This window comes from Drosophila busckii, chromosome 3R (assembly GCF_011750605.1).
Source record: "Drosophila busckii strain San Diego stock center, stock number 13000-0081.31 chromosome 3R, ASM1175060v1, whole genome shotgun sequence".
Taxonomy (NCBI): Eukaryota; Metazoa; Arthropoda; class Insecta; order Diptera; family Drosophilidae; genus Drosophila; species Drosophila busckii.
In genome coordinates, this window is record NC_046607.1 from 20,518,529 (window position 1) to 20,644,014 (window position 125,486).

A 125,486-nucleotide genomic window follows, 5' to 3' on the forward strand; every position below is an offset into this window, starting at 1 on the left:
GCGCATAACGCTCGCGGGCTTAGTACATATATATATATTTATATATATTGCTTGTGTGCATTTATACGTAAACCCTTTATATTTTTAGCAGCGCCAAATTTATGTTAATTCTCTTTTTATTTGCTTGTGCTTTGAAAAAAAGATTTGTCGCATACCTTTTAATTTAGTGTTTTAGCAAATACTTTGGAATTGAATTACAGTCTAAAAAAAAAAAAAAACAAAAAAACGTACACATAAAACGGAACTCGGCTTTATAATTTTAATTTAGCTTTAAACATACAATTTCATATCCAGTCGTAGATCCATTTTACAAATGATGCTATGAGATGTACCATGTACAAGTTAAACGAGGACAGAAATGTAGATGACAAAATGTATTCATCCGAGAGCAAGGACGCAACACGACGCTGATGCACCAAAGTCGTTGTATACAGCGTTAACGGTATGCTGAATAGCATGCTCCATCCATCAACGAACAGCATTATCTTGGGCTTACTGAATGCGTATATGAATATATTCAAAAAGATATAGACAATAATAAAGACTATGGTGATGATCAGCATAACAAAATTGTTGGGCAGCATCTTTAGCGGCAGCTTGGCGCCCATTAAACACAAAACAGCGCTAGTGATTAGAGACAGGACCAATATCCCCATAGCATCTAACCGGGCGAGCTGATACCAGTGATAGCAAAGCGCACACAATGTTAAGCACTCCACGCAAATCAATGCCAGCATCAAGTTGATGGGAAATTTGTTGAAGAGCTCTGTAAAAACCATGAGCATCATGCACACCAATGAAATCACCAGCCACATGTAGCTCGAGAGCGGCAGCGAATCGCCCAGATCATGAGGCACAAACTTGATCAATATTAATTGAAAATAGCCAAGTGAGAGTAACGCACCGCAGATGAGATAAATTTTGAGCAAACGTCTCCTTTCATTCAACGCAGCCTCTTCGCGTTCCTCTTCCGATTGTTGTATTGTACGCTGACTAACCGTAGATGGGCGTCTCGATATTGTGTACATGGCTAAAATGAATTTCAAATTAAAACACACTTTTAAAATCGCACATGTGACTTTAGTTTCAATGCTCATTAAATTCAAATGAAATGAAAGCTAAGCAGCAGTGCTGTCAGCTTAAGAGCGAGAGTAACTATGGTTTTAAGCTTAGCTATTGTTACTTTTATCTAAAGTGTATAAAAGAAATACAAATAGTTTATTAGAATTAGAGCAGCAGCCAAAGGAATGCAACAAATACATTAAAAGACTTCAACTAACGGCTAAATTTAAATTCTATGGCTATGACTTTTAATAGCCATAAAATATCTAAATGCTCAACGCTGTCTAACAACAACTTTCACACCTGATGCAGACGTTCCATCCCTTGCTCTCTCTCGCTCTCTCACTCCTACGTGATCTCTTGCCCTTTTATTTAGTTTCTGCATGACTTTGTGTGTCAGTTCATTGGCAAGTTTTTTTTGGCCTACACACACAAACACGCAGTCGTATTGCTGTCGCTGAATTTTAATTGGCTTTTAGCTTTCCGCAGCAGCAGAACACGTGTAGCTAACAACAACAAACAAACAAATAAACCAACAAGCAAACAACACAAAAAGTCGACAAGCTTGAAAATCATTTCACAGCTGAGCACAAAGCAAAAATTAAATAAACATGAAACACGCAAAATAACACAAAAAGTAACAGCGACAAGAACAAAAACAACTCACAAATGGCAGGAGGATGGCAAATTGATGCTCAGCATAAATAAATCCCAAATTAAAGCCAATTATGTGACTTATGATTGCAACACAATTTTCAAATCTTTTGTTGAACTTTAACAAGTACTTGCACAAATATTTAATTGCTAATTAATGTGACAAAATTATGTTTAGTCCAACGCTAAGCGCACATTGCTTTGCATTATTAATTACATTTGTTGTAGTTAAGCGTGAGTTACAGGGCAACTAATTAACTAGCTGTTGCCTAGCAATTAAAGCTGCACTTGCATTTCGGCTGCACGCATTTTAATCAAAGTGAATTGCCTGGCCTAATATTACGTATACGCATAGTTCAAAGCGAAAATGAAGAATTTACGCTTGTATGCAACTTCATTAATTTGAAAATGTTTGGCGTGACATGCTTGCTAGCTATCATACCCAAAAATCATGTGCCAACCTGGCGTATGCGTAATGTTATCTTTGTGTTTTGTGTGCAATTTATTGTAATTTCTCACACTCGCGCGCAAAATGAAATAATTAGCGCAACGCTAATTGCATTTTATACAATTGTAGTTTATTATTCAAATGCATGCATTCAACTGTAATGCGACAATTTGTTTTGCATTAAAAATCAATGAATTGGCTTAGCAAACAAAGTGCAACAAAACCTTTTTCTCATATGCTTAAATTTAGTAGCGCCACTGCTTTAAGCATTGTGCTTTTTAATTAAGTCTATATATGTATGTACTAAGTTGTCTTTTATTAATTAACACACATTTTTCTTTGTAGTTTGTCTAACTAAAGCCACAGCCAAAGCATTTTACGCACCGCTGCATTCGCCCACAAACCGCAAACTTGGCCTGCACTTTAAAGGATTTCTTTTGTTGTTTTATTTTTTTTTGCTGTACGCAACGCACAGCATAAAAAGAGAAAATATCAGGTTATACGCAAAGCAATTGTTTAAGCAAGAAAGCAATGATAAGTTGCTGAAAATTCAACTCGACATAAAACAATGCGACAGAGCCGTAGCCGCTGTGGTCGCCAGAGCATATACACTGCTGCTTTTGACTTGCTTATACATATATATATTTTTTTTATTTCTGCGCAAATATGTACAGCATATTATGCTTGGCAAACGCTTACATTCTTCAACTGCTTGCTGCTTGTTGACAACATGTCAAAGCAAACAATGTAAGCAGACCATAACAGCAGGGACTGGGGGCCAGTATTCTATGCTCTAGAGCTTGTTCTCTATGCTCTTACTTTAGTGTTTTTCTTTTCAATCCGTTCTGGTAACTTTAATTTATATTCCACCCACAACTTCAAATGTTTTCATTTTCGCACGGAGCTTTGATTTTTCGTAATGGCTCTTGTGCCATAAATTGATTTTGCTACTACTTGCCCAACCCTGTATGGATTCTTTAAAACTAGTTGCATTCATATTGAGCTATTGTCTACGTTTGCTTTTGTTACATGTAAGTTACTCTATGTGCTGCTTAAAACTGAAACTTGATAATTTTACTTTTTCTTAGTTTCACATATAAGCACTTGGCTTTGATAGTTTATGTTACTTTTTATGACTTTCTTATTGCATTATAGTTTCTGTTGATCAAAAGGGTTTAAAATAATTGATAAAGATACAAAATAATGGTCACATCATATAGCTTTATTAATTCTGGAATTGTAAGAGCTAACATTTTAATTACGCAGCAATTTAATTTGACATTTTAAATACAAAATTTATATTCGGAATGTTTTTATTCGCATAGTTAGCTTAGTCAGATATTTAACTAAATTTATTCTGTTACATAAACGAATACACACATAGAAACACACACAAGACACATACATAGATAAACCTATATTGACACCCACACAATGATACGTATACATGCAGACACATATGCGCCCAAATACCAGAGCGGTAAATGGTCTTGGGATAAGAAGACCGATGCACTACACTTTGAGCCACACAACGATTTGGAACATGCTCGAGAGCGTTATATAGTAACGAATGGCTATAAATTTTTGCGTACAATTAATCAGGAGGAGGAGCTTATATTTCGTCAAGAGTTTGTGCGTCCGGACTTTACCTTTGATGCGGATACCGTGGTCATTAATGATGTGGTCGATCTGGTGATATTTTTGATGCCCAAGGAATTCTTAACTATGAAATTTATGGAATTCTTGCGCAAGCCCGCGGTGCACAGATTGTTGCATGCACTCATCATCTACTTTGAGTACTTTCTGCGCATGGTGGAGTTTGTGCTAATACGACGGGATGAACTCAACGGCGACATGGCGCAGATACAAAGTGAACAGACCAGCGATATGAAGCGCATATTCTCTATATACTTAAGTCAATATCGCATGCTGGTTGCTAGAAATTATAGTGTTATTATCAAGGGTGAGGGGGACATGACGCAGTTTTATCATATGAAGGAGATTGTGAATATATCTTCAACCATACACGACAAGCATTTTCATGAGCATTTTCTGGCGACAGCCACGCAAATCGTTTGGATTACATTACATAGACGTGCCTATAATGTAATTGAAATGGAAATGAATCGTCTGTTTCGCTCCGAACACTTTGTTATGCATCGCCCGGAGTATCTAAAATTTACGCCAGCTGAGCGTAGCTTACTGTTTGGACGCAACAATCGAATTGTCAACTATCGCATGCAGGTGTCGCCTTTAATACAGGAGCTAGAATTTGTACCGCCTGAGGATCTGCCCATCTTGTGGATAGGCGAACGCAAATATCGTGGCACGGACACGCGCATTGTGCAGATCGAACTGGAGTATATAGTGCCTGGACCGCAGCTGTTTATGATTGATGTAGCTCATGGCATCCTGGGCCATCCGAAAAAGCTCTACAATACGCTACTCAGCTTGGACTGGCCCTCAGTGCGCTTTGCCAACTATACCAAGGACTATGATCCTTATTATCTCATACGCCAGCCCAGCTTGCGTATACCCAATATTGATGAGACGCTTGTGCGCCGCATGTCCAAGCATTATGACCAGCTCTTTAAGGTTTATCGCATATATGAGCCTTGTCCACCGCAAGTGCTAATCAAGTTTGCGCGACGTGAGCATATTATTGACTTCTTTCGCAATGAAGGCGTTTTGGACGATATTTATACGCGTTGCGAAAAAGAATTGCGCTTCGAAAAGAAGAAGCACAATGTGCCCGATATCATTGCCAAATATTTCAAGGTAGTTTCACGCTTTCGTAAGAATCGATATACTGCACCCGGAGATGATACTGTGAGCTTGGCCAGCTTCGCATCAACATCAACAGCACGCTCGATGCACCACGTCACACAACGCAGAAAATCTGCGCCTGAAGATCGTTTCTTTGAGATATAAAATTTAATTACAATCGTAAAAAAGCTTATCAAACAATAATGTTAAACAATGAATTAATATCCAGCCATAAAGATTTTATGAGATAAGCTAACTTTTAACACCAACTGTTTGATAAGATATCAGCTGATCAGCTGCTGTGTTGATTTAATAAACGTTTTGGTTTCTGAGCAGCAACATGTCTGCTAAGCTTGTTGCACGCACGGCTCCGCCGTACAATCATTTTACACAAATTGGTGATCCCGTGTTGAGGCTACAATCAGAGCAAGTGTCGTCGGAGCAGTTGGACTCCAAGGAGATTCATGACATTGTGCAGCAGATGGTTCAGGTGCTGCGGCACTATGATTGCGTGGGCATAGCAGCGCCACAAATAGGCGTGCCACTGCGTATTATTGCTATGGAGTTTCATGAGGGCAAGCGTCAACAGTTTACGCCGGAAGTTTATGCGCAAAGAAAAATGTCTACGCTGCCATTAGCAGTAAGTTTACCCAGCATAATATTAACTTTAATTACTTTAAAATGCGCTTACTTGCAGGTGTTCATCAATCCAACGCTTGAGCTGCTTGGCGAGGAGCAGAACACACATCCCGAGGGTTGCATGAGTGTGCGTGGCTACTCCGCTGAAGTGGAACGCTATGATCGCGTAAGAATCAGCGGCATTGGCATGTTGGGAACTCCTTCTGTGCTGGAACTGTCAGGCTGGAGCGCGCGCATTGCACAACACGAAATGGATCATTTAAACGGCATTATTTATATAGATCGTATGATTGTTTCTAGTTTTATGTGCAATACCTGGCAAAAGATCAATGAAGCTGGCGGCTGCGCTGCCATTGAGTTTCAAAAATAAACGAAACTGCAGCTAGAGATGGTCGATAACTTGTTCATCTTGTCACAGTGACAGCTCACAAATCAAATGGCGGTTATTTTAAATGCATAAATATGCAATGCTTATTTGTAACTCCATTAAAAATACAATAACATTTCGCAGTAAATATATTGATTTGAAACATTAACATTTTGCTAAATGCCAACATCAAAATCTTAGCAGCCAAAAATAATCGTTACTTTTAACACTAACAAGTGCTTTTAAAATACTTATGGCAAAAAACATATGATTACTCAACTCTGCAACAAGTGTTTGTAGTTTGCAATCAGAACAAGAATAAATAAATGTTATAACTGAAAAGTTTGCTGAACAAATAAATGTTTTAAATATATAATTATATATATAATAAAGCAACATGTTGCTGAAGATACATATACTCAGCCGTGTGCACGAACGCTGCTTGAGCACAAGCTTGCCGGCAGCACAATCTTTTCGCAAATGGTATCAACAGCTCTGGACAACGGAACGCACCAATTTGCCGCCTTACGACCACTTTACACAGGTAGGTGATCCAGTGCTGCGTGGACATGCCGCTGATGTGCCTACCGACTATGTAAAAAGCAAAGAAGTGTCTGAAATTGTTGAGCAAATGGTTAAAGTGTTGCGCAAGTACAATTGTGTGGGCATTGCAGCGCCACAGATTGGCATCTCACTGCGTATCATAGCCATGGAGTTTAAGCAGAGCATACAAAAGGAGCTGCCCGAGGCCACATACAAGGCGCGCCGCATGACTGAGCTGCCACTGACTGTAAGTATATACCACGAGCTTAAATAATGTATTTAAATACAACTGACTGCCTACACGCAGGTGTTTATAAATCCGCAATTGAGCGTCACCAACTACACCAAGCACAAGCATCCTGAGGGCTGCATGAGTGTGCGTGGCTACTCCGCTGAAGTGGAACGCTATGAAGCTGTTAAGCTAAGCGGCTTAAACCAGGAAGGCTTGCCTACAGAGCTGGAGCTCAGCGGCTGGAATGCACGCATTGCGCAACATGAAATGGATCATTTGGATGGCAAGCTGTATATAGATCATATGGACACCTCCACTTTCATATGCACCTGCTGGGAAACAGTCAACACCAAGTCGGGACGCGTGGAAATTCCCTTTTATAAATAGTTTGTTAGCTTTAGAATTTGTTATGTTTACAGTAAAATGCTTTTATTTAAAATTGTCTGTAGTGAGGCACGCTTTAAATGCATTGTAGAGTCTAAAAATATATAATGTGTTTAAAATAAGCCCTCAATTTGTCCAGTTTCTGTATTCAAATCAATGTCATATATGGCAGGACGCGTTGCCAGTCCAGGCATTTTGGTAATCTCGCCACACATGGCGACTACAAAACCGGCGCCAGCGGATACATAAACGTCCTGCACATTCAATGTAAAGCCCTTTGGTGCGCCCTTGATCTTATCATCGCCTGTCACCGAGGCGGATGTCTTGGACATGCAGACAGGGAGTTTACCAAAGCCCTAAAAAGAGACACAAGATTCAAAAAATGTTCTTAGAGCTGCAGTCTTAAGAAACTCACCGCTTGCGTTAGCATCTCCACCTTACGCTGCGCCTGCTCGGACAACACCACCTTGCCTGCGCCATACATGGTCTGCGCTATCTTCTGCATCTTGTCCTGCAAAGGCAGCTCCAGGTCATATAATAACTTGAACTGCTTCTTTTGCTGACAAGCAGCTATGACCGCCTCCGCCAGCTCCACAGCACCAGCACCGCCTTGCTCCCAGTGCGTGGACACCACAGCAGCAAAAGCGCCCGCCTTAAGCGCTGCCTGCTTAAGCAGCTCATGCTCTGCCTTAGTATCAGACATATGCTTATTAATGCAAACCACAACAGGCATGCCAAAGGAGCGACCATTTGATATATGCTGCAGCAGATTGGGCAAGCCCTTCTCCAACAGCTCCAGATTCTCCTCCGTGTATTGCTTATTAAGCGGCGCTCCGGGTGTCACGGGTGCACCACCACCATGCATCTTAATAGCTCTGACTGTGGCCACCAGCACCATAGCATTGGGTTCACGGCCCGAGTTGCGGCATTTGATGTTGCAGAACTTTTCCATGCCGATATCAGAACCGAAGCCTGCCTCAGTACAGACAAAGCCATCGGGACCCACCAGCTTGAGACCAATCTCATCAGCGATAATGGAATTGCAGCCATGCGCAATGTTGGCAAAGGGACCTGCATGCACTAGCACAGGTGTGCCCTCCAGCGATTGCATAAGATTAGGCTCCAGCGCATCCTTCAAGAGCACAGCCAAGGCACCAGTGACGCCCAGATCATCCGCCGTAACAGGCTGACCGCTTTTGTCAAAAGCCACCACCATTTTGGACAGGCGCTCCTTCATGTCCGCCAGGCAACGCGACAAAGCCAACACAGCCATAATCTCGCTGGCCACGGCAATGGAGAATCTAGTCTTGCGACTCAAGCCCTTCTCACTGCTGGACTCACCAATGGTAATGGCGCGCAGATATCTATCATTCATGTCCACCACACGCTCCCACATAATGGTGTCTGTGTCAATGTTGAGACGCGCAAAGGCTGTGTACTCCTCCTCGCTGAGTGCATCCGGATCTGTTTTATCAATCCCCAAACGCTGCAAGCGTCTCAGCTGTATGGCGCTGAACTTTCGCTGACCCTTAATCCTAGGCACGAGACGGTCGTACAGCGCCTTACTTTGCTGCGTGGCTTCATGGAAGATGCGCGTATCCAGCTGCGCCGCCAGCAGATTGTTTGCTGCCGATACGGCGTGTATATCACCCGTCAAATGCAAATTAAACTCCTCCATGGGTATAACCTGTGAGTAGCCACCGCCGGCAGCGCCGCCTTTAATGCCAAACGTAGGTCCCTGCGAGGGTTGACGCAGTGCAGCAATGGTATTGCGTTCCTTGTGCGCGCCGAGAGCCTGCACCAGACCCATCAACGTGGTAGTCTTGCCCTCGCCCAGCGGCGTGGGCGTAATGCCAGCAACCACCACATAGTTGCCAAGCTGACGCTCACCCAGACGCTGCAGCACGCTTAAGGCAATCTTGGCCTTCTTATTGCCATACAGCGATACTTCATTGGGCTCCAAGCCAATCTCTGCTGCCAGCTGACTGATGTCCTTGGGCCTTTGGGCGCGAGCAATGACAATATCGCTGGGCACGGGTTGCTGCAGCTTCAATGGCAATGGCTGCAGATTCCAGTTGGTGCGAGTTAGACGCACTGCAGCGCGTGCTGCTGAAGTAACAGTATTTTTCATTAACATGGCTACAGTCATAGGACCAACACCACCAGGCACAGGAGTTATGTAACCCGCCACCAGCTTAGCCTGCTCGTAGTCCACGTCGCCCACCAAACGTGTGCCGCTCGCCTTGGTTGAATCTAAAGAGGATTAGAGGTATAAATGTTGTAGTGTGTTGTTTGCTTGTTGCTTGTGTACTAAATATAAAAACAAAACTCAAAACTGTTTTACATTTTTGCTTATCAGCTTAGAGATTTTGGAAAGCGCTGCATGGGGTCAACCTGCAGCTGATAAAGCAAATGGAAAAGCACCAACCTGGCTTAACATTGATGCCGCAGTCTATGACCACAGCGCCGGGCTTGATCCAAGAGCCCTTGACCATCTCGGCGACACCAATGCCAACAACAAGAATATCCGCGCTGCGTGTAATCTGCTCCAGCTGACGCGTCTTCGAGTGGCACACCGTGACCGTTGCATTGGCCCACTTGAGCAGCTCGGCAGCAGGTGTGCCGACAATTTTGCTGCGTCCTAGCACCACAGCATTCGCTCCAGCAATCTCTACACCAGTGCGTCTTATAAGCTCCAGGCAGCCCCAAGGCGTGCAGGGCAAGAAGCCATTCAGATCTCCCGTAGCCAGGCGACCTTCGTTCACTGTATGCAAGCCATCCACATCCTTCGACGGCGACACTGCATCTGTTATACGATGAGAGTCTATCTTTGTATCACAGTCCAGCGGCATTTGCACTATGATGCCATGCACCTGAGGATCATTGTTGAGCTCATTCAGCTGTGGGATAAGCAAATATTACAGGCATTGCATAACAATTGAGCTGGAAGCCATGTACTTACCTTATCAAGCAGCTCGATTTCGGTTATGGAACGTGGCAATTTCACATGCTGAGCCTCAATGCCAATTTCCGTAGCAGCCTTAATCTTCATGCGTATGTAGACATTGGAGTCCTCGCGTCCGCCCACCTGCACAATGCGCAAGCCAGGCACAAACTGTGGTCCACGCTCACGCAAAGCGCTCACTTCCCGACGCAGTTCCTCGCGTATGTTTCTGTTGATTAAAATGCAGAGCTTTAGATTTATTTATATGACAATTGGTAGCTACACTCACTTGGCCACGGCTGTGCCCGATATTACTTTCGCCTCCACGCTCATCTTTCCGTACGGCTGATCGCTGTAAAAACGCACAAGTTTTTTTCCCAAAGTCTTAACCGTTAGTAACGCAAACGCTTGCGCCATGCAACTGACTGGCCAGCGCACATAACAGGCCTATCTATAGCTTCTGTTGCCAAAGTCATTGGTACAACGCTCGTTTGCTGCTCTGCTCTATCGGCTACGCTAATCCCTCGCTTCGCTTGTCGCCTGTTCGTTTCGGTTTGTCTTATCAGCGAGCGCATTTCAGATTATCGGGTTTCAGATTTCTCAGGGGTCACAGTTCCTCACGCAGTAAACAAATAAGTTTTATGGGTAAGACTTGCTTTCATTACAACAACAACAACAACAACTACATTGTTGCAACCGCAAATTGCAGTTGAATTGCATGTGGCAAGCATTTGGAGTGAGAGGCGCCAAGGTATTACATTTAATAATTAAAGCTTACTTTCTTTATAGAAGCAATTAGAATGTTCACATGAGCATTAGATAATTACAGTGTCGCAAATATAAAGTTTATACTATTTTAAAATCATAAAGATTAATTTGTAAAATATCAATTTAATACATCAAAATAGTAACAAATGTTCAGTTGATTTTCAAGCATGCTGCTAATATTTTAAATTCCTTTCTTGCGCACCACTGTGCATAACTTTGACCACTACCTGAGCCATAGTAATGAGAGTTCATAATCTAACGCAAACCGAAAAAGCAAATTCAACAACAAAACACACACAAAATAGAAATAAATAAATATCGCAACAACAAGGAATAAACAGATAAATAAACGTGCCTTATCACAAGGTGCCAATTGGTAAGTCCGATAACAGGCAACTGGAAACGAAAGTATACATTGTAATTAGCAGAGCAACAGTCGTGGACATTCGCTTATTTATTCCTGACTTTCCAACATCATAAAATGTATATTATTTAATTTTAATTGCAGCACGCAGCTTGGCCGAACGACTGCGACTATTTTGGGATAACTCCTCGGCTGCTGGCACAATGACATGACGATGCAGCTGACGCCAGTTGGTTTGCACAAAGGACTCCAGCAGCTGCGGATCGTAGGTGAGATCGTGGCCACAATATTTAAGCGGCACGGGATTGGCTACACCTTCAATAACATTGCCATTGAGATGACGCTTGACAATGGTGTCCTCCAGCGAGTGAAAGGTTATGGCCACCAGGCGACCCTCAGCGCGTAGAAACTCCTGCGCTAGCAACATGCCATAATTAATCTCATTCAGCTCGTTGTTAACAAATATGCGCAGCGCTTGAAATGTTTTGGTGGCCACATGTGCTGGACGCTGTAGTCGATCCAAGCGGTTGCCCTCGCCCAGCAAGGCTGAGACCAAATCCGCCAGCTGGCGTGTGGTTTCAATGCGCTGCAGTGCAGCACGCGCCTCCACAATGCCACGAGCGATCTTCTTAGCAGCCTTTTCCTCGCCATAAACGCGCAGGATGCGTGCCAGATCTTCTTCTTCAGCACGTGCCAGCACATCGGCTGCACTAATCCCGCCACTGCGCCCACCATCCATGCGCATATCCAGCGGACCATCGTGGGAGATGGAAAATCCACGTGCCGCTTCATCAAATTGCATAGAACTACAGCCAAAATCAAAAAGCATCCCGTCGATGCTATGCCGACATATGTTCACTTGTTGCAACAGCTGTGGAAGCTCTGAGAACTTGCCCAGCAGTGGCACCAGTCTGCCTGCATACGCCGGCTCCTCACTCATACGCTGCGCCAGCTCATGCGCTGTTGGATCACGATCCAGCGCGTATACTGTAGCCTCTGGGCAGCTGTCCAGCAGACGACGTGTGTGTCCACCAGCGCCAAAAGTCATGTCTATATATTTGCCTTTAGACATAGGCTGTAGATATTCAATAGCCGTCTGGCAAAGCACAGGCACATGGCGCGTTGTAGGCGTGGCCGCAGTTGTACTTTGCTTACGTAGTGTTGTTGTTGTTGTTATAATTGTTGCTCTTAACTTAGTCACGAATTGGGGGCTTGGAGTCATCATGCTTATATACATCTACTTGCGTTTGCCGTCGTTTAGATATTGTAGAAACTCTGAGCTCAGCACTTGGCTGCACTGCGCCGCATTCAAGCCTGTAGCGGTGGAGTCGTAATGACGTGAATACTTCTTCAAGTATACGTTGTTTGAAAGCCTCTCCAAGGCGTCAATTTGTTTGCTCAGCGCGACGCTCTGCTCGCTGCTCAGGCTGGCGGCGTCTGTCAATTTGGTTACTTGCTTGCGGATTTGCTCTCCCAGATCCCTTTCGGTTGGTGAAGAAAAAGTTTAGTTGGTGTCATTGCTTCTATAATTTATTTTGTGTGTTGTGTGTGTGTGTGTTGCGCTGTTTGCTTTAAGTAGTGAGAGAAATATTGTTTGGATGGCTTTTCTAAGGCATGCAACTTTAAACTACAGTTTAACATGAAAGCGTAATATAATCTGCGGAGCTGCATAAACATACATATGTACATGTAACTAAATGTTAGACGCCTTTAAGTAAAACATAACCCATCATAATTTCGAAATAACTGTAGGCTTACATCAACTCATCTTGGTTGCCCAGTATAAAGGACTCTGGTATCAATTGGTAGGCGTATTTAGAAGACATTTTGTTACACAAACACTAGCAATCGTTTCAAAAGCCGGCTACACAATGAAAGACAAAAGCGATCAAAACACTGCAAGCGTGTTCCAAAGCCAGAATTGTGGAACTTGTTGCTTTAAGCCACAAAATCAAAGCCCACAACAAATTCTCTTGCGCCCCTGTTGTTGTAGTTGTTAGATAATAATAAAGTTATGCCAGTCGCAACACGCACACGCCACTTCTATTGTATTTTCTCACCTGCCGACTTTAGATTTCTCCGCTGGCCACTTTTCGAGTACTTTTAGAAATCTTTGGTATAAAACAGACATTGCTTAATTATACAAACAGCAAAGCACAAAAAACTTGTAAATTTTTAGCGCCAATACAAAAACATTGCACGCGCAATCACAGCTGTTTTATATACTGCATTAGACAACACTACACCACATTTGACAACACATGGCATTACCATGTCAACAAGTAAGCTAAGTATCGATACTTCAAGTATGAATTTCAGAAAGCTGCAGAGCGCGGAAATTTAAATAACAATTTTAAGAAAAAAGTTTTTTAAAATAATCAACTAAATGTATCCTTTAAATTTTCTTAAATTTTTCCCCCAAAATATTTGCTTATGTTAACATATGCTATGTTACTCTATTTCTACAAGTGACTACTGGTGGTCAATCCTTTCGCCGACAACATTTCGACATATAATTGAGAGAGAATATATTTATACCTCCACTTTTCGGCACCCACAAAAGCGGTAATGTTGCCGCTATGCATAACTATTGGGCTCTCAGCCAATCAGAGAAAAACCGGAATAAAAAGAGAGTGTCTGCGAGAGAGCGAAAGAGAGTGAGTGAGAGAGGGATGCAAGCCATTAAGCAAGCAAAAAGTACATACATAAAAAACATAAACAAGAGTTTTTTTAAACTGTGAGCGCTCATTCATACACTCACAGGCGGAAAAAAATAATTTTTTTCAGTCGAGTTTTTTCCATCGCAACGAGCGGTTCTTGGCGCTAGACCTTTTACGCTTTTTACGTTGTGATTTGTTGCTCTGGCATTACGCGGCATGTAAACAACGCGCAAAACGACAAAGGTCAGCTGTCGGTAAAACATACCTCCTTTTGGTCCTCGATGTGCGGCAGTTAAATTTAATTGAGGCGCCAAATTTAGTACGCGCCAAATTAAAACATTACAAAAGCGCCAATACAAGTGCAAAATTAAATAACACACACAAGCGCCAGTGTATGTTGGTGTGTGTGTATTTTTGGCGTGCGCGGCCATTTTTTTCCTAAGCACTGAAGAAAAAAATTGGTGTACATGTGTGTGTGTATTTTAAGTGTACTCGAAAGAGGAGAAACCGCAAAAGCCCCCAATAAACGTAACCAAATCACATCAAAAAAATATCATTCATTTGTTTACTCGCTGAATGAAATGTTTGTTTAAATGTAAACAAACGCCAACAGTTATAGAACCACCGCCCACCCACTCTCCTCGTATCCTTACGCATGCTTCACCTTTTCAACTAAAGTGAAAACAGTAGTAGTATCAGGACCATTCCCCCCTTTTCTATCAATAGGTCACCGAACACGTGCTTTTACGCTTTACGACCAAAATAACAACAAAATTGTGCAACAAATAATAATAAAAAAGAAGGAAATTGAAAAGATCACAACAAGCGCTTAATTTCCAATTGGAGAGGTACGTACTAAAAAAATAAGGTTTTTTACACATAACTTTTTGTTGCCGCACACAGTAGTTCAAGAGTTGATTACAAATATGTTTTTTTAATATTAATGGTTTCTTAATAAGGTGAAAGTTATTATTCAATTTGCATACGCAAATTTTAAAGTTTAATAAAATGATTTACAAATTTAACGCAACTGTAAATCAAGATTTATCACACTGTGCCACAGCGGCTGCCAATATTTGTCACCCCCTCCTCTTCAGCGATTGTTTGCTGTTCTTTATGTGCAATTCATTCGGTGGCGGTTTGTGTTTTGTCTTTTTTATCTTTCCTCTTTTTGTTTTTCCTTTTTTGTGCTCTTACGCTCACTATTTTTTGCACATGTCGCCCCCGCGCTTGTGTGTGCTCTTCATTTGTTTATGTTGCGCTCTCGCTCTCCTATAAGTTTTTTTTTCTCTTGCTTGCGCTCAATTAAATTTCGTTGCCTTGTCTATGTGTGTGTGCTATGCTGTGAAATTTTTTTTGTGTATACTATTTTTTACATGCGGTAGTATATGTTGGTAAGCCCCAACGTTTAATAAGAAATCATTTTATAAATGATCCGTTTATTTAAGTTTTTATGCTCTCGACATATACACGCAACAAGCTGTTAGTGCGTTATCCTGCGGTATTCGCACTCCCCCCAGTACCCTGCCCCATTTTACACTACTGACCGAGCAACAAACAACAACAACCGGTTTGCTTTTGACCAGGTAGCAAAAAAATTGTTCAAAAAAGAAAATCCAAACATAAAACAGGAAAAAAAGATTTACATGTTACGTTAAAACGACCAATAAATACCCTGCAGTTTATATTTAAAATCATATGCACTTATGTTTTAATGCTAAGCAATTAATAACTGCTGTTGCATATAATTAACGACTAATTTTAAATGTTACAAATTGCACACACAAATTAACAATGCTTGCTAACATCACTTAAAACATGTAGTACATGTGTATGTATAAAAAACAGAATTTGATTCTGACGTCAACTGCGCAGCAGCAGCAACAAAAAAATAACCTAAAAGCAGCTCTGCATTGCGTCAGTATGCGTGTGTGTGTGTGTCGGACGCTCTCCCACTCTTTGGGTATGACTCTCTTGTTCGCTTGCTTGCTCGCTCACTCGCTTTGGGCAATTTAATAACTCAATTTGTTTTATTCAATGCATTGGACTAAAATGCTGCATGTTTGTTTTATTGATTTGTAAAATTATTTTTGAATACAACATAAATTTAAATAAATAAATTTTTATGTAAATGAGCTGTGCCACTGACACCTGTGCAAGTTTATTGTTTATTTATGCTGCGTTTAGTGGGTCACTAGTGTATATGACAGCGCCAAAAAGGATAAAGAGAAATTCTTGCCCCACTCTTTGAAGGCTTTTAATTCCTAACGGCCATGCAACCCTTTCTGCCTGAAGTTAACAAACTTTGACTTTTTCTGACATTTTAATGCTTTAGTTCTTGTTGATTGACACGTTCGTTGGCGCCCCTGACACAACCCCCCAGCCCCCCTTTTGCCACAGCAGCCATGGTTACTACTCTACTTGAACGTTTTTCGACAACCTCATCTTTTTGCTTCGAAAATTTATTAAAAAAAAGAAAAAACAAAATTGTTGTCATATCAAGTTTTTGCCTGGCGCAAGCGCCTTTTTTGTATATTTTGTGTTTTTCATTTTTATTTTTTCATCAACGCTTTTTTATTGCAATTCTCAGTTTTTTTTTTGCGGCTTAACGCTTGGTTCGCATCTTGTGCAACTTTTTTGTTTCATTTGTTGCACGTTTTAATTCATGAACAATTAATTAATTCATGCATATTTATGTTAAAGTGCAATAATTTATGTACTATGCACAAAAAATTAAGCAAAAAATAAGTATTTAAACTAAAAAACGACGAAAGACTGGCAAGCAAAATGGAAAAAGTAGTTTAACAGTTCTGTCGAGTGGACAGAAATTTGCGCCTAAATAACAATTACAATATATATATGAATATATATTTTTTTGTACTTTCAGCACAAAAACGGCAACAAAAAACGTTGTGTAAGCCAAGTCTCGATTGTCAGTTGAAGCGTAAACGTTGCTAAGCCAAGTGACGCTGCCGCTGCTGCTAAAAAAAATATAATAATTGTTAAAGGAAGGCTGCAAGCTGGACGCACGCACTATTGCTTACCGTCCGCTGAATTTGGGCGGCCAGTCGCTGATGGCCGAATTGCCAAATGGCGCTGCCATTGGCGGTGGCGGCACTGGCGACTATCTGCATCGTTCCATAGATCAACTGCGCACGCTTAGCCATCTGACGCAGGCGGATTTGCGCAACGCCACATTGGTGCACGACTATAAGCCTTTCAACATAAGCGAGTTTAGACAAAACGTTGAGCGTTTGGACTACTCGCTAAAGAATGGGCTTGTGCAGCAGCAACAAATACTCATAGAGCAGCAGCAGCAGCAGCAGCAACAACAACATGCACATGAGAGTGAACAGCAGCAGCAGCAGGCACAACAGCAGCAACAACAACAACAGCAGCAGCAGCAGCAGCAGCTGCATCATCAAACACAGCTCAAGCCAAGCTACAGTGCGCCCAGTTCGCCGCCCACGCCCACACAGCACAACGAGCAGCAGGAGCAAAAGGTAAGTGCTCACTATCTACTTAAAATTTATTCATATTAATTACTTTGCTCTGTTTGCAGTACGATCCAAGTCGCTCGCCGACGCGTCAACGTGGCAGCAACAGCAGCAACGATTCCACGCCAGAGGATCAGCGCCAGGGCGGCGAGCACACCAAACCGTACAAATGCAATTCTTGCAGCAAATCCTTTGCCAACTCCTCCTATCTGGCGCAGCATACGCGCATACATCTGGGCATCAAACCATATCGCTGTGAAATCTGTCAGCGCAAGTTTACGCAGCTGTCGCATCTGCAGCAGCACATACGCACGCATACGGGTGATAAACCGTACAAGTGTCGCCACGACGGCTGCCCCAAGGCCTTCTCGCAGCTGTCCAATCTGCAGTCGCATTCACGTTGCCATCAGACCGACAAGCCTTTCAAGTGCAACTCGTGCTACAAGTGCTTTACCGATGAGCTAACGTTGCTGGAGCACATACCCAAGCACAAGGACTCGAAGCATTTGAAGACGCACATTTGCCAGCTGTGCGGCAAGTCCTATACGCAGGAGACATATCTGCAAAAGCATTTGCAAAAGCATGCCGACAAAGCGGAGAAGCAGCAGCAACAGCAGCGTCAGCCAGCTGCCAACAACTTGCAGCAACATGTGCCCGCCGGCGGCATTGGTTTGAACTTGCAGCGTCAGGCTATGAACGATGCCAATGCGGTTTATTGGGCCAAGATGGGTGCGGATAGCGCCGCTGCAAGCTTGGCGGAGGCTATACAACAACAGCTGCCGCCGCCGAATGCTGGCAGCACGTATGCCAACTTTGCCACGTTGCAACATCAACAGCAGCAGCAACAAGAGCTGCTGCAGCATCATCATCAGCGCAACGTGGAAACGCCTGGACAATCACATAGTCCGCATGAGGATGCTGGCGAGGATTTGGTGTTGCGTCAAAACCAAAACACACAGCTGCACTTGCAACATCAACAGCAGCAGCAGCAGCAACAACAACAGCAGGCAGCGCACACGCATTCACCAGTACCTGGCACTTCAGCCTTTGCGCCACCGCCTTCGCCTCTGCAGCAGCATCGTGCACCGCCTGCTGCTGCCACTGCCGCCTATTTGTATCAGCAGAATGCTGCTGCTGCCGCCGCCGCCTTTCCCCCACAGCTCATCTCATTGCATCAGATACGCAACTTTGCACATCAGCCAGGCGCCGGCCTCATACCAAGCGATCATTTGGCTTTGGGTTTGAGCGCCGTGGCAGCCAAGGAGAAGGCCCAATAGTATAGGGCCACGGGTCACAAAAGACAGACCAAGCAGCAGCTACGATGACAACAATAGTCTTAAGCTTAAAACATAAGTTAGGCTTAGTTTTAGTTAAGGAGGCTGCATGTGGTTTCGCTTAGCTGCGCCACACATTTCAATTCTCTTCCAGCTCTGATGCGGCAGCCTAGGCAAACGAAACTTGTTTGCCCTACGCTGCCACATCGCCTGCTCTTTACTGCCCTGTAGATTAGGTAATCTCGGCCAGCTAACGATACCACGCTCAGCCTCTGTTTGAACTCAGGTTTTGCACTTAGCCTCTAAGCTCCAAACTAAGCTTATTGATATATCATGTAAGCAATATTAAAGCGACCTAAAGCTCTGCACAATTTGAATTTACATTTTGAAAACATTTTAATTTGTGTACAGTTTTTAACGTTTAGTTTTAAAACATAACAATGTATCATAGGTGCCGTACAAAGTACTGCGATAGAATTGTTTACAAAATCTATTGTAAATCTATCATACAATATTTTAAGAAAATTTTCTATTTATGCAAAAACAACAACCAATCAACCAACAAACAAGCAAGCAATGTATAAAGTACTAAATAAAAAGTCATCAAATATTTATAATAAATTTTAAAGAATATACAATTTGAAATATCCGAGTTTTTGAGTTTATCAACTTTACAGCATCTACATAATGTGCAGCGTTGTGGAAGGAAAAAATTGCACATAATCCGCTTAAGGATAGGATCCTGCTGCTGCAGGCGACACAAGAGATTTATGTTCTTAAGATTGTGGTATGCAACATTTATCCCTCAGCTGGCGGCAACTAGAAATTTTTAATGTTTGCTGCATAATTTAATTGACAGCAGCTGCTGCTGCTCACGTCGCAATTGAAGATTAATGATGGATTGACGTTTGCTTGAATTTATTTTTTGATAGAGACTATATTTAGATATTACATTATAAGTTGGTATACACTAACTTGAGTGAGCGACTTTCGATCGCTTTGAACAGCACGAATTTCCACTTGAAACTAGAAGTAGGCACTTCAAAAACAACAAAAAATGAGCACAAACCAAAATTTGTGTTTTGTTGAACTGCTGCCTTATTTGGTCATAATAGTTAAAAGAACTTACACATGGCTTATACATATACATTTATTGCTAAATTACAAATAATCTCTGGCTTAGTGTCACCCTAGGGCCTTAAAGCGTATGCATTTGTTTATAAACGCAAAATTAATTTTATGCCAAATTAAAAATCAAACAAGAAAAAAAAACCGAAAACCAGTTTCAGTTCTTAGCAGGTGCTCTTGCCAAAAATCGCTGAGGTTTTGAATAAAATTATTAATAGCACTTATATGACGTATAAATAAGCAATAAAATAAGCGAAAACAAAACTTTTTATGTGCATTTGATGAGCTCGTAAAAATACCTTAAGCATTGAGGATTGTTGAGGCACCCACAAAGAGTCAATAAAAATTTAGGCTTAGACAAATGCTTATGAGTGTTGACAAACAAAGAAAACAATAGTTTATAAGCATATTTGTGCGAAATTTTGTTTGGGCACGGGTTGCTCTTAGGGGCACCCTTTTTTGCACTTTTGAAGATCGCTGACAATAAACCAACAAATCATCGCTAAAAACCCGTTGAAGATCGAGCAGCGCAACAAACAGAATTGGCAAACACACCGCAGAGACAATAACGTTATATAAAGAGATATTCAGACAAAAGGCAACAATTCAAACGATAATCGATCATTTGCCAATTTCTTTCTTTTCTTTGGCATAGAGCTAGGGAAATTTGCCAACCAACCCTCACATTGCCAAAATATAAACTGAGAGCGATCTGTCTTTATGTTCAAGGCGCAACGCAATGTTTGCCAATATTTTAATTGATAAATGAATCAGAGATGTCTATCTATCATGCCTAGTCATTGATTAGCATATCAATATATACAAACTTTATTATAAATGCACTAATGATCTTGGGATTGTTGTTTCAGTCAGCAAAAGGGTTTGCCCTTCATGTCATCTGTGCTGGGTGCTGAAATCATCAAGGAGCTGCTGCCCTGCTTCAGTTCTTTCAGCTTGCATCATCAGTCTTTGTTATGTTAACTATGAGAAACAAAAAATTGTTGAGTATGCTATCCTGTGTAAGGATTTTTCTTTACTGTCAGTTTGTCTTGTCATCTTGGCATGACCGATATGATAATAAGGAATGCAAGCGCCTGAGGCGAGAGAACTTTTTTCAAGAAATAATGCGAGTCATGCAGCAGCTGCTATAAAAAGGATTATATCGAGAATACAATTAAATAGCTTCAAAGTTAGATAAACTATTTATATTTCTAAAGTAAAAGTGCAACTAAAGCAAAGTTTACTTTTACTCTGTTAAAAAGACTTTAAGCTAAAATAAATATTTTTGCAAGATAGAAACTAAAAAAAAACTTAACTGACACCAACAAATCTCTCTGGCATGCCTTTTGGCATTATGCAAATGATTTTCTCATTGATTTGAATATTGTATGTTGTGTGTAATTTCAATGCCAAAAGATAATTTGATGTTGCAGAAAGGCGCCATCAATACGAACAATATAATTTATGGTTTCTAAACTCTGGCATAATCAAAACACACACAGACGTAAAACGATCAAGGCTTGCACCCCTAAGAATGCCAATGCGATCCTTCGAGTTGAGAGCAGCCCACAATCGATTTAGCATATGAAAAGGACTTTGGTTCAATGCCTTTTGCGTGTGAAGGTTCAAGCCGATTGTTAGAAAATGCTACCCCAATAGCATTTGCTATCTATTCGCGAAACCTATTGCTATTGAGCATTTCTTTTGGATAAACTATTTATGAAATTATTACACAATGCATACAATATATCGAGTGGGTTACCTACGATTAGCCATCCCAATTAGGTAGCATAGAGAGGAAACGCGAACTGAGAGAGGTGTGTATGTTTTTCCCATAACTTCTTGTTGCCTTTTTTGTTATACTACCAATTTCATTCTTGCCATTCTTTGCAGCTTATTTTGCATATTGGTTTTTTCGAAAGTCTTTGTTTGCTCGTTGCTTCTTTAGAGTCTATTCTTTGTTCGATTCTAATAAGGTGCGATATTGTGAAATTTGATGCGATTTTCGTTTTGCTATTATTTTTTGCACCCTTCCGTTTAAATTATAATGCTATTCATTTTTTTGCACATTTTATTGTACAATAGATTTAATTGTTGAGGTTTTTTTGTTGCTATTGTGTGAGGTTCGTTTGTATATCATGTCGATTGATATGTTATTGATGTTATTTATTGGCATAATCATATTGCAAAGCCTTTTTTTTATAAATTAATAACAGCGCGTGTTATGTATAAGTACATTATAGATTATACTTTAGCTTTGACATGGATGCTCCGTTAATACATATAAAAAGCTGAAGTCATTATTTAGTAAAGTTTTCTTAAAACAATTCTAATTAAATGTTCACTCATTCTAAAAAAAAATGAATTAATAATTTCAGTCATAGTAAGCATAATTTTTAAATGTTTCTCATTCTTTAAATGAAGTGAAAAGTAAAATAATATTTTTATTTGTACCCGTCCCATAATCCTTCGTACAAAACATAAACACGTGTTTATATTCAAATATAAAAAAGTAACTGCGTAATGGAATCGTCCTTAAAAACAACCAAAATGACGCACTAACATAAATTTAATTAACATTTTCACGCTAAGCAAAAAATACTATAAAAAAAATTCAATTCAATTTCCAAAAAAAAAAGGTATACAATTTACAAAAAGCACGACAAGCTAAAAAAAATTTACAGTAACGAATTAACAATACACACAATCCTTAAAAAAAAATTATAAAAAAAACTTGTCACACGGCATTTTAACATACAAAATGTAAAAAAAAAAACTTGTGTACGGCAGCGAGACCCAATTATAAAGGACTTTTTTCTGTAGTCAAGCATAAAAAATGAGGCATTAAAAATGGGTTAAAAAAACTGACGGTGGGCTTGCAGTAAGGATGCGCGCGCTTCCTGGGGATTTTTTATATATGTACGTCAAGTACAAAAAAAAAACAGCTTGAAAATATGCAACGGGCGTTATTTTCAAGCTCATTTGAATATTTGCTGCTAGAAATTTTCTCACGATTGTTTTTTTGTGTGTCTTTCAAGACTCAAGGCTTACCCACAGCGCTGGGTGACGTTCAAGAATAATAGAAGAGACAGGAAGAAAAAAATCAGGATTTTTTTGCCTCATTTCCATTAGGACGCTCCCAAAGGGTGAATCTACGACCATAGAGTATAAAGGATGCTTTAATTTATGCACAACACGTTCGCAGATCGGACGTTGCAAAGGGTTAAAAAAGCGTGATCCTCACACAGGATATTTTTGTATGCGGCTATCCCATTTGCATACTTGATCAAGTTTGCTTTTGTATTAAGGGTGAGCTCAGGGTCAGCATCATTTTTCATCTTTTCCAAAAAAAAAGTGCTTTCAAATAGAAAAATACGCAAATTATTCAAATCTATCAAATGCGTTACTTAAAGCAAGATGGAGCTTGCTTTTATTATTTATGTGATTTAATTAATTAGTTTAAGAAATGACAATCTATAAAATAAAATAAGCTACGCTTATTATCGGCGCATCAATTTTTTATGTAGGTAGCTATGCAAGGCTATGCAAATCAAAAATCAAAGACAAAGGACCTTAAGTTGTGGCTGTTGGGTTTCTTCCTTTTTAAAAAACGCCTTGGGTGCTATTTGTTTATCTATTTTACATATTTCAGCTCTTTACCGTCTTGTTCGTATTGTAAAAGTTTAAATCAACATTAGATCATTAGTTACGTTCAATAATTCTAATTATCTGTTGAATGCGAGCGAAGCAGCTGGAAACAGCAGCTATTATTATAATTTGCAAATGTATTTTGCTCTTAAACATTTTAAATATTATTCGTAAAATAACATTTTTATCTGCTATTTTCTTGTTTGCAAAAAACGCATTAATTAATCATCATGACAAAAACAAATTACATATCAGTCAAACTCCGTGACAACAAAGACTCTTAAATTATGCAAAAATTATACAAACGTTAATAATTTGCAAATTGTGTATAGTTTAATGGCCATTGAAAATGTTCAGAATCTATAAGTTTGCCTTCCATTCATTTACTTAATTAAGCTAATTCTGAGTTCAGCTTTTTATTAATTTTCTAGCAAACTGGTTAATCAGCTCAAATTTTTGTACGGTTTGGGCCATATAGCATCAAATGTAATTTTGTAGCAACAGTTGTAAACAATAAAAGAATTCTATATTAAAAATGTTTGTTCAGCGAAAAGAACGTACGCGAAATGATTGATCGTAGTCATGTCAGTGTTGAGATGTAGGGGAATGAAATAGAGATAAGCGTTTAAAATATTTAGGTAAAAAGTACATTTCTAATAAGTACAGTGGACGCTCGCAAGACCACCAACTATACATAAATCCCAAGTTGTAAATGAAAATCACATTGTTTTCTAATTAAAATGTATATTTTGCACATAAGTCAATAGGTTAAATATATAGAATCAATCCCTAATTAGAATTAACAAATATACTGCTGATTGTTTGGCTTAATTGTAACGCGATTGATTGATTGAGAAACGTTTTTGTCCTATTCGCCTTAACTAAAAATGTCGCGCGTACTTTTATTGGAAAACAAAATTCGGCTATTGGTTAGCAATCCTCAATGATTACAATGGGTCCATGAATTAAAATTACATAAAACATTTTAAAATCTCCTATTGCCGCCCATATGCTGTGGCCTGGGTCCAGGTCCATTAAACCTGAAAGATTCAACAGTTAAGCATGTGTTCCATCTATTGGGTTTGATGTACTTCATCTTACCGGCCGCGGTTGCCAGAAACGCCACCTCCTCGGCCGCCAGTAGGCAGGGGCGGGAAGTCCATTTGATATGAATTTGGGGCCTTATGATTGGGACCACTTGGTACAGCGTGTTTGTTGAAACCTCCGCCATGATTTTGCGGCATATTATTACTTGGTCCATTAGCGACTCCAGCACCAGCGCCACGCCGTGAATTGAAACTTCCACGACCACTAAAGCCGCCACGATTCGCTTGAAAGCCACCACTACCACCACGTCCACCTGGTGTACCTCTGTAGTATATATACAATTATTAATGTAATTATTGAATTAAATTAATGTACTATATTTCACCTGTTCATGCCAGCATTGTTACGATTGCGCTGAAACATGCCATTATCGCTGCTACCATTTGGAGCCATAGGTCCATTTGCAAATCGGCCTTGATTAGCTTCATATCCCAATTGCTGATGCTGTTGCTGCTGTGGCTGCGAGTCAACAGCTGGTAAGGCAAAGCCACGTCGATCGCTATTATTTGATGCACCTCGTCCACCCATCCCAGAGCCTCGTGGATGACCGTTCGATCCGCCAGCAGAGTTGCCACCATAATAATCATTGTGACCGCCATTACCAGCGCCTTGGTTGAATTTGTTTTTGTATCCTGACGCATGATTATCAAAGCTTTGATTTTGTTGCGAATGACTCTTGTTATAGGGCGCATTACGCTGCTGTCTGAAGTTGCCTTCATTACGCATTGGTCCAAAATTACTATCATTTGACACGGATCCACGACCCCTGTGACCGGCGCCACCACCTCTGAAGTTATTTCCACGACTAAAACTGCCGCCGTCATGAGCTAAAAGCACAATGTAAGCTAATTAAGCAGTAGGCAGCTATTTAAACATCTTACCTTGTATTGGTCTGCGATTGCCGGTAGGGCCAACACCATTACTACCTCCTCCGCCGCCTCTTCTGTCTTTAGCTCTGCCTGGCTCGACGACCAGATTGTGTCCCTTAAACTCGACGCCATTGAGTGCAGCTATAGCCGTCTCAGCCATCTCTATAGTCTCTAAATGCACAAATCCACAACGGTTCATAATATCGCATTCCACAACTACACCATAATTTGTAAATAAATGGCGAAGCTCCTCAGGCTTGCTGCCAGGCGGCAGGCTGCCCACAAACACTTTGGCGGTCTACAGGTGAAGTAAATGCAGCATAATAGGGGTGTTATGTTTTATGTAGAATATAAACATTTTCTTACCGACATATGATCGCACTTTTCGCTTTATGTATGTATTTTTGCTTTTTCTTTTATTAATAACATGAGCTCGATAAAAGATACCAAAAGATACTAAGCGCTCGATAAGCGATAGTCATTCCTATCGGCAGCTGTCATCCAGTCTGTAATATAAATAAAGCAATAAATATAGTATATAAGCAAATTTAAATTTTGTAATGTGGGCGCCAAGCACAGAAGATAACTATTTTGCCAGCATGGACACAGCTAAAAATATAGTACATCTAATGCCTAGCGTAGAAATGATGGTGACCTTTGCAGGAGGAGGACCAAACGATATGATGCGCTCGAAAAAAGCTTGTTTACTGTACGCGGAAAAAGTAGATTATAAGGAGTTGATTGTAAGTTGGTAAAATAAATTATTTTGCGTTTATATACTTAAATTTGCATAATTGCAGCAATTGCGGTTGGCGGAGAAATGTGACCAGCGACACATGTATATAGCCACAGTAGACAGCGTATCGTTTCAAGAGCTAAAGCAGGATCAGGGTCTGAATGTAACTTTTGCTGGATTTATGGAGAATGTGGTTCGCATGCTGAAGGACTGCCACGCGAGCAAGCTAGAGCTATGCCTAACAGCTACAGATGTTGCAGAGCAACAGCGCAAGTTCAAGCTGCAATTTGTGGAAGTTCGTCCTTTTAAAAATCTAGTGCACTTGTGCCTGCCATGTCGAGCTGCGCCACTACACACCGTGCTCTTCTACATCAATTCAATGCTGGATGCGGCCAATAAGAGAAGTTACATGCTGGAGCAAAACACCCAGCAAATGCAATTAGAACTGAATTCCCAAAGAGCGCACATTGAGCAATTGGGAGGAGATTGCAATCAACTACGCTCAACGCTAGCGGAGAATGCGCGTCAACTGAGCGAAAAACATGCTCTGGAACTGCAACAAATGCAGGACAAAATGTGCAAGCTAAACGAACAGCGTAGCAGTGACTTGGAGCGTAATCGTCGTACCATTGCAGGACTGCAAAGTCAGCTGGACAGAGCTATGCTGGATAAAGCTGACTTAAAAACCATACAGGAACAAACTGAAAAACGCAATCAAAACTTAAATGAAGAGCTTAGCTGTTGCAAATCACGAATGTGCAGCTTAAAGGAACAAAATGATAAGTTACAGGGCGAACTAACAGATGCCAAAAAACACGAACGTAAGCTGGAATACAAGATAGAGGATCTAAAACAACATACAGCAGAGCTGCAAGAGCACATACAAAAAGGCAACAAGGAGAAGGTAAACCTAAGATCCAATATTTACTTATTTTATAATTAAATATTATTTTGTTGTTATCATTGCAGGCCAACATTGCTGCCGAGCTGGAAGCTGAGAAAAAGATTCTGCACACCAAGCGACAAGCGTTGGAAATGGCCTCCGATGAGATTGGCAAAGCGAATCAGATTATACTCAAACAAAATCAGGAATTACTTATACAAAAAAGAACCATAGCCTGGCGCACTGAAGTAGCGTTGCAACAAGAAAAAGCCATTAAAGAAAAAGAGAAGCTATTACGCCTTCGAGAGGAAGAGCTTAAGCATGCCCAGGAAACCAATAAACAACTACGCGAAGAAATTCCACAACAGCTGCAATCTATGCGCAACTTTGCGCAGGGTCTGGAACAAAAATACACAAATCGTAAGTGTGAACTATGAAATAACCAGTAAACTATAAATTATGAGCTTTGGCTTACAGAAATACACAAACTGAAGGAGCGCATATCCAACGTATCAGGCAAGGAAAACTGTGGCCTTAAAGCTAATCGCAAATAGCAAAATTATATCGCTTACGACAATTGTTAATTTATATGTATTTTCAATGATCTTAATTAAATATAATTGTATATAAGGTTAGTCATAGTCGTCGTCATTGCTTCGGCCAACCTGCGCCGTGGCCACATTTACAGCCTGGCTAATGTCCTCGAACTGGTTCAGCTTTAACCGCTCACGTATAAGCTCGGCAATTGCTTTTTGTGTACGCCGCTCTAGACGTTCGAGCTTCTTGCTAACATCACGTTTTAAATCCCAATCTGGTTTGCGCGGCGCTAGATTCGTTATATCAATTTCATCTATGACCATAGGTTGCTGCAACAAATCAAGCTGCGACTGTACGGCCGTTTCAATGTTTCCCGTAGGCTCCTGAGGGCGAACTTCACCCGCGGTGTTTTCATTCAGCGGCGTGTAGCTGCGAAAAACTGGCCTGTAAGCAAAGTATTTTATTATTATTATTTATAAATTCTTCAAATTTTAAAAACAAACTCAAACGCACTTTGTCAATTTTTCCGCATGTTCCCCATTTACTGTATTTTTAGCTTGTGCTTGTTCGCGGAGTTTCTGCAAACGTTCCTTACGCTTAAGTGATTCTTCAGTAAGCTTGCCTAAGTTTTTCTCATTGTTCTCCATTGAATTATATTTTATTAACAAAATTGTTGAATGTTTACGTTTTATGCTTCTTTAACAGTGGGCAATATTGCTATATTGGCGATATTCAACGTTATCGGATCGATAGGCGGACCAATCGTAAAATAGATTGGCAGCCCTCGTAAGTGGCAGAGGAAGGAAAAACGACGCAAATTTTTTGTAAAAGAAAACAAAAACAGTTTAGAAAACCATTTTGCATTAATTTTAGCAACAAATCAAAATAAGTGTATGAAAAACAATGTGTATAGCATTAACACAGCCCCACGCAATGGAAATAAATAATTTGCTGTGAAAAGCGCGGTATCCATGAGACCAGCTGCTGTTGCTGCAGCAACTGCAACAACAGCGAAATCAACATATTTTAATGTATAGTGGCTATTAAAAACCCGCTGTAAGCAAGCGTATATATAGCATTTGTATGCAAGTCTGTACTAACATGAGTTTCTCAATTAAAGGGAGCCGCCGCCAACAAGACAACAAAGCAACAACAACAAGAGACAACTACATAGAGCGCCTCGTCGAACTCATTGTTTTTTAACTGTGCCCAGCCGGCAGCTGTGAGCTAAAAATGGAGTGGACCAGAGAAAAGACGCTGCTGTTGATCAGCGAGTATCGACAGCGACGTGGACTGTGGGACATGACATGCGACGAATATCGCAAGAAGGATGTCAAGCAGCGACTATTAAATGAAGTTAGCGAGGTGTTAGGTGGTAATATACCAATACCAGAGCTGGAAAAGAAATTTCATACGTTGCGCACACAATATCATCGGGAAATAAGTCGCATGAAACGCAAAGAACCATACAACTCAAAGTGGTTCGGTTTCAAAAATCTAGTGTTTCTCAGTTCACCATACGCGTGTCGTTCTACAAAGGGTCGCTTAAAAACGGAGATACAGTCGCCGGAGAACGCAGATGTACAAAAGTACGTATTGGGCGAGATAACCGGAGGTGCAACAGCAAAGGTAAGCGACAATATGAACGAAGACTACATCAGCAATGCACGCAAGACTCATGCCAGCAGTCGTGCGCATGAGCTGAAAAAACTTATTGAGGAGACGACCAAAGATGTGGATGAAATTGACGAGGACGATGATGAAGAAGATAGGGATATAGATGACGTGGCGGAGACCAAACCCAAAATTAGCAAGGTGGTATGTGAAGATTTTGTGGATATAAACGATGAAGAGCCCGAACCCCTGGAGCTACAACAGCAGCCGGAACATACACAGTCTATTATGGAATTGCATCCCAGGTGCACATCCGAGGTGGAAACGGTTAGCTTTCAGGCCAATGAGAGCGGCGAGCTACACTATCAGTCCTCTACATCCTCAGCTAATAGCTCAAGCATGCATGTAGGACCTGCGCGCATATTGAAGATACAACGCCGTGATACAACAAATCCGGAGGAAGTCTATTTCAATGATCATCATACACCACAACAAGTGCATCCGCCCGCGCACAAGCGTCTTTTCTACGATCCTAATTCCACACATAGCACCACTATACTCACCACATCCTCGCTAGCTGCCCCAGCTACAGTGGCACATAATGGCAATGCCAGTATCACAACCGCTGGATCCTCAAGCAGCGCGCTGCGCCTGCCACGATTAAATCCCATTGTCAACCATGCGTCGCTACCGAATCCCGCCAGCAATTCGTTACCGCTATCTCAACCTGCGCAACGCGATGAATTCTCTACATATGGCGAGTATGTGGCCAATGAGATGCGTGCCATTGAGAATCGTGAAGTGCTCACTGCATTAAAGCACAAAATTAATACAGCTATCTATGAGGCAAATATGTCGGAGCTGCATAAATAATATAAATATAAACTAATCTTTTTAGCTGCAACATATGTAGATATAAGTTTAAAAGTTTGAGTCCCGGTTTGGGGACTTTTTGTTTTTTGTTTTAAACTGTAAATGTTGTAGTTTCATCGACCAATACAAAGTTTTGTATCGATTTAATAATTAAGCCAAATATACAATTTAGTTCAATCACCTATAACTATAATTTATTTTATTTTAACTTTCAGTAGGCCAACCATTAGCTATTATTATATTTAAATTGTTGTGTTTCTAACCATTTGTTAAAAAAATGTTTCCCAATCCAATATGTGAACCATTTACAAATCTACCACAAAAATTTGACATTGATAAAATTGCTGAAGAATTTAAGCCGAAGCATCTAGAGAAGAGTGTAGAGAAAATCAAGACTCCGCGTGATTTTCTTAATGAGCCGGACAATAGTTGGACCGTCTTACCTATCTTTAAGTATCATTTGGAACATTTAAAGCCATTGCTCTCGGTCCGCACAAATCCTTATATGCGTTGTCGTTATGTAGAGTTTCTCGACAATGTACCCAATCGTTATGTTAACATTGTAGTTTATGGAACCGATTTTAACAAGTATATTTATTCATATGTTCAAAATAATTAGAATCGCCAATTGCCTAAACTTCTTTGCAGCATGCCGAAGCCAAGACGTAAATCGTTAAACGGCCAATTTTATGGTGTTGATTATAAGCTGGCGCCCATTCCTGTAGAGCCTGCAAGCTTTAGCTATTCAGCGTCCAAGTCAGCTAAGGCTAAACATGAAACCAAGTAGTTAAAGGGAAAATTAAAAGTACGCGCCACTGTTATCGTTCACAGCTGTGCAAAAGTCATCGAACAGGTAGAGACTCAGTTTTAGCAAATATGTCTGGCAACGTTCTTAGCAAAACATTCAAATTAGACAACACTGCTCCAATCAATTTAGGACGAAAAATGTTTACAAAATGCATTAATTGTTGTGTTTCAATAGTTATTTATGCATTATTCGTATGCCTTTTAGTGGAAAACAGTGGTAAGTAGTGAGTTTAACGTGTGTGTAATACAAGTAAAGCAAAATTTTTTGTCAACAGTCGCCTTAAAACGAACGCTGCGCCACTATGAAGTTTTTCACAGAGATGATGTTGTACATAAGATTGTCAAAAGAGGTGTTAAACATAGCAATAATCCATATAATATAATTAAGGAGTTAGAATTCAAGACTCTAGGTAAAAATTTTCGAGTGATATTGCATCCGCATCGCGATGTGTTGCATCAAAATTTTCGCGCTTATGCTGTTGATGCCGATGGCAATGAGACTGTGGTGCACATGGGTAAGCCAACAATGATAAAAGTACATATGTATGTAACTTACAGATTTATACTTTCAGAACATGACAACTTTTATACGGGTCGCGTTTTTGGCGAACTGGAGTCATCAGTACGTGCACACATTGAGGATGGCACTTTCACCATGTCCATTGAACTGCCCGATGAAACCTACCACATAGAGCCTTCCTGGCGCCATTTGCCTGCAGCCAAGAAACACACAATGGTTGCCTATAAATCTTCCGATGTTAAGCTGAATCAAAATGAACAAGGCGCCGTACCCAAAACATGTGGTTATATCAAAGAAGGCCAAGAGCTGGAGGATAAACATGAAGATAATCAGCTGCATGAAACACGCATCAAACGTCAATCGGATCAGTATGAATATACGCCCACAAAAACTCGCTGTCCTTTGCTACTGGTAGCAGATTATCGTTTCTTTCAAGAAATGGGCGGTGGCAATACCAAAACAACCATTAACTATTTGGTAAGTTGCACTGAATTAGCATATCGACTGATTGATTAACAAGAAACCTTGCAGATAAGCCTTATAGATCGCGTGCACAAGATATACAATGACACTGTCTGGCAGGATCGCTCCGATCAGGAGGGCTTCAAAGGCATGGGTTTTGTCATTAAGAAAATTGTGGTGCACTCCGAGCCCACACGCTTGCGTGGTGGTGAGGCGCACTATAATATGATACGCGAAAAATGGGATGTGCGCAATCTATTAGAGGTACACAAATTATATTTCAAGTTAGCTAAACACATTTGTAAACTCTACTGTTCTACTCCCCTAATGTCTTTTTGCCTAAATACGCTTGCATTTAATGTAGGTCTTTTCACGGGAATACAGCCATAAAGACTTTTGCTTAGCTCATCTATTTACTGATCTCAAATTTGAGGGTGGCATTTTAGGCTTGGCTTACGTTGGTTCCCCACGTCGCAATTCTGTGGGCGGCATATGCACACCAGGTTGCTAAATCCACAAAAAACATATCAATTCTCATTATCATTTTGCTTTACTTTTGTTGACTTTGTGTTGTCGTTCTCCTCAGTTTCTGTTTAGTAGACTCGTTACTTGAATTACTTATTAATATTTACCAATCTTCTACATTTATTTTCAAAGAATACTTCAAGAATGGTTATACGCTTTATTTGAATTCGGGCCTCAGCAGCTCACGTAATCATTATGGCCAGCGTGTCATCACACGCGAAGCAGATTTGGTTACAGCACATGAGTTTGGACACAACTGGGGCTCTGAGCATGACCCTGATATACCCGAATGCTCACCCAGTGCCTCGCAAGGCGGCAGCTTTCTCATGTACACTTACTCTGTCAGCGGCTATGATGTCAACAATAAGGTAAGACTTAAAACAATCTATAATTTATTATTAAACAAACTAGTTATTTATTGTTTTAATTTTTATTCTTAGAAATTTTCACCTTGCTCGCTGCGTTCCATACGCAAAGTTCTGCAAGCCAAGTCTGGTCGCTGCTTTTCGGAACCCGAGGAGTCCTTCTGTGGCAATTTACGCGTCGAGGGTGATGAGCAGTGTGATGCTGGTTTGCTGGGCACTGAGGATAATGACTCTTGCTGCGATAAGAACTGCAAGCTGCGTCGCAATCAAGGGGCCATGTGCAGTGACAAGAACTCACCATGTTGCCAGAACTGTCAGTTTATGCCAGCGGGTATGAAATGTCGCGAGGCGCAGTATGCCACATGCGAGCAGGAAGCGCGTTGCACAGGCTCCATTGCTGAATGCCCCAAGTCACCAGCCATGGCGGATGGTACTACTTGCCAGGAGCGTGGACAGTGTCGCAATGGCAAATGTGTGCCCTACTGCGAGACTCAAGGACTCCAGAGTTGCATGTGCGATATCATTTTGGATGCATGCAAACGTTGCTGTCGCATGAGCATTAATGAGACTTGCTTTCCGGTTGAGCCGCCAGATGTACTACCCGATGGCACACCCTGCATCACAGGCTTCTGCAACAAGGTACGCCGAAAGATATGCCAAAGCTGCTTTGGCAACTATAATAAATAACAATTTATTTATAGGGTGTGTGCGAAAAGACCATACAAGATGTCGTTGAGCGTTTCTGGGATATCATAGAGGAGATCAATGTAGCAAAGACACTGCGCTTTCTCAAGGATAACATTGTCAGTAAGTGATCGCAAGCTAATTTTTATAGCCAATTGGGTTATCCAAGCCGCTTTGTGTCTTTGCAGTGGCTGTTGTGCTGGTCACCGCCGTTTTTTGGATACCTGTTAGCTGTGCCATCTCATATTTTGATCGGAAGAAGCTGCGCTATGAACTAAAACAAATCGAATGGAGTCAAAAATCAGATCTCATACACCCCAGCGATGACAGGCGTCGTGTTATACACATACGGTATAAACAGCTCTATATCTGTGCTCTATAAATTTTTGCTTACAACATTTGTATTTTCAGCGTACCGCGCCAGAAGATTTCAGTGGCGCGAGCTTGTAACTAGCATAGAACTCGGTGGCGGCCATTGTTTTATCTTCCGAGAGCATTCTTCTCAAAACTGCCACAATTAATTTTTATATAATTAAGTGCAAGCATATTTAAAGAAAAATATAAATACATAATAAACTTAAAGAATAAAATTCCCCTTTAACATAGTTCGATTGAATTTAATTTTTTGTTTATTTCATACTTTAGCAAAAATATGTTTTTGTTTTGTTTTTGTTGTTGATGCCATACTGTTGTAACATTTATGGTTGGTTGTTTTTAAATGTATTATTAGCTTACTGGATGTGTAGGAGGAGGAGGAGGTCTGAAGTTAACCGGTATTACTTCTTTTTATTGCCTTTTCCATTGGTCTGTGGTGCTACATCGTCCAAATCGCTCTCTTCATCATCCTCATCCGAGTATTCCTCGTACATTTGTGCATCGTCATATTCTCCCAAGTTCATTTCAGCCTTGCCACAGACATAGACCGGCCCCGTGCCTTGCACTAGCTTAAATGTGACGGAGCCATTGGGGAATTCAATATTGGGGCGCAAGCTTCGGGTCTCGCCAACCTTTAGCACAGCTATAGGAATCTTGATCGTCTTCTTTTCGCCATCAGCTATTTGATTTGATTCCGCCTGTAAGAAACTTATACATTTAATGATTTTCCAAGAGTAACTTAATTGTCGGCAATTACCTGAACGACATTAAATTCGCCAGACTTTGCTTCCGGACCCAGGGAAATTTGTTTAATGATTAGCTTGTGTGAGTGTACAACATAGTCCTCTGGTATTTCCGGCACATCAAACTGTGCAATTGGCTCTTTTTCGCTCAGCGTAACACCTGAAAGGTAAGTGTATTAAAGTATCTATAGATATTGATATGGTTTTTAGGGGAGGGCACTTGAACTTGAATTAAGCACGCTACTGCAGTAATAGTTCATTTACTTTTTTACACACTTACCATAGAAAGATTCGGACTCCATTTGTGTGCTTAAAGCAGCGTTTTGCTGTACAGTCCAAGTTTAAGATATAGATATTGAAAAACTTGTACTTTCACACGTGCCGTGCAATGGCGATTTCAATTCAGAAATGATGCTTGCGTTAGTGCTGCTAAATTTCTAGCCAATAATATGCTATTTTTACCAAGAAAAATACCAAATAAATACCACAGGCCTTCCAGCTGTTGCTCAATTTTGCAAGGGTTTCGATTTAATTGCAAACAGTTTAATGCAATAAACCAATTTAACACCTAAGCAAATACAAGCGTTTGTATTTAACTTGTAGTTTTATGATATAGTGTTAACGATTATTGTTAAACAATTGTACACGGGTCTGGTCACATTTCCTGCGCTTAGTGTCATCTCTAGTTGAAATCGAAGCTACCATTTTGCAAAAGTTTTGCACGTGTTTTGCTCTTGAATTATTAAGTTTAAAGTAACCAAATAAAACCAAATGGCTGAGGAATCGTTTTATGGTAAATATAGCTAAGCAATCAGTCGTTTGTAGACACAAACACATGTATTAATAGTGCAAATTTATATGTAAGTGCGCTAATAAGCCGGCTGCCGGCATTTTTGCTCAAGGCTGCACTTGTACTTGTGCGTGTGTGTGTGTGTGCGTGCATACAAAATGTTTAATTAACATTTTTTTCTGCAGGCGTCACTCTGACTGCAGAGAATAACAGTGCTACATGGGATGTTGTGTCCGATTGTGATTATCCCCGTGGACAGAAGCTTGTTATCAAGCAAATCTTGCTGGGCGCCGAGGCTAAGGAAAACGAATTCAACGTGGTTGAGGTGAGTGTACATCATACATTTGTATGTATGCGCTTTTATTTGTGCATTGGGCTTTTTTGGCGCAGGGTAAGGACCGGTTTTCATTATTCAAGCACGCGCAACATTTATCTTCGGTTTAGGGTAATTTTGTCTGTATCTGCTGCGAACGCCCATTGTCTGGCAATATTGCTAGTAAAGTGGCGATTATCCCATGACGTCACAGCTTGCATATAAAAGAAGTTTTAGCTGTGGCGGCCAGCGCAAAGTATGTTTTGTTTTTATTTTACTAAAGCTAAAAAAAATTTAAATCTAGCGTATCTGCAAGTCGTTCAAGCTATAAACGTAATTAAAAACACATTTTATTTTATTTACTCGACTCGCTAGCGATTTGAACAATGGTACTGCTGCCGGCAACGACAGCTATGGCAATTTCCATTAACTCTTCAAAGCTTTTTGTAAACTTAAAAATACAGCGCATCTTGTTTTGTAGGCGGCACACAACGCCTGCCGCCGCAAGCTGCCAATTCGAGAAGATGAGTTCACACTGCAGCAGACGCAGATCTTCACGTAAAGAAACTAAGTTCTAGAAAGCAAACAGATTAATTTAAATGAAAGTTTATAGTTAAGGCCACTTACCAGCGCTACAGTTGCATCAATTGAGTTTATTTCGCTGCCTTTTATTATGACCAGTGCTATGGCGCCCTGTTGCTCTGTCACGTGCTCCACAATTGCTGTTTTCAAATATTCGGCGGCTGTATAATCCACATTGCCCTTTAGCTCACCCAAAGCAATAACAAGGCCGTTGTGCTGTTCGCAATTGTTATAAATAAATTAAATTGTTGTTTAACAACAAATAAAGCAAACACTAACCTTTTGCGTTTCGAGCTGGAATTGGGGAGTCATGCTCTTTTGTAATATGAAAAACATATTTACAACAACGCCCACCAACATGCCATACTCCAAGGACCAGAAGAGGCAGCTAAGTGTAGTGGCCATAAATGGCAGCATGTCGCGTTCTATAAAGCGGAAGCAGTTAACTTTGATTAGCTTAATTCTTTGGCAATATGTTCTTACTTTTGGCACGCCAGATCTCAGTTATAGTTTCATATTCAACCATAAAAATCATAGCTGATATTATAATCGCTGCCAATGTGGCTTTGGGTATATAAGCAAATGTGGAAGTCAGACAGGCAAGACTTAGCAACACCAAAATACCAGTAAAACCACCACCAAGTGGTGTCATAACGCCGCTGGCATTATTCAGCGCTGACCGTGAAAAAGAACCAGTGATGGGTATGGAGGAGAAAAAGCTGCTAAAAACGTTGCAAAAGCCCAGCGCAATCATTTCCTGTGATGCATCCACTATTTTGCCTTTGGCTGCAAATACAAAATTTCAAATAGAGAACTTTAAATGCTGCATAGACTTATAATACTTACAGAATGCTTTGGCTACTGCTACACTTTCCAAGATGGAGAGCAGGGGTATGCTTATTAAGGAAGCGCCCAAATTGGACAACATGCCACCAAAGCTAACGTAGTTGCCTTCCTTATCTGTTGTCGTAAAAGGTGGCGGACGAAATGGTGGCAAGCCAGCATTAATGTCACCACTTATGCGAAATGGCATTTCATTTGTGCCTCGGCTTAGCAAATAACACAACAGAATGCCAATGAATACAGCAAATACATTGCGGCATAAGGATAGATATTTGTTAACTGCACGCCAGCCACAAGGCACATCTTTGAGTTGCTGAAGAAGAAATTTGTACTTCAATTTGTTTATTATTGTTGTGGTGGCAACTTACGCGCATGAGCAGCAACATTGCAAGCGTGCAACAGCCTAAGATTGCATCATTACGACGTGTGTGCTGTATGTGACTAAAGAAGTAAATCCAAGAGTTTAAAAATCCATCCGAGCTGCCCGCTATGCCAAACAGATTATTAACTTGGCCACTGCCTATGGTTAAAGCTGCTGCTAGGGTAAAACCTGTCGTTACAGGCACTGAGATGAAACGCATTAGCACCCCCAGATTTAGTAGGCCCATGAGGAGTATAAGGCAGCCAGAAAAGAAACACAACAACACCGCATAATCGGGATTTTTGTGTATGTGTGTGGACACCATCATTGACATAATGGCAGTGGCACCTAAATTTAAAACAAATATTAAGCACTGCGTCTGTAGTTTGCTTTGTAGCAACTTACCCACTGTAATGTCCTTGCAGGTGCCAAAAAGAATGTAGATAAAGCCGCCCATAAATGAGGAATACAAGCCATAAACAGGCGGCAAACCTGCCATAACGCCATAGGCTATGCCCTGCGTTACGGCTGTGAGTCCCACTGTCAGCCCTGCCACAAAGTCAGCTAGCAAATAATTCCATTTGTATTTTGGCAACCAGTCGCATATGGGAAATAAATGTTTCACTGTAGCTGGGCTGCAACAATTGCGCGCCTTGGCGCCCATGGCGCCGCACACATTGGGCAAGCGCTCGTGATAAAGTTCCGCTGTAAAGCCAAAGCAGGAAAACATACTTAACTTTTGATTAAACACAATAGCTTATCTAGTTGACATTGATTGGAAATAGCGCTACTTATTAATTGTTTAACAAATAGAGCATGCTCGACAACTTGGTGGGGTTTTAATTGATGTCGTATCAATATTTTTTAGCTGAATCTGCGCTTATACTCTTGGCAATAGATTGTGTCTTAACCTGTAAATGTTTTGAATGAAATTTCTGCAAGTGTCAAAGTTGGCTGTGCCTGCTGTCTTCAGCTTGTTTTTAGCACTTGTTGTTTACTGCTTTTACACTTTTTATCGCCGTGTACAAGATCTTGAGTGTTTTAACATGCTCTGGGCCCCGGTGTCTCGTGATAGGTGCTGTAAGATCTTAACTTTGATAGCAACTTATTTTTCGTTTAAAAACAAATGATTGCTTTTGATTCGAATTGCTTAGTATATTTCCACTGCGCCTAATCTTTGTTATAAATGAATAAATGTTTTGATTTTAATTACTTTTCTTAATATACACACACAAATGAAGCTTCTAGGGTGGTTCACCAATAAACTTTGAACATGTGTCACAAAAATATCTGTAAGAGCTCTTCTTCACTATAGATATATTTAGATGCACTTATGATTGAATTGAACGCACCGTCATAGTCACACATATTGGCGCATGTACTTCACAATTAAGTTTTTCTTTTATTAATATTATTTGTATTTAACTCGAGGGCTTAGCGCAAACTTGTTGACTGCAGCACGCGTTTGTCTAATTGCTAGGAATTGCAAGAATTTGTATTTAGAGTAGAGAGAGAGAGACTTTCTTGTCTCTCGATGTTGTCTCGCGGAGCACAGCCGTACAAGTGGCACGGTCGTATATCAACAGAAGCGTTATAAGCACTGCTCAGGTAGCGTCGACGCTGCTGATCTTGATCAAAGATATGGCTACGGCTTATGTCAGTCATTATCAAATAGTTGGGAAACGTTTAAGTGCCATACAACTGATAGTTACTAAGTGGTATATAATTTCTAAATGCATTTTTGTCTATATCTTAACCAGGTGACCACAGTTAAGGACAATGCACAGATACCCATTGCTGTACTCAAGGCAGGCGAGACACGTGCCGTTAATCCTGATGTGGAATTCTACGAATCGCTGGTTACATTCAAGCTAATTAAGGGCAGCGGCCCTGTCTACATTCACGGACAGAATATTAAGGATGATGTCGAGGTTGTCGACATGGAGGAGGAGGATGAGGAAGACGATGTGGGCGAGGATGAGGAGCTTGAGAACCCAAAGAAACGCGCAAAGATTGAGCAGAATGCTGCCGATGGCAAAAATGCCAAAAACAAGAAGAAATAAACAGCGTTCGCTCTAAGCTATAAAACTGTAGTTTTTAAACAAAAAGAAAATGTTTTAGGCCCTATATACACTTACCGTACACAACTACATACATGAATTTGATGTAAAAGTCTACAACAATAAAAATATGTATAATTTTAGTTCCTTGCTCTGCTCCTTAAAACATTCAAAAATCATATACAATTTAACTCTTAAGCAATAAACCAAACTTGCAGCAGATCATATTTTGTATATAAAAGACTTACAAAAAAAAAAGAAAACAAAAAAATATCTAGCAATGACTAAAGTTCGAAGCGGCCTCCACACTTGATAAACACTAAAATTAAAATATTCAAACTGTATTCAAAAACAAACACGAAATAGTTTTTTTTTTTGTTTTATTTATATAAAAATTCTGTAATTTTCTAAATGTCGCAATTACTGAAAGCAAATCATTTTTGGGGACAGAGGGAATGCACTTTGACTGTAGAAAAATTAAAAATTCTGTTTGACTGAACTTGAACTATTGTAACGTAACAGATGCCAGCTGGATTCGTTGTCGTTGGTGCCTTAGTTGGGACTGGGCTTGATCTTAATGCGCTCCACGCACTCCTTCTCCAGTGCCTCACGATGCTTAGGATCAGCAATTTGTATGAGCTCGTACATGCGTTGACGTACGTTCTTGCCAAACAACGATGCTATGCCGTGCTCCGTGACAACGTAATGAACGTGAGCACGTGACGTAACAACGCCAGCGCCTGTAAAAAGACAAATGGTTTATTAAGCTCGAAACACTCGATAACGATTATAATGAGGACTTACCTGGTTTGAGTGTAGGCACAATTTTGCTTTCACCTTTGTTGGTGGTGGAGGGCATGGCAATAATGGGCACACCCAGTCCATCAATACCTTCGGCAGCGCCGCGTATAAAGTCCACCTGACCACCAAAGCCAGAATAGAAACGTGTACCAATAGAGTCTGAACAGACCTGACCAGTCAGATCCACCTCAATGCAACTGTTAATGGCTGTCATGCGTGGCTGTTGCTTAACAATGCTCGTGTTATTCACATAATCGATGGCATACATTTCTAAAATATATAAAGAGATAACTGTTAGTTGAATATATACATTGAATATGGCTCAACTCACCAATAAAGGGATTGTTGTCAACAAAATCATAAAGCGGCTGATCACCAATAAGGAAAGAGCCTACAATACGGCCCTGATGCATCTTCTTTTTGCTGTTGGTCACGCAACCCTTCTTGACTAGCTCCACAACGCCATTGGCAAACATTTCAGAGTGTATGCCCAGATCCTTGTGGTTGTGCAGTGCGTTCAACACGGCATCGGGTATGCTGCCAATGCCCATCTGCAGCGTAGCGCCATCCTTAACCAGATTCTCTGCAATCAGTTTGCCAATCTTTTGCTCCACGGCGGATATTTCACCAGTTCCATGCTGTGGCAGCGGCTCGCACACCTCAGTAGCAAAATCGAAATGTGATTTGTGTATGATGGCATCGCCGAAAGTACGCGGCATCTTTGGATTAATCTGAGCTGTTAAGCAGACACATTAAGTTCGCTATTGCATCAACTATTTCTCATTGTACTTACCAATTATAAGCTTGGAGTTCAGCAATGCGGCGCGCACACAATCCACGCTTGTGCCGAGCGAACAGTATCCATGATTATCTGGCGGTGAGACATGTATAAGTGCCACATCGGGTTTCACAATCTTCTTGTAGAACAGCTGTGGTATCTCATGCAAAAAGATGGGCACATTATCGCCACGACCTTCGGCCACCGCCTTGCGCACATTGGCGCCCATGAAGAATGAGTTTGAGCGGAAAATATCCTTATACTCCGGCTTGCAGTACTCGGCAGGACCTTCCGTATGCATATGGCATACAGTTATATTATTCAGATTGTTGCACTTGCCATGCATTGTCATGGCATTCAGCAAGGCAACCGGCGTTGCCGCAGCGCCCTGAGCGAAAACAGTGTCGCCTAAAAAATAGAAAAATTTTAGCAAACTATAAATACACATGCCGGCAAACAAAAAGCGCAAAAAATTTGTTTTTATAAATAAACAACAAATATGAGTGTAAGCCAAAGAATGGCAAAACAATGTTTTTACAGTGAGCACTTCGTATCTTACCAAGAATCTATTTTTGTTATAGATTGCAAAAGCAATGACCTCAAGTATCTTATAAATTTATACTCGCTCAAAAAGACAAATTAACGTTGTGCACAGTGAACGCAAAGCAAGTAATAATGTTTAATGATATATTGTTTTTTTCTTAAGCAAACACTACTGTACTTTCACTTATGTGCTATACAAACTTGCAAACTATCGAAGTATCTCCCAATTAAAGTGTTTGCCAAAACGTGTCAACATAAAAATAAAACGAATTTGAGACAGATAAACCAACTGGCAAAAAAAATTCCAATTGAAATGACGTCGTATATGTATGCATGTTTCATATCTGTATTTTATATACATATGTATGTATCTGATTAAATGCGCGTGTTTGGGTATTTGGCTAAAATTAGAGATACTCATTTATATATTGACTGCGTATCTATGTTGTATGTCAATATGTAATTTATCAATTATTAGCTTGTATTAGCTGCTGATGAAGCCATAAAATTGCAACAAACATGCATAGATAAACTATATAGGTTTATTTGTTGCTAAATTCATATTGGTTTCGTTTTTGTTGGTTTGTTAAATTTTGAGCTGCTTGCGCAACGCTCAATTGACATTAATTAAATCAAAGCCATATTAACACCCAACACACAATTTAGCAATTTGCGTTATATCGCGCAGAAAGAAAAACTTATCAAATCATAAAGCCACGCCCCAAAGGCAAATAAAGTTCATTACAAAGCTTGTCAAAACAACAACTGTACATAATTATGCATATTAAAAGTTCTAGCTTTTCATATGATTGCATAAGCTGTACATCTGTACATCACAATAAGTACATTATTAACATGCATATACACATGTACATAGTTTAGTTAGTCTTATCAGCACAGCTGTCACAGCGGGGCCGGTTCTACTGCTACTAACAGACCTGTTTGTTTGTGTGTATATGTATGTGTGCGTGTGCACTGCTGTTTTGTTCCACATTTCCTCCCTTGTCTCTTAAGCTCAGCTCGCCAGCGGACGCGCTAGAGAGCAAAGTACAAAACTTATAAAGCGCAGGAGCATATTCAAAAACATACGCACACACTTGCAAATTCATTAATGTGTGTATTGTGCTTGTGTTTGGATATTTACGCATGTATGTTTGTAATTGATAACTCACTTGCTAAATCACGCTCAATTGATTTCTCTGATCTTCTATTTACATACACACACACATACATACATATATACCTACAATAGCTACTGAACAAAGTTCCTAGACTTGATATAAATATTTACATATATAAATATGTAGTTTAAACTAGACACATGCTTGCACGCTTACACTTGCTGCGGGTAAGCATTTACATGAACTACGCCATTTTCTCCATATCCCCACCCCTTGGCCTCAACGTGGCCCTCGTTTTATTTTGTTTTTCTCTGCCACAACGTAACCAAAGAAAACTACATCATTTTCTATTGCAATTATTACATAACGCAGAATATTTTGCACGTTTAGTCGCCGCTGACAGAGGAGTGTGGGGTGAGGGGGAGTCGCTAGATAAACTTACCAGATTTAATGCAGGAGACGGCTTCCTCGGCTGAAACAATTGGTGGCTCGCGAGGCAGCGGATGCGATAATTCACGCACATAGGTAAAGTAATTGTTGTGGGTGGCCGCTGCATTTGCAGACGCAACTTTTAGAAGTTTGTTGACTTGGCCAACGCGGCGCGTTAGTCGCAGACTCATTGTTTTAGTATAAAATCAAACACACGCTGAGGTTCAGTAATAAAAGGATAGACCTTGCTATCAGTAGTAGGACCAGCAAGATGAAGCTGGAGCTCTATTGATGTTTTTCTTTTGCTTTTCTATCCGCCGTTGCGTCTCGCCTGGCATACACGACCACAAGTTCTCTGTAGTAAATGTCTTTACTCTCCAGCGGCACTGTTACAACTGACATGAAAGCTGCTGAGAACGCTGGGCAACCGTTCAACTTTCGATCGATCGACGCGGCGCTCTCCTGCAGCAAACGAGAAATTTAGGGACCTAAACAAATATTTTACTAAAATTAACTAAATTTTAAACAATGTTTTGTCTAAAATTTAGTTAATTTGGGTTTTTTTTGACAATAAATCCAATGTTGCATCCAGGGCTGAAGAGATATCGTTGGTACGTTCGATAGTTGCGAAAATAAAATATCTAAAATCGTTTGCTTTAATTCTTTAGAGGCTGACAATTTAAATCGATTAACAATATGATTGATACAATAAACACATATTTGGATTATTTTGGTTGTTAATTGTTTTTCAAGAAATTGTGCTTACTATCGATACTTTGTTAGACGTTCAATATCGATAGGTGATAATTTGTGTCTAGGTAAATCATCGATAAGTTTTTCTAAGAATTGCGGCACATTATATCGAAACAGAAATATGACAAAACAAGCACAGAGTAAAGCTTTGTAAGGTTTTCGCACTTAAGCTAAACTTAAAGATCAGATTGAGCTTAGTTGTTTGCCGAGCCTTAGCTAAGAGAGGCATCTTCACCCGCTCTGCTCAGCTGAAAGGGTTTTAATGGGAATTCCGCTTTAATCATTGTTTTAACTTAATTATTGTGTATATTGTTAACTGTTTCTTAAATAATTACTTAAATATTATCGCAAAGCAATTGACGACGTTTTGAACGAATATAAGCTAATTGCAAAATGTTTAAAATAATAACAAGTTGCGTATTTTTGGTACTAGCTGTAAATTTGGCAAAAGCACGTAAGTAAATAGAATACGCAAGAGACGCAAAACAACAGAATAAATTTATGCGTTATGTATGTGCATAAGGGGGACAACGGAGGCCCCACAAATCAAACAAATATTATATATTCAAAAACCTGTTTATCTTTGTATCATCATAGCAATATCAACTTAATTTGTTAATTTAAGCTTTATGATAAACACTTAAAAACATGTCATCATTTGTTTCATATCTTCCCGCCCCAAAGAATTCTATTTTCCAAATGAAGCAGCGCAAATACCTAATTACGGACGCTGCATTACGCCAAACCGGGAGCGTGCACTTTGCATACACTTGGAGGACTGTAAATATCTTTATGGACTTTTGACATCCACGCCCTTAAGAGATACGGACAGATTATATCTAAGTCGCAGTCAGTGTGGTTACTTTCATGGCAAAGTTTTGGTAAGTCAGATTAAATAGCATCATCGCCACCATTAATATTTAAATAATTTCTGTAGATTTGTTGTCCGGATCGTTATCGGGATAGCACGCCCGTCACAACGGCGCGTCCCCCAGCTAACACAACAAACACGAGCCTCCTACCCCTGCCAGGCCAATGCGGAAATATATTGTCTAATCGCATTTACGGCGGTGTAAAAACCAAGATTGATGAATTTCCCTGGATGGCGCTGATCGAGTATACAAAAGGCATAGACTTTGTAAGATTTTAAATAGTCTTTTTCTAATGATTTCTTATCAACAGGCAGTGGTAATAAGGGTCATCACTGCGGCGGCTCACTCATCAGTAATCGTTATGTGGTCACCGCATCTCATTGCGTCAATGGCAAGGACCTACCCGCTGACTGGCGATTGAGTGGCGTGAGACTGGGTGAATGGGATACTACCACAGATCCGGATTGTGAGGTTGATGTGCGTGGAATGAAGGATTGTGCGCCAGCACATTTGGATGTGCCAGTTGAACGCACCATACCACATCCATCGTACGATCCTTTTTCAAAGAATCAAGTCAACGACATAGCTCTTCTACGTCTTGGTCGCCAAATTGAATATACGGACTTTGTACGTCCTATTTGCTTGCCTTTGGATACAAATCTACGTGCAGCTACTTTTGATGGCATCTCTATGGATGTGGCAGGCTGGGGCAAGACGGAGGAGCTATCGGCTAGTAATTTAAAGCTCAAGGCAGCTGTTGATGGCGTCACGTTAGATGAATGTCAGTCGGTCTATACACGTCAGAGTATTGTGTTGGAGAATACACAAATGTGTGCCGGTGGGCAGGAGGGTGTGGACTCGTGTCGCGGTGACTCTGGCGGCCCACTTATTGGTCTAGACACAAATAAAGTAAATACATATTACTTCCTAGCTGGTGTTGTCTCATTTGGGCCAACGCCTTGTGGCCTGAATGGGTGGCCAGGAGTTTACAGTCGCGTGGGTGCGTTTGTGGATTGGATACAGGCTACATTAGAGCCTTAGGAATCAAAACTAGATTCATTTGAGTATATGTATTATATATTGTTACATTTAATACAAATTAAAATATGCAATAAATAATAATTATGTAAAGTTTGTAAATGTTTACGTTAAAACTCGTATAGTCCAAAATAAATGAACTCAACAATTGTACACTTAAAGATTAATGCATCAATTATACAATTTTTCGTTTTGTTTTTATAGTTACTTCACTGCCAGTTTTAAATTATAAATTAATTTTTTTTAGCTGTGGGTTAGCGGCGTGCTATTTTAAACAATCACAAGCTAGAATTTTTGCATACTAATCTAAGCATTAGCTATCAAGACACTCTCATAGCAATTATTTTACGAGCGTAATGATGCCAAGCGGCTTTGCATCTCCTGCAGCTCTTCGCCGTCATCATCCTCTTCTTCCGCCTCTGCTTGGACTGCAACTTTGGGTACAACAGCTGGTGTCTTGTCGGCAGGTGTTGCTTCTGGTGGTAGTGGTGCCTCCCCGAGTTTGCCGTCCGTAATTTCCCAGAGTACCTTATCGACCTCCTTGGCTGCCTCCTCCTCCAACTCCTCAGCGTCTTCTAGTGAATCCATTGTTTCATCCAACATTTCTTCAATTATGCCCGCCTTCATCATTTCCTTGGACATGTCACGCATTATACCCGCCAGCTCGGGATAGCGTACAAGACTCTGCATGGCCTGCATGACTTCTGTGGACTTCTGCAACGAGCCCGCAACTCGCAATGTAGCTGCAATTGCATAAAAGGTAATTAGTGCCAATTGGATTATTTCTACAAAGTATGTACTACTGTAGTATTACTACATACCCAATTGGTTTTTCATCTGCATTTGTACAGAGTTGAGATGCGCCTTGGAGGTGTAAATACGATTGACGGCTTTGCGTGCATTAACTATCTCCTTGGCAAGTATAAGGCAGGTGTCCCGATCATTCTTCTGCGCTGCTTGCTTTAGAGAGCGCTTCACTTTTTCCTCCTCCCGCTGTATGCTGCGTATCTGCCTATCCAGCTGATTGCCCTCTTTGCGTATCTTGTGCGTCCATTCTTGCACCTAAAAACGGTAATTTGACACACTTGTAGAAAACAAAACAACTGGAACATGACATCATTTCATGGCCATTGGCCTTGCAAAGGCGCAATAAAAAAAACTGCACTAAAACCACGACTAACCTGCTCCTTAGGATCCTTGCTGGGGGTTTTGCCAAATAGGCCCATTTTTACACTTCGTATAGCGTTTAAGCTATATTATTATTATTTAAACTAAAATATTTAGTTTGCCTCTACTGAGTCATTATTTGTTGTGAGAAATTTTAACGTTGCCAGATAGCCGATTTTTTGTCAAATCTGATAGCTATCGCTTGCCGATTACGATAACAATAAATATATATATCGTCCCGCGCATCAGGTGTTCAGCTTGGCGAATTCATTAAGTGCTTAAGAGTTTTTTGTTAATTTTTTAAAAATAGTTTGAAAGCAAGATGCGTGCGAGTGCTGTAACGAGTTGTTTAGTGCTGTTATTTCATAGTGTTTGCTGCAAGGAGGATGCATGGATTGAACCACATGCATGGTCTGAATTGTCGGCGTCACAATCTAGAGTTGGAGATGCATGTGAATGCACAAGCGAGACGCTGGCGGGTAAATCAATTGCTGCAATTGATGATCAGCTAGCATTAACATACTTTAGGAAATTCGTCAACTCGTTATTTAGCCGTAAAAGCCTACAGGTAAGTTGCCCATGCAGACGATTGACAAATTCTGGGCGCATGACGTCATATGTTGTAATAACTTCGGCATTGTTTATTTGGGTAATTAGTATAGCGAAAAGACGAAGCTGTATAAAACGTCGCTGTTGTTTACATTGCTACCAGCACAAGTTGAACAACTAGAGACCGCAGAAGATGTGCGAGATATTGACATTGTGCTCAATAAAATATTAAATGAGATGAAGTCAATGCCATTATATGCTGATGGCAGTTCTGGTGATTATTTCTACACGCATCAGAGCATGGGAGTTCGCGCGCTCATAACAGATATATTCAAAGATCTGGCGCAGCTGCTTACGATCTCCGAGGTAAGGAAATACATGCGGCTGTTTATGGTTATAAAAACTAAAACGTGTTTCAACAGGTTAAATTCATGCTGGCTGTACTGTTTACAATTTTACTAGTCTGGTTTGTGCACAAACGCTATCGCTTTTCAGTGCTTATCATTGTTATAAGCTTTGTGTTCCTGTATGGCTACTTCTATACCTATTTGGAGTGCAATAGAGTACGTAACCAAGGATGGGGGGAAATGCTTTTGCTTATTTACAAGTGAACTTTTTGTAGAAACTGGAGGTTGATGCAATGCTAGAAGTAATTGATGATCATCAGAAGAATACGGATACAAGCGAAAAGAATTGGTTTTCACGGATGTTCAGCTACTTTTCCAATGAGTCACCAGAAACGCAACAGAAACGGAAGCTGCAGTAATAATTATATTTTATATTTGGTAGTTGTACATGTTTTTATTTATCTAATTTTCTCGTTATAGCAAAGCAAGCAGAATTCAGCTGCCTTATTGCCGGCCAGATCATGTGTTTATTATGTACACAAGTGAAATATTTATTAAGCAAATTGAAATGTTATTGGAAAAGACAACGCAAACGATGTCCACCTTGAATTGTAAGTCAATCATAACTCTCTAAGGATTATAAGCTTATATACTGACCTTCTCATTACAGCTCAATTATCCTGGCCTTTCAACTTAATTGCGCCTTTTGCCCTAGTCGCGTTAATAGGTTACTTGCTTAAATTAACTTTCAAGTATATAATAAGTCCAAAGGTATGGATGGGTTTCCTGCACGGCCGTCCACAAGCGCCAAGAGCGAACATAACGGAAAGCATTGCTAACGAAGCAACTGGAGATCGTCTGTCGGGTGATAATCTTAAAATGTTGCTAAACGTTATCACTGCTACGAATAATACACAAACGCAGCAGCAATTGCCACAAGCAGTCTCAGGCGTCCAGGAGGTTTTGGAGCTTGAGTTTATAGAAGCCGTAAAGACAAGCAAAGCAGAGAGTTCGCCGGAGTCAAAGTCAAAGTCGAAGACAAATTCGAGCGAAAAACTAAATAGCAGTTCATCCTCTGTAGATTTAGCTCAAGAAGCTGGCTTTACATTTGTGGCTGATAACAAAGATGTTGAGGACATAGTCAGTCTTTAGTACCGCTTAGCATCTTAGATTGTATTAAGTGTAATGTGCGTGATCATATATTAATCTGTAGATTCCAAAAACCAATTGATATTTTGTCATAGTTAAATTATACTTTATTTAAATTTTTACGTGTACTTATTTCATTTCATGCACGATTATTATTATTATTATAAGTTTAATCTCCAACAATAAGATTTTCATTAAGTGTCAATAGCAGGCCTCTCAAAACAGTATATTATATATGTTTTTATTCTTTCATAGTTTTACTAAACCAACGGCCAATTTAAAATCGTACATATGTATACCAATAATGTCATTTGTTAAACTAAATTTTTCATATATATATTTACAACGTATTTGCGATTAGCATTGAACATTCTGTCTGTTATGATTTTTTGCATATATGAAAATGTAAGCATAAACAACTAATGCGCTGTGGTGTATATATAATAATAATAATTAAATTTTAAATGTATATTTTTAAAAAACAAATTACAAATTAATTCGGTGTAAATATATTTATTCGTTGTATTATAAATTATGCCTTTTGTTAAATACATACACTTACAGTTGTCTTAAAATTATGCGTTTATTTTTAAACATTTAATGTGCCACTATTGGTTTTTTGTATTGTTCACACTTTTAAGCCATAACCAGAGTTTCGCTGTCAATCTAACTAAAAATAATCTACTCAACTAAGCGGTTAATCTAAACTAAATGTTACGCTGGCATTTGGTTATTATAATTATTTTGTGACTTTTACTATGGCGAACAGAAAACAGAGCATTGTTCTAAAATTGTTATTTTGAAAATTCTTATACGCAAATTGGTCCGCTATTAAAAATCTTTGTAATGAATTGAAATTTTTTTCCCACTACATAAAATTTAACAATATATGTGTAAGTATGTAATATTATTTTGTTTATTTAGTAGGCCCTTTGTATTTTCTCTCAGAATATACTGAGTGCATAAGAAATGAGCAGGGTTCATAATTAATATAATTACTTTTCAATTATGTTCGCCTTGCAAATAAGCGAATTACACAATAGTTTAACAAAGACTTAACAAATTTTGAAACATATCCGATCGGCTAGGGTATATAACAATATAAGAAACTAATGCCCCTACACTCGTTTTAATATCAAGCAACAGCTAAAACGGCGCGAAACTTTAACCAACAATTTAAAATAGCGAATACCACAAGTGCCTTCATGTACTTATAATAAATATATTTAATAATTTTTTGTTAATATTACTAGGACTACGTTTTTCGTTTCGTTATTGTTTTTAAAAAACAGGCAACTTATATATCATCTTTGCATATGCATATGTGTTAACACTACGATTTCTAAATAAATAGCAAAAAATTGTGCTTAATTGCCAAAATGTCTGGAGTGTTAAGTGCTTTTGAATGCTCCAGGCCATTTTTGGCTATAACTTTGACTTAAGCTAAAATTACATTTTTCTTTTGCATTATTAACAAAGTTCAGCAAATAATTGTAAATGAATACATATTTCCCATTATACAATAAATATATATTTTGTATAAATAATGTACGTTCTATAAATAATGTTTAATTGGAATTCAAAGATAAATAAAGGTAAGCGTGTGTGTGTGTGTGTGTGTTGGTGTGGGTGTGTATGTGAGTATTATGTTTTACAATTATGTTTAACTTGAAACAAGCAAAGCTTACATATTTGTTGTTGGTGGTAAATAGTTATACAGCAATTGTTTGATAGTCTGAAATATATATATAGGCATTGCAGCACAGTGGTACGCAGCGTTGAGAAACTGTTTTCATTTTCCATGCCGCAAATGCACCATTAATTGTCTATATTAATTGTTGTATTTGTCCCGACTTTAAAGTCTTCTGTTTGTTGATGTTTTTTTCTCGATGTAAATACATATTGTTGGATCTATATAGTTTTAGTTTAGTTAAGTTTAGTTAGATAGAAGATAAAATTGTATATCTCGTAAGTAGGTACTTTGGCTTTCTTTAGATACATATGATGCTTTTGTTTTCTTGATGTAAATACATATGATTAATTATGCATGGCGCGAGTAGACAATGTATGCTAGGTTATGTTATGTACTTGATATGTATGCTGTTACGTTTCAGATGTAGTTTTTGAAATCAAGTGAATTAAAATATTATATATACATTTGAACATGCTCTATGTGTTTTTGCTGTGCATTATGGGGCGGGGTGAATGAAAGCATGATTTTTATCCGTTATGGTATTATCTATGTATGCAAAATATACTTGTAATGTGTTTGGCTTTCTAAATTCCATTTCTTTTGTTTATCAACTATAATTAATAACATAGTGTAAGCAGGCTGTTCTCTGATAACATCAGTCCCAAAGTGGTTTATATATGTATATTATATATTCATTAATATGTATGTGAATATGTGTTGATGTGTGCAATGTGTGTGTGAGTGTGTGGGATGAGCTTTCATTCTTTTCTTGTTTTTTTTTCTTTTGAGTACTGCCAACTGTCCCAAAATGCGAGTATTTGTCTATGCATCCTTTAAAGGCGTCCAACGCGTTACATAACACCGCACTTCTCCTTAACTCCACCGCTGCCACTCACACCTGCTTCGCCATTCTCATTCTCCGGTATAGCGCCATTGGTATCCTTGCATTTCTTTTCCTTCTTTTGTTTCTTTTGCTTTTTTGTATCCAACTGCAAGGACACAGTGCGAGTCTTTTCCATATTGAGTAGCTCCTGAAAGAGTTCGGTGACATTGTGATTGGTTTTGGCTGATGTTTCCATAAAGGATATGCCCCAAGTGGTGGCCTGCGCTTGTCCCTCAATTTGTGTAACTTCACGTAGCTCAGTGCTCTCATCGCATTTGTTGCCGACCAACATAACGGGTATGGAGATTACATCGCCCTAAAATTTATCAAATCTTGTCAAATGTTTAATTAAACAGCCATTTTGAGCTTACCTTAAGCTCCTTGATGAGCGCCCAGATGGGTCGCAGCTCCTCCAGACTCTGCTTGGAGCATACCGAGTAGACCAAAATGAATGCATGACCCTTGGATATGGACAGTCGTTGCATAGCCGGAAACTGATGTGAACCCGTCGTATCCGTTATTTGTAACGTGCAAATGTTCTTGTTGCAGCTGATAACCTGCAGTTGGCAACAAGTTTTTATATAATAGATAAACATAGCGTGCTGACTGCTAACTGCAACTGACCTGCCGGTAGGTGTCCTCAATTGTGGGTATATAGCTCTCACGGAATGTGCCCTTGATAAAGCGCAACACCAGCGAGCTTTTGCCCACGCCGCCAGCGCCAAAGACTACGACGCGATAATCGTTGCTCTGCTCGGGAGCGGCTCTAGTCACCTGGTTCTTTTGCTCACTCATCTTTTAGCTTTTGGTTCGTTACTGCTTTTGGCCAAGTATATGTGTTTATTTTAGAGCTTGGAGTTGGTATAGAAGGTGGCTAGTACGTTGCCCAGGGTTTAGTGATGCCTTTTACTTGAGCGCCATGCTTTGCTTTAGCTTCAGCTTTAACTGCAAAATGATTTAGAGGCAAAGCAAAAACACTTGTTAAAATGACTGCCAAACACGCACTGTCTTGTGGCAGGCTCAAAAGCACGTAACATATGCATGTAACATATGTATGTGTGTATTTTGCTAATTTTAGCCATGTGCCAAAACTGATTTAAGCAAAGATATTGATTTTTATTTTGTTGTCATGAGATCTGTTTATTGTTATGGGCCAGCGTCATTGCCAATATCAACTAACGACATTATTACATACACAACACACACAAACACATGCATATGAATGTTTGCAAGCATGTTCTATTACTGTCTGCGTGGGCAGCTTGGGCGCGACGCTAGCTGATTGGGGTTTCAGGTATCAACTCGCTCGAATGGACACACTCACACACATACACACTCACACACGCATATATACGCCTACACGCAGTATAAATATAACAGCTTTGAAGTGCAAGCGATTACAGTCATTGGAGCCAAAATAACCATTAGTTCAACCCGTACACACACATTCACACACAATGTGTCTCTATGTTTGTGTTTTTTGTGCACAAACTTTAAATTGTTCACTTCCGCACATTTAGTGCTCGGTGTTGCCACCTTGTCGCTTCCTTTTGTTTTGCTCTTTTGTTTTCCTTCACACGAAGCACCCACGCACACACGCGTCCACACACACATACACTCCCACATAATTTGTATCCGCTTCAGTTGCTATTTTCCTTATTTTATTTTGGCTTGGATTTATTGATTTTATGCGTGTTGCATTTTCACCCACACAGATACACACACACACACACACCCACGCACAGACATACGGCAGTAAATGTTGCATACTTTTAGGTTAGCTCAACAACAATTTAAATGCGTAAAATTTTATTTACGCTGCTTCTGCATTTCGTTGCACTTGAATTTCGTTGCTAAATCATAAGAGAAATTTAATTTAATGTTTAATAAGAGCGCTGCGCGCAAACAAGAGAGCGAAAGTGGGTTTGACAGTAACTGCTCACACCAAGATTGTCAAACTGCTACGACATTAACATTTTCGCCATTTGAATGTAAGCGAGAAAAAATTAAGTATACGATTGAGAGCAAATTATGAAAGTATTAGATTTGGGTAACAATTTATATATATTTTAAAGTCTTTTGTTAGCAGCTGCAACTGTTGGTCATAAACATTACAGTAACAGTGATTAACAATAACCGATACCGAAACGGTAAACAGCTGTAAGCCAGTAGAAAAATTCAAATTATCGCGCGTTTGTTGTGCGCACGACACTGAAATAAATTGCCGGCCGGGTTAACGTGTGCAAAACTGGAATTAAAACGCGCGCCCGCCGTGTGGAAAGCCTCGATTCGAAACAGTATAAAATCGAGCAACATCTCTGGTTTGTCATCAGTTGTGGTTTGCAGCAAAAGTAAAAGTGAGTCATTGACTTGAAGTGAAAAACCTTTCTTCGTTTCGTGTAAAAGTAAATAATCAAATTAAATACAAAATGCCTTGCCCATGCGGAACTGGTAAGAAATTGTTGCAAGGAATTGCAATACATAATCCTGTGGTGATAAATAAAATACAATTTTTTTGAATTTTTTTTTATCTTGTTTAAGGTTGCAAATGCGCCTCTCAAACTACTAAGGGTGGTTGCAATTGTGGAACCGATTGCAAGTGCGGCGGCGAGAAGCAAACCAAGTGCGGCTGCTCATCCAAGTAAAGACTTTGGCCCAAAAGTAACATGAAGCCAACTATAGAATTTAAAAGAATATAACTGTTTTGTTATGTTAAAGACTTTTCTTTTTTCAACTGTTTAATGTCTAATAAACCAAATTAAAAATTTAATTGAAACTATGAGCGACTATGATTATGTAAGCGAAAATGTGTTTTCTAGGTTGAGCTGGTGTCGGGTGTCTTTTTGCCATGAAACGAAATTTCTTTAATTGAAATTTAAAACCGATTTTCACTTGTGCGTTGCATTTTTATACAGTAATGTTTGTTAGCTCGAAGCCAAGGCAAGTGCGCCAGAATCTTCTGAGCTTATATTTTTACTTGTGTGTATCTTTTATGTATGCCATAGGCCAAGTAGAAATTTCACACCTTTCAACCTCCACAGAAGCATGTTAACGCATACACACATACGTATGTATGTATGAATGTATGTTTATCTACACCTTTATATTTAAACATAGGGCTTAATTGAGGCTAGTTGCTTGCAACTAAGACGCAGTAAAGTCATAAATAGATAACTATATACAATAAACGCTCGCACATTGTTGTCAGAAGCAAGTTTTGTTTGCTTGCATACAAATTATAATCTGACAAAACTGGCAATGGATGTTAATTGATGACAATTGACATATGCAACCGATCAATTGAAATATAATATATTAAGACTGAAAACGCTGCACCGCAGCATCATAGCGAGCTTTCACTGTACTTATATATACTATATATATGCAGTGGAAACGTAGATAAATTGCTTTTATTATCTGCGCCCCTGAGTAAAGCATGTACGCATTTTCTTTTGAATGTCTGTGTTTATGTCTGTAAGCCGGTGGACTGTTTATTTACACAAGTTATCAATTAAAGAAGAAGAAAAACAACAGTTGAACCATATATGTAGTTAAGTTATCATCAGTTATAATTGTGTGAATTGAGTTGTTTCCCATACTTTCAAACTAATAGGTACTGTTACATGGGCGTAGCCAGGATGTAATTTATGGGGAGGTGGGAGGTTTTTTTGCCATAGCTTGGTCAAAAATTATACGATTCTTGAATGGTTTGCAGTTTTATGCTTGTAATAATGCTAAAAATAAAACTGCATCATTATATTAAGGATTTTACAACTTTCAGATTTTTTTTGGTTTTTGAAAATTTGAGCAAGGGGTAACATCACGTTTATTGAATGCAGTTTTGTTAGATGCATCTTACGAGTCTAACAAAGGTTGAAACTATGCAATCGAATATAATTTCGCTGAATTACAGCTTATCAAAGATTAATATTTCCCAAAATGTTGTCCTGTTCTTTTTACTCTTGTCTGCGACAAAAACCTTTTAAATTATATATTTTTATGCTTATTTCACATAAAATGATGTAAAACATTTAAATCGAAATGAGTTATAGCTGGAGTTAAAGCTTTTCAAAGCTCAAAATTTAAAGAAGATATATGTACATTGTTTATTTAAATAAATGTATTTAAAAATTTTAAATATAGATAACAACAAGATGATGATGGGTGGGTTTGTTGAAAGGTGCGCAATACGTGAGGATTAAAAATTTGTGTGTATCTAAAGATTGCATGGACATTATAGCGTTAAGTACGCATATAATTTACTGTCTCTAGTTAATCTATTTGATAACAATATTTTGCGCTAGTCTCTTAACAAAGTCTACGTTTAAAAAGTTGGCCATAAGTGTTAACACAGACTTCTTGGGTGGACGACAATGTCGCAGACCCGCCTCCTGACAGCAAACATTGGGAAAGCAGTCCAACGTTGAGGTGCAGGCCTTTGGATGTAGATCAAAGATGGGCGGTGGCGGTGCGGTGCATTCCAAGTACTCAGTTACTAGATTAAAAATACAGAAAGCTTAGCAAAAGTTTATTAATTAGCCAAGTATTGCTTACAATAGTCAAATGAGCGCTTGACTTGCACTGGCGCCGTCTCCAGCTCTGGCTGTGAGGTGCGACAATAACGTCGGCGTCCATCTGGGCAGCAAACGCGTGGCCAGCAATCCATGTCTGTATTACACTCCTGCACATCCCACCAGAGCTCGGCAAGTGGGCGTGTTGGGCACTTGCGTGGTATTAAGCCCAGAATAGCTGTTGAGCATAGATTTAATTTAATGTGCTCTGTAGAATTTGAAATGTTATAAACTTACGTGCATGCGCTGTTTCCTCCAAAGGCTTGGCTACACCTGATACACAGCTGCTGGCGCCGAAGATATCACAGCAAATCTCATCCCTTTGCCAAACGGCGCAGTCTTTGTCTGTTTTGCAAATTTTAGGAAACAACTGAAAGCGCACCTCATGCTCCCGTGGACAGTTGAAACGTTGGCGCAAATTGCCCGCAGAGCGCTTATCCTTGTTATCCTTGCTGCTGTTCTTGTCGCTGGCAGCGCTGGGAAATGTAAGCGTGGGCAGCGCTATGCGAAAAGGTCCTTCAGTGCTTGTTGTCGTTGTTGTTGTTGTCGTATTAACAGATTTACGCTTGGGCTTGGCGGTTGTTGTTGTCTTTTGCTGCTTGCGATAGTTTAGCTTCTCCTCCTTGGAGCTGCTTGCTGCTGCTGTCGCATGTGTAAATTTCTTGGGTGGATGTGGTCGCGGACTCACAGCCACAACACTTTGCTGACCAAAGCTCCAGTAGCCTGGATTGAAGAAATTGAAGCCATTGGCTAGTCTGGGACGCGGCGCTATAAAAGATTCAAAATTCGTTGGTCATTACGGGTTCTGCTCCAAAAAGCAAACATTGCAAGAGCAGCAACTAAAGCGCACTTCCCGCCCCATAAAAAGCAAGTAAAGTGCTTTTGTTTTTCATATTTTTAATGCCACTGTAAGTGTATCTTTATGCGCCCGTTGGCGCTGAAGCGCAAAACTCGGTAACCCGACAACAATTCAACATCAACTATCTCCCCTTGCTTCATAGCTATTGCCAACTGTGAATTTATATATGCCCATTCACTCTATTTATGCCACAAGCTTACTATATGCGATTTTACTGACCTACTTATTCTATTGCAATATTCTCATGAATTAAACACATAAAACAAAAAACAATTAATATAAATTTTAGCTTAAAATGGCAAACCATAAAAAGTGGTTAGTTTTTTCACCAATCATAAATTATTTTTCCGCAAATTAGAATTGCATCTGGTACCAACTATTTTTCATTTGCAAGCGTTCACTGTATAATTAAAATGACACCTCAGATAATTAGCTTTTAAGTGTGCTAAAAACTGCATTGTAAATAACTTAAGTTAACAAATTATATAGAATGCACAAAAGCTTTCGTATGTTTGCAATTTATCTAGGCAAAAAAAATCTCACGCAAGTTAAAGCGTTAAAAGTGCTGCAATGTTAACAATAGAACGATTTTCCCATTGTTGAAGAAGCTGACGAAATCTAAGAGATTGTCATATCTTTTTTTATATTACATGCCTGCTTAAACTCAAGTATTAGCCACCCAATTGACTTGTATTAGCTTCGACGTTCATAAATCTCAATGACGGCAAACAAAACAAAAACTTAAAATTTGCGCATCATAAAATGCGCTAATTGTATGACAAGTTCAGGGCTCATTTGCCTAATTTGAAGGTGTAAGACTAAATTTTGCTTAGATTAATCAATATCCTTGATTAGGCAATCAAAAAGTTTAGTTGGGCCTTGGCTTAGCTGCAGCGTATTTAAATTTACAAGAGCATGAAGTTTGGTATATCAAGGTCTAAATGCAGCAGCGATTACAATGCGAATTTGAAAGACAAAGCAGTTGTTACACATTAAAGGGGGCAGAATATTGAAATTGATAGTTATTTAATTAACGTATGCTTTAAGTTCAAAAAATATAAACAAGCACATTAAAGTTTTAATAGCTTGCAGTTTGTATGTAGCCCCCCTCTTAGCTACGCCTCTAGGCTGCTCCAGTTATTGACACTGACATCGCATAATTATTGAACTGAACTCGCTTGTCTCAGACAGCTTCTGTTGTTCATGTTTAATGTTGTTGTTATTGTTGTTGTCGCCTTTACCACTCTTAAAAATTGAAAGCTAGGTCAGTGCCAAGCGTCTGCGTCAGCAGCAGCAACAAGTCGCTTGCCTTAGCAGCGGTCAAATGGGATACTTTATATGCAGGTGCATACAAAGTCCAGTTAATGCAACTTACTTGTTGTTGTTTTAGTAGTAGATGTTGTTGTTGTTGTGCTGCTGGTGGTTGTAGTGGAGCTAACGGGTCTGCGTCGCATAATCACCTGAGTACGCCTGCGCACAGTTTGCTCTGTGGTGGCTTTTGGAGCAGTTTCAAGTGGTAGCCTGTATTGTGTAACAGTGCGCGATCTGTGGCCGCGGGAGCGAGCACTGCCAGTGTTGTTGCCACTGCTGTGGATAAAGGCCTCGGTTGCAGCTTTTGTTGCATCATTTGTCGTGGCCACAATATAAACGCTACTTAGAAGTGGCAACAACAGCAGCGCTTGCAGCTTCATTTCTTGTTTAATTAAAGCGCAACTAGGTCAACACGCTTTTAATGTTTGTCTTTTTTACAGTTAACAGCGCGCGCATCTATGAAAATCGAATTCGTTAAACTACTTTGATTTTTTATGTTTAAATGTTAAACGTTCACTCAAGTTTTAATTGCGCATGCGACGCGCTTTTTTAGGCTTCAAGCAGCCGCGGTTCAACTTCAACTGGTAAATGTGCAAAAATGTTGAACTTTTTTTTTTTTGGCAGCGCAGCGTCTAAAACAGCTGAGCTCAAAGCGCAGAGCTGCGCTCAGAGAGAGCTAATTCGCTCTCAAACTGGTTTGCATTGGAAGCTTTTGCAGCAAGCGCAGCTTCGCTGGACTCCACTCCACTAACCCAATATAATAGAAATGAGGAAGTTGTTGCAGTTAATCAATAAACGGTTTTTGTTTTTTTGGATTTTCTTGTCTTGTTATAGTTTAATCACACGGAGATTTAAACATAAGCAGTGTTTAAACGCAGAACTCTTGCAAAATACTACAAGTTACAAATATTTCTATGTGGTATTTCAACCATACCCAAGATGTGAGCCTTGTGCCGTTCCTGTTTCTATGCACTTTATTTAAGTAACGATGCAGAACAGAATCTTTCTGTTTTGCATCTTTACTAGCCAGCAAGTGTGCTGTTGCGCATCCTGCAAATGTTCATGGCTTGTCCTGTCATTTAAATCTCCATATGATTAGGTTGTTGTTGCTTGTTGCTGTTGTTGCCGACATATTAATTTTAGCAGCCTCTTTTTTAGCAACTACTAAAATTAATATGCCGAATTGTTTGTGGAAGGCTGTGCGCACATCCTAATTTTGAAGCGGATGCTTAATCCAGCTATAGATGAAAAGGAGTTTATTAATAATGGTTGAGTTAGTGTTAAGCTTAGACAGCCTTACCTTCTTGAAGCCAATGTCGTTGGCGTACTCCCTGAAGCACTGACGGCAGATGTTCAGACCGTACTTACGGATCAGACCGTGACGGTTGGAGCAGGCACGGCTAAAATACAAACAATGCGCATTAGCTTTAGTCAGCAACTCTTGCTTGCTACAAATTGTATTACATTGCATATAATTTGTTGTTGTTGCAGCTGGCTGCCGTGCCACTCCCAATAAGCAAATGACAACTGACCAAACTGCAACATTTGCTTTAGCCGCCCTTAATTAAGGAAATTGTTAAAGTAGTCTCGTCACATATTTCCGTACTCAACCGGGGGCAAGCTACTGCGTGCAAAAGTAGGAAATTGCTACATACAACAAAATCAAGCAGGGGTGCTGGCTAGACACAAAGTAGCACCATGCGATATGGCACGATCGTGTCTAACCTCAATTTCACAAAGCAAATCAACAAATGCAATAAAATACAATATCAAAAGGCAAGCATCCATGCAAATTATATATCCAACGAAACAGAATTCTACGGGCTATCAAAAACTCACCAACATCTGGAGCCTTGGCCATATTTACGGGGATGCGAGTACCAGAGCGTAGCGAAACCCATGTTTGCGTTAGCGTTGGAAAATCGAAAAGAAAGAGAAAGAAGAAGATAAGAAACATGGCGGCATGTCAAAGTAGGGCTGTCAAGACCGGCGAGCAAATCAATGTGGTCAAGTTTCGAAAAAATACCAATACGGAGTGTGACCAAAGCATAAAAATTAAAACAGCGCCATCTATTAACCGAATTTCAAAGATAGTGCCACCTATTTTCACGTCTCTTAGGTATTCGCCCAGCCATTTGCCTGCTCAGAACCATCAGAAAAATACCAAATTAGTAAGCGCAGAGTGGCGCGAATTAAAAAAAAAAATGACATCTATAAAAAATCAGAGAGTCGAACCACGCTCAGATTCAAATTTGTGTTTATTTAGTCAATTAGTAATAAAATGGCTGTGATGAATTATTTTCAACAACTACTACTCTAGCATTATCATTGTTCTCCAGCGCCATATTAATGTTTATTTCATATGGCGGCTCATCGACAACAGTTGACATTTCCTCCGGCTCCTCGTAGGTGATAATATCCTGCTCCAAGTGGCCAATGGGTACCGCTATGTTTTGCACAAAACGCGACCCTTCAGAAAAATCATTGGGATCTAGCTCCACCATATCGTACTGCTGCTCCTCTATCATCGAAGATGAGGGCGAGTGCATATAAGCATCAGCCAAGGGGTTCGTAACAAACTCATCAATGACATTCATACCTTCCGCCATTTGGCGAGCTCTCAATGCGGCAGCAGTTTCCAACTCAAACTTTTGCATTTGCATCATCAGACGTGCATTGGCATCCAGATGAGAATGACGGGCACGCACATGTTTATCCCGATCGCCACGCTGACGAAAGGTTTTGGTGCAAAATGGGCAATCGTAGGGCTTCTCGCCGGTATGGATGCGCTGATGGTTCTTTAGTGCATCGGCACGATAGAAACGCTTGCCACACTCGTCGCACTCGTAGCGACGCTCGCCACGATGAATAAGGCGATGTTGATAGAAGACGGAACCGGTGAGGAAGCGCTTGCCACAGACCAAACAATGATACGGACGTTCACCCGTATGGCACTTGCGTATGTGATCGTTGAGATCCGGACGTATGGTAAACTTTCTGCCGCAGTTCTGCTCCTGACAAACAAAGGGCTTAACGCCTGCAAGCAAAACTCCATTACAGATACAACAAAAGCAGCAGGCGGCTGAACTTACCCTGATGGAAACGCAAATGCTGCCAGAGATGACTGGACTGAGTATAGGATTTGCCACAAATATCGCACAGATATTGACGTAGTCTACCCACAGCATTGCCAGCGCCAGTATTACGCATTTCCTTCTCGCGCTTCTTCTTATTCAAATGCTTCTCCTCGTAATGCGGCTGAATCTCATGCGCATACTCAAAGTTCACGGCGCAGAACTCACAGGGCAGCAGCAGACGCGAGCCCTGCTCGCTGAGACGTGGAAAGTAGTGATAGCTGCTGTAGCGATGCTCCTGCAGCAGCTCCATGTTGGAGAACTTTAGTTCGCAGACATTGCAAACAAAGTAGCGATTGAGTGGCGCCGTCAGCTGCTTGAGACCCTCACGCATATAGACACAGTCGGTTTGGTAATGCACGCTGGCCTCCTTGGCGGTAGTCATGCGTATGTTGCAGGCGGTGCACTCGAAGCGCCGCTCCGGCACATGGCTGGCCGAGTGCATGAGCAGATGGGAAACCTCGGCAAAGATGTAATCACAAAACTCGCACTGCAGCACATTGCTCAACACCAGCAGCGTAAAGGGCTCCGGCGGCTTGGAAAGCTGTTGCAGCTCCAACGCCAGCGATAGCAATTGCTCACCCTCCAGCAACATGTGCTCCAGCTGTTGTTTCAATTCAGCCTCCGGCTTTGCTGGCTGCGCTGCTGGCGGCGCGGGCTGTGGATGCTGTGGCGCATGCTCCAGCGCCAGCTTAACATCGTAGAACACACGCCCACAAGGATTACATTTGAGCACCACCAGTAGTCCCAGAGTGTTACCGGGCGCTGTATGCTGCTGCAATCCGTTCTGATTGGGTATGAGATCCAGCGCATGCTTCTCCATGTGCCGCACCAAGCCCGAGGCATGTACAAACTTGCGCTCACAGATGCTGCACTCATTAGGTCCTTTGGTGACGGCCTTTTTGTTCTTGGAAGTATCGATGCCCGTTTCTAGATCATACTTGAGCTCATCCTTCATATAGCGACGTATGCGCACTTGGTTCTCTATGATGATGCGCTCGCTGGCGGACTTCTTGAGTTGTGCAGCGGGCTTTTTGTCAGTGTCAGCGGAAGCGGAAGCAGCAGCCGCAGCAGGCTCTGTAGCATTTGCCTTAGGCGCAACGCTTATTGTGCAGTTGTGGGTTTGAAACGAGGGCGTGTCAAAGAGGCTGCCGCAATTGGCGCAGCGTATGATGCGATAGGCATTTGTGGGCGGCATAGCTGGACTTGGGCGCGGCGCTATTGTGGTTAAGATTTGTTAATTATACGCCGCATATGTTAATTTGATTACAACTTACGTGGCAAATTGATCTTCTCTGGGGGTCTAATGCTGGGCGGCACACCTGAGAGAAACTCACGCAGCTTGGCCTGCTCTGCCTCAGCATCAAAGTCCACTTTGCCATCCGCCTCCTGCAGGATTTGCTTAAGCGTAGGATCCGCCAATGTGCGCTCCACAGCCTCCTCAGTGGGCATTTGTATGCCCGTGGGTATTTCAAAGAACTTGGACAAATCCTCGTGACTTACAATGCCATCATTCTCGTTGGACACCAGCACAGTGGTGCCCTGCTGCAGCTGATCTGTACGCACGACCATATTCTCATCAAACTCAAACTCGGCCATCAAAAACTCTCCATCATCATACAATCCCAATTCGTTTTCCATCTTTGCAAAATAAAAATATTGATTTAGAAATACTTAATTTTATTTTTTATATTTTTTCTGAGCACGCTTTTGCTTTGAAAGTTGGACTGCCAATGACAAAAATTTCCTGTGTCAGCTTGAAACTTAGTGTCAAAAGGAAGTCTATCAAATATAGGCTAGAATGACATTTGTTTATAGCCAAGCATGCTGCGTTAAAATAATAGATTAAAATAAATATTAAAAGCTTTCAGTACCTTTTACTTGGCTTTTGGGCTGGCCAAGCCTTTATTTCCCTTTATCTAGTTGAATAAAATTCCCAATTTTCTCAAAACCAAACCAACAATAAATTAACACCAATTGTCCCCCGTCTCTCTAAACAAAGTTGATGATTAGTAGCTTTCAGTTTTATCAGTTATCAGTGTCTGTGTGTGTTCCAGATAACGAGCTTCGCGAAATGAGTAAACGCTCTGACATACCGCCAGGGTTAATCAGTCCGTTACATATGCTCGATGTTAGAGGGAGTTGACGGCGACATTTGGCACTATTGGCAATAATCTCGAGCAGCAACTTCTAACGGTAATTTACTATGACGTTAAGCATTCTGCAATTGGGCTAGAAATTGTGTCTTTGTTGTGGTTAGTGAATCAGCAATAGAAATCCGTTAAATGTTATTAATAAATGTTGCGACAAATGCTTCTGCAAACTTATCAGTAAATTTTGCTTGAAGATAATGCGCCTACGGATACTACGGATACGTTAACGACAAAGCGCTCTCTTGGTAGGTTACGACAAAAATTCATTTACTAATATTTAAGTGCATGCAAAATATTTCCTAAAATGTTTGCTAATTGAACTTATGGTTGGCATTTCTTCTCTCTTAGTATACAATCATTTTGCTTTTTAGACCGTGAGACATGAATGCGGAAAGCATGACATACGCATATATCTCGGAGCCCGTGGAATTTAGGCAGCTGCAGGGCAAAGCAGTTGACTTTAGAAAAACCTTTGATGTGCGGGGTCAGGGCAATGATGAAATGCTGCAGCTGTATCTGCGCAAGGCCCACTTGGACGAAAATGTGGAACAGATGCCAGCGATTCAGCGACGCACATATGTTTATGACATAATTAGAAGCAATAAGGGTCCAGGTTATTGGGTGGTAATTGTGCTACATTAAATTCATAACACTTGTAATAATAATTACTCACCCAGCGAAGCAGTCGACATTTGAAAAGTTTCTTCACTCTCTATCTGTCATTGCAGCCACCTTCTATGCAGCTGAGTAGCGACGTCTTTGCACATCCACCGCCAGCTGTTTTACCACCGCCCACTATGAAGAGCTCACCATTTAACGAACGACGTACAGGTGCACAGATGAAATCTTCCGCCTCTAGCAGCAGCCTGGGCAGCTTAGGCGGCGGCACTGCGCCGCTGCCTGGACCCAGCTTTGCCAGCAGTGTGGTGGTCAGCAGCAAGGGCTCCAAATATGAAATTAGCGGACCCATAAATTTTCAGCATGTCTCTGGTGATGTGACCAGAGATCGCACACGCAATGCCTTCGATTTGAGTGCTGGCAATCAGGATAATGTGCTGAAGAAGTATATGATGGAACATGGCATTACCGAACAGGATATAGCTGGAATGAATCGCAAGGATATTATCAAAAACATTGTACACTCAAATGCCACATGGCAGGTAAGTAACTAAAAGACTCACCCTGTTGCTCTTACTAAAACTTCGCGGTGTAGCCCAGCAAAGCTGAGATGAAGGCGTCCAAGGGCATGACATTACCGCCTGCTCCAACGCCAACGCTTGTTTATGCCACTATAAACACCAATAATCAGCTTACACCGCCGCCTTCACCAAAGCCTGTACAGAAGCCGCTGTCCAATTATGCCACAATTACATCACGTTTTAAAGATATCTCTGATATGGATTGGCCAGCCACACCGAGCTCTTCCGCACCGCGACGTGCACCTTTGGGTAATATAGTGCCCATACAAGTGTCGGGTGGTTCAAAAGTGCCGCCACCACCCTCAACCGTTACTGCAGCTAATGTACATGTCAATCCAGCCGCGGTTGAAGTGCGTCCAGCACCTCTGAAGACACAATCTGATATTTATGCCACGATTGCGCCACAAAGAAAAGCAGGCCAAATGCGTGTGCCACCGCCTACGCCGCCCAAACCTACCACACCGTTACCAGTGCAATATAAAGCACCAGCTGCACCAAAATTGCAACCTGTAGCCAATCCTGTTGCTTTTCCACAACAGTCAAAGTGCCGCACATCGGCCGCTCCTGTTGCGTTTACACAACAGTCAAAGAGCCGCACATCGGCCGCTCCTGTTGCTTTTCCACAGCAGTCAAAGAGCGGCACATCGGCCGCTCCTGTTGCTTTTCCACAGCAGTCAAAGAGTGGCACATCGGCTGCTATACCGCCTCCTCCTCCACCGCCACCACCAGCGGCAGCTGTGCCTGTTCCACCGCCTCCGCCACCATTATTAGCAGCAGCAGTTCCAGCTGCACCAATCATGCAAAAGTCTGAACAGCGAAAGCCGGCCCCCGCAGCCGGAGGTGACAATCGTGATGCTTTCTTGGAAAGCATACGCAATGGCGTAGCTTTAAAGGTAATTTCAGTCTCTTACATACATACATACTTGCGCGCCATGTACTTAATACAATCATCTGCAGAAAGTCGACAAGAAAGCAGCTACTATAAGTGGGGTCAAGCCACGCGCCGAAAAGAAACCACCAGCAGGTGATTTCCTTAGCGAGCTTAAGCTGGGCATCACATTGCGACGCGTTAAGAATCCGGCGGACAATCCGTTCTCTGATGCCAATTCAAATGCAGATGAGTCCCAAGCATAAACTAACGGCGAAGCTCTCAACAAAGTGGCAGCACCGCTGTGAATCGACATTTCTATCGATACTTTTATTACACCTGTTTACCTGTGAAAAATGTATGAAAATAAACTAAAGAACTTATTTATTCTGTTAAGCATAGCACAGAAAATTGATAAAATCAATAAAGTTGGATTTATACATCTTTACATCAATTCTAGTATACATTTTGAATTTTGCCGCGCTTTAAAATAAAGTGCAGGTATGCACATATATTTATCTCTTTTGCACCTTTCGCAAGTTCTCGGTTACGATCAGCTGTTCAGCACAGGCGGCACAACAATAACAGTCAAAGTGACACTTGATATTTGATTTGCACTGTGTAAAGTTGTACGTGCTTCATATTTATTGCATTTCTGCTAGTTTTCAGGACGCATACACCTGAGCATTTTTTCAATTAATTGTATAGATAAGCAAGCTCATTATGCAACGAATTGCTGTAATTGGTGGTACCGGCATGACCGGCCAATGTGTTGTGGATTATGCACTACAAAAGGGTAATGTATGATGATATAAATAAATGTTTAAATTTAATCTACTTGTTGGTATGCAGGTCTAAAGGTGAATCTGCTTTACCGCACTGAGCCCACTGTGCCGGAGCGTTTTAAAGACAAAGTGCAGTTGCTGCAAGGCGATGCAACCAAATTAGATGATGTAAAGCGCCTACTGCAGGAGGATGGTGGCGTCGATGGTGTGTGCGTCATTTTGGGCACACGCAACAAGCTGGAAGCCACTACAGAGCTGTCCACTGGCACTGACAATGTCATCAAAGCTATGAAGGAATTGAAGCTGACTAAATTATCTATAGTCATGTCATCATTTTTGTTGCGTCCCCTTAATGAAGTACCCGGTGTATTTCATCGCCTCAACGAGGAACATCAGCGCATGTTGGATTTAACCAAAGCATCTGGCTTGGATTACATAGCCATACTGCCACCTCACATTGCTGATGAGCCCGCCAGCGGTTATACTGTGGTGCATGATGAGGCACCCGGCCGCCTGGTTTCCAAGGATGATCTGGGCAAATTCATTGTGGAATGCTTGGATCAGCCAGAGCATTATGGCAAGGTCTGCGGCATTGCCAAAAGCGTCAAGAGCGCTTAAGTTAATAAATTATAATTAAAAATGGACAAAACGACAGCACATTTTCGCATTTAAATGTGCCACAAATTGTAATTAATTCTGCTATATTTCTATACAGATCTAAAGCTGTACGTATAAAGTGTGCGCACTATAAAACTTTCCATTTTAATGCTATAATAAACAAACAAATATTCGTTAATTGTAATTACGTGCTGTATCAAATTGGCAATCGAGCGTGCCAGTGGGTTCAGACACCTAAAATTTGTTAGACGTCATGTAGGCATTTCGAAAATGTGCACCTGTAAAAATTTGAGCGCGTAAAGGCTTCCGCTAAACGGGCTCAATGCCAAAGAGAATGTAAATTTATGGCTGTGCATTAAGCAAGCTAAATATAAAACGTACCTGCAACTAAAGAACGCAGCAAACTTTTATATGCACTTTGTCGCTTTGGCTACAATGTGCAACAAATGTCAAGATAAGCATGAAGCAATATACACAACTTGAGTATACCAATTTTAAATTTTTAAAGTGTCAAAGTGTATGAAAAGCAGAGGGAGCCAAACATGTAAACAGAAAATCTACAGTGGCGCCTCAATACAGAGAACCGTTTATAATTTCTTGACATCCCCATGTCGGTTCTATATGCCCCTTCTTACAACAAGCTTGCCACGTGCCTCTCCGTCAACATGTATGAACATCAAAATTTCACACTATGCCAACTGTTCGTCTTAGCCCATGCCAAGTACCCATTATATATATATGTGTGTGCCAGCTGCAGCTGATAAAAATAACACTACCGGGGCGCGCATCAGTTTAAAATCTTTTATTTTTTTTGGCATGTCGCATCATCTTGAACTTGAACTTGTCATACACATGTATCTGTTAGACAGATGGTAGACAAGTGCTTCCGTTATGTTCGCCAAATTATAACAATAGATTAATTTTATGTATTATCTACAACATAGAGTAATTTATTTATTGCCTTTTGATTCATATGCTTAATGCTACTATTTACTGCTCCGATATGTATAACTAGACTAAGAGCTACTTGGAAGATACTTGAGCTATTCATATGTGTTTTCGTTAAACAATAGGTTCAAATGTAAAAAAGAGAAGCTGTATCGATCATCCATGATGACCGGCTGTATCAAATTGAACTAGAAATCTCAGCTTTAGTGTGTGTGTGTGTGTATTGTCTATGAAGCATTCTGAGCAGCGAGCTACAAATTAAATCAAAAGTATAGATAAACTACAAATAAATTATTATATGCGTTATTATATAAACACTGCCGATTTACGTGCATCTGTTGCCAAAGTAGTTTTAACAGAAAAATACATGCGGAAAGTAATATTTAAAAATCAACACAAGCGTAATATGAATATTTTTGTGTAAACATAATGGAATTGGAACCGAGCGCTCTATAAACGGCTCAGCCGTTGGGCAGTTTAGAGCGTTTGGCCCATTTTGACTAGGTTTAACTGTTAACGGCTCTGTTCGATGCCAGCGATTTTAAGTTAAGCCAACACAACTACTACGACTGGTGCTGATGCCTATAAAGCTTTCTTCATGTATTTCTTTTTCTTCTGTAAACTCGGTAGCTCGCAGTGACGCGGTCCATACATGGAGACAGGTGCACAGTACTCATAGCCAATGCGTTCATAAAAACCATCCTGATCAATGGTGGACAGATAAATGGTATTCAAGTCGAGCACCACACGGCAGTAATCCTCAGCAAATTTCATAATCAGCTTGCCAAAACCTTGGCCACGATAGCTTTTATCCACTACAACTGATTCGACAAAGCAAGCCTTCTTCTTGGACGTTATTGGACTGAGTTTTAAATGAGCTATCACACGGCACATTCCTTCCGTTGTGAGCACTAGGCTGCAGGGCAGCGAGTCACATGAAGCCTCTAGTGAACGCATGCGTGCAGTTTCAGAGCGCGGCCATTCGGAATTGATGAGCGCGCAGGTATCCTTCATTAGCTCCGGAAAATTGTGTATGGGCACCACATTGAATGGACTACCCGTAACATTGAAAGGCGGTAGTCCCTGCAAGAAAATGTTTTATATTTAGTTATGGTTTAAATTTAGCTCGAGGACCTAGTATAATTATAATTATAGTTGCTGGGTTTTGCTGCTTTGCCAGCTACCTCATAGTACGGCTCCGGCTTAATATAGCGCATAGTCTCACGGAAATCAGTTAAGATAAAATGTCTTATGCTGGCTGGCGGACTGTCGCTGTGCCAGCCCTGGGATATGATAAGTAAATCTAAAAGAGAATAGAGCAGCAAATAGATTCGTTTCTTTTTGTTTCGTTGTTGAGGAACAAATATTTGTTATATACAAAGTTGTATAACAATTGAAATATATATAGTTAAGTTGTGGGAAAGTAACGAAACACCTACGAAATTTACAGTTGTACTAATACATTTAAACAATCAAGTAAATACATATGTGCGTGTAGGCGTTATCTATAGAATATTGTCCGCGAAAATCAAGGTGAGGCATAAAAAAAGCACGCATAGACAACGACCTTGACTGGCCAAAATAACAACAAATTATGAACATGAACACATTACTTATATACATATGACACACGATGCATAAACAAATTCTAAATGCAGTCATTGTAAACCGTACACACACACACTAAAACAATTAAAATTTGTTTATTTTTCATTGATTTTCCCTGCTTTTTTACCATTGCGATCTCTTCTCGCTGCTGCTTTTGCAATTCCTCACGAGCGCCACGGCGAATTGTACAAAACGTACTAATATAATTCCCAATACTGGCGATCCAAGAAATAGGACAAGTTCCGCTGGCCGCGCAAAATAATATGTTTTGTTTGTTTGTATATGTGACGTCGACTTCGGCGTCGCAGCAACAATTGAACACGCTTCGTTGAATTTGTACATAAAGCGCGCCTGATTGTTGATATGTCTGTTGCTGGGCCCTGCGCGCTTTTTTTATTCAAATATTAGATTTGATTTGGGTGCAGCCGTTACGTTTATGTTTTATTTTTAAACATTGTTAATATAAACTGCTAAACAGAGAGAGATAGTGTCAGACGCCTGCCAACTTGTGCAAATATCTAGCGATAGCTTTTGTCGAAGTACTTAGCGTGTAACGGTGACTTGGGCGGCGGGAAGTTTAAATTCAATTAAATTTTTAATTATTTAAATTATTTTATAAAAAGCCTAAGAGTTATTTTGAGCATTTTTACATTCTTTATACACAATTAGATTTCACTTTAACTTTCTGTTTTATATCAAAAAATGTTACCAATTGACTCGTTAGTCGTTACTGATAGGTGGTCACCGATATTTACGAATTGCAACCGTGTGGCTGTTGTAATGTATGGGGCAGGGGAAAAGAGGGGTGCAAGCAAAACAAAAAATAACAAAAAGTGAACTGCTTGCCGCGATTTATAGAGCAAGTGCCAAATATATCACAAGCTAAATGTAAAATTAAAGCTTCTCACTTACATTATTAAACGCAGGTTGTTGGCTGTTACGGAGCAGCAAGTTAATTTTTATGTTTGCGACACTGAATTATTTATTACACAACAATAAATCAAACAAAAAAAGAAGCCAAGCACATTGCAACATAGGGTAAAATTGGCAAACGGTAGCTAAATATAGTTTGTAAACAAAAGAAAGAGGAAAAGCAATTAACGGCTGCGGGCCAGGCATTGACACTGACCCATTGATACGTACAAAATTGTTGTCTGTCGTCGGCCGACGAAAAAATAAATACGGCGGAGTGTGCATTGTTGGTATTCACGTGTAGCCGGTGGGGACAGGGCAATGGCAAACAGACAAATGGCACAACCACAAGAAAATCATTTGCGCCTATCGTGGCACGATACACAGATGATGGCATCACTCAGTCCACAGACTGTGATGGATTATTTTTGCCGCAAGAGTAATCCCTTCTACGATCATCAGTGTAACAATGAAACTATTCGCATGCAGCGTCTAGGACCTGAACATTTGCAGTGAGTACCCGGAAATACTTAGACATAATTATATGATTAATTAATGCCCTATTTACATTTTAGTAACATGCTAGGACTGGAGTACATCTTATTGCATGTAGCCGAGCCCATATTGTATGTCATACGCAAGCAACATCGCTATAATCCCTCAGACGCAACTCCCATTGCGGATTACTATATTATCGGCGGCACTGTCTATAAAGCGCCTGATTTAGCAAATGTGATAAATGCGCGAATTGTAAGCCTACTAGCTTTACTTGTGATCCCTTTTATTTTATATCTTACTTACCTGCAGCTCAATACGGTTGTCAACCTGCAGTCGGCGTTCGAAGAAGCCAGCAGCTATGCCCGCTATCATCCTAACAAAGGTTATACCTGGGACTTTTCCTCAAATAAAGTTTGTAAGTTGACAGTTAACAAGACTGTAGTGTGTAGCTTACTTATGAAACTCTATTTCAGTGTCTGACAAATCAAAGGCTGATAAAAAGGATGCTAATGCAGCTAAGGATGACAACAGCGGAACATTGTTTCAAAAGCAACGTGTGGACATGTTGCTGGCGGAGCTCCTACGCAAATTTCCGCCTCCCATTCCACCTATGCTACAAAATCTACAACAACCTCTGCAGCCGGGACAGTTGCCAAGCTCAACAGATGGCATGGCGGATGCTACGGGGCCATTGGATATAGCTACTGAAGGCATTGATATGAAACCACCCCCTGAAAAAAAGAGCAAATAAGCATTAAATTAATATAAATAAATCAATTTTATATACACACTACATATTGATTAGTTTTTCAAAAAGAGGAAACTCAAAATAATCTTTCTTATATTTTATTTGTTGTTTAAATATATAGACTTAAAGTTAATTTAAAAACTATAACTTCAGATTCAGTATAATTTCAAGAGAGTCAAGGCAAATGTAAGTCATATTTATTTTTTTAATTTAAAAATTAAATCTTATGATTATTAGTCGCTGATTTATGACAAGCAAATATAAGCTGAACTGAATTTGATTGAATTGTATTATTAAACAACTTAAATTAACTGAAGTGATTTACTCTAATAGGGCAGTCAATGCTTTAGCTGTCTCCTGTTGCTCCTTGCTACGCGAATGAACCGACAAGCAGTGATTTGTATACTCGAGTATGCTCTTAAAGGATTGTTTGCAAATATGGCAAGGCACAGTTTTGGTAGGTGTACGAGAAACGCCAGTGTGTGCTTTCTTGATCACCTTTTTTGTTGAAGGCGGCGCCATGGGTGGAACTTCACTTTGAGCTGTAAGGAGAAAAATTAGTCATTTTATAAAGCATATTTTAAAAAATTTCTATTTACCAAAATTTTTGGGCATTAAACTCTCACGCGGCCTGGCGCCAAAAGACTCTACTCCAGTTAGCTTGGGTAACTGCGCTTTTTTCTGATGATTGAGTTCTGTAAATTCCAGCTTGCGCTTTTCTTTAGGTGGTATCTTGACGCAGTTTTGCATGAGATGTATATGCAGCGCACGCTCTAACGCAAACTTTTTGTCACAGTATTTACAGTTGCTTATTTTTCTGGCGCCGCCTTTGTTAGCCGGCTCAATTGGTTGATGTGAGCGCATATGCAAGTCTAAGCTGCTCTTAATAGAAAAGCTAACGCTGCATAACTTGCAGTTAAACTTGGGCGCATCAACTCTGTCCTTTGGCTGCTGCTTAGGTATGATCGGTTTAGCTGGAGCAGCAGTGGAACTGGGCTTGGTTTCAGCCGTACGTGGCAATAAGGATTTGCGATTGCCAACAACGCCCCCCTGGGTTATCTTGCCTACTGGTAGATAGCTACGACGCGCTGCGGCTGCACTGTTTGCAGCCAATTTGCGCGCTGGACTGTTCAAGGTAGTTTTTACCACAATCGACATGCGTTGTTTTAATGTTTGCGTGCCGCCCACGGTGGGCAGGAAGGAACGTCGTGGACGTGGCATGTTAGCTACTGGCAATTGACGTGTAGCCTTGGGCACCTCTTTAGGGTTTTTGGCTGCTTCTTTCAGTGTCAATGCCTTGGCAATTAGATTGGATACTTCATTTACCATCTCGTCCACATCCTTTTTCTCCTCCAACACTATAGCTGGTGATGCGGCTTGCATTGAAGGCTCTTCATTTGAAACTGGAATTATTAATCATTTAATATGAAACACACATTTACCTTTTGTAATATTCATATTTACCTTCCGTAATATTTTCTAAAAGTACATCCGCGCACAACGGATATACATTATTCTTATTCTTGTTGTCCTGCGTGGAAACATCCCCAATTGTAGAATTGCCTTCATGGAACATGGTATTGGTCTTCACAGTTGAAGTAGTGGCGTCTATAGTAGAAGACAATGTCGAGTTTTCTCCATCTGGTTGTGTATTCTCCTTATCATCTATATCTGTATTATTCACATCTTTTTGTACTTGGTCCTTTAATGTATTGTTCTTGGTTGGCGTCGAGGAAAGACCATTGTGTTTGTTTAATAAACTCATGTCAAAGGGACGCAAGGGCGACGCTTGATCGGTTATAGTGTTATCTTTTATCAAGGACTTTAACACAGTTTTTTCTATAACTTTCTGATCCTCGAGTGTAGTGTTCATGTCTGTAGCATTTATTTCCAAATAGTGGCTGGTTTGACTTGTAACTACAGACTCCCATTTGCTGGCGAGCGTATCATCAAAGGATAAATACATGCTAGCCACGCTATCCTCAGTAGCGCATACAGAACGTCGCGAATTTTCCATGTTATGCTATATAAAAACTTAGAGTGTTTTCAAATTGTTTGCATTAAATGCAATATCTTATTTTTGCAAGCAAAAAAAATAATAAAAAGTCGCGCTAAAGATTACTGACGCCTTCCAAACACAAATGCGGTTAATTTCAAATGTGTTTTTCAACACTAAACTGGGCTGGCGTTACAGATTAATACCACCCTTTTTAATCAACAAATCAAAATTTTTCTTATGTATTTAAAAACGTTGCGCACGATTCTTTGTAAAGTTATAATAAATACTGATTTTAAGCTTGTGAAGCTATACAAATTTACAAAGTTAGCTAAGCAATTTGTTTTTTCAAAAACATTTGACAACTCTATCAAGTGCTGTTCGCTCCACGATTGTTTGAGCTGGTTCCTCTGTAACGATACAACTCTGGTATATACACAATTTTTGTTGTTCAATTTTGCAGCAAAGACTTGGCAAAAGTTTTACAAAATCAAAAAAACTGCTAAATATTTATACATAAAATTGCAGTTCCTACATTTGCAATCAAGCGAGCTTAATATAAAAAACTAAAGTTAGGGTTATCAAGCGAAAGTTCAACTGTGACTCACATTCAACAATTATACATACATATACTAGAAAGTTCACAACCACTTGCTACATTAGATCATGACTGCTGTGGAGAATGAGCCGCGCACAGAGCTGCAGGAGTTGCAGCTGAAATCAGCCCAAGTAGCTGATGAGTCACTGGAAAGCACACGTCGTATGCTCAGCCTCATGGATGAGAGTAAAGAGGCGGGTATACGCACGCTGGTGGCGCTAGATGACCAAGGCGAGCAGCTGGATCGCATAGAGGAGGGTATGGATCGGATAAATGCGGATATGCGTGAAGCTGAAAAGAATCTCAGCGGCATGGAGAAGTGTTGTGGCATTTGTGTGCTGCCCTGGAAGAAGGTGAACATTAAGGATGACAGCGATAGAGCTTGGAAGGCCAATGATGATGGCAAAGTGGTTGCCAGTCAGCCGCAGCGTGTCATTGATGAGCGCGAACGTGGCGGCATGGGTGCTCCACCACAATCAGGCTACATATCGCGCATAACAAACGATGCACGCGAGGATGAGATGGACGAGAATCTGGGTCAGGTCAACTCTATGCTAGGCAATTTGCGTAACATGGCACTCGACATGGGCTCCGAGCTGGAGAATCAAAATAAGCAAGTTGATCGTATTAATGCCAAAGGTGATGCCAACAATATGCGAATGGATGGTGTTAACAAGCGTGCAAATAATCTACTGAAGAGCTAAGCTGATACGCTCAAAAGCTTGTGAAAGATAACTGTTAAAAATGCCAGCCATCACTCTTAACCCTTATCCCCCAGCGTTACTCACTTTTGGCAAAAGCTTCTATCTACGTACAGGGAACACTATTGTGGGCACAAAAACACGACACTATATACAAACTCTACACACTCTAGTGGATCAAAAAGTATAACGACTAAAGCAACTTAACCCATCAAAACGTAACTTGTATACATATATTCGTCTATATATTAACTAATCTTTACACTCGAAACTAAACAAAATTTTATATAGAAATTTTTTTCATATGAATGTACAAGCAACTATAAAACTTTGTAATGTGTATTGTCAATGTAACAAATATTTATATATCTTTAATAACTATATACAACAGGAGTAAGGCGAAAGGCATTTACACGTACGTATTTGTATGTGAGTAAGACGGGCAATTTTGAATGATGCACAATGGTTTTTTTAGATTTAAGCTTAGTGTCATATGCATAAATTATTTATGTGCTGTTGATTGTATATTACATATAATGTATTTATATATACTTGTATAATTGTTTGTTTAGATTAATGACTGCCCTCTACCCCAGTTACGCCCCCCCTTGCTTACAGTGTTTACTATTTGCCAATTTAGTTGCTATTCTAGATGTTCAATAAAAAGTGAAATTACTCAATTTAAATACAAACAATTTACATTTTTTTTAAGCTTGTCTAAAATAATTGTACGTGGCTATATAGGCTGTAAAATTTTCACCACAATCTTCGGCATGCAAAAATTCAATTTCTGGCGCTGCTTCTACGGGAATGTAAACAATACTGCCACGCGACAGTTTAATCTCCTTGACACCATTCTGGGTGTTGAGCTTCAACATGCGTTCGCCTGCCAAGGTTAGAAGTATGGCGCCAAAGGGCTGTATTTGTAGCTTGTAGTTCTCCAGAGTATGCTTGATGGCCACATGCATTACAGCAAAATCATCCACTGGCGGTACATACACCTGCACGTTCTCGTCTATACGATATGGGGTAAAGGTCTTCTTGTGCGCCTCGGTGCCTTCGAATATTACTGAAGAAATTAGCTGATCTACATCCTTAAACTTTGGCGTAAGTCCAGCTCGAATAACATTATCAGAGCAGGACATGCACTCAACGCAGTCGCCGTCCAGATATGCATGTATCTCATTGGCGCCCAGATAGATGGCTTGACCAGGCTGCAGGCGCACGATATTTAAAAAGAATAGCGACAATATCCCCACGTCGCCAGGAAAATCTTTGCTAATGGTATTGAACACTTCAAACAGCTCGTTGCGCTTGAGTTCTGCAAAGAATATTAGATTAATAAAATAAACCAAATTGATCTGTCAATACTTACCTTCCTTGCAAGTCTTGGCAATGTCCTTCAGACATTTTACAATAGCCTTTTCGTCCGACTTCATTAGGATTTCATAGCATAACTTAACTCCTTCAGCGTTGCGAACTTCATGCAGCTGATCCACAGATTCCTTGCCAATCAATTTGCTCAATGGCTGGAATTCGTCTATGTAATCTATAATATCTTCAACTGGCTGAAAGCCCACCAGTGCTAAGAATGGTGTCAGTGCTATGGCTAACTCCGGCTTATGATTATCGTCTTTGTAGATTTCTGGGCGTTCACGATGCAAACGCTCTGCTTCGCATTTATTGGGATGAACCTGTATGCTTAAAGCCTTCTTAATGCTCAGTACTTTAAACAAGTACGGTAGATCTTTCTTCAGCACACGGTCCAGCGTTTCGCCCGTGTCTTTGACAACGGACATGCCACAAATATGTGTGCCCATCCACATCTCCGCATACGAAGCTTTATCATTCAGTGTAAAGTCTGGATCGTTGGCCATTGCCAGTTGTGCAACAGTGGAATGTATACCATTCTTGCCCCAATCATAGTTTTTTACCCAGCCTGTGAGCTCCATAGTTGCAGCGTATTTTCTTTTCTGCTTAAGGTCAAACTGAAGGTGATAAGAATGAAAAACATATGATTTTGATAGCTGTGTGGGTGGTGGGTGGCTTGCGTTGGTGATTTCGATAGCATTTACAGTTGCTGCTGCTTATTGTTACCTATTAGCCACGTCAATGTCTCCAAAATAAATTTTCTCAAATAGCCAAAACTGTTTCCAGCTACATTTAAAATAAAAACAATAAAAAACTAACTGACAGTGTGACCACTACAGGAAAACATAGAAAACGGCTTTAATAAAATTAATTTGCTTAAATCGACATGCAAGTTTAAAGTATTTATAATTATTAAAACTGGTAAATATTAAAGCTTTAAATACAAATTTATGCATATAATTCAAAAAAGTTGAATTTAAAGAATTGCTTGAAAATAATCGATTGCTAATTGCTATCGATTGTAGATAATGATCAAGAGATAATGTTTTTGTTTACAAACAGCATTTTCGGCATTTTCACTTTGTTTCAATTATAGTGTAAGTACTTGCTAATATTGTTATGATTTGTAGAAAACTTTTTAGGATCGAGCCGTTTTTTTTAGCTTAACTGAGTTTAAACAGGATCAATTCAACCTTAAGTACCAATCTAACTAAATACCACGTAATATATGTATGTACTATATTTTACATGGTATATTCTGAATGTAGGTATAATGCTTTTATCAGCTTTAAAATGCCATAAATCTTTGTTGCGAAGAAAAGTCTGCTCGAAATATCAACTGCACAAACGCAATTCAACAATTTCACAATCCAACGTTTACATAATTTCTCCAAAAACTTTGCTGCACAGACATTTGACGCAGTGCACCATGGAAAGATCAAGCAAATCAGCGAATTTCGTTCTGCCCAATACGCAGCCCATTGGAGACTTAAATTGCAAAAATGCATTTGAAAGTCTGACTGACAAGGAGAAGCTTTATGCGCATTACCTTAGCAAAGCATCGTGGAATGGGGAGTTCATTTCGCTCATACAGTCAAGCCCTGAGGCGCCGTTAATCTTCTCACTACTGCATCGCATCTTTGTAGCTGAGACACCAGCCGAGCTGAAGGTCAAAGCAATGCAGTCAGGGGTGTCTGAAGATGACTTTACGGTGAGTAATCTATATAATGTTCATATAAAGCTTAACAAGATTAATTGCAGGCATTTCTTGTATACACTTGCGCTGTGTTTGCCAATACTGGTAACTACTTGGGCATGGGAGATAGCAAGATTCTACCCAATCTCAGCAAGGATAAATTCGATGCTGTTGTGCACTCCTCAACAGCATTTGCAGCTGACCCACGCGTTGCAAAGATCTATGAAAACGTCAAGAGCCTCATTTATGTGCTTGAATCTCGCAATGAAATGCTTGGCTTTTCACCCAATGGTATAACAACATACTGGTCCGATAACTGCACCAAAGAAGACTCTGATATAGTCAACTCCTGGCTAATCTCCAAGCGCATTGAGCCTTACATGTGTCGCACATTCAAAATCGAGGAGAATGGCCAGACAGTTTATGATGTCAAGCTGGGTTCTATTGCACAATCCACCAAGGAAGGTATCACCTTGCCTCTGGAGCAGTATAAAGGACATAATTTCCGTGTAACACGCGGCGATTACCAACCATTGCTGCAGCAGGTCAATGAAAACTTGCAACAGGCCAAAAAGTACGCCGCAAATGAAAATGAATCCAACATGATTGAGCACTATATCAAATCCTTTGAAGAAGGCTCTTTGGCTGACCACAAGGAGGGCTCCAGATGGTGGATCAAGGACAAGGGACCTATTATAGAGACATACATAGGATTCATTATGAATTATCGTGATCCTGCAGGAGCACGTTCTGAATTCATGGGCTTTGTCGCAATGGTTAACAAGGAAAGTTCGGCAAAATTTGCTGAATTGGTTAAACGTGCTGAAAAACTAGTACAATATTTGCCTTGGACACAAGCCTATGAAAAAGACGTGTACTTGAAACCAGATTTTACATCGCTCGATGTGCTCACACTTTCTGGCAGTGTAGTACCTGTAGGCATGAACATACCGAGATGTTAGTTACTGCTGCAAATTATTTAAAGACGTTGAATAACTTTTTACTTTCCTCACAGATGATGATATCAGTCAGGATGAGGGCTTTAAGAATGTGGCATTGGGAAATGTACTGGCTACCATAAATCAAAAAGACCCTATTGCATTTCTATCGGAGGCTGATCAGACGTTAATGAAGAAATATAAAGTCAAGGCATTTGAAGTGCAAGTGGGCTTGCATGAATTGCTTGGACATGGCAGTGGCAAACTGTTCCGCATCGATGAGAATGGCGCTTATAACTTCGATGAGAAGAGTGTGAAGAATCCTATTACAGGCGAGCCCATTACCAAGTGGTATCTACCGGGCGAATCATTTGATACGCAGTTTGGCGCTATTGGTTCATCATACGAGGAGTGCCGTGCCGAGGCTGTTGGTCTCTATTTGTCCTTGCAACCTGATATTTTGGAAATATTTGGCTTTAAGGATCCTGCCGAGCAGGATGACATTATTTATATTAACTGGCTTAGCCTTATCTGGAACGGCATGGGTGTGGCGTTGGAAATGTACAATCCCACATCCAAGCTTTGGTTGCAAGCCCATTCGCGTGCACGTTTCGCTATCATGAAAGTGCTGTTGGAGGCGGGTGAAGGCCTTGTTACCATTGAAGAGACTGAAGATGGCAAGAATCTGCTGCTTACATTAGATCGCAGTAAGATTCAAACTGTTGGCAAGAAAGCGCTTGGAGATTGCCTCACTAAATTGCAAGTGTACAAGTCAACAGCGGACATTGAAGCCGCAACCAAAATGTACGAACATTTCTCTGAGGTCAATGAGGACGGCACTCATCCTTGGGCCAAGTGGCGTGACATATGCCTGGCGCACAAAAAGCCAAGAATTATCTTGGTGCAAGCCAACACCGTGGTCAATGGGGATAAGGTCGAGTTAAAGACCTACGAGCCCACTTTCGATGGTTATATACAATCTTGGGTGGACCGTTATCCCAATACAAATATTGATGATGTACTGGAGACTATTGTAGAGCAGGATAAAAAGTATTTTCCATTGGCGTTTAAAAACTAAGCTTCAGGCTCAAGAATAAAATAATAAACGCATGTCAGAGCATAAATCCTTCAGCGTTGCGAACTTCATGCAGCTGATGCACAGATTCCCTGCCAATCAATTTGCTTAATAGCTGGAACTCGTCTATGTTGTCTATAATAATATTCAACTGGCCAAGCCCGTATTTTCTTTCTGCTGAAGGTGATAAAAATGAAAAAACATGATTTTAATAGCTGTGTGGGTGGCTGCGTTGGTAATTTCGAACAGTTGCTGCTGCTTATTGTTACCTATTAGCCACGTCAATGTCTCTAAAATAAATTTTCTCAAATAGCAAAAACATTTTTTTCAGCAACATTTAAAAGAAAAACAATAAATAACTGACAGTGTGACCACTACAGCAAAACATAGAAAACGCTTTAAATAAAAGGAATTTGCATAACTCGAGGTAAGTTTTATGTAATGGTAATTATTTAAGCAGGTAAATATTTAAGCTTTTAATAAAAATTTATGCATATATGTAGTTCGAAAACATGAATTTACAAATATTTTGAAAATAATCGATTGCTACCAGTATTTGCTATCGACTGTGGATAATGATCAAGAGATAATGTTTTTGTTTACTAACAACGTGCAATATTGTAGCATTTTCATTTTGCTGCAATTAGTATTTCAAATAGTGTAAGTACATAATAAAATTGTTAAGATTTGTGAAATGTTGTTAAATAACGAGCCGCTTTTCGAGCTTCACTGAGTTTAAATTTGATCAACCTTAAGTAACAACCTATCTTTATACCACATGGTATATTCTGAATCTGGGTATAATGCTTTTATCAGCTTTAAAATGCCATAATGGTTTGGTGCGAAGAAAAATCTGTTCGAAATATCAGTTACACACGGAAAGGATTTATCATATGTTAAAAGGGATTGAACACTATCATAATCCAGACCGGCAGGATGCTTTTATAATCGAAAAACATTTAATAGAATCCAACGCTCACCTAATTTATACAAAAACTTTGCTGCGCAGACATTTGACGCAGTGCAGCATGGAAGTGTCACGCAAATCAACGAATTTCGTTCTGCCCAATACGCAGCCCATTGGAGACTTAAATTGCAAAAATGCATTTGAAAGTCTGACGGACAAGGAGAAGCTTTATGCGCATTACCTGAGCAAAGCGTCGTGGAATGGTGGGCTCATTTCGCTCATACAGTCAAGCCCTGAGGCGCCGCTAATCTTCTCACTACTGCATCGCATCTTTGTAGCTGAGAAACCCGCCGAGCTGAAGGTCAAAGCCATACAGTCAGGTGTGTCTGAAGATGACTTTACGGTGAGTAATCTATATAAAGTCTATATAAATCTTAACAAGATTATTTGTAGGCATTTCTTGTATACACATGCGGTGTGTTCGCTAATACTGGTAACTACTTGGGCGTGGGAGATAGCAAGATTCTACCCAATATCAGCAAGGATAAGTTTGATGCTATTGTGCACTCCTCTGCAGCATTTGCAGCTGACCCACGCGTTGCAAAGATCTATGAAAATGTCAAAAGCCTCATCTATGAGCTGGAATCTCGCAATGAAATACTTGGCTTTTCACCGAATGGTGTAACAGCATACTGGTCCGATAACTGCACTAAAAAGGACTCGGATATAGTCAACTCCTGGCTTACATCCAAACGCATCGAGCCTTACATGTGTCGCACCTTCAAAATCGAGGAGAATGGCCAGACAGTCTATGATGTCAAGCTGGGTTCTATTGCACAATCCACCAAGGATGGTATCACCTTGCCTCTGGAGCAGTATAAAGGACATAATTTCCGCGTAACACGCGGCGATTACCAACCATTGCTGCAGCGTGTCAATGAAAACTTGCAACAGGCCAAAAAGTACGCCGCCAATGAAAATGAATCCAACATGATTGAGCACTATATCAAATCCTTTGAAGAAGGCTCTTTAGCTGACCACAAAGATGGCTCTAGATGGTGGATTAAGGACAAGGGACCTGTTATTGAAACGTATATTGGTTTCATTGAGACTTATCGTGATCCTGCAGGTGGACGTGCTGAATTCGAGGGATTTGTGGCTATGGTAAACAAGGAAAATTCTGCCAAATTTGCTGAATTGGTTAATCGTGCAGAAGAACTCTTACAATATTTGCCTTGGACACAACCTTATGAAAAAGACGTGTACTTGAAACCAGATTTTACATCGCTCGATGTGCTCACATTTTCTGGCAACATGGTACCTACAGGCATCAACATACCCAACTGTTAGTTGCTACTGCAAATTCTTTGACGCTGATTAACATTTTGCTTTCTTTACAGATGACGAAATCCGTCAGGATGAGGGCTTTAAGAACGTGGCCTTGGGAAATGTACTGGCTAACATAAATCAAAAAGACCCTATTGCATTTCTATCGGAAGCCGATCAGACGCTGATGAAAAAATACAAAGTAAAAGCATATGAGCTGCAAGTGGGCATACATGAATTACTTGGACATGGCAGTGGCAAACTGTTCCGCATTGATGAGAATGGCGCTTACAACTTTGATGAGAAGAGTGTGAAAAATCTTATTACAGGCGAGTCCATTACCAAGTGGTATCTACCGGGCGAAACATATGATACGAAGTTTGGCGCTATTGGTTCATCATACGAGGAGTGTCGTGCCGAGACTGTTGGTCTCTATTTGTGCTTGCAACGCGAAATTTTGGAAATATTTGGCTATAAGGATGTTGCACAACAGGACGATATTATTTATGCTAATTGGCTACATCTTATTTGGAGCGGCATGTGTGATGTTGTGGATTATAATCCCAAATCAAAGATGTGGTTGCAAGCGCATTCGCGTGCTCACTTTGTTATCATGAGAGTGCTGTTGGAGGTGGGTGAAGGCTTCTTTACCATTGAAGAGACTGAAGACGGTAAGAATCTGCTGCTTACATTAGATCGCAGTAAGATTCAAACTGTTGGCAAGAAAGCGCTTGGAGATTTCCTCACTAAATTGCAAGTGTATAAGTCAACAGCGGACATTGAAGCCGCTTCCAAAATTTACGAACATTTCTCTGAGGTCAATGAGGACGGCACTCATCCTTGGGCCAAGTGGCGTGATATATGCCTGGCGCATAAAAAGCCAAGAATTATCTTGGTGCAAGCCAACACCATGGTCAATGGTGATAAGGTCGAGCTGAAGACCTATGAGCCAACCCACGAAGGATATATACAATCTTGGGTCGACCGTTATCCCTCTACTGACGTTGATGAAGTGCTGGAGAGTATTGTTGAGCAGGATAAAAAGTATTTCCCCTTGGCGTTTAAAAACTAAGCTAATGTTCAAGAAGAAAATAGTAAACGCTCAATGCTTAAATAATACTTAATGCATTTATAAAAGCAAAAATTAAACAAATAAAAAAGATATCCAATCAGAAATTCTGATTGTGTTTAACAATTAGAAACGGTTTAAAAATAATCGATTACGAATTTGTTTAAGATTTGGATTTGATGCTGTCGATCGTTGTTCATCTCTAGTGACAACTTGCAGTTTTGCGGCATTTTGACTATATAGTATTTCGTATTTTTATAGGGTAAGTACTATATTTTTGTGCCTGAAGTGTGAGGGTAAATTATGCGGTTTTATTGTTGTTGCAAAATACGCACCAGAAAAAATTACGTTTAGACTAATAATCGCTGATAATGCGTTGACAAATTTTCGCTTTTAACACTCAAGCAAACAAACACACATGCATACATGTATGCGTACGCACACATACAAGGCATACATATGTTTTGTAGTTTGCACGTTGCATGCATTGCTCGGTTTATTTTAAAGTTAACGTAATTGTTTGTTAAGGCTGACGAAATCACTTGATTGTCAAAATTCTCAGTAATGCTGCAACTTCAGAAAATTTATAGATTTCGTCAACTTAGCCAGTCTTATCAAATACGTTTATGGTCAAGTGCGGCAAGCAGAGTTCAATCTTACGTGCCACAAATTCAGAGACAGGCGGCTTGCCGCCAGTTCTTACCAAACTTTGGCCATTATAAATCGGCAACTTCATTAACTGCCGTTACGTACAGGTAGTTTTCTCTGTATTATCATAGACGCTTACGTAAACTGTAAATTCTTTTTAGCTCGCGCAGAACTTTGACGCAGTGCAGCACTGAAATGGCCAGCAAAACATCACATTTTGTATTGCCCAATACGCAGCCCATTGCCGACTTGGATTGCAAAAATGCATTTGAGAATCTGACAGATAAGGAGAAGCTCTATGCTCATTACTTTAGCAAAGCATCATGGAACGGCGGCCTCATTGCGCTCATACAGTCAAGCCCTGAAGCACCGCTGATTTTCTCACTACTGCATCGTATCTTTGTGGCTGAAAAGCCCGCCGAGCTGAAGGTTAATGCTCTTAAGGCAGGTGCAACTGAGGATGACTTCACTGTAAGTAATTACTATCAACTTGAGTTGGCGAAAAATTTAATTTACTTTCGTTTTAGGCATTTCTTGTGTACAGCTGCGGCGTGTTTGCCAATGCTGGCAACTATAAAGGCATGGGTGATAGCAAAATCTTGCCTAATCTCAGCGAGGATAAATTTGACGCAATTGTGCGTTCCTCAGCAGCATTTAGCGCAGAGCCACGTGTTGCGAAGATCTATGAAAAAGTCAAGAGTCTCATCTATGCTCTGGAATCACGCAATGAAATACTTGGATTTGCACCCGATGGCGTAACCACCTATTGGTCGGACAACTGCACCAAAGAGGACTCGGATATAGTCAACTCCTGGCTTACATCCAAACGCATTGAGCCTTACATGTGTCGCACATTTAAAATCGAGGAGAATGGCCAGACAGTTTATGATGTCAAGCTGGGTTCTATTGCACAATCCACCAAGGAAGGTATCACCTTGCCTCTGGAGCAGTATAAAGGACATAATTTCCGTGTAACACGCGGCGATTACCAACCATTGCTGCAGCGTGTCAATGAAAACTTGCAACAGGCCAAAAAGTACGCCGCCAATGAAAATGAATCCAACATGATTGAGCACTATATCAAATCCTTTGAAGAAGGCTCTTTAGCTGACCACAAAGATGGCTCTAGATGGTGGATTAAGGACAAGGGACCTGTTATTGAAACGTATATTGGTTTCATTGAGACTTATCGTGATCCTGCAGGTGGACGTGCTGAATTCGAGGGATTTGTGGCCATGGTAAACAAGGAAAGCTCTGCCAAATTTTCTGAATTGGTTAATCGTGCTGAGAAACTCTTGGAGTATTTGCCTTGGACGGAACCCTATGAGAAAGATTTGTATTTAAAGCCAGACTTTACATCACTGGATATTCTCACATTTGCTGGCAGCGGCGTTCCTGCGGGCATTAATATACCCAACTGTTAGTTTCTGCAACGTAATCTGTATTTTATTCTATATTAACATTTTGTTTTCTTAACAGATGATGAAATCCGTCAAGACGAAGGATTCAAGAACGTCTCCTTGGGCAATGTGCTGGCCAACATTAATCGCAAGGATCCCATACCATTCTTGTCTGAAGAGGATCAAACGCTAATGAAGGAATATAAAGTCAAGGCATTTGAAGTGCAAGTGGGCTTACATGAATTGCTTGGACATGGCAGTGGCAAACTGTTCCGCATTGATGAGAATGGCGCTTACAACTTTGATGAGAAGAGTGTGAAGAATCTTATTACAGGCGAGCCCATTACCAAGTGGTATCTACCGGGCGAAACATATGATACGAAGTTTGGCGCTATTGGTTCATCATACGAGGAGTGTCGTGCCGAGGCTGTAGGTCTCTATTTGTCCTTGCAACATGATATTTTGGAAATATTTGGCTTTAAGGATCCTGCCGAGCAGGACGACATTATTTATATTAACTGGCTTAGCCTTATCTGGAACGGCATGGGTGTGGCTTTGGAAATGTACAATCCCAAATCCAAGCTTTGGCTGCAAGCACATTCGCGTGCACGTTTCGTTATCATGAAAGTGCTATTGGAGGCGGGTGAAGGCTTTGTTACCATTGAAGAGACTGAAGATGGCAAGAATCTGCTGCTTACATTAGATCGCAGTAAGATTCAAACCGTTGGCAAGAAAGCGCTTGGAGATTTCCTCACTAAATTGCAAGTGTACAAGTCAACTGCGGATATTGAAGCCGCTTCCAAAATGTACGAACATTTCTCTGAGGTCAATGAGGACGGCACTCATCCTTGGGCCAAGTGGCGTGATATATGCCTGGCGCATAAAAAGCCAAGAATTATCTTGGTGCAAGCCAACACCATGGTCAATGGTGATAAGGTCGAGCTGAAGACCTACGAGCCAACCCACGAAGGATATATACAATCTTGGGTCGACCGTTATCCCTCTACTGACGTTGATGAAGTGCTGGAGAGTATTGTAGAGCAGGATAAAAAGTATTTCCCCATTGCATTTAAAAATTAGAGCTACAACTTTCTCTGCAACACATGAATTTTAGAATTGAAAATAAACAAAAATCAATATTTGTTTTTATATATAAAATAAATTAAAAATGTGTAAAATTACAATTATGAATTTAAATGGGAATTTTTTGAACAGGCGCGCAATAAGTTGAGTTTTATGACAAACGATAACAACCCATACTGTCATCCAGCTTACGATCGAAACGGATTAAAAAAGTTAAATGTCAAAATTTCCTTAAACTTATATTTGCAGAATATTTAGTTAGTTCATGCTTTGATATTTTGTTTCTAGTTTTTTTTTTTTTTATTACTGTTTTTTTCATTTGTTTGTATTAACATTGATTTTGGTACCATGACTACTGCGGCAAGGATATTAATGGACAAAAGGGATGCCACCCCGCCAATTCTTATTAGCGGCAGACCAACGACGCTTGTTATTGTTGACGACGATCTAGTGTACAAGGAGAAACGATTCTTTTGCGACGTGTTATTTGAAATGCAGCAGCGAAACGCCGATCTGTCCAAAGAAAATCCACTGCGTAAACAAGAAGTAATCTCCGAAGAGTTAAGACAACTAAAACGTAAGGAATATTTAGATAGCCAGCGTCGTCGTCAGCTGCGAAATGAGTGTAGCGAACTGCGGGAGCTGGGTGAACAATTACGCCTGGCAGCTATTACAAAGGAACTGGACGAGCAGTTGCAGGAAAAGTATAAGGATCGGCAACTAGCCAAGAATGCCAAAGCATTGGGCTACCAACGTGCATTGGTAGAAAGGCAAGAGCAGCTGGCCAAGGAGCTTGAACAAGAACAGGGTAAGAAGGCGCAACAACAAAGGCTCCATGATACGCTCTCAAAGCAAATAGAAGAGAAGAAGCGCCAGCGTGAGCAGCAATGTGTGCTAACTATGGCAGATCGAGAAGAGCGCGAGGCTTTGCAGCGACAAATTGAGCAGGAGGATCGGCAGCAAAAGTTGGAGGTACTGCTTGCCAAGGATAGGAAGCGAATTGAAATGTTAAAGCGTATAGAGGAGGATAGGGCTAACAAAGCGCTGCTAAAAACAGAATCTAGCGAGGATATGACCAAAGCAATGTTGCGACAAGCACATATAGACGAAGAGAAACGCAGACTGGAGGATGAGCAGAAGGAAACTCAACGTAAGCATCAGGAGATTAGCATGCGAATTGGTCAAAAAGTGTTGGAAACTGAGGTAAGAGATATTATATTATAGATTATAAAACTTCGAGCTCCTTTAAAAACGTTTTTTTCTAGAATCACAAGCGCCAGCGTGAGAAGCTGCTGCTGGAACTGCTGACGGCAGAGTACAGGGCCAAGAGTGATGAGCAATATCGCCAGCAGCTGCAGCAGGAGGAGGAAAAACGTCGGCGTACTAAACAAGAATTGGAACAATATCGCGCAGAGTTATGGCAGCGCCAGCAAGAAGAAACTCGTCTTAAACTACAGCAAACAGCACAAAGGCATACCGACGATACCAGTGAGCAGGAACAACTGGAAAAAGAAATGCTGGAGCAACAGCGTCGCAGGCAGCACGGCGCCTTGCTGCTCTCCATGATTGAGGATAATCGGCGCAAACGTGCCGAAGCCGCAGCAGAGAATGTACAATTCTTTGATATGAAGGCCAAATCAGAGGCGGAACAACAAGCGATTATCCAGGAGGAGCGTTTAAAGCTACTAGGTTCTGTGCCGGCTGCAGTGCTTAAATATTTGCCCAATCAGGTGTTATCAAAAACAGATCGTGAGCACTTTAACATGCAGACCAAGGTCAGCAGTGATAGTTTAGTAAAACATAAATTTCAATGATTTGCTGGAATATTCAAAAAGCAACCCACTAGCCGCCCACATTTGACTACGTGACGTGTATCATCACGTCCGCAGCGCTGCCATATGTTCTATTCAACATGTATACAACATTTTAGGCTGGTACGGTGCTATTGATAATCTATCGGAGACTCAAACACAATGTTAAATTATAATCTAGGCACCAAAACATATAAAATATTAATTTTATCAACCACATATGCTTTATTTTAAATTAAATCAACATTTAATGCTTAAAATAGTTATTTTTGTTATCTTGCCTTTTGTGTCATCTCTAACATGGCAACATCGCTGTTGGGCCATCACTAAAACTGCAAGCGATCTGGTGGCACTGCTTCAGTTCGCGTTAATGAAAAAAGTCGTGGTGAATCTGTGTTGTGCTCAAAAGCAAATAAATAAATGCCAATCACAAATGTATAAAAAAAGTTTATATACAATACAGGCATTTAAATAAATTGCAGTGTTTTGCAATAAAATGCACGCGTATGTGTTAGGCGCGAATAAGAATCGTCGTGTAAAGCGATAAAACAAAAACAAAAGCAAAAAAATTCCAGAGAATACGATACGAAATACGCGGAAACAGCGTAAAATAGACAATAAAAGACAAACAAAAACAAAAAAGCGAACTTTGTACGCTGCAAATTAAAGCCAAAAATAAAAAAAAAGTGAACTAAATTGTGTAAAAATGTCTGCACAACGCTTGAACGCAGCTGAAAAGGATTTGGAGAAGTTTATTAAATTTCTAGCGCTAAAAGCTACACAGGTGGTGGTGCAATCGCGTCTGGGCGAGAAAATCTCAACGCAATGTAATCCGCTGGCGGGCAACGATTGGTTCAACATTGTGGTGCATGATCATCCAGATGTGCTGGAGGAAACCAAACGCGCCCTGGCGCTTAAACCAGGCGATAGCATCTTACAACGTTTGCCACTGTGCGTAGAAATTTCACTAAAGACCACAGAGGGTGATCAAATGATACTCGAGGTGTGGTCATTGGATTTGCTGCCACTGGAACAAAAGTTAATAGCTGGTGAGGAGTGCAAAGCAGAAGCAAGCAACGAAAGCCAGACATTAAAGGCAGCACATGCTATATACAATCGCATGGGCATTATGCTGAAGTCGCTAATTTCACTGACGCGCACCACGCCCGCATATAAATTATCGCGTCGCCAGTGTCCAGACTCTTATGGCATATATTATCGCATTTATGTGGACCGCCCACAGGTGCATACGCTAGGCGAGGCGTACAAGCAGGTGAAGATTGGTCAGCTCAATACCATTGTGGGAGCGCTGATTATGTCTGTGGCCTATCGCACTAAGCTAACCATCTCACCAACTGTCGCATACCAGGCGGCGCATCAGTCTGATGCAATCATGCTCAAGTCGGATCACTTTCGTCCTGCCAATGACAGCAATACGTCCACGCCCCAGCAATTGTCTACAGTGAAGCCCCCAGCCAGCGCTGGCTTGGGCGTGGCACGTGCCACAAATGTGAATGACAAGCGTGCCATAGATATAGAGAAGCCGCTGCGTCCCGGCGCCTTCACAGATGTGGGCAAGCTACGTCAATTCACAGAAACAGATTTTCTGCTGCCAGAGACGCCGCCCTTTGAGTGGCTATTGCGACGCACGCGCCATGAAAGCAACAGCTCCATTGAGTCCTTGAATCGCAAATGTGATTCACCCGTTAACAACAACAATAACAATGTAAACTTTAATGGCAGCAACAACAATATAAACAACAATTTAAACAACAACTCGACAGCATTTAAGAGCTTCGAGAAACCCACAGCTGTGCAAGATGCAGTCTCGCCAATCAAGAGTCTCTTAATACCCGCCAGCAGTGCCAGCTATCGTCATAATTCAGCGCCCACGTTTCAGCAACAACAACAAGCGCCGCCAGATGATGACAGTTTGCTCAAGGAGCTACACTTTCCTTTCGCCTCGCCCACATCGCACGTCAATGATTTGGCCAAATTCTATCGTGAATGCTACCATGCGCCGCCGCTGCGTGGTCTGGGCGAACTACAAGCGCCCAACATGTCCAGCTGTGGTGTAAGTGCCAGCTCCACAGCGGCTGCCAGCACAGGCGGTGGCGACAACAACAGCGCCAGCAGCTGTGGCGTCATGGACGATCTATCGCGGCAGCTGGAACAGTTTGAAACATCGCTGGATGATTATGATAAGCTAGTGTCCCAGTTTGGTCTGAGTGGCTCCTCATCCACAGGTAGTCGCAGCAGTGGCGGGCTGCAGATGAGCAACTAATGTTTTAATTTAAGCGAGGGTAGTTTTAGTAGTTAGTACATAGTTCATACCTAAGACTCTAACTAGGCTTTCGCTACTTTTTGCTCAGCGTCAATTGTACTTTTTTTATTTGAATTTCAAGCTGATAATACTATTTAACTATATAAGCTATTTAAGTACATACATATACATATGCATATGGGCTTTAGTTTGTTTTCTTTTGTGTTTCATTATCAAAATAGAAAGCTTGTCACGTTTCACGTTTACAATACATACAGCTTACAATTGCTGATTGTAAATTAATTTACTTTGTATAAGAATGTTGTATGTCTTTGTTTATTGCTTTGTTCAAGTGCCTAATATGCTCTATAGTTCTAGCTAAGTATCAGTTGGCATCAAATATCATTTTTAAGCAAAGCTAAATTAAGAAAGTTGCCTTTATTTCAAAATTGTTAGAGTGTTGTAACTACAGTAGACAGTCGATTGAGCTTTTACTAAATAACTGAAAACTGTGCGTTCTTTTAATTTTCGAATGTCTACTGTACTACTATAAATATAATATAATATATACATATAAACTATGTAAGTTAACTTAAAAGACTTGAAAGAAATGATTTGTATATAGATATTAAAAACATATACATAGTATATAGTATGTATACAATGAAAAAAAGTGTAAAATATTATAATTTGACTGAACGTCGCGCTTTGTTATTTATTGGCACTAAAGAATACATTTTTTGCATATTTATACTACAGATATGAATAATAATACTGTATACACATAATCATTGCTAAAATTACGATTACTAAGCATTAAAACGAAAAATTAAACGAAATTGTTAATCAGCATAAAAGAAACTGTATATTATGTTATATATTTAATATTTATTGTTGAGCAGCTGGAGCCTGCAATGTTTTTGATTATCGCTAATCTGCCCTATAGTTCACCTTGAATCTGTATTTACATTATTATACATAAAAATAGCTATCCTAACAAACAACTTTTATATATGCAGATAACAACAACAGCAACAACTGCTTGGCGCCTGTTACAGTCGGTTATCGGCGCCTGCCTTGCCCGACTGTAATTTGTTGCAATTAAATGCATGTTGTATAATAAACGTCAGAGTTGGTATTGTTGTGGTTTGCTGGGCCTGTGAGCTGCACCTGACATCGCGACAACAACAAAAGAAAATAATGTACATAAATATCAAACGTTTGTTGTTGCCCGTTATCAATTAGCATGTACAACGAAAGCTCACACGACCATACGGGATTCACACCTTGCTCATTTTGCTTTGTACTTGCTGCAAGCTGAGACAGAGAGAGAGATAAAGAGCCGTTTGGCTCTCAGTGCATTTTGCAATATGCTGCGCTCTTTATATTTTAGCATGCACGTCATTATGGCAACGACATCGTTAAGGTTAAATAGTTTTATTTTCAGCTTAATAGCACATATGTATTTGTTTTATTTTCTGTGTTTTAGTATTTAGCAACACCTTATCTGTTGTTTTGCAAATTTGTTATTTTTTGACAAAGCACACACACACATTTGTAAGTGAAGAGTGCACGGGCTGCAATGAGAGTTTTTCGTTTGTGTCTAAAGTGTCGCTGAACTTTTGGAGCGAGTGGCGCTCCAACAGGTCGTTGGTTGTAAAGCAAGCACCTGTCACACACATACTACTACAACCTTTTTAGTACGCACATATGTATATACACATGCACATATGTATTTAAATATTTGCAGTTTGTCTTTTATTTTGTTGTTGCCAAGCAACGTGATTTTTGTATTTTAGCTATGTCTTTGAATACGACTTGTAGTTTCGAATGTGTCGTAAAGCATATTCAACATCGTAGACTTATTTATGGTAATTGCTTTGGCACTGCAACCACTGCGCTCCAATTGGGTGCCATGCATATTTCCCCCTTCCCCACTAAGGCTGCCGAGCGTAGGCGTCGTCGTCGTCGCCACGTCAGTTTCAGATCGCATCCGGTGGCTTGGCTAGTTTGTGTCTGGTTTTATCCGACTCTCTCTTTTGCACTCACGTCAAGTAAATATGCATACATTATTTATGTACATTTGTTCATGTATGTACATTGCTCCAAGCAACAGGAAAACCATTTGTTTTATATTGTTTTGCTTTGTATTTTTGGTATTTTATGACTAAAGTTTATAAAAATAAGCTTAACAAGCGAAGCAATTGTGCGATAAGCCCACAAGCCTCTAGCTGTAATTTTAACTTACAAGTATAGCATATAGTATACATTGATAAGTCTTTGGCTATCGGGCACACACACCCCACATTTTTGAAATATCTAAACAGCGATCAGCAGTTTGAAATGCACTGGTCCAACAAGCTAACAAATTGCATACATATATGTATGCATTTAAACTATATAAACATATTGTTGTTTATCTTGTTTGCCGGTTTTCAGCCCAGCTGCAATAATAAATAGCATAATTGAAGATAAATTTAGACACCCACTGTATGCAGTTGACTATTGTCTTGTGTTTTCTACATTTAGTTAGCCTCGCCAGCCTGTTTGTCCAAGATACTTAACGAGAAATAAAAATCAACATAAAAATAAAATATGTAATTTAATTATAGCGCCCGCAACAGTTGCTACGTGCTATTCGTCTCGCAGAAACCAACGCCCCTGTAATGTTGTTGTTGACACCTATTTTCGTGGCCTCGCTTTTGTTTGTTTCCATTATGCGGCTATGATATGCGCAAACAAAGCTCATATTCATCAGAACGCTAATAAAAATCCTGAGATATAAAGAAAGTATTATGGGTTAATGATACGACAAGGTTAATTTAAAACAATATGTGGCTTGTTCTTACGATGAATAATAATAGCACGCATACATTCATCAATTGCAGCAATTATTAATTTAATGCGGAAGCTAAAATGCAACAAGTTTGAGACTGCAAGGCGGAAGTGAAATTCACAAAATAATATAGTTGTCTAATCGAAACTATGCATGTTAGAATAGTTGTCTATTTGTAAATATAAATGTTTGATTGTGACATCAATGTTCGTGCAAAGTTTTGCTTACATATTAAGTTTGACGATAAGAAGTTGAGTAAACAAACCTGATTCTAATTGTAAGATTCTCACGTGACCGGCAGTTGTAAATTCAAAAAGCAGCGCGCTCTTACGATTATTGATAAATCGATTATGTTTTCCAAGCAACTGTGGCACGACTATTTTACCTTAACAGTGCACGATACCTTTAACATTGTCATGTTATAAACAACATCAACAAGACGAAACATCATCAATGTGAGAATCTTAATTAATTGTTGCTAAAAGTTTAAGGAAAATTGTAAAAAGGCGTTTAATATTGGTAAAACTGTTTGTTAACCATAGAGGAAGTGAAAGATAGTGCATGGAAGTGTTATATTAAGTGAAAAGTCAAAGATTTTCGTCTACGCCCGTTTTGGCAAGAGCTAAGTTGTTGTTGCTGGACCAGAAACAACGTGTGATGTTCACTTTGGCTAGATAAAAGACAGAAAACGGCCTAAACACCAAATATCAAACCGGATTTAGTTAAAAACAAGCTGTAATAGCAGCACTGATCAGCACTTGGCACACTTTTGATTTGTGATATGTTATTTTGTTTGTAGTTTTCAGTGAACTAAAAGCGTTGAGTGACAAAACAATTGCAACGAGAAGCAACAAGTGCTACAAGTGAAAGCCAGTTAGGAGAAATGCCGCCCGTTCAGTAAGCAGAACGTTTGCAAAATGCAATTCTAACGTACTTTCATTACATCATGCTTAACTGTTGGCTTATCACGGCTTCAAACACATTAATAGAAACATTAAATACGCTAATTTAACTAATTATCAGCTTAGTTGCAGCTGTAGCTATAATGTGCAGCAGCAGTGGGACGCTTTATGCCCGCATAAGTTGCACTTTTCATGCTGTTAATGGCCAGATGTTTATTGGGCTCGATGACGTCATGGACAACATTCAAATTATAAATAGAAGCCGCTGTTACTGTTGCTCGCTGCGTGTGTGTGTGTGTCGCTTGTTTACATAGCGTAATGTATAAGTATTTGTGTGTGTGGGTGTAGTTTGGCGGCAAACTAATTTCATTCAAATTAAGCAAATTCACTTTATAACATTAATCCCACTGTGCGTTTCGTTAACGCCACTGCACTGTTTAACGTCTGCCTTGCAACTGTCAACTTTAGCAGTCCGCAAGTCTAAGCAAACTCATATATACATGTTCAAATATAAGTATATACACTCCATCCACAAGGAATGCAAAGCTTTTTAGTGTAATCGCCAGAAATATGATTCAGCAACGTCAACATTGTTCGTTTGATAAGCGACCCCGCTCATTGCGCCTCGCATTTCCAGTTGCCTTGCTCAGTAGCTTTACGCTTAAGCCTTCAACATGATGTACTCCAAAGCTGAAGTGTAAATTTAACTAATAATAACGACTAATTATCTTAATAAATTTCTACAATAACATTTAATAATTCCCTCATATTGATTTGCAGAATTCAGGCCGTTAACATGTCCCTGGGTGCAATGCATTGCACACGTTGCGCCGACGGTTTCGAGCCAACCGAGAAAATAGTCAACTCCAATGGCGAGCTTTGGCACACCCAATGCTTTGTGTAAGTATTCCATAGCTTCTATCGATGTCAACTAAACCTTTAATTTTTGCTTTTTAGCTGCGCTCAGTGCTTCCGCCCTTTCCAGGATGGCATTTTCTACGAGTTTGAGGGCCGCAAGTATTGCGAACGTGACTTCCATGTGCTATTTGCACCCTGTTGCAACAAGTGCGGCGAGTTTGTCATTGGTCGCGTGATCAAGGCCATGTCTGCTAGCTGGCATCCGCAGTGCTTCCGTTGTCAGTTATGTGCCAAGGAGCTGGCCGATAGCGGCTTTATACGCAATCAAAATCGAGCGCTCTGTCATGATTGTAATGCCAAGGTTAAGGCTGAAATAACGGGACGCTATGTCTGCCAGAAGTGCCAGTAAGTACATGTGCTTAAGCAGCTTTTGTTTATTAATTAATTGTTTATTTATTTTAGCGGTCTTATTGATGAGGAGCCACTGCGTTTCCGTGGTGAAGTCTATCATGGTTATCACTTTAATTGTTCAGCGTGCGGCACAGAACTGGATGCTACAGCACGCGAAGTCAAGAGTCGTCCTGGTTTAGCAGCTAATGATATGGTATTCAGGATTATATATATTTAAACTTTTACAAGACTTAACGCCTTATGTTTCCACAGAATGAGCTGTACTGTCTACGATGCCATGATAAGATGGGCATACCTATTTGTGGCGCCTGCCGACGACCGATTGAGGAGCGTGTGGTCACTGCGCTGGGCAAGCATTGGCATGTGGAGCATTTTGTCTGCGCCAAGTGCGAGAAACCTTTTCTGGGCCATCGGCATTACGAGAAGCGAGGCTTGGCCTACTGCGAGACACATTACCATCAACTGTTTGGCAATTTGTGCTTTGTGTGCAACCAGGTTATTGGTGGCGATGGTATGTAGCTGATATATACTTGTGTACACAATTTAATATGTAATCTTTCAACAGTCTTCACTGCTTTGAACAAAGCCTGGTGTGTGCATCACTTTGCGTGCTCCATTTGCGATACGAAAATGACACAAAAGTCAAAATTCTACGAGTACGATGAGAAGCCCGTCTGCAAGAAGTGCTACGAGAGGTTCCCCAATGAACTAAGACGTCGCTTGCGCACAGCTCATGAAATGACCATGAAGAAGAATGTGTAGTGAGGCTTTGTCTAGAGCTTTTCATTTAGCAACTGTACACCAAAATGTGTCCAAGTCATAGTGCCTTTTTGCCGTTACATTTCTTCGTCCTTTTAACATTCAATGTTAACTTCTTTATTTGCTAACAACTATATTTTATTGTCTTAATGTTTTCAAATCTAAGCTTTTTCTGACGGCAGCCTAACATATATAAGTGTATTAACAGCTATTTGTGTTGTTATGTAATTGAATTTTATTTATATACAAATGTGAAAAATGTTTATTAATATACAGTAAAATATACCAATATATAACAATATGTGGTCTTTTATTGATGCACGTTTTTAAAAATAGCGAAATACGCGGCTTAATACTGTAAACATCTCTGTATGATAACAGTTTCTGTTAATGCATATTATTTTGAACAAGTTGGCATCTCTAAATTTAAACTCAGTCGATAGTTGTTGGCGCGAGCATTCAAAATGTTTGCGGACTTATGGGTATTACACAAACATGCAATTATATTTTAGAAAAAATATAGCTCAATAAGACTATTTAATAAATATGCTTGCGTTATTTATTTTACTCATAATTGGCATATTAATCTTATTGTCGAAGATGCCACAAAGGATGTCTTAATGCAAAGACTGGGTATACCGACCGCATGGCAAATTTATTGCGTGCATTATGTCTGACAGTTTAATTGACTATTGACGTATATTAATTTGCTCAGGACCGAACAAGCATTCCATATGAAATCAAAAATCCTTGGGGCACATGACTTTTCAACACGTTAGCCTCGATGGAGGCGAAAGAACGATATTAAAGCGATGCACATTAATTAGGCTGCAATCATTAGACACATGCCCATCACAGGACCAACCCGGCGGCCAAGAACCAGACGCGCTCTGTACGGAGTGCATTTGCCAGTTTTTATGTAATTAAGGCACGGCGCGCTCGCCTCGCTGTGTGTATCTGTATCACGAATTGGCAATTGTCCGAGTACGTCGCAAGATCAAGATGCAGATCCTCAACTGGCAGGCTGGCAGACGGACAGCATGAGCAGCAGCCGCAGCCGCAGCCACAGCAGCAGCAGCAGCATCGTCTTGCGCAATTTGCGATGCTCGAGACGCGACGCGACGTTCGCTCGTCAGCGTTTGAGCCAATAATTATGGTTATTAATCGGCCGAGAGAATTGGCTGCTAATTTGCAGTTTAGTTACAAATTCTGGCCGCCAGCATGCAATTACCCCGCTTAAATTATAGCTTCAAAATAAACAAAACGCCGCAACGCCCGCTAAGGCAGGCGCAAAAGCTAAAGCTTCAAGTTCACAACGGTCAAGAGGCAGGCAAAGGTCACATGCAACGAGTTGGCGACGACAAACGCACATTGGATTTTATGTGTGTTGGTTTATGCCACATCATGCCCGAGTCATGCTCATCAGCTAATGATGACTGGAAGAATTCCTGCAGCTGCTGTTGGGATGAGCTGCGTAATTAGATCTGCCAGTGCCAGTCCTGGGCGTTACTCAATCATGGCCTGATGGCACAACCCCCAAGACGAATCTATCGGCCAGCGTCAGCAAGCCCCCAACCCGCAACGCATCTTTACCTTTACCTTTACCTGTGCGCACGAAATCAATGCAGCTACAACATAATTTCCAAGCCGTTCCTCCTGCTCGTTGAAACAATTTCGGAAGGCGCTCGCATTTCACGGCCGCTGCAACACTTTTGCCTTGGCCAAATCAAATCGTGTGCTGTTTATTTAAATAACCATAATTTAGCAGACGCTTCTCGTCTCGCAGCAGCCGCACTCCACACTCCACTTGGAAGCTTGGGCAGTGTTTTGTCTGCTTTTGGGTTTTATGACCTGATCTCTCTTTGGCCCCCATAGATTTTCATGCTTTTGTGAGAACATAAAAATTCAATTTAATATGCTCGCAAGAAACGTTTGCAGCGCCAGCGCCAGCTATAAGATTTTGGTTTTTAACTGGAAAACGTTTTGTCTACGGGCAGCAGTTAATGAAAATTTAGTTCAATCAATGTAAATGTTAATTTACTGACCAAGTACCTTAAGCTAGCTGCTCGATTAAGGTCTTAAGTTACGTTGTAGGCGTTGATTAGCTGATGGCAGTTTAACACACCTTTTTATTTGTCAACTGGGTAGTATTGAAATTGACGGTAAATACAGTCAAGTTATGACAGCTCTTAATTTTTTACACACTTTGGTATTAGCTTTGTCATAACTTGCACAAAAATCCAGCAATTGAAAATGTTATAAGTTTTGTTTTTGAATTTTGGCACATTTCAAACTTTATACAATGTTGTCTGCACTTTATTTTCTAAGCCAAGTGTTTATCTCTAAATCGGCTGATCTGTAATATATCATGTAAAAATGCTTTAATATGCATATGTTGCATTATAATAAATGCAATTATTTACTGCATAACACCAATGCATATATGATTTATGATAGCAACAAAATTGGGCAAAAACAAAGAAAAAAATTGCTGCTTCTCAGGTCGCTGCTTGGGTCTTTTGGGGTATGCTCGTGTGCAGTCAGCACGTCAGGCTTGGCAAAAAATGAGCTTGTTAACGCTCGATGATGAGCCTAGTTAGTGTCCGCCTGCCATGATCTAAACCATATAACCCGAAGCGTTGAAACGATCGATAGATGGATGGCTGGCTGGCTTAGCTTGGCAGTGGCGCCGTAAGTGCAAGCAAAAGGGGGCCATGAATATGTAAGGCAAGTGATTACGCTATAAAATTAAATTTTGTAACAAACGCCTCCCTCTAACTACGCCACTGCCTTGTAGCGCTTGCAGCAGCATCGTCATTAGAGTTTTGTGTAAAATTACAACACGATAACGATAACACGTAATCATTAGAGCCTGCACTACGCTAGTTCCGAGACGGTGTGAGCAAACAGCCACAAATAGCCACAAGTACCAAAGGCAACTTCAATTTGCAGGTTTCATTATCAAACGAGCCAAAGAACATAATTTGACTAAAATACAGCAACAACAGCAAAAAACAAAAGTCTAAGCAGCAACATTTGGCAACGTCTGTGTCTATAAGAGGCAACAATTTGCTGTTGTTGGGCCTGGGCCTGGTAGTCCAGCTATCGATCACGTTTCAAACTGAAAGGCACGACCATGACGACGACGATGTGGCTACGATTATTATGCACAGTCCCAGACGCCATTGTTTGGTAAAGTGGAGCCCAAACTGACGTTTTAGAACTTTTATGCAATTAATTGCAGCAGTTTTTTTTTCTTCATTCTTGAATGGAATGCAGCTTGGCCGTCCGTTCGTCTATTGCTGCTGCTGCTGTTCTAACCACTTGCCGTTAATTTAAAAATTGCGCTCACGTTCTGGCAATTTGCTGACCACCCACATGCGCATGCAAATTCAAATTCAAAAGCCTACAACACCATACGCCCCTTTAGCTGCATCAGCTCTCCCTCTCTGCTCCCCAGGCCCTGCAGCTAGTTGGCGTTCGTAGAAAACTGTAAAATTGGCAATTGCAAACTGTTAACTGTAAGCTGCATTTGAGCATTTCATTTGCAAACTTATGTAGCTGGCTCTTGCCTCTTGGCTTTGTGCTTTGTGCGCTTTGGCTAATTTGACACTTGGGGGCAGTTGCAGGCGGACAGGTATTGGCACATGCAACATGCATTCGCCACAATTTGGGCCAGGCAATGCATATAGTATTGAACTGTTGGCTTTTGCTATTGAAAAATTGCCTTGGCAATGGGTGTTAATGCAAGTGGGCGGCCAGATGAACTCAATTTGAATAAGACAACAATTGGTAGATGGGAAAATATGTTTAAATTTAACTGCAACATTGTTGCTTACTTATTTTTCAGTAATAACAAACTCTGCTATCAAACTATCGATGTTATCCATATTTTTATTTATACGCGTGGCCCATTTCAAACATTTCTTCGCGCACAATGGCATGGCATTTAGAAAATGTGCTAAAAACAAAATTTCCTGACAAATTAACAGCAGCATAAACCACACGACAGGCAACGACAAGGCGTAAACCAAAACCCAACCCTACCCAACACGAGCGAGCTCAATGGCTGTCAAAGCTTTTGGATTTCGGCCGGCGCAAACAAGCGCAGGCACGTAATGCGGCCCAGTACACAAGTCTCACTGGCAGTGTCCGAGTCCAAGTCGCAGTCAATATATATTCCAAAAGGAATTCCGCAAATAATTGCAAAGCAGCCACGAAACTTATGGTGGAGCCGAACGAACACACATTTCGAATGCAAATAAAAAATCACGCCAATAAACTAGACAGCGAACAAAAAAAATAAGCAGCAGCGGGGGTGAGCTGTAAGCAGCGACTGTTGCAGGCAGACAGCGCGGCAGACAACAACAAAACGAAGAAGAAGAAGCAGCAGCAGCAGCAGCAGCAGCAGATTGTTGCTGTTGCCAAAGACAATAGCAATTGCAGCTGAGTAGCGACTGCACAGCGCCTAAGCCACGACGTCATGATGTCTCGCTGGGATTTGGATTGCAGCTCCAACTTCACCCCGCTTGCTTAACTCTAAGCTTGCAAAGCAACTGCAAAAAATTGCATACAAATCGCTTGTTTGGTAAATTTTTAACATAAGCGCGTCAGTAGCGCCTCTGTTCCGTGTCTTTGTGGCCAGCTTGGAATAATTTAAAGGCAGCCAAAGTCAGCTGAATAGCAACAACAACAGCAAGAACAGCCAAGAGTTTTATCTTGTTCTTGTTAAGCTGGCAGCGCTTGCCGCGCCTGTCCTTTGCTGTCTTGTAGCCATCATGTAAAACGCATTTGGCCCCCACCTAACCAGCGCTTGGGTGTATCCACGTCAGTGCGCCTGTTGATCAGTGTCCATTGCCCATCGTTCCAGCCATTCTTGTTGTTGCCCGTTGTCGTCGTCAGGCGTTTGCCAGGCGGCTGCAATTTGTTTGAGTTACGGCGCTTGTAAGCACACTTTAAGGATCCATTGTATTCCAATCAATAAGCCGGGCATGACAATGAGACACAAAACTACCAAGTTCCACTGTCCATCGACAGCAGCAGCAGCAAACTCTGTGTGTGTGTGTGTGTAAAACAAACTGGAGCGCCGTTTATTGCATTTGCTGCTTTGGCTGAGTAAGTATGCAATTTATACAAAATTGTAACATTCAACAATAAGTTAGCTATTTAATAACTAATTTATTATTAACTAAAAGCTTTGCTTATTAGCCCAGAACTTTGCCGTTGCCGCTGCAATTGCTGCAGCAATTGACTTCCAATTAAATGTGTCAAGCAGCCACAAAGTAACACAACAAGCGCACAGCACGCAAAGCTCTGGGCCAGGCCAAGACTAGGCGCATGCGCTGAGAGCCAAAAGTGAGCACTACATGGCATTAGCATATCAATCGTGTGATGGGGGCGTACTAAATTTATGTGCAACTTGGCGAACGTGCAACTTGCAGCAGGATTAATGAGGATTAGGCTGTGCAGAGTTGGCAAGACTGGCAGTTGGACCCAAAATGCATGTCGAATTTGCTTTTTGCCGAGTGTAGAGCTACCGTTGATGGCATTTACGATAAATTTACGCAAGTTATTTGCCGTTTGCTGTCTGCAGATTGAAGTTGAATGCTGCATGCTGCAAGGCAGCAGCTCATCATTATAAGTTGGCTGTATGCATATAGTATGCAAAGTGGTTTGCAATTGGCAACAGTAACAGCAGCAGCAGCAGCAGCACAAAACAAAGCAAACAAAATGTCGCACATTAAGCGGCTGAACATATCTCAAACGTCACGTATACGTCATGTGTGCTGTAGACATCATCAGCAAGCAGCAAACAGCCGCAACTAGACAATTAATTAATCCTGCACTTGGACGCCACAGCTAGCAGGTTAACTACGCGGCACAGTGGAGCAAAAACACAAACAAATAAATAAAACTTTATAACAGGCATGCTATATATTTTATACAAGCAATTTTAATTTTGTGAAATATTTTTGAACAGCTTAACTTGCACTTTTGCTACACTGTACAACGTCTTCATTCATGCCTCAGTCGTTGGCTGATTAAAACGTGCCTAGGAACAGGTGAATATGGCAACATAAATTACATAGCTCTTCGTTAGCTCCAATCCCTGCTGGTGCTGTTGGCTAATGAAATTTAATTTCTTGTTAGCCAGGTTAACTTGCACACACAAAATGCATCGCGATAAGCCCACGCGATGCGTGCCTGACCCCATAAGCCGTTAGCATAAAGCTCAACCTGCCAGCGAGCAAGCCGGAGGGGCAGCCTGTACATAAGTATGTGACACACTTCTGGCCATTAGTCATAGGACCAAGCGACGTCTGCGTGTCTGGCGGCCATTTTAGCCCGATGTTGGGCATAGCGTCAACGCAGGCTTTTGTAATTTTAATTACTTCCCTTTTGGTGCATGGCAAGAGTTATTAGAGCTGCGCGCAAGGACTTGACGGCAGATTGTTTTACAACATAATTAAGTGTAGTTGTTGTTGCTGTTGCTGTTGCAGGGTCTGAGGCTCTGTTGTTGTTAAAAATTATGAAGTGCATTGAAGTGCATGTTGTGCTTATGTTTGCTGATATGAAACGAGCCTTAAACTTTGTATTAAAAATGCGCACAGTGGGCACAGCAACTGCAAATATTGCATACAACATGAAACGCTCGCTAAATTGCTGTGTTGCTTTTTTTCATCATTTTAGCATATATAAATTTTAATTGATGCCGCCCACTGTGTTTGCACACACTTAACACGCCTGCCAACTGCCAAGCGGGCAGCTTGTGACTTTATTTTCTTGCCTCAGGCGCGAGTACAACAACAGTGTTGCAGCCACAGCAGCGACAACTGCAACAAGTCAACAACAATTCGATATACACACATACAGACACACACACACTGACACTTGGCTATTCTGGTGTGAAAGCGTGTTGCTGCCCTTGGTTGCGCCCAAAAAAAAAATATACAAAAAGCATTCAGCATCGATTCGTTATGATTGCATGTTAAATGGCTCCCGCTGAGTTATTACGAGACAAAATCCTTATTTATCGCTTTCTGATTTATTTGTAAACGATTTTATGTACGTGTACGTGTCCGCGTCCGTTTGTGTGTGTGTGAGTGAGCTTGCTCCTTGCCACAGTCTCGACGCGCCTGTTAACCAATTGGTCAATGGCCAATCTTGCCACAGCTTGTTGCACACAGCTACAACACAGTTGCAGTTGCTTAAATATTGTAAGCTTAGTTTAAAAATTTACACATTTTTGTAAAACATTTTTAATTAAAATTTAATAACAAATCTCACTTTCCAGGCTCAAACCTTTGCAATTTCTCGCCTTTGCACCAATTCGTTAAGCTTCGAACTGTTGGCCAAAATGTTTGAGGCAGTTGTCGTCGTTGACTTCGACGCCTCTTGCTAACAACCAAGAGCAGCAGCAGCAGCAGCACCCACCGCTTCGTCCCGTTTAAGCCGCTGGCTGTTAGCCATGGCTTATTAAAACGCAAACGGCTTTTTACGATGCGCAATAAATTGGCGCTGCAGCTCAACGGCTTGCTGTATGCAAAAGTAGCTGCAAACAAACAAGACGGACGCAGCAGCAGCAGCAGCGACGACGACCAGCGTTTATGGCTTAAATTAATAAAATAAGCTTTGTCAGACAATTTACAACGCGTCTTCAGCGAGCAGATTACGAGCACGCGGACACGTTGCACAGTCTCAGTCCAAAGAGGCAAGCAGAGTTTGCTGCGGCGGCTTCTGCCGATGACAACGTTGTGGTTGTTATAGGCAATCGCCTGTTGCCTGTCTGTCTGGCCAAGTTAGACGACCGTTCGCTCGCTCTTGCTCTTTCTCTCGCCATGTGTAGAACGTTGGCTTTGGTGTCAGTTAGTTGGCAGTTGGAGTTTTTTTTTCTCTCATTCGCCGGTGTTTGTTCGTTAATTAGCGAACATATTTCGTATAATCGGTGTCATATTAGTTATAAATTGGATAAAAGCGCAAAACGACAACTTAATTAATTTTAAATTCCAATTTATAAGCAACAGCAAACTAAACAAAAATAAAATGTTGTCAATGATGCGGCAGGCCTGATAACGATTATAGTTGGCCTTTGGTAAGCTAGAGCTAAGCAAAAGTAGAAACAGTTTCAATTTCAACAGGCAAAGCTGTATGTACACTGAAAGAAAACCCAAAATAATGTGTGCATAATATGAAACTTTATTAGAATTGTTTGTACACAGTAGATAGAGAAAACACAATTAAATTTATATATATTGTGTCTTAATATTTAAATGGTATTTTTTGATTAATACATTGTTTGTTTTTAGCTGTTTGTCAACAACTTTTTTGCGCTGTGTAGCAAGCTCTACCCAAGTCACAGCTTCATTTAAATTTTGATATTTTTTTTTTGCCAACCTTTTGCCTGCACCAATTCCAGGAATTCTCTCTCTGCTGCGCTTTGCGTTGTTGTTGCTGCTGGTGCCTCTGCTTGGGCTACAATTCGATTAGGTTGCGCGTTCTTGTTATGCCGCTTCAGCTCCCCACCAAACGGAGGCTCTTCGTGTAGCTTGGAGTTGATATATTGCAGCGATCAGCAGTGATGATCATTTTGTTCAAGCAGATTGCATTTCGATCAGCATCAACTGTAAATTATCTTATAACTTAATTCATTAATAAATTTATGAATTGACCGATTGTAAATTGTGGAAAATTTATTATTACCAGTTGTAAGCGCATTGAAAACTTTAAGCTAGCCACAGTCAGAGCCAGAGCCAGAGCCATTGTCTAACAATTGTGATAAATTTTGTGTGTGTTGTGGGCAAAGAAGTCTTGGTTATTTGTTAGCCAAGGCTATGTGGGTCGTTACAAATGTTGGGCTCATTTGTCAGGCATAGACATTGTAATTAATGTGGCATTTGCATTTAAGCGGATTTAGCTTTATTTATACTGATAAATTTTCAATTATTAAGTCAACAGCATGCACGACAGACTAATATAGACATGGCTTTGTCTGCGTTTAGGCCATGAATGAACTCAGATTTTCTAACGGCAGATTAAGCTTTGATTGTCACAACAGAAATTTGAGTTTGATAAATTTCGAAATCGAATGATTAATTGTAGTGTTTACAACTAAACGAAAGCTGTGCAGAAGATTTGCATGTGCAAGTGTGAAAGAGACAGCAGATGTGTTAAAAAGATTTCTAGCTGTTGGCTGTTCAGCTCTCTGCAATGGCTGACAGACAGCTTCGTGCTTTGTACCACTTGCCGCATTAATTTTTGCTAATCTTGCTGCTGACTGCAGCCTGTGGCACAAACAGAAACACACACTGGCCTGCCGACGCGACTGATTTTATATGGTTATATATCTGATTTTTGACAGGCAACAAGGCTCGTTTGTCGCCGTTTCCCAGGGAATGCCAGCAGCAGCACCAAGAGTCAACGTTTCTTGTCAAATTAACACACAATGCCGGCAGCTAATACATAATACAAAAATCGCAGCCGACAACACACATTTCCCAGAAGTTATAGACAGCAGCAGCAGCAGCTTTTGTTGCAGTCAGCGCTTTATACACACACACATACACATTTAACAATTGTTGGCTGTATCGTAAATTATAACAATCTTGTAAGTAGCTGCCAACATTTAGCAACAATTCTGTTAATCATTTAATTTATGCTGCTGCTACAAATTGCAAGCCAACTTATTGAATGGAAGGCAGTGCGAGAGGCGGCGTTAGTAATCCTTTAGCTGCATATACATATACTTACTATACTATCTGTCTCTGGCTAATAAACGATCATTTAATAAGCGTTTTAATGCCAAATTTACGATCGTTTTATTTGCATAAATTACCAAAGTTGCCAACTGTATGCACATTAATTTTCCAACTAAATTGCCAATAAAATGTTATTTATGTTCACTGGCAACAACAACAACAGCAGCAGCATCAGTAAGAGCAACACAATTTTCAACGCACCAAAGGACAAACAACTGCAACAAAGCTCTGGCATAATAAAGGAACTAAGATGACTCTATATCATTATGAGGTGTTGGCTAAGCAAACTTTGGTTGCTCTTTGGCTGTTATTTTGTTTAAAAAGAATATGACTAATTGAAACATAATCAATAATTTATGTTACATTTATTACAAATTAACAGTCTTAAAAGAAGTCACATTTTGCAATTTTAAAATTTCAACATCTTCACTTTGAATTTCGTGACTATAACAATAAACGAAAATTTGTTGCATGCTATAACAAATTAAAATCTATTGCTATTGCTTTATCGCTGCTAAAAAGCGTGACAAGCTTTATCTAAAGTAATTAGTGCAAAACTCACAGTACTTTGCCTATAAATAGTCAACAATCGCTTAGTTAAGCGCTAAAAACAAAAATGTTTTCAATAACGTTAAAGGCGCAGGGAATTTTACTCTTGGTAAATAGCAAACAATCTTTCTTAAATATATTTAAACTCAAATATTATTTGCAGTTGTTTCTAAGCAATATAATGTCAACGCTTGCGGTGGAGAATGCAGTGGCTGGACTGCTTGGGAATACTGTAAGTGGCCTTGTCAATGGTTTGGTTTGCCTAGCAGATCCTGCTCTGAACACTTTGTTGAGCTTGCTGGATACGGGCATAGGTGAGGCTGTAAAGATTGTGCTTGATCCTGTTCTGACGCAGATTCTGAACTTGTTGAATTTAATTTTGTCAAGCCTTTAATAACAATAAATAGAAACTGCATTGCTTATGAAGAATGTGTTGACAGCATTTACGTAGAAAAATTTGATCAGGCTGTAATAATAAAAACAATGAGTTCCTAGACGTGCCACTTGCTGCAGGATAAACGCCGCCAAGATCAGTTAAGATAAGCGTGCGTTATTTTTTTTATGTGCATTGATGCAAAGCGATAATGCCGACAATGGGCTGCGTTTTTTATGTGCAAGTGTAACATAAAGTGGAGATTTAAAGATCCTAAAGACAAGAAGCTGCAACAACTCGAGCAGGTCATAAAGCATATTAATTTAATGTTGCGCAGTTCAGCTTCATTAAAAAAACTTAGGCTCGGTAGCAATTCCCTTTAATAAAGTAAAACCGGTACAATGTCAAAGAGTTTAGGCCTTGTTTGGTAGGCCTTAGATTTTTACGCTGGAAATTGGCCAAATTAGAATTAGATACGTTGTGTGGTCTCGTCACGTTGCGCTTAACTGGCGGCCAATTTGCGCTAACAATATCTGTGCCACATGTCAAGTAATTAAGCGCGGACTTTAGTTTTTGAACTTTTGGCTAACAATCGGTTAAGCGAGCGCTACGTGTACGTGGGGTACAGCCTGTGGTACAGTGAACTTGCGCGAAAGCTATAAATTTATGACAAATTTTCAAAAGAAATGTGCGCGCTGCGTGTGGCTTGGCTCAGCGAGTCAGAGACGTGCTGCTTGTGGCACTTAACACCACGCATCATTTTAATTATTTATTTGGTCATAAAAAGCCAAGCAGGAACTTTCGGCAAAAGTTTTGTTACTTTGCTTATGTTAAAAAATCGTTAAAATTTAACAAATTGCCAGTGATTTTTATCGCGCCTGGCCCTGCCAGCCATGGACACTGTCCAAATTTATTTATGAGCAGTGCGCACATATTTCAGCTTTTGTTGCTCATTCGGCTCAAGCATAATTGTGTGACTCACAACAAATTATTATTATTTTGAAATTATAATTGAAATTAAAGTGAGCAAAAACTTGGATTGAAAGTTCGTTTGCAGCTGTCAAGTTCGTTGCCTAAGTCTTTTGTTTTAAAAGGTACTTAATAGACAAGCCGAACATTTGGCAATTTTTAATGCATAATTAGCTGCTTAATTATAAAAATTTAATAAACGCTCTCTCGCACAAATTTCTATTTTTTATGTGCTCAAGCTGAAATAAGCGCTAATTGCCCGCTGCTTGCATTGCCAGCGGCTACAATTAATTTAAAACTTGCTGGACAGCAACAACAGCAACAACAACAAGGAAGCAAGTTAGCCACGTTACATGCATGTTAACTGAAAAATGAAACGTAATTATTATAATTATCTGTAAATTATACGACGCAATTTACAATTGCGCACGGATTCATGAGCTTGTCATAAGAGATTTAAAACATTTAACATTTATTTTTGATATGCCTCCATTTTCGAGCTGCACTTGCAGTTGCAGCATATTGATTGACATATGTAGAACTGGCCAAGTTGCAACTTGCAACAGTTTGAGTTCATTGCAAACATACAGTGCTCGACACAAAAATAGGGACAAGCAATGCGAGTTAAACTTAAAAATTAATGAAATAAGCAGCATTTAAATGGGGACAATAACTACATTGTGGCTTATACTATACGCAAACTAAAGCTTAGGCTTATTTTGGAATTAAAGTGCTTGCTTTAATGCAGCTCAATAAGCTCAAATGATTCATTGCTATCAACTGCAACTAAATAAAAAGAATTTGTTGCTTGAAGCGCTTGTGGACTTTAAAGTTTTATACTGTCTGTCCCTATGCATGGCACTTTATATATGTGCATAACATGCATATAGCTAATACAATTGGACATTAAAGCCACATGGTCATAGCTCCATTTAGCTGAAATAAAAATAAAACTGAAGCGAAATCTCATGCGCATGCTTTACTGTTTACCCTGTGCGCACTGGCGGCCCATCCGGTTGGCGTTCGTCAGGCACTCGCTTGATTCCTCATAATTGAAACGGGTTTGCCACAAGTGTAGCATGCTTTTTTTTTTGTAATAATTCGACAGCGTCGTCAACGTCATGGTTGTGTGTGTGTGCTTTGCCGCCGCTGAGTGTCGGTTATAAAGTAATTAGCCTCAATTTAACGTTTATACTTTGTTGATTATGATTATGTTAATTATATTATTTTATATGCGACAGTTCAGGTAAATCTGGTTTTAAGCGCTGACTTTGATGAACTCGAAAGTGTGACAGCTGTGCTAACTAATTAACTGGAATTTCTCGACGCTGCTCAGGCAACAGGCAATTGCCTAATGAGCGCGTCGCAACTCCAAAGACCACCAGCTGGGCTCAGAATTTCGGCATAGCAGCGTTGCAGCCCTGGCAGAAGCAGCAGCAGCAGCAGCTTTAAAAGCTACTGTGCAAAAATGTTTGTTAGCTAATGCATAATATTTGTAGAAGATTTGTTGTTGAAGATTGTGCTACAATTTCATTAATCATAGCCGTCAAGTTTGTTGCCTAAGTCTTTCGTTTTGCTAATGGCTTTCTATTAAAAACCACTTTTATTAATTAAACAAACAACATAATTTTCAGCATTAAACGCCAAATCATAGCAGCTGCTGCAGTCAGGCTACGCTAATTATAACGAAGCAGCATCTGCATTCAAACTGCAGCAGCATGCTGGTCATGAGATGAGCCAAGTGGTTACTGCTGCAGCGGCTGGCACACCTGATGTTGTTTAACGCTGGCCGAAGCTCAGCGTTCAAATTAAAACACGATAAATGAGTTTAATAATGGCGGCAATTAAACGGCTACACCATGCAACGAGCAACAAGCCACAAGCTGCAGCCTCAGGTTGCAGCCACATACAACATTGAGCATCTCAATTACCGCAGCGCGGCATGGCGCTTCACGGTTGAGAAATTCGACGCCACTTTCAAAAACGCATCACTCAAACGCTGCCAGGCGTTGAGGCTTGTTATGTGCACACAAAATTGTTACAGATACCCCAAACAACAAAACAAAACAAGACGAACAGATAACATAGCTGTATCTATAGCTGGTGCTGCTGCTGCTGCTGCTGGGAAACCCAACGCTCAGACGCTCACTCATCGGCAATTTATTAAAACTCATCAATACTCATCAAAAGTGCCCAACTGAAAATACATTTGGGGCTACGACGAACGAAATAAAAGAAGTTCAAGCAGAACTGAGCGCCTGCGGTTAATTTGGCGCAGTTCAATAGCAGCTCAGCTCAAAATTGATATATGTTGGTTATAGCTTTATTAAGTGCTGCACAAATATATGTAATTTACTAAAATTTAAGTGCCAGACTTAATTTTATTTTAAATACTTGCGCTAAGCTTTAGTTTGCTGCTCATCAATTTGGGGCAATCAATTTTTGTGAGCAGCACATTAATTTTCGTTGCTGTGGCAAGTGCATGCGGCTCATTAGTCAGAGATCTTCTAACTTCATTATAAAATTAAGTTGCTTTTATAATTGGCTCACATTTATATGCTGTCTTAATTTGATTGCGTTTGCTAAACAATTAATCATTACCAACTTGACTGCTCGTGGGCGTGCCACAAGCTAATGAACTTTGGCTGCGGCTGCAGCGGCTGCTGTTGCAATTGTTTAACGTTTGCAGCAATTGCTTGGCCAGACCTACTGTCGCCACTACCAAATGGCAATTTGCATGTGCCTCAGCTCCTTGGCTGGCTGCTAATCTGCGTTGTCGCATCAGCGGCAAAAGTGTTGCTGCCTTTTGCATATTTGTTTAATGAAAAGTGAAACGCACGCAGCAGAACGCGCTTAATTCTTTGCAGTTCCTTGGCAGCGACTATCGGCAAACTCAAATCAAGTTATTCGCATCGGGCTTTGTTGGTCGTTACCTTCTGCTTGTACTGGCCTGGCCTGGCCTGTCCTTGCCTCGAAATGCATTTTAGCTGCGCAATTAATTAAGTTGAGCATTTTTAAATGTGTCTTGCAGTCTGTTACCATTTCAATGCCCCAGCCAGAGTTCACACTTAGCAACAACAACAACAACAAGTAGAAGAAGCAGACGCAGAAGAAGTTCTTTAACATGTCTAATTAGTTGTTTGCTTTGCCAGCATCGCTTGTTGTTGTTGGCTGCGTGCGATAAAAAAATGCTTGGCACTCATTTAGTGTTTTTCTTAAGCTGAGACATAAATTTGCGCGCTGTTAAGGCAAACAGACAGAGCCACAGATGCTTGCAGCATCGCTGGCTGCAACCTTTATTTTTTTTTAGTGCCCAGATAAAAGCTGTCAATGCGCTGCATACAAGTTAATTTTTAAAGATTACATTCAAGCTGACATTAATACCAAAGCTATACAACCTTAAAGTCCACGTAAGTAAAGATAAGCAATTTTGTCAAATTGTGTTGCTGATAAGCTCAAAGCAATTACAGTGGCTATTGGCTAAAAGTAAAGACATATACTATAAAAATACATTTAATATTGAATAATTAAACGAAATGTAGCTCAGCAGTGCAAATAAATGGAAAATAAATACTTAAGCAATTATTTTAACTTGTGCTTAATCAACTAAAAGCTGCTTAGCTATTAAAATTAGTTTTATGCTTTCTTAGCGCTGCTAATTGTTATTTAATTGTTGTTGCTCTATCATTAACAGTTGCAGTCCGACTCTCTCTGTCTCTCGTTCACGCTCTTTTAACTGCTGAGCGCGCTCTGTCAATGTGTTTGGCTTAATAATTATGCCCCGGCAGCTCTTAGGCTAAAGCTTCAACTGCTGCTCGTGCGTGTTTCGACTTTGGCTCTATGTCATTTTAATGGCCGGCGCTGCTGCTGCTGCTGACGTTGCCGCCGCCGCCGCTGCAAATGACCAAATGACCAATGGCGTTTAAACTGGTTGCCGCAGCTGTGTGTGCCACTGCATAGAATGCGTTGCAAATTGCAGCAACTAATAGAGAGAGTGAGAGGGAGAGGGAGACAGTAGCTGACATGCTTGCCGGCTGACATGACTGGCCAAGACGTCTTGGGCTGCATTTTTTTTTTTAATATTTTTTGTAATTAATCATGCTGCATATATTAATGTAGCCAAGCCGTTAATTAACTTAAGTTTATTTGCACAGCAATTGCAAACAGTTGCAACAATGTCCGCCGCACATGCAACATGGCTAAATATTCATCTCTCTCTGTAGTTTTAAAAGTTAAAATTCATTTACGTTAATATCATTGCTCATTAAAGCAATAACTGCGCCGCATTAAAGCATGCAACATGCCTCTGCCACTTGCCCCACAACCCGAGCTGCTGCTGCTGCTGCTGCTGCTGCTGCGGCTTTATTTATAAGTATGCGAACCCATAATTTGGCTTCGATTGTCAGGCAATGCGCTTGCAACTTCAACTTGAACGTGCAACTTGCAACTTGCAACTTGCAACGGCAGCGGCGCACCCACTAATTATTTTAAAGTAGTTGCCCAACGCGACGACGCGATTTACAACTTTTTAACTAGATTTATTGGCAAAAAGTTTTGTGCCGCCGCCACGCCCACACCACAAAGGCCTTTACCACAACGCCTACCGTTTTGCCAACATGACGACGCACATGACGGCGACAAACGGCGCAATGGCTTTTTAAATTGTGCCTTGCCACACAATGTGCAACATTAGGTTATTGATTTCCAGAAATCGGAGTCTACTAAAGGGGCCCAAAGGTTAATTGGTTAATTGAAAGTAAATGCACTTGAACTTTTATGGACTCGCATGTTTGGGCTAGCGAAGACTAGAAGCGCAGCCTTTGAACTTTTAAAGGCAATGCTTGGGTTATGTTTAAATAGAAAACGTTTGTTGCAGCATGTCTGAAGAGATTTTGAAGCAATAACAATTATAAAAGGCTAGTCTGTTCGTTTATGTTTTAATTTAAAAGAATTTATGCTAAATGAATGACTCAATATTGAGCTAAGCACTGTCTAAAATATTTCTTAGCATTAATGCTTAATTTGTGTAGCAGAAATTAAAGCGATGAGTCCTACTAATTGTAGCTTTTATTTATAATTAATAAACAGTTTACCTGCAGTTGATGTAAGGCAACAACTACTATGAAATAATAGTAAGTTCGATTATGTTTAAATTTAAAGGAATTTATGCTAAATGAATGACTCAATATAACATTTATTATTGAGCTAAGCACTGCTTAAAATATTCCTTAGCAAAGCTGAATTTGTGTAGCAGAAATTAAAGCGATGAGTCCCTTGTACTAATTGTAGCTTTTATTTATAATTAATAAGCAGTTGATTTAAGTGCTCCAGTTATTTAAGCTACTCAACAATATTATCATCATCATTACTCAACAAAGAGCGGAAATTTTCAATTTGTGGTTTATAATTCATAAGCCCCCCAATAAAAACGAGACGCTTGCTACACAAGCTTGCCACACCTTAAGCTCCATAACTTTTACGAGTTCAACGGGCATCATCACATTAAATATACGTCAGTGTCAGTCTAGAGCTGCACACCCATGTTGTTGCCACATTGCTCTATTGGTTTGCTCTTGAGCAGCCAAAACCATAAACCAAAACTAATTTCAGCTGCGGCTCGGCGCCCAATTTCTTATGATGGGGCGCCTTTTAATATAAATCGTTTGCCATTTGTCTGCTGCCATTTAATTTATAAATACTTATAACAAAGGCTAAAGCGAAAACAAAAACAATATACGCCTTGCGTGCGCTTTGTGGGCGTGGCGCACTGCAAGCCAAATGAACGCTCATTAATATAACAGAAAATGAGCGTCTTGTGTCTTGCTGTTGTTGGCGTGTTTTAATTTTGCGCCTAATTAATGTGCATTGAGCTTAAATAATTTCGGTGAGATGTGGCCAAAGTTCTGTTTATTTTACTAATTGTTTATATGAATTCAAAGTATTTCATTTTGAATGCAATTAAAAATGCATTAAGCTTTGACAGTTTGCTACCAACAGCTTTCACCTGTTGCCTGTTTATTTATGGCCTGGCTGCAAATTAACTTTTGGCTGACAAGCAATTTTGCCAATTTCCAAACGCCCAAAACCTTAGACAAGTTAACACTGCAGGCCAAACTGGCGACGCCAAGGCGCCCAATCCAATTGAAGGCGCCACAAAAGTAAGTTGCAACTTGCCACACATTGGTAGCTAACAAGTTGTGTGTGTGCAATTGGCAGCGATTGATTTATAGCTTGCACCAAAAGTTCATTTCAATACGCAATTGTAATTGTAATTGTTGCTTAGAGCTTGATTTGTTTATTAATCGACCGCCCACGTTGAGCTCTGCCGCCCAAATGAGCGCCAAATGTAGTTTAAACTGCAATTCCGTTTTGCATTTTGTTAGCCATTTGCCATACAAATGAGCGTTAAATAGGCAAAGAGTCAACAACGACTTAAAGCTAATGCCGACGCCTACGCTATAGCCGGCACGTCCGCTGCACTGCAGCATGTGTCAGCTCAATAGTATGACAACACTACACTACACTCCGCCTCTCCGCATCTCCCTCTCTGCCTTGGCTCTTGTCAAATTTGCGCTGCCTGCTGCACTAATGACGCCCTTAATATGCTTCAAGTGCCTTGACGGGGACTTGGCTGAAAGCCATTTCCCTTACAGTTGACAGAACACCCTACCCCTAACCCGCTCTGTTGGCCAACTTACCTTTCAGCTTTTGGCGCAAATTTGTTTTCAAAGTCGTTGTAGACATGCCAAAATCAAACGAAATACTTTGCCGCAGTTGCTCAAGTTTACCTTTTGTCAATAAATTTGCAATATGCTGCAGTTTTTCTACACTATAAAAAAGTATATATGTTTCATGTAGTTTTAAAGCTAAATTAAGCACTGTGAAAAATATTTTATAATTCTTTAAGCAATAGTTTTAGCTATACTCGTAGCTGTAGCCAGTTATGAGTAGGATGCCGTTGCTCGTGGCTCTAATTCCGCGAAATCCAAATGGAATTCATTGAGTTTTATTCTATTTTATAGAGTTTATATCACATTAATAAAATGATCATAAGTTTGTTTGTTTTCAATAAGGTTTGGCAAAGTTATGAACAAACAACTGTTGGGACAATTTTTTTTTGCAAATATCAAACTTTGGAAGGCTATAGCTTATCGAATTCTTATCCGATTTTTCAGTTTTATGTCTTGTTAGACTCGTGAGAAGCATCTAAACAAAACTGCATTTAAATTTAGATATTTTGAAATTTTCGATATTTTGGCCAAAAATGTGATGTTACCCCTTGCTTAAATTTCAAAAATGAGCTAAAATTTGAAAGTTGTAATATCAAAAATTTAATGATGCAATTTTATTCGTAGCATCAATTAAAGCATAAAACAGCAAAAACATTAAAAATTGGCTGTTTTTTGGCCAAGTTATGAACAAAAATCTATTGCATTTCAGACTTTTTGTCGCTCTAATTTAATGAATTGCACTGCTGCCTGTCCTCTCTAAGTTACAACGTAGCTACGCCCATGATTCTAGGCCTTAACTATTGTCGAATCTCATACTCTTTTATTTTATGCATATGGTAATTTGCCTTTTGCCTCGTTTTGTTATGATAGCACCTGTTTCTTTGGCAATGCCACTTGCACTAGACAACTTCATTGTCTGCATAAATTTAGACACACACCCACTCATAGACGCACACACACACACACTATAATAGCAATTAAGTAATTCTCACATCGTTTATGCAAAATACTTGAATTTCTATGCAGCACATTCGCTGTCTCGTACTCCTCTCTCTTTCCCTCTTCTAGTGCCTGCTCGCGTGCAACCTCAACACCCTTTGCTTGTACTCAAGTGGCCCATAAATTGTTGGCCAAGTTTCCATTGCAGACACGCCCACTTTTCGTTGCGCTGCTTTGACAACGGCAATTACCTTGAACCCTTTTTTGTTGCTCTTGCCTCAACCTCAACCGTTTGCGTTGCGTTTTTTTTGCTCGGCAGACTGCACAGAAAATTTGCCATATCAAAAATAAAATTTATTTATATTGCACATTGAGTTGCTGCCGGGCACGGGCTGACTGACTAAAGCTCCCCCGCTGCCCGCTGAGTCTTTGCTCTAAGTTTTGTCAGCTTAAGTTTTTATTTTTATTTATTTTTATTTTGGTTTATTTTACGTTGCAGTTTAAATGACGCCAAATTGCTGCCCCATTAGCTGCTTGACTGCTGCTGCTGCTGCTGCCGCTGCTGGTTGCATATGCAGATAGCAGCAACCCTACCTTGGGGTGCTTTTAATGCTTATTTATATACATAGTAGTAAATATATTTTATAGTCAATCGTTTGCATTTTAATATCAATTTAGCATGCAGTCGCTTGATTGGTTTTTAGCTTTGCCATGCACTCAATCAATGTTTATTGACTGACGTTTATTTTTTGGCCGCTTTATGAGACCGTAATTCGTAATTGTTGATTGCATTTGCAACTGTCTGCGCGCGAGGGAGACGGCAATAGCCCATCAACAACAACAACAACTCAATAAAAGTTCGCTTGTTAGCCAAGTTAGCGTTTGTTTGTTATTTTCGCATCAGACAGCTGCTCGATATTTATTTTTGGCAGCGACTTTAAATATAATTAATACAATTACTTTAAATCAAATTTATACAGTTTACAAATAATTTATACAGGAACACTGCTTACTGCTTCTCACGCTCTCGCTCACGCTCTCGTTCTCGCAAATACATTTGCTGCTGCTGTTGCATAAAATGTTGCTGTTGTTGTTGCTGCTGCTGCTGTTGCTGGTGCTGCTGCTGCAGTTGCTGCTGATGCTGTTGCAGCAATTGCTGCTGCTGTTGCGGCGTCAGTGCTGCTGCCTCGCTCTGCTGTTGCAGCAACTGCTGCTGATGTTGCACCAACTGTTGCTGAAACTGCTCGCGCAATCGCTGATGCTCCTCAGCATCCATATCGCTGCCATAGTCATCCATATCGATGACTTCATCTTCATCATCCTCATCAATATCTTCCTCATCTTCGACATCCGTCGAGCTATGCTGCGAGCCCTCCGGCTTGCCATCCTCGTTGCCATCGCCAGCGCCGCCGCCCGAGGAGCTGCCCTTGTTGCTCTTCGTATCACTGCCGGCGTCGCCACCCTCTTGTTGCATGCGCTTGTGCTTGGTGCGACGATTCTGGAACCAAACTTTGACCTGCAATGTAGCCAAAAACATATGCACGTGAGTACGTCTAAAGTTTTGCTGCACTTAACCCCTTTGGCTCGTAAATAAATTTAACGAGCATTTTAATTCTATTTGCCTGCCCCCAAGCTGTGCACCCTTTGTGGCCCAAACCCAGCCCATTCTCCTCGGCTTATGGCGCTAATAACTCAGTAACTTGCAGCACTTGGCGGGCTAACGACCAGTCGACATGCAATCACTTAACGCTTATGCTAAGGGGTGGGTCGGGCCTGGGGTTTGTCCAATTGGGCAAGGTATTTATTGAATTTGATGCGCATTAAGCACAGCCATTCACAACAGAAAGGGTTGGAACGCCTGCTGCACAACTGGGGGCGGTTTGTTGTGCTTACCTGCGTCTCTGTTAGGCTTAGTCCTTGAGCTAGCTGCTTACGCTCCGCACCCACCACATAATGATTGCCCTCAAAGGCGTGCTCCAGCTTGAGCAATTGCGTTGGCGAGAAGGCGGTGCGCACACGTTTTGGCTTGCGAAAAGGTTGCAGCAGAAAATCTGAAAATAAAGCAAGAACAGAATTAAAAATTTCAAAATTTGCTTTAGTTTATGGCGTACTTTCAACTTGCACAGTTTTAATTTAAAAGCGCCATAATTTGTTTAATGATAATAAGTAGAAAGTAGCTAGAGCATAGAGGAAATTGATATATTAACAACGTCTGCCAACGAAGGCGTCAAATTGCCTATCAATTACCCCAAATAGTCATATATCGTAAAGCTAGCACAATTTTCAGTTACCATATAAGTAGCTAACAATTTCCATATTTCTTTTTTTCTAGCAAAGCATTTTAATGGCTTCCGCAACGAAAACAACAAAAATTTTACTGTTTTGCCAAGCATGACGGCTGCTGCTAGAAAAGCAGTGTTGGAAAGCGCTGCACAGATATGGCGGCTGGCCGCTTACAGCGTGAGTAGACCAAAAATATATAAGCATAATTTTGTCATAATCAAAATGTGATATATGCTTTAGCTTTTGTTTTTATTGCTGTTGCTGCTGCTGCTGCTGCGGCTTTGCCAATTAGGCGACATTGCCCTCAATTTGCTGCTTATGATTTCCGCGAAGCGCTGAAAGATGCCGCAATATGCGGTTCGAGGCAAAACTCATTACAAAACAATAAACAAATTTCCAGACATGTTGCCAGCACACACACACAGACACACAATGGATCGTGCCGCAGTGGTCCTGCTGCTGTTGCTGCCACAGCGAAGCTGTCGGCGTTGGCGCTGTGTCTGCCATGTTGCGGCATCGCTGATAAGGCCGCAAACAATTGCGCAGAAGCCGCTGCGGCCAGAGAGCGTCAGCAGCCTGTCCTCGCCTGGACGCCAAGTTGAACACTTTAGCGCGCCTAAATGTCGACAAAAGCCGCCAACGACGCCTCCTTGGCTCAGGCTTAGCTCAGAAGCGCAGCAGCTCAGCTCGGCAACTTGCAGCCCCATTGTTCTACCTTCTCTACACAACGTGATATTTTGACGTTTATCACGATTTCTGGAATGGCCAACAACAACAACAATCAAAGGAGCAGCTAACAGACTGTTGGCTGCATAAGCTACGTGACGCTGCGTCGAGTTAACAAATTTTCAATTGAGCCACAATTTGAATATTGATATGCTTGCTGGATATGCCAAAGCTTAGGGCTGCTCAGACCACAGACCTGGCTTGTTGCTGCAGCTTCTGTGTGCTACTTGCTGAGATTTGCATGCAAAATTACAGCAACAAAGCTATAATTAGCAGTGGCCTTAGGTGAAACTAGATATGTCTAGTATTAGTAGCTGAAAACAATTAAGGATTGTAGAATTGAAAATGAAACAAAAGCCCTGCGCTTTTATCAATTCCAAAGTTCAAGCTCAACTCTATTGAAATTGCAGCCCAACATTGAAGGATATCACTTTATTATTGCAGCTAACTAAATCTCTTGGCAAACTATTTAACTTAAGCAGCTCAACTTAACCCTTAAGACTTAAACAGCAACCACCTGCGGCATGCAACATTGTTAACCCCTTTTCGTTGAGCCACAAGCTGCGACACTTACTAAATAAATATTGACATTAGAAATTGAGCCCACAAAACAACAACAACAGCAGCAGCAGCAACAGTAGCTAAGCCGGCAGCACACAAAGAACAAAATCAGTTGCAACTTTTCTCAGGCCTTTTTTCCTGTATCTTGTTAGCAAAATAAAAACAGCTAAGTTGCCAGGCAGGCAGCAGAGCAAACAACAAACGTTGCGGCGTTGGCGACTCGGCGTAGTAGTTGTCAATTTGACACTTCATAAATGCAGGCTTAGAGCTCGTAGCTATCTCTTTCTCACTCTGTGGTGACTGCTGCGGCAACTGACAGATGCTAGCGCTGCTGACTGCCTCAATGTCTCGCTCGAACTTGACAAACAATTGCAGCCGTGATCCACTTTTTTTTACTGCTGCAGGCCAGCCAGCAAGCGTTGGTTTGACATTTGTTATATTTGACAGCTAACAATGCAGCTACAAGATGCCACTGCAACTGCAACAGCAGCAGCAGCAACAACAATAACTACGTATAATTGATAGAGCGCGCCTCACAATGGACATTTAATTATTTTTTCATAGACTGTTTTACTCAATGAACTGCGCGAGTTTGCGCTGGGCTTTTATACACTTTGGGAAGCAGAGTAAATCCATTTTTTAAGCAACTTTGCAGGCACTGTAGATTGCTTTTAGTTGGGAGTTAAGCTACTTTGTAATCTTCGATAAAGATATTGTTAATATTCTCAACAATAAAATGTATCCAAGCTCTGCAGCTGCTACGAATTGTTTTGAGGTACTTAAATCGCTTTAGAGCTTTCTGTGCCAGCCCGATATTGCCTCGTTAGTGCATCTAATATTCGTTACTAACTTTGCTTTGCTGCTTCATTTTTTATGCTGCCCGTGTGGGTCACAAAGGCACCGCCGTGCGAAAACACGCGCAATTGACAATTAATTGATGTGTCCGCTGCTGTTGCTGATTGTTGTTGCTGCTGTTGCTGCTGCTGCTGCTGCTCACACCCTTGTCAGCTGTCATTTATTTAGTTTTCTTTTTGCGCCCATGTATGATCGAAGTGCTGCAGCGCCCTTTGAGCTGCGTATCAATTGTTGTTTTACTTTTTGTCATTTATTTTTGCGCACTTTTTTATTTATCACTTACAATTGCAGTTTAGTTTTTTATGTGCCTTTCAGCTTAGCTGTTTTTTATGTACTCATGATTTTTTCATTAGTTTATGTTCAAACGCTGCTGGAATTGCAATTAATGATATTGATATCAGGGTTGCGCAGTTATAATTTTAATGAATTTATAAGTGTTAAGCTAATGCAGCATTGAGTTGTTATAAGCTAATTAACAGCTACGCTGTAGCATGAAGTAGTCACTTACAATTAATGAAATTGTAATGCCAAACATTGACATTTCCATTTTCATGTTCATAAATCAAGCGAAAATTACAGCAGTCAACTTCTAAAGAAGCAACAACAACAGCAACAACAAATACAACGCCTGCTTTTTAATGGAACATCATACAACATAATTAAGGCGTTCCAAACTGTGTTGAAAGCAGGTGAAAGGCGTGTGAGTGTGCCGAAAAATAAAATGCCCGAAAAAACGCAACGCAACGTCCAAAAATAAAAAAAAACATTCTTAACCTCATGTACTTAAACATGTGAGAAATGTAAATGGCGCAACATGAAAATTCAAATTGTAATTATGTGAAGCGTATAAAACGTAAAAAACATGCAACTTGAAAAAAAAAAAAGGTTAAACAATAATAAATGACAATGTTTTTTGTTGTTGTTGTTGGCGGCGCATGCGGTTAAAGATCACGCTGCATGTGGCGCAAGGCAGGAATGGCAAACAGAATTGAAGTTTTTGAGGAGCAGTTTGGTTTGCTTGGATGCTCCAAAACCTCAATTAAAAACGCATTAACAATTTACTCATTGCACTTTTTTTTCATAGCGTGTGTTTGTTTCTTTGTGTGTGTGTTACATATAAAAGTGGCGCCGCTGCTTGCAAGCGCCATTAATTGGTAATTTTGTATACACACCCAACTCACACACACAAACACACACACATGCACACATATATATATATATATATATATGTTGTGAGCTATTTAGGTACGCTGCTTGACCTAACGATGTGTATAATGTTGTTTAAACAATTTAATTAAAATGTAATTTGTTTCGAAAATATTTATCAAACTGGGCTTGGTACGCCCCACCCCTCACTCTCTTTTACTCACTCTCTCTTAGCCATAACGCTTTTGTTGCTGATGATGATGAGCCTGATAGACGTCTAATTAACTTGTAATAAATGTTTGCAATTTACTTATTTAACTTTAATTATAAGTTGCAACTGCCAACAACTTTGAGTCTAATTTAAAAGTAGTTACAACCACAGCTGTCATTGCTTTTATATAAATACAATTAAAGCGGTAGTTATTAAAAAGAGTTGAGCTATTAATTATTAGCAACTGAGGCTAAGTTACTATTAAATTAAAAGTTCTGCAGCTTTAATTTCAATGTTTTAAAATTTATACATTTACTAAAAGTTTGTTTACTTACTGCCTGGAAAGCGTGGAAAGATGCGTCCATGGCGACTGAGCAGCCAAGGGTACAGCGGATAGCTATCACGTATAAGATGAGGAGCAGCCACAAAAGGATGATGGCCATGTGGCGGCGCATGGCCAGGATGTGGACCCGCTGGAAATATGCCTAAGGGATGTCCAGGTGGCAAATGCGTGGGCGGCGGCGGACCATGCAATGGCCCCGTTGGCACGGACGGATGTTGCTGCTGCTGCTGTTGTTGCTGCTGCTGTTGCTGATGATGATGATGCGCCAAGGCAGCGGCCATTTGAAACTGTGCAGCAAGAAAAGGAGGTGGTGGTGGTGGTGGCGCTGCTGCTGTGGGACGCACTGGCGTGGGCGAATCGCTGCCCGTGGAGCGTGTTGCAAGTAAAGCTAAATTTGGCGGTGCAGGCAGCGGCAGCGGACGTATAAGTCCAGGTAAGCACATGGCTGTAGTTGTTGTGGCGCTGGCAACAGTTGCTGTGCTTGTTGTTGTTGTTGTCAGCGTGGGCGAGGTTGAGGGCGAGCGGCTAACCGACGGCTGCGGACTGCGCGAACGTTCGTCCAGCGAAGTCCGCCGCCGGCAGTAGATGAAGCCGCGCGGCGGCGCCGGCGGTGTGCGTTGCTCGCTGCTGGGTGAAGTGGCAGCTACATCGGGGCTGAGACTGCGTGGCGGCGAGGCAATGACGCTTACACGCAGTGGAAGCGGAGCCGGCGGGCGAGCTGGTGCACCCACTATGGAGTCTATGCTAAAGGCCAGCTTGGGTTTGCTGCTGCCGCCGCCGCCGCCGCCGCCGACGCTGTTGACGTTGGAGACTGTAGCGGCGGCAACTCCGGAGGCTGTTGACTGTGTGGCGCTGCTAACGGACACCAGCAAGGGATGCTGTCCCATCGGCAGCATATTGAACGTTTGACGGCCGCACGTGACCATTTGTTGAGCCGAATTAATTGAAAAATGTAACAAAAGTGGTCAGCGGTCAGTGGTTAACACACACACACACACACACGCACATGCACACATACACAGTTAAAAACGCGGAAATAGTGCGGGAGTTTTAATGCATCAACGATTGGCATCCTCTGCTTGTTTGACATTGATAAACTGTAGTTGATGCTGCTGCTGGTCAGCGACGAAAGCTGCTGAAGCGTTGCCGTTGCGCTTCAGTGAAACATTGACAGCGGTACTTGCGGTACGCTTGTCAATAGCACTGTCAACGCCATTAGCATTATGTGCGAGCGCTTGGACTGTCTAATTGTCAGTGGCTGAATTTTGTCGCTCTCGCTTACACTCAGCGCTTATCCGATTTCTATTTATTTTGTATATATTTTTCGGCAATTTTTGAGCTTTGTCGCGTGGCGGTTGCCGCTTAACGCGAACGCGAGTGTCGTCCACAAAAAATCACAATCACTAAACTTTGACTGTCGCTTCAAACGCTTCATTTTTTCGGCTGGCATTCCAATGCTGCTTCGCTATTGTTGTCTCGCTCACCCGCAAGCGCAGCAGCGCATGCGTCAAAGCAGCGCAGATAAATTCAAGCTAAAAACCTGCTCCCCACACTAAAAGGGGAGCGCATGCATACATGTGTGTGTGTGTGTGCTCTCAGTTGCTTGCGCTCTTTGCTCTCTTGGCCATTTTTCGCACCAGTTTATGACAGCGAAACAAACAATTTGCGCTAAACAAAACAGCATCATTAAAGCGTTTGTGGTTTTAGTGCTCAACTGGCTACGCAGTGGATAGTGTGGAGCGGCTGCAGGGGTGGTGCACAGTGGGGCTAACTTACTTACGTACAGTGTTGCGTAAAATTGTAACATGCGCTTAGAAATTGTATAATTTTAAGCGAACTAATTGTAGCTTACTTACTATTTTTACTTTATTTTATTTTGTGCTTATGTGCACCACTGTAGCTGCTGCGGCGTTAACATCAACGCTTATTCGCCTAGACATAGACGCCCCGTCGTCATAGTGGCTATGCCAAAAGGCTCAAATGCCCCTTTTTGAGACCAAGCAGCAACTGCAGCATCATTGCGCATCGCGCATCAGGCATCGAATCTTCATCATGTTGGCGGCTCAAGAGTCATACATGAAAATGGGCGGGCACTCGTTTTCTGCACCTTCAACAAACACACACACACTAACACACGCGCACACACTTGGAACAGACTCCTTGGCCCTGAGAGTTGTGAAAATAAACACCTCGTTAAAGCCGGCAGAGCCTGAGCATAAAACATGCAGCGCCAACTTCGACAGCGTCATCATTGCCATTGCCATAGGTAGCCTACACACACACTCACATGCTGTACGTGTGTGTGTGTGTGTTGGCTCCTAGCGCTCACTGAGGCTGGGCAAGGCAAATAAATTGACGTGCGCTTTGTATTGGATTTGTATGCATCTAGATAAGCTCTCGTTCTCACTCTCTGCTACTCGCTGCTGTTCCCGTTCTCGTTGTTGCAGCTCTAACTGCATTTGTGCAGCTTGCTTGTGTGTGTGTGTGTGAATTTTTGTGGCACCTTTGGGTGCGGTAATTGTAATTGGTTTTTGTTGCTGACCAAAGCAGCTGGATGCGCTTCGCTCACGCTGCCTCACGTTTCAGCATAAATCATTTAATTAGCCAGACAATGAGTTTTGCGCCTTGCAACATTTTCCCAGTTTGCAGCAGCCGCAGCAGCAGCGATGACGCCATTTGCCCAACAGCGCCTGCAGCTTTTGGCTGTGGCTTTGGCATTTTGCATTTGCCAATTGGTTTGGGAGGCGTGTTCTTGGCCTTTGATGCTGCTGCTCTATAAATTATGGCACACAAGTAATGATTATATTTTGTTTATTATTTGACGGCGATTGTGGGATTACACGCCCAACCCAACACAAACACATACACACACACAGCCAAGCTAAAACTAATAATAAATACGCATTAATTTTGCAGTTAATTAAAGACACTTTGTTTTAAATGAACAACTTTATACGCAGAGCTAGAGCTACATATGCACAAGAGCGAATGCGTTCCACACTTCCAAGTTCCACACACGCAGCAACAGCGCAGATAAATTCCCAACGTCTGCCATTGGCTGAACGCGTGAGAGAGTGAGCGCGAGAGCGAGAGCGCAGTACAATGCAAAAATGGGGCGGCTAGCAAAACAAGTTAGCGCTGAGCAGCAGCAGCAGCAGCGCAGCAGGGTGGGTATTGTTGCTGTTGTTGTTGCTGCTGCTGCTGGCGGCAACATATAAATCCAATTCATTTAATAATTGCCAACGAGATGGAGCTCATTATCACGAGTACTTTGCACGGCTTTGTTAGTAAGCGTGCGAGTGAGAGAATGAGAGAGATAGAGCGAGCGCAAGTAGATGGAGCTGTGTGTGTGTGTGTGTGGTGAGTGGTCATATTTGGTTGGCTGTTGCTGTCACTGTCTAGTTGCAGCATCCCCCCGTTTCAGCAATTTGCTGGGCACATAAATTTGGTAACAGCAGCGAATTGATTGCGCCGCCTAAGAGTTTTGCGCTAATGTCTGTGTGTGTGTGAGTGTGTATGCTCGCCTGTGTGTGTGTTTGTCTCGTTAGCGTTTTTATTAGACGCACAAATGAGCAAGCAGCGACTGTTTCATCTCTGATTTCTCTGCTGCTGCTGCTGCTGTCTGCAAGGGAATG

The 125,486-nt window shown here is 40.7% G+C and overlaps 39 protein-coding genes across 59 annotated transcripts; 22 read left to right on the forward strand and 17 right to left on the reverse strand.

The window, feature by feature from the left end:
- Nucleotides 1–225: 225 nt before the first annotated feature.
- LOC108601432 lies at nt 226–1,028 on the reverse strand. Its single transcript, XM_017989329.1, has one exon. The coding sequence runs from the start codon at nt 1,026–1,028 to the stop codon at nt 285–287; it is 744 nt and encodes a 247-aa protein (XP_017844818.1). The 3' UTR covers nt 226–284.
- Nucleotides 1,029–3,498: 2,470 nt separating this feature from the next.
- Nucleotides 3,499–5,193, forward strand: LOC108604840 (CG31391). The gene has a single exon (XM_017994459.2). The coding sequence runs from the start codon at nt 3,599–3,601 to the stop codon at nt 5,093–5,095; it is 1,497 nt and encodes a 498-aa protein (XP_017849948.1). The 5' UTR covers nt 3,499–3,598; the 3' UTR covers nt 5,096–5,193.
- A 67-nt stretch (nt 5,194–5,260) lies between these two features.
- On the forward strand, nt 5,261–6,205 carry LOC108604841 (peptide deformylase, mitochondrial). Its single transcript, XM_017994460.2, has 2 exons — nt 5,261–5,570; nt 5,628–6,205. Exons 1-2 carry the CDS (start codon nt 5,271–5,273, stop codon nt 5,937–5,939), a joined length of 612 nt encoding a protein of 203 aa, XP_017849949.1. The 5' UTR covers nt 5,261–5,270; the 3' UTR covers nt 5,940–6,205.
- A 100-nt stretch (nt 6,206–6,305) lies between these two features.
- Nucleotides 6,306–7,184, forward strand: LOC108603099 (peptide deformylase, mitochondrial). Its single transcript, XM_017991595.1, has 2 exons — nt 6,306–6,726; nt 6,787–7,184. The coding sequence occupies exons 1-2, from the start codon at nt 6,334–6,336 to the stop codon at nt 7,096–7,098; spliced, it is 705 nt and encodes a 234-aa protein (XP_017847084.1). The 5' UTR covers nt 6,306–6,333; the 3' UTR covers nt 7,099–7,184.
- LOC108603096 (C-1-tetrahydrofolate synthase, cytoplasmic) lies at nt 7,115–10,765 on the reverse strand. The gene is made up of 5 exons (XM_017991592.2): nt 10,329–10,765; nt 10,058–10,268; nt 9,524–9,995; nt 7,511–9,348; nt 7,115–7,451 (listed from the first exon to the last, which is right to left on the reverse strand). The coding sequence occupies exons 1-5, from the start codon at nt 10,454–10,456 to the stop codon at nt 7,209–7,211; spliced, it is 2,892 nt and encodes a 963-aa protein (XP_017847081.1). The 5' UTR covers nt 10,457–10,765; the 3' UTR covers nt 7,115–7,208.
- Nucleotides 10,766–10,963: 198 nt separating this feature from the next.
- On the reverse strand, nt 10,964–13,383 carry LOC108603098 (probable methyltransferase-like protein 15 homolog). Its single transcript, XM_017991594.1, has 2 exons — nt 13,232–13,383; nt 10,964–12,652 (listed from the first exon to the last, which is right to left on the reverse strand). The coding sequence occupies exon 2, from the start codon at nt 12,406–12,408 to the stop codon at nt 11,296–11,298; it is 1,113 nt and encodes a 370-aa protein (XP_017847083.1). The 5' UTR covers nt 12,409–12,652; nt 13,232–13,383; the 3' UTR covers nt 10,964–11,295.
- A 579-nt stretch (nt 13,384–13,962) lies between these two features.
- LOC108604822 (zinc finger protein squeeze) lies at nt 13,963–19,170 on the forward strand. 3 transcript variants are annotated; one of them, XM_017994433.2, is made up of 4 exons: nt 13,963–14,359; nt 14,558–14,679; nt 16,719–17,334; nt 17,394–19,170. In XM_017994433.2, exons 3-4 carry the CDS (start codon nt 16,906–16,908, stop codon nt 18,603–18,605), a joined length of 1,641 nt encoding a protein of 546 aa, XP_017849922.1. In that variant the 5' UTR covers nt 13,963–14,359; nt 14,558–14,679; nt 16,719–16,905; the 3' UTR covers nt 18,606–19,170. The 3 variants fall into 3 exon arrangements, with proteins under 3 accessions (XP_017849922.1, XP_017849923.1, XP_017849921.1); XM_017994434.2 differs by having other exon boundaries at nt 13,963–14,074; XM_017994432.2 differs by having other exon boundaries at nt 13,963–14,679.
- A 4,964-nt stretch (nt 19,171–24,134) lies between these two features.
- On the reverse strand, nt 24,135–25,801 carry LOC108602186 (heterogeneous nuclear ribonucleoprotein A3). Its single transcript, XM_017990231.1, has 5 exons — nt 25,721–25,801; nt 25,367–25,652; nt 24,811–25,312; nt 24,480–24,749; nt 24,135–24,418 (listed from the first exon to the last, which is right to left on the reverse strand). Exons 1-5 carry the CDS (start codon nt 25,724–25,726, stop codon nt 24,364–24,366), a joined length of 1,119 nt encoding a protein of 372 aa, XP_017845720.1. The 5' UTR covers nt 25,727–25,801; the 3' UTR covers nt 24,135–24,363.
- Nucleotides 25,802–25,875: 74 nt separating this feature from the next.
- LOC108604608 (spindle assembly abnormal protein 6 homolog) lies at nt 25,876–27,574 on the forward strand. Its single transcript, XM_017994147.2, has 4 exons — nt 25,876–26,097; nt 26,155–26,994; nt 27,060–27,393; nt 27,451–27,574. Exons 1-4 carry the CDS (start codon nt 25,915–25,917, stop codon nt 27,525–27,527), a joined length of 1,434 nt encoding a protein of 477 aa, XP_017849636.1. The 5' UTR covers nt 25,876–25,914; the 3' UTR covers nt 27,528–27,574.
- On the reverse strand, nt 27,553–28,222 carry LOC108604610 (coiled-coil domain-containing protein 12). The gene is made up of 2 exons (XM_017994149.1): nt 28,024–28,222; nt 27,553–27,954 (listed from the first exon to the last, which is right to left on the reverse strand). The coding sequence occupies exons 1-2, from the start codon at nt 28,155–28,157 to the stop codon at nt 27,606–27,608; spliced, it is 483 nt and encodes a 160-aa protein (XP_017849638.1). The 5' UTR covers nt 28,158–28,222; the 3' UTR covers nt 27,553–27,605.
- An 86-nt stretch (nt 28,223–28,308) lies between these two features.
- LOC108604609 lies at nt 28,309–30,174 on the forward strand. The gene is made up of 2 exons (XM_017994148.1): nt 28,309–28,566; nt 28,631–30,174. Exon 2 carries the CDS (start codon nt 28,744–28,746, stop codon nt 29,995–29,997), a length of 1,254 nt encoding a protein of 417 aa, XP_017849637.1. The 5' UTR covers nt 28,309–28,566; nt 28,631–28,743; the 3' UTR covers nt 29,998–30,174.
- A 53-nt stretch (nt 30,175–30,227) lies between these two features.
- Nucleotides 30,228–30,807, forward strand: LOC108604773. The gene is made up of 2 exons (XM_017994370.1): nt 30,228–30,585; nt 30,646–30,807. The coding sequence occupies exons 1-2, from the start codon at nt 30,275–30,277 to the stop codon at nt 30,782–30,784; spliced, it is 450 nt and encodes a 149-aa protein (XP_017849859.1). The 5' UTR covers nt 30,228–30,274; the 3' UTR covers nt 30,785–30,807.
- Nucleotides 30,808–30,859: 52 nt separating this feature from the next.
- On the forward strand, nt 30,860–33,920 carry LOC108604772 (ADAM 17-like protease). 3 transcript variants are annotated; one of them, XM_017994366.2, is made up of 10 exons: nt 30,860–31,021; nt 31,080–31,319; nt 31,377–31,801; nt 31,856–32,050; nt 32,151–32,289; nt 32,444–32,679; nt 32,752–33,315; nt 33,378–33,483; nt 33,549–33,711; nt 33,772–33,920. In XM_017994366.2, exons 1-10 carry the CDS (start codon nt 30,874–30,876, stop codon nt 33,812–33,814), a joined length of 2,259 nt encoding a protein of 752 aa, XP_017849855.1. In that variant the 5' UTR covers nt 30,860–30,873; the 3' UTR covers nt 33,815–33,920. The 3 variants fall into 3 exon arrangements, with proteins under 3 accessions (XP_017849855.1, XP_017849858.1, XP_017849857.1); XM_017994368.2 differs by lacking the exons at nt 30,860–31,021; nt 31,080–31,319; nt 31,377–31,801; nt 32,151–32,289 and having other exon boundaries at nt 31,932–32,050; nt 33,772–33,918; XM_017994369.1 differs by lacking the exons at nt 32,151–32,289; nt 32,752–33,315; nt 33,378–33,483; nt 33,549–33,711; nt 33,772–33,920 and having other exon boundaries at nt 32,444–32,575.
- Nucleotides 33,921–33,966: 46 nt separating this feature from the next.
- On the reverse strand, nt 33,967–34,885 carry LOC108602462 (nucleoplasmin-like protein). Its single transcript, XM_017990585.1, has 3 exons — nt 34,759–34,885; nt 34,493–34,638; nt 33,967–34,433 (listed from the first exon to the last, which is right to left on the reverse strand). Exons 1-3 carry the CDS (start codon nt 34,778–34,780, stop codon nt 34,137–34,139), a joined length of 465 nt encoding a protein of 154 aa, XP_017846074.1. The 5' UTR covers nt 34,781–34,885; the 3' UTR covers nt 33,967–34,136.
- Nucleotides 34,886–35,161: 276 nt separating this feature from the next.
- LOC108604140 (nucleoplasmin-like protein) lies at nt 35,162–39,783 on the forward strand. Its single transcript, XM_017993450.1, has 3 exons — nt 35,162–35,271; nt 35,454–35,593; nt 39,128–39,783. The coding sequence occupies exons 1-3, from the start codon at nt 35,250–35,252 to the stop codon at nt 39,428–39,430; spliced, it is 465 nt and encodes a 154-aa protein (XP_017848939.1). The 5' UTR covers nt 35,162–35,249; the 3' UTR covers nt 39,431–39,783.
- On the reverse strand, nt 35,848–38,919 carry LOC108604139 (sodium-independent sulfate anion transporter). 2 transcript variants are annotated; one of them, XM_017993448.1, is made up of 8 exons: nt 38,720–38,919; nt 37,773–38,454; nt 37,375–37,715; nt 37,010–37,319; nt 36,647–36,949; nt 36,443–36,588; nt 36,209–36,379; nt 35,848–36,155 (listed from the first exon to the last, which is right to left on the reverse strand). In XM_017993448.1, exons 2-8 carry the CDS (start codon nt 38,095–38,097, stop codon nt 35,937–35,939), a joined length of 1,815 nt encoding a protein of 604 aa, XP_017848937.1. In that variant the 5' UTR covers nt 38,098–38,454; nt 38,720–38,919; the 3' UTR covers nt 35,848–35,936. The 2 variants fall into 2 exon arrangements, with proteins under 2 accessions (XP_017848937.1, XP_017848938.1); XM_017993449.1 differs by having other exon boundaries at nt 35,849–36,155; nt 37,773–38,072.
- A 15-nt stretch (nt 39,784–39,798) lies between the features above and the next one.
- On the reverse strand, nt 39,799–43,590 carry LOC108604142 (4-hydroxybutyrate coenzyme A transferase). The gene is made up of 5 exons (XM_017993451.2): nt 43,113–43,590; nt 41,022–41,414; nt 40,560–40,964; nt 40,232–40,498; nt 39,799–40,167 (listed from the first exon to the last, which is right to left on the reverse strand). Exons 1-5 carry the CDS (start codon nt 43,288–43,290, stop codon nt 39,980–39,982), a joined length of 1,431 nt encoding a protein of 476 aa, XP_017848940.1. The 5' UTR covers nt 43,291–43,590; the 3' UTR covers nt 39,799–39,979.
- A 445-nt stretch (nt 43,591–44,035) lies between these two features.
- On the forward strand, nt 44,036–45,845 carry LOC108604642 (serine protease easter). Its single transcript, XM_017994191.1, has 4 exons — nt 44,036–44,306; nt 44,537–44,733; nt 44,790–44,979; nt 45,035–45,845. Exons 1-4 carry the CDS (start codon nt 44,246–44,248, stop codon nt 45,763–45,765), a joined length of 1,179 nt encoding a protein of 392 aa, XP_017849680.1. The 5' UTR covers nt 44,036–44,245; the 3' UTR covers nt 45,766–45,845.
- An 88-nt stretch (nt 45,846–45,933) lies between these two features.
- On the reverse strand, nt 45,934–47,082 carry LOC108604643 (charged multivesicular body protein 3). The gene is made up of 3 exons (XM_017994192.1): nt 46,944–47,082; nt 46,584–46,824; nt 45,934–46,505 (listed from the first exon to the last, which is right to left on the reverse strand). The coding sequence occupies exons 1-3, from the start codon at nt 46,986–46,988 to the stop codon at nt 46,108–46,110; spliced, it is 684 nt and encodes a 227-aa protein (XP_017849681.1). The 5' UTR covers nt 46,989–47,082; the 3' UTR covers nt 45,934–46,107.
- A 108-nt stretch (nt 47,083–47,190) lies between these two features.
- LOC108602159 lies at nt 47,191–49,402 on the forward strand. The gene is made up of 6 exons (XM_017990191.1): nt 47,191–47,497; nt 47,587–47,844; nt 47,901–48,041; nt 48,101–48,240; nt 48,306–48,436; nt 48,496–49,402. Exons 1-6 carry the CDS (start codon nt 47,252–47,254, stop codon nt 48,975–48,977), a joined length of 1,398 nt encoding a protein of 465 aa, XP_017845680.1. The 5' UTR covers nt 47,191–47,251; the 3' UTR covers nt 48,978–49,402.
- A 1,090-nt stretch (nt 49,403–50,492) lies between these two features.
- Nucleotides 50,493–53,433, reverse strand: LOC108601787 (GTP-binding protein Di-Ras2). Of its 5 annotated transcripts, none has more exons than XM_017989713.1 (4): nt 53,321–53,433; nt 52,175–52,495; nt 51,922–52,107; nt 50,493–51,866 (listed from the first exon to the last, which is right to left on the reverse strand). In XM_017989713.1, the coding sequence occupies exons 2-4, from the start codon at nt 52,343–52,345 to the stop codon at nt 51,519–51,521; spliced, it is 705 nt and encodes a 234-aa protein (XP_017845202.1). In that variant the 5' UTR covers nt 52,346–52,495; nt 53,321–53,433; the 3' UTR covers nt 50,493–51,518. The 5 variants fall into 5 exon arrangements, with proteins under 5 accessions (XP_017845202.1, XP_017845205.1, XP_017845206.1 ...); XM_017989716.1 differs by having other exon boundaries at nt 53,368–53,383; XM_017989717.1 differs by lacking the exon at nt 53,321–53,433 and adding an exon at nt 53,167–53,182.
- Nucleotides 53,434–53,868: 435 nt separating this feature from the next.
- On the forward strand, nt 53,869–54,236 carry LOC108602593 (metallothionein-1). Its single transcript, XM_017990731.1, has 2 exons — nt 53,869–54,001; nt 54,092–54,236. Exons 1-2 carry the CDS (start codon nt 53,980–53,982, stop codon nt 54,193–54,195), a joined length of 126 nt encoding a protein of 41 aa, XP_017846220.1. The 5' UTR covers nt 53,869–53,979; the 3' UTR covers nt 54,196–54,236.
- Nucleotides 54,237–55,697: 1,461 nt separating this feature from the next.
- On the reverse strand, nt 55,698–59,019 carry LOC108604598. The gene is made up of 4 exons (XM_017994134.1): nt 58,356–59,019; nt 56,359–56,889; nt 56,105–56,299; nt 55,698–56,045 (listed from the first exon to the last, which is right to left on the reverse strand). The coding sequence occupies exons 1-4, from the start codon at nt 58,669–58,671 to the stop codon at nt 55,828–55,830; spliced, it is 1,260 nt and encodes a 419-aa protein (XP_017849623.1). The 5' UTR covers nt 58,672–59,019; the 3' UTR covers nt 55,698–55,827.
- A 77-nt stretch (nt 59,020–59,096) lies between these two features.
- Nucleotides 59,097–60,233, reverse strand: LOC108604599 (40S ribosomal protein S29). Its single transcript, XM_017994135.1, has 3 exons — nt 60,131–60,233; nt 59,592–59,691; nt 59,097–59,529 (listed from the first exon to the last, which is right to left on the reverse strand). The coding sequence occupies exons 1-3, from the start codon at nt 60,190–60,192 to the stop codon at nt 59,521–59,523; spliced, it is 171 nt and encodes a 56-aa protein (XP_017849624.1). The 5' UTR covers nt 60,193–60,233; the 3' UTR covers nt 59,097–59,520.
- A 289-nt stretch (nt 60,234–60,522) lies between these two features.
- LOC108601881 (testis-specific zinc finger protein topi) lies at nt 60,523–63,369 on the reverse strand. Of its 2 annotated transcripts, XM_017989856.1 has the most exons (4): nt 63,300–63,369; nt 62,703–63,066; nt 61,384–62,643; nt 60,523–61,328 (listed from the first exon to the last, which is right to left on the reverse strand). In XM_017989856.1, the coding sequence occupies exons 2-4, from the start codon at nt 63,064–63,066 to the stop codon at nt 60,562–60,564; spliced, it is 2,391 nt and encodes a 796-aa protein (XP_017845345.1). In that variant the 5' UTR covers nt 63,300–63,369; the 3' UTR covers nt 60,523–60,561. The 2 variants fall into 2 exon arrangements, with proteins under 2 accessions (XP_017845345.1, XP_017845344.1); XM_017989855.1 differs by lacking the exon at nt 63,300–63,369 and having other exon boundaries at nt 62,703–63,108.
- Nucleotides 63,370–63,493: 124 nt separating this feature from the next.
- Nucleotides 63,494–66,093, forward strand: LOC108603775 (formin-like protein 20). 6 transcript variants are annotated; one of them, XM_017992863.2, is made up of 6 exons: nt 63,495–63,621; nt 63,773–63,823; nt 63,927–64,202; nt 64,307–64,738; nt 64,792–65,670; nt 65,735–66,093. In XM_017992863.2, exons 3-6 carry the CDS (start codon nt 63,960–63,962, stop codon nt 65,909–65,911), a joined length of 1,731 nt encoding a protein of 576 aa, XP_017848352.1. In that variant the 5' UTR covers nt 63,495–63,621; nt 63,773–63,823; nt 63,927–63,959; the 3' UTR covers nt 65,912–66,093. The 6 variants fall into 6 exon arrangements, with proteins under 6 accessions (XP_017848356.1, XP_017848352.1, XP_017848350.1 ...); XM_017992861.2 differs by having other exon boundaries at nt 63,950–64,202; XM_017992867.2 differs by lacking the exon at nt 63,927–64,202 and having other exon boundaries at nt 63,494–63,621.
- Nucleotides 66,094–66,209: 116 nt separating this feature from the next.
- Nucleotides 66,210–68,658, forward strand: LOC108603777 (flavin reductase (NADPH)). The gene is made up of 2 exons (XM_017992869.2): nt 66,210–66,441; nt 66,498–68,658. The coding sequence occupies exons 1-2, from the start codon at nt 66,369–66,371 to the stop codon at nt 67,046–67,048; spliced, it is 624 nt and encodes a 207-aa protein (XP_017848358.1). The 5' UTR covers nt 66,210–66,368; the 3' UTR covers nt 67,049–68,658.
- Nucleotides 67,836–69,955, reverse strand: LOC108603778 (N-alpha-acetyltransferase 80). Of its 2 annotated transcripts, XM_017992870.2 has the most exons (3): nt 69,732–69,955; nt 69,181–69,299; nt 67,836–69,079 (listed from the first exon to the last, which is right to left on the reverse strand). In XM_017992870.2, exons 2-3 carry the CDS (start codon nt 69,211–69,213, stop codon nt 68,579–68,581), a joined length of 534 nt encoding a protein of 177 aa, XP_017848359.1. In that variant the 5' UTR covers nt 69,214–69,299; nt 69,732–69,955; the 3' UTR covers nt 67,836–68,578. The 2 variants fall into 2 exon arrangements, with proteins under 2 accessions (XP_017848359.1, XP_017848360.1); XM_017992871.2 differs by lacking the exon at nt 69,181–69,299 and having other exon boundaries at nt 69,732–69,944.
- Nucleotides 69,956–70,320: 365 nt separating this feature from the next.
- LOC108603776 (mediator of RNA polymerase II transcription subunit 6) lies at nt 70,321–71,812 on the forward strand. Its single transcript, XM_017992868.1, has 4 exons — nt 70,321–71,028; nt 71,092–71,266; nt 71,324–71,429; nt 71,488–71,812. The coding sequence occupies exons 1-4, from the start codon at nt 70,838–70,840 to the stop codon at nt 71,763–71,765; spliced, it is 750 nt and encodes a 249-aa protein (XP_017848357.1). The 5' UTR covers nt 70,321–70,837; the 3' UTR covers nt 71,766–71,812.
- Nucleotides 71,813–72,005: 193 nt separating this feature from the next.
- Nucleotides 72,006–74,007, reverse strand: LOC108602040. Its single transcript, XM_017990047.1, has 3 exons — nt 73,227–74,007; nt 72,362–73,165; nt 72,006–72,304 (listed from the first exon to the last, which is right to left on the reverse strand). The coding sequence occupies exons 1-3, from the start codon at nt 73,777–73,779 to the stop codon at nt 72,084–72,086; spliced, it is 1,578 nt and encodes a 525-aa protein (XP_017845536.1). The 5' UTR covers nt 73,780–74,007; the 3' UTR covers nt 72,006–72,083.
- A 224-nt stretch (nt 74,008–74,231) lies between these two features.
- LOC108603949 (synaptosomal-associated protein 25) lies at nt 74,232–75,743 on the forward strand. The gene has a single exon (XM_017993141.1). The coding sequence runs from the start codon at nt 74,425–74,427 to the stop codon at nt 75,058–75,060; it is 636 nt and encodes a 211-aa protein (XP_017848630.1). The 5' UTR covers nt 74,232–74,424; the 3' UTR covers nt 75,061–75,743.
- On the reverse strand, nt 75,734–77,261 carry LOC108603948 (mannose-6-phosphate isomerase). Its single transcript, XM_017993139.1, has 3 exons — nt 77,155–77,261; nt 76,433–77,045; nt 75,734–76,378 (listed from the first exon to the last, which is right to left on the reverse strand). Exons 2-3 carry the CDS (start codon nt 77,007–77,009, stop codon nt 75,765–75,767), a joined length of 1,191 nt encoding a protein of 396 aa, XP_017848628.1. The 5' UTR covers nt 77,010–77,045; nt 77,155–77,261; the 3' UTR covers nt 75,734–75,764.
- Nucleotides 77,262–77,468: 207 nt separating this feature from the next.
- Nucleotides 77,469–80,186, forward strand: LOC108603946 (dipeptidyl peptidase 3). The gene is made up of 4 exons (XM_017993138.2): nt 77,469–77,525; nt 77,839–78,139; nt 78,190–79,081; nt 79,140–80,186. Exons 2-4 carry the CDS (start codon nt 77,858–77,860, stop codon nt 80,138–80,140), a joined length of 2,175 nt encoding a protein of 724 aa, XP_017848627.2. The 5' UTR covers nt 77,469–77,525; nt 77,839–77,857; the 3' UTR covers nt 80,141–80,186.
- A 580-nt stretch (nt 80,187–80,766) lies between these two features.
- LOC108603939 (dipeptidyl peptidase 3) lies at nt 80,767–83,517 on the forward strand. Of its 2 annotated transcripts, XM_017993132.2 has the most exons (4): nt 80,767–80,797; nt 81,147–81,447; nt 81,498–82,389; nt 82,445–83,517. In XM_017993132.2, exons 2-4 carry the CDS (start codon nt 81,166–81,168, stop codon nt 83,440–83,442), a joined length of 2,172 nt encoding a protein of 723 aa, XP_017848621.1. In that variant the 5' UTR covers nt 80,767–80,797; nt 81,147–81,165; the 3' UTR covers nt 83,443–83,517. The 2 variants fall into 2 exon arrangements, with proteins under 2 accessions (XP_017848621.1, XP_033149855.1); XM_033293964.1 differs by lacking the exon at nt 80,767–80,797 and having other exon boundaries at nt 80,999–81,447.
- Nucleotides 83,518–83,621: 104 nt separating this feature from the next.
- Nucleotides 83,622–86,620, forward strand: LOC108603938 (dipeptidyl peptidase 3). Of its 2 annotated transcripts, none has more exons than XM_033294118.1 (4): nt 83,622–83,701; nt 84,249–84,558; nt 84,615–85,506; nt 85,567–86,620. In XM_033294118.1, the coding sequence occupies exons 2-4, from the start codon at nt 84,283–84,285 to the stop codon at nt 86,565–86,567; spliced, it is 2,169 nt and encodes a 722-aa protein (XP_033150009.1). In that variant the 5' UTR covers nt 83,622–83,701; nt 84,249–84,282; the 3' UTR covers nt 86,568–86,620. The 2 variants fall into 2 exon arrangements, with proteins under 2 accessions (XP_033150009.1, XP_033150008.1); XM_033294117.1 differs by lacking the exon at nt 83,622–83,701 and adding an exon at nt 83,962–84,194.
- A 229-nt stretch (nt 86,621–86,849) lies between these two features.
- Nucleotides 86,850–88,611, forward strand: LOC108603594 (trichohyalin). Its single transcript, XM_017992535.1, has 2 exons — nt 86,850–87,773; nt 87,836–88,611. Exons 1-2 carry the CDS (start codon nt 86,919–86,921, stop codon nt 88,382–88,384), a joined length of 1,404 nt encoding a protein of 467 aa, XP_017848024.1. The 5' UTR covers nt 86,850–86,918; the 3' UTR covers nt 88,385–88,611.
- An 84-nt stretch (nt 88,612–88,695) lies between these two features.
- Nucleotides 88,696–91,208, forward strand: LOC108603593 (autophagy-related protein 13 homolog). The gene has a single exon (XM_017992534.2). The coding sequence runs from the start codon at nt 89,088–89,090 to the stop codon at nt 90,663–90,665; it is 1,578 nt and encodes a 525-aa protein (XP_017848023.1). The 5' UTR covers nt 88,696–89,087; the 3' UTR covers nt 90,666–91,208.
- A 2,641-nt stretch (nt 91,209–93,849) lies between these two features.
- LOC108603595 (LIM and senescent cell antigen-like-containing domain protein 1) lies at nt 93,850–96,634 on the forward strand. Of its 3 annotated transcripts, XM_017992537.1 has the most exons (7): nt 93,850–93,935; nt 94,280–94,377; nt 95,163–95,282; nt 95,340–95,645; nt 95,703–95,844; nt 95,904–96,162; nt 96,217–96,633. In XM_017992537.1, exons 2-7 carry the CDS (start codon nt 94,364–94,366, stop codon nt 96,411–96,413), a joined length of 1,038 nt encoding a protein of 345 aa, XP_017848026.1. In that variant the 5' UTR covers nt 93,850–93,935; nt 94,280–94,363; the 3' UTR covers nt 96,414–96,633. The 3 variants fall into 3 exon arrangements, with proteins under 3 accessions (XP_017848026.1, XP_017848027.1, XP_017848025.1); XM_017992538.1 differs by lacking the exon at nt 94,280–94,377 and having other exon boundaries at nt 93,894–93,935; XM_017992536.1 differs by lacking the exons at nt 93,850–93,935; nt 94,280–94,377 and adding an exon at nt 94,974–95,079 and having other exon boundaries at nt 96,217–96,634.
- Nucleotides 96,635–116,711: 20,077 nt separating this feature from the next.
- Nucleotides 116,712–123,225, reverse strand: LOC108602263 (homeotic protein empty spiracles). The gene is made up of 3 exons (XM_017990317.1): nt 121,844–123,225; nt 117,620–117,777; nt 116,712–117,242 (listed from the first exon to the last, which is right to left on the reverse strand). The coding sequence occupies exons 1-3, from the start codon at nt 122,775–122,777 to the stop codon at nt 116,736–116,738; spliced, it is 1,599 nt and encodes a 532-aa protein (XP_017845806.1). The 5' UTR covers nt 122,778–123,225; the 3' UTR covers nt 116,712–116,735.
- Nucleotides 123,226–125,486: the final 2,261 nt, after the last annotated feature.

What these genes read in the sequence shown, in the direction of transcription:
- LOC108604140 (XM_017993450.1), top strand. Translation starts at nt 35,250, where the DNA reads ATGGCTGAGGAATCGTTTTATG. An exon ending in GGCTGAGGAATCGTTTTATG is followed by an intron (nt 35,272 to 35,453) that starts GTAAATATAGCT and finishes TTTTTTCTGCAG; the next exon opens with GCGTCACTCTGACTGCAGAG. An exon ending in ACGAATTCAACGTGGTTGAG is followed by an intron (nt 35,594 to 39,127) that starts GTGAGTGTACAT and finishes TATCTTAACCAG; the next exon opens with GTGACCACAGTTAAGGACAA.
- LOC108602593 (XM_017990731.1), top strand. Translation starts at nt 53,980, where the DNA reads ATGCCTTGCCCATGCGGAACTG. An exon ending in GCCTTGCCCATGCGGAACTG is followed by an intron (nt 54,002 to 54,091) that starts GTAAGAAATTGT and finishes ATCTTGTTTAAG; the next exon opens with GTTGCAAATGCGCCTCTCAA.
- LOC108602462 (XM_017990585.1), bottom strand. Translation starts at nt 34,780, where the DNA reads ATGGAGTCCGAATCTTTCTATG. An exon ending in GGAGTCCGAATCTTTCTATG is followed by an intron (nt 34,639 to 34,758) that starts GTAAGTGTGTAA and finishes CTTACCTTTCAG; the next exon opens with GTGTTACGCTGAGCGAAAAA. An exon ending in GCGAATTTAATGTCGTTCAG is followed by an intron (nt 34,434 to 34,492) that starts GTAATTGCCGAC and finishes AGTTTCTTACAG; the next exon opens with GCGGAATCAAATCAAATAGC.
- LOC108602186 (XM_017990231.1), bottom strand. An exon ending in AACAATGCTGGCATGAACAG is followed by an intron (nt 24,750 to 24,810) that starts GTGAAATATAGT and finishes TATATACTACAG; the next exon opens with AGGTACACCAGGTGGACGTG. An exon ending in GTTTCTGGCAACCGCGGCCG is followed by an intron (nt 24,419 to 24,479) that starts GTAAGATGAAGT and finishes TGAATCTTTCAG; the next exon opens with GTTTAATGGACCTGGACCCA.
- LOC108602263 (XM_017990317.1), bottom strand. Translation starts at nt 122,777, where the DNA reads ATGGTCACGTGCGGCCGTCAAACGTTCAATATGCTGCCGATGGGACAG. An exon ending in CTTTCCACGCTTTCCAGGCA is followed by an intron (nt 117,778 to 121,843) that starts GTAAGTAAACAA and finishes CTTTATTTTCAG; the next exon opens with ATTTTCTGCTGCAACCTTTT. An exon ending in TAAGCCTAACAGAGACGCAG is followed by an intron (nt 117,243 to 117,619) that starts GTAAGCACAACA and finishes GCTACATTGCAG; the next exon opens with GTCAAAGTTTGGTTCCAGAA.
- LOC108604609 (XM_017994148.1), top strand. Translation starts at nt 28,744, where the DNA reads ATGGAGTGGACCAGAGAAAAGACGCTGCTGTTGATCAGCGAGTATCGA.
- LOC108604598 (XM_017994134.1), bottom strand. Translation starts at nt 58,671, where the DNA reads ATGAAGCTGCAAGCGCTGCTGTTGTTGCCACTTCTAAGTAGCGTTTAT. An exon ending in TACTACTAAAACAACAACAA is followed by an intron (nt 56,890 to 58,355) that starts GTAAGTTGCATT and finishes AATCTTTTATAG; the next exon opens with CGCCGCGTCCCAGACTAGCC. An exon ending in GGAGGAAACAGCGCATGCAC is followed by an intron (nt 56,300 to 56,358) that starts GTAAGTTTATAA and finishes TATGCTCAACAG; the next exon opens with CTATTCTGGGCTTAATACCA.
- LOC108603594 (XM_017992535.1), top strand. Translation starts at nt 86,919, where the DNA reads ATGACTACTGCGGCAAGGATATTAATGGACAAAAGGGATGCCACCCCG. An exon ending in AAAAAGTGTTGGAAACTGAG is followed by an intron (nt 87,774 to 87,835) that starts GTAAGAGATATT and finishes GTTTTTTTCTAG; the next exon opens with AATCACAAGCGCCAGCGTGA.
- LOC108604772 (XM_017994366.2), top strand. Translation starts at nt 30,874, where the DNA reads ATGTCTGGCAACGTTCTTAGCAAAACATTCAAATTAGACAACACTGCT. An exon ending in CCTTTTAGTGGAAAACAGTG is followed by an intron (nt 31,022 to 31,079) that starts GTAAGTAGTGAG and finishes TTTTGTCAACAG; the next exon opens with TCGCCTTAAAACGAACGCTG. An exon ending in CGTCGTGTTATACACATACG is followed by an intron (nt 33,712 to 33,771) that starts GTATAAACAGCT and finishes TTGTATTTTCAG; the next exon opens with CGTACCGCGCCAGAAGATTT.
- LOC108603948 (XM_017993139.1), bottom strand. Translation starts at nt 77,009, where the DNA reads ATGGAGCTCACAGGCTGGGTAAAAAACTATGATTGGGGCAAGAATGGT. An exon ending in TGCCAAGACTTGCAAGGAAG is followed by an intron (nt 76,379 to 76,432) that starts GTAAGTATTGAC and finishes TATTCTTTGCAG; the next exon opens with AACTCAAGCGCAACGAGCTG.
- LOC108604841 (XM_017994460.2), top strand. Translation starts at nt 5,271, where the DNA reads ATGTCTGCTAAGCTTGTTGCACGCACGGCTCCGCCGTACAATCATTTT. An exon ending in TGTCTACGCTGCCATTAGCA is followed by an intron (nt 5,571 to 5,627) that starts GTAAGTTTACCC and finishes GCTTACTTGCAG; the next exon opens with GTGTTCATCAATCCAACGCT.
- LOC108602040 (XM_017990047.1), bottom strand. Translation starts at nt 73,779, where the DNA reads ATGGAAAATTCGCGACGTTCTGTATGCGCTACTGAGGATAGCGTGGCT. An exon ending in TTTAGAAAATATTACGGAAG is followed by an intron (nt 73,166 to 73,226) that starts GTAAATATGAAT and finishes TAATAATTCCAG; the next exon opens with TTTCAAATGAAGAGCCTTCA. An exon ending in TTTAATGCCCAAAAATTTTG is followed by an intron (nt 72,305 to 72,361) that starts GTAAATAGAAAT and finishes TTCTCCTTACAG; the next exon opens with CTCAAAGTGAAGTTCCACCC.
- LOC108604642 (XM_017994191.1), top strand. Translation starts at nt 44,246, where the DNA reads ATGTTTAAAATAATAACAAGTTGCGTATTTTTGGTACTAGCTGTAAAT. An exon ending in ACTTTCATGGCAAAGTTTTG is followed by an intron (nt 44,734 to 44,789) that starts GTAAGTCAGATT and finishes TAATTTCTGTAG; the next exon opens with ATTTGTTGTCCGGATCGTTA. An exon ending in GCTGATCGAGTATACAAAAG is followed by an intron (nt 44,980 to 45,034) that starts GCATAGACTTTG and finishes TCTTATCAACAG; the next exon opens with GCAGTGGTAATAAGGGTCAT.
- LOC108601432 (XM_017989329.1), bottom strand. Translation starts at nt 1,028, where the DNA reads ATGTACACAATATCGAGACGCCCATCTACGGTTAGTCAGCGTACAATA.
- LOC108601881 (XM_017989856.1), bottom strand. Translation starts at nt 63,066, where the DNA reads ATGGAAAACGAATTGGGATTGTATGATGATGGAGAGTTTTTGATGGCC. An exon ending in AGAGAAGATCAATTTGCCAC is followed by an intron (nt 62,644 to 62,702) that starts GTAAGTTGTAAT and finishes TAACCACAATAG; the next exon opens with CGCCGCGCCCAAGTCCAGCT. An exon ending in GCATTTGCGTTTCCATCAGG is followed by an intron (nt 61,329 to 61,383) that starts GTAAGTTCAGCC and finishes TTTTGCTTGCAG; the next exon opens with GCGTTAAGCCCTTTGTTTGT.
- LOC108603946 (XM_017993138.2), top strand. Translation starts at nt 77,858, where the DNA reads ATGGAAAGATCAAGCAAATCAGCGAATTTCGTTCTGCCCAATACGCAG. An exon ending in TGTCTGAAGATGACTTTACG is followed by an intron (nt 78,140 to 78,189) that starts GTGAGTAATCTA and finishes GATTAATTGCAG; the next exon opens with GCATTTCTTGTATACACTTG. An exon ending in AGGCATGAACATACCGAGAT is followed by an intron (nt 79,082 to 79,139) that starts GTTAGTTACTGC and finishes CTTTCCTCACAG; the next exon opens with ATGATGATATCAGTCAGGAT.
- LOC108603776 (XM_017992868.1), top strand. Translation starts at nt 70,838, where the DNA reads ATGGCAAACAGACAAATGGCACAACCACAAGAAAATCATTTGCGCCTA. An exon ending in CTAGGACCTGAACATTTGCA is followed by an intron (nt 71,029 to 71,091) that starts GTGAGTACCCGG and finishes TTTACATTTTAG; the next exon opens with TAACATGCTAGGACTGGAGT. An exon ending in ATGTGATAAATGCGCGAATT is followed by an intron (nt 71,267 to 71,323) that starts GTAAGCCTACTA and finishes ACTTACCTGCAG; the next exon opens with CTCAATACGGTTGTCAACCT.
- LOC108604608 (XM_017994147.2), top strand. Translation starts at nt 25,915, where the DNA reads ATGTGGGCGCCAAGCACAGAAGATAACTATTTTGCCAGCATGGACACA. An exon ending in AAAAAGGCAACAAGGAGAAG is followed by an intron (nt 26,995 to 27,059) that starts GTAAACCTAAGA and finishes TTATCATTGCAG; the next exon opens with GCCAACATTGCTGCCGAGCT. An exon ending in GGAACAAAAATACACAAATC is followed by an intron (nt 27,394 to 27,450) that starts GTAAGTGTGAAC and finishes TTTGGCTTACAG; the next exon opens with AAATACACAAACTGAAGGAG.
- LOC108604610 (XM_017994149.1), bottom strand. Translation starts at nt 28,157, where the DNA reads ATGGAGAACAATGAGAAAAACTTAGGCAAGCTTACTGAAGAATCACTT. An exon ending in CATGCGGAAAAATTGACAAA is followed by an intron (nt 27,955 to 28,023) that starts GTGCGTTTGAGT and finishes CTTTGCTTACAG; the next exon opens with GCCAGTTTTTCGCAGCTACA.
- LOC108603099 (XM_017991595.1), top strand. Translation starts at nt 6,334, where the DNA reads ATGTTGCTGAAGATACATATACTCAGCCGTGTGCACGAACGCTGCTTG. An exon ending in TGACTGAGCTGCCACTGACT is followed by an intron (nt 6,727 to 6,786) that starts GTAAGTATATAC and finishes GCCTACACGCAG; the next exon opens with GTGTTTATAAATCCGCAATT.
- LOC108604142 (XM_017993451.2), bottom strand. Translation starts at nt 43,290, where the DNA reads ATGAGTCTGCGACTAACGCGCCGCGTTGGCCAAGTCAACAAACTTCTA. An exon ending in CGTCTCCTGCATTAAATCTG is followed by an intron (nt 41,415 to 43,112) that starts GTAAGTTTATCT and finishes TCTATTTTTTAG; the next exon opens with GCGACACTGTTTTCGCTCAG. An exon ending in TGACAACAATCCCTTTATTG is followed by an intron (nt 40,499 to 40,559) that starts GTGAGTTGAGCC and finishes TATATATTTTAG; the next exon opens with AAATGTATGCCATCGATTAT.
- LOC108603595 (XM_017992536.1), top strand. Translation starts at nt 95,057, where the DNA reads ATGATGTACTCCAAAGCTGAAGT. An exon ending in TATGTCTGCCAGAAGTGCCA is followed by an intron (nt 95,646 to 95,702) that starts GTAAGTACATGT and finishes TATTTATTTTAG; the next exon opens with CGGTCTTATTGATGAGGAGC. An exon ending in GTTTAGCAGCTAATGATATG is followed by an intron (nt 95,845 to 95,903) that starts GTATTCAGGATT and finishes ATGTTTCCACAG; the next exon opens with AATGAGCTGTACTGTCTACG.
- LOC108604773 (XM_017994370.1), top strand. Translation starts at nt 30,275, where the DNA reads ATGTTTCCCAATCCAATATGTGAACCATTTACAAATCTACCACAAAAA. An exon ending in TATGGAACCGATTTTAACAA is followed by an intron (nt 30,586 to 30,645) that starts GTATATTTATTC and finishes ACTTCTTTGCAG; the next exon opens with CATGCCGAAGCCAAGACGTA.
- LOC108603593 (XM_017992534.2), top strand. Translation starts at nt 89,088, where the DNA reads ATGTCTGCACAACGCTTGAACGCAGCTGAAAAGGATTTGGAGAAGTTT.
- LOC108603939 (XM_033293964.1), top strand. Translation starts at nt 81,031, where the DNA reads ATGTTAAAAGGGATTGAACACTATCATAATCCAGACCGGCAGGATGCT. An exon ending in TGTCTGAAGATGACTTTACG is followed by an intron (nt 81,448 to 81,497) that starts GTGAGTAATCTA and finishes GATTATTTGTAG; the next exon opens with GCATTTCTTGTATACACATG. An exon ending in AGGCATCAACATACCCAACT is followed by an intron (nt 82,390 to 82,444) that starts GTTAGTTGCTAC and finishes CTTTCTTTACAG; the next exon opens with ATGACGAAATCCGTCAGGAT.
- LOC108603777 (XM_017992869.2), top strand. Translation starts at nt 66,369, where the DNA reads ATGCAACGAATTGCTGTAATTGGTGGTACCGGCATGACCGGCCAATGT. An exon ending in GGATTATGCACTACAAAAGG is followed by an intron (nt 66,442 to 66,497) that starts GTAATGTATGAT and finishes GTTGGTATGCAG; the next exon opens with GTCTAAAGGTGAATCTGCTT.
- LOC108603098 (XM_017991594.1), bottom strand. Translation starts at nt 12,408, where the DNA reads ATGTATATAAGCATGATGACTCCAAGCCCCCAATTCGTGACTAAGTTA.
- LOC108601787 (XM_017989713.1), bottom strand. Translation starts at nt 52,345, where the DNA reads ATGAGTGAGCAAAAGAACCAGGTGACTAGAGCCGCTCCCGAGCAGAGC. An exon ending in TTGAGGACACCTACCGGCAG is followed by an intron (nt 52,108 to 52,174) that starts GTCAGTTGCAGT and finishes TGCCAACTGCAG; the next exon opens with GTTATCAGCTGCAACAAGAA. An exon ending in CGCTCATCAAGGAGCTTAAG is followed by an intron (nt 51,867 to 51,921) that starts GTAAGCTCAAAA and finishes GATAAATTTTAG; the next exon opens with GGCGATGTAATCTCCATACC.
- LOC108604840 (XM_017994459.2), top strand. Translation starts at nt 3,599, where the DNA reads ATGATACGTATACATGCAGACACATATGCGCCCAAATACCAGAGCGGT.
- LOC108604822 (XM_017994432.2), top strand. Translation starts at nt 16,906, where the DNA reads ATGGCCGAATTGCCAAATGGCGCTGCCATTGGCGGTGGCGGCACTGGC. An exon ending in ACGAGCAGCAGGAGCAAAAG is followed by an intron (nt 17,335 to 17,393) that starts GTAAGTGCTCAC and finishes CTCTGTTTGCAG; the next exon opens with TACGATCCAAGTCGCTCGCC.
- LOC108604599 (XM_017994135.1), bottom strand. Translation starts at nt 60,192, where the DNA reads ATGGGTTTCGCTACGCTCTGGTACTCGCATCCCCGTAAATATGGCCAA. An exon ending in GGCCAAGGCTCCAGATGTTG is followed by an intron (nt 59,692 to 60,130) that starts GTGAGTTTTTGA and finishes TTTGTATTTTAG; the next exon opens with CCGTGCCTGCTCCAACCGTC.
- LOC108603938 (XM_033294117.1), top strand. Translation starts at nt 84,004, where the DNA reads ATGCTGCAACTTCAGAAAATTTATAGATTTCGTCAACTTAGCCAGTCT. An exon ending in TTAACTGCCGTTACGTACAG is followed by an intron (nt 84,195 to 84,248) that starts GTAGTTTTCTCT and finishes AATTCTTTTTAG; the next exon opens with CTCGCGCAGAACTTTGACGC. An exon ending in CAACTGAGGATGACTTCACT is followed by an intron (nt 84,559 to 84,614) that starts GTAAGTAATTAC and finishes CTTTCGTTTTAG; the next exon opens with GCATTTCTTGTGTACAGCTG.
- LOC108603096 (XM_017991592.2), bottom strand. Translation starts at nt 10,456, where the DNA reads ATGGCGCAAGCGTTTGCGTTACTAACGGTTAAGACTTTGGGAAAAAAA. An exon ending in TCGGGCACAGCCGTGGCCAA is followed by an intron (nt 10,269 to 10,328) that starts GTGAGTGTAGCT and finishes TTTAATCAACAG; the next exon opens with AAACATACGCGAGGAACTGC. An exon ending in TGGAGATGCTAACGCAAGCG is followed by an intron (nt 7,452 to 7,510) that starts GTGAGTTTCTTA and finishes GTCTCTTTTTAG; the next exon opens with GGCTTTGGTAAACTCCCTGT.
- LOC108604139 (XM_017993448.1), bottom strand. Translation starts at nt 38,097, where the DNA reads ATGTTTTCCTGCTTTGGCTTTACAGCGGAACTTTATCACGAGCGCTTG. An exon ending in TGAGATCTGGCGTGCCAAAA is followed by an intron (nt 36,589 to 36,646) that starts GTAAGAACATAT and finishes TCCGCTTTATAG; the next exon opens with AACGCGACATGCTGCCATTT. An exon ending in TTGATGCAACTGTAGCGCTG is followed by an intron (nt 36,156 to 36,208) that starts GTAAGTGGCCTT and finishes TTTGCTTTCTAG; the next exon opens with AACTTAGTTTCTTTACGTGA.
- LOC108603778 (XM_017992870.2), bottom strand. Translation starts at nt 69,213, where the DNA reads ATGCGCTATATTAAGCCGGAGCCGTACTATGAG. An exon ending in AGCCGGAGCCGTACTATGAG is followed by an intron (nt 69,080 to 69,180) that starts GTAGCTGGCAAA and finishes ATTTTCTTGCAG; the next exon opens with GGACTACCGCCTTTCAATGT.
- LOC108604643 (XM_017994192.1), bottom strand. Translation starts at nt 46,988, where the DNA reads ATGGGCCTATTTGGCAAAACCCCCAGCAAGGATCCTAAGGAGCAG. An exon ending in GCAAGGATCCTAAGGAGCAG is followed by an intron (nt 46,825 to 46,943) that starts GTTAGTCGTGGT and finishes TACCGTTTTTAG; the next exon opens with GTGCAAGAATGGACGCACAA. An exon ending in GCAGATGAAAAACCAATTGG is followed by an intron (nt 46,506 to 46,583) that starts GTATGTAGTAAT and finishes ATGCAATTGCAG; the next exon opens with CTACATTGCGAGTTGCGGGC.
- LOC108602159 (XM_017990191.1), top strand. Translation starts at nt 47,252, where the DNA reads ATGCGTGCGAGTGCTGTAACGAGTTGTTTAGTGCTGTTATTTCATAGT. An exon ending in TTAGCCGTAAAAGCCTACAG is followed by an intron (nt 47,498 to 47,586) that starts GTAAGTTGCCCA and finishes TTGGGTAATTAG; the next exon opens with TATAGCGAAAAGACGAAGCT. An exon ending in CCTATTTGGAGTGCAATAGA is followed by an intron (nt 48,042 to 48,100) that starts GTACGTAACCAA and finishes AACTTTTTGTAG; the next exon opens with AAACTGGAGGTTGATGCAAT.
- LOC108603775 (XM_017992863.2), top strand. Translation starts at nt 63,960, where the DNA reads ATGAATGCGGAAAGCATGACATACGCATATATCTCGGAGCCCGTGGAA. An exon ending in AGGGTCCAGGTTATTGGGTG is followed by an intron (nt 64,203 to 64,306) that starts GTAATTGTGCTA and finishes CTGTCATTGCAG; the next exon opens with CCACCTTCTATGCAGCTGAG. An exon ending in GCAATGGCGTAGCTTTAAAG is followed by an intron (nt 65,671 to 65,734) that starts GTAATTTCAGTC and finishes AATCATCTGCAG; the next exon opens with AAAGTCGACAAGAAAGCAGC.
- LOC108603949 (XM_017993141.1), top strand. Translation starts at nt 74,425, where the DNA reads ATGACTGCTGTGGAGAATGAGCCGCGCACAGAGCTGCAGGAGTTGCAG.